The sequence below is a fragment of the Seriola aureovittata genome, chromosome 19 (assembly GCF_021018895.1).
Source record: "Seriola aureovittata isolate HTS-2021-v1 ecotype China chromosome 19, ASM2101889v1, whole genome shotgun sequence".
NCBI classification, from domain to species: Eukaryota; Metazoa; Chordata; class Actinopteri; order Carangiformes; family Carangidae; genus Seriola; species Seriola aureovittata.
Window position 1 is genome coordinate 16180812 of NC_079382.1, and position 144179 is coordinate 16324990.

Genomic DNA, 144179 nt, shown 5'->3' on the forward strand with positions numbered 1-144179 from the left:
AACTGCCAGACACAGTGTGTACCCATCGCAGTCGACGGCAGGGTTACAGAATATTTATGTTGATCTGCAAAAGCCAAAGTGAAGCCAATATATAGGGGCCTGTTTTTGAAGAAGTATGTAACTAGCAGAAAATTGCACACACTCATGGGAATTTTAACTCATTAAACCTGCAGGTCGGTCAGTCCCTACCAACTCATGAAATATTTATCCGATCCATAATAACAGTGAACACCCCAACATTTCCAGATAACAAATGTAAATGATAAACAAAACATCTAGTTTTTGGATTTGACTATTTCACAGTAAACCTCACACAGTTCGAGGCGAAGCATGGCAGCCAAAAACATTGGGGTTTTTTCAGGCACTAGTCAATTTTGAGATTTTTGCTTCTATAACATGTCTTCTTTAAAACTAGTGGTAAGAAACTGTCCAAAATACACGTTTAGGTGTTTATTTTACTGCACTTTGCCTTTTTGTGTCTGTTTCTCCTAAATTCACCAAAAGTTAGCATTCGATCTTTGTCTGCTCCACGTCAACAGAGGTATCGTTATGAAGCTCTCCGTCTCCCACACAATGTTATCAGATCCAAACATGGTCATTTCCTTTGTATGAGATATTGAGCCTGTAAATTGTGGTTTCCAATAAAAATGTGTGGAATTTCACAGTACATATCTTTAAAAGGCTCAAAATAAGTTTTTTCTCATACGCTGAGTCAGAAATCTCCACTTCAGTTCTACTTACACACACCAAACTTTCCAGTTTGATTCCTGTCTATATTCTGAAGGTTTTTACAGAGGGATTTGATCATATATCACTCATAGTCTGATTGATGTAACATCTTATTCCTAAAAACATGGCATAAAATGATTTTTTATGACAGTATTTTCTGATTTATGGAGTGATAAAAATGATACATCCCAAATCCCCACTGCATAAACCTTTGACTCCAATATATCAACAAAATAAAACAAGAACCTGGCTGTTTCCAATGTTCAGATTTCTGTTCTGGAAATGTATGCAAATGAATGCATATTTAATTAGATAATGCATCATTTGCTTATTTAAACAAAGTTTCAGGAAGATTATAATATTAAAAAAAATGTATCTTAATGTAAGTAATCACCTGAGGAAGTTTCAAGGTGATATCTAAGCTGATACACAGTATATATGATACTGTCAGTCAGTGTGGAGTAAGACGGTTTTTTCCAACCTTAAAAGGCTACTTAAAGTGAAAGGCAGGGAAACTGTATAAAGTGTCATTTCACTTAAAAAAGAAAAAAAAGTGAGATGTATTTTCCAAGAAAAGCTTTCACACTAAGATATATATGGATTATCCATAGTAACAGGGACATTAGGCTTCATGTGAGAACATTTTTCTATTCTTGTCCTAAACCTCTTTTACTTTTTTTCTGTGAGGTTTGCTCGTGCAAGTGTTCCAAGTTGAAGTCATAAAACCGTCTTAACAGCACAAACTTGATGTATGCCGCCTGCTCATGAGTAGGTGCCCATTTGTCAGATTTGGTCATTAGCGTAATTGACCTCCCTCAAACTGCTACATGAGGGTGTGTAAAGGTTTCATTCACAAAAATGTCACTTTAGAGTAAAAAGAACAGCTTTACACTGCTGAGTTTCAAGTGCTGATATCTGCAATCAGCAGATGGAAAGAACATAACAAATTTAGTGCTGTCAGTTGTGATATTTTTGGGCCTAAAATATGACTGAAGCTTTCAAGGCGGTGTCATTGCAGAGCTGCACACTGACAGAAATAAAGAGGGGACGGTTTGACATTAAGTTAGGTGCACAAATCAACTTGCTAAAGCAAATTGGTCTTTAAATTAGATAGAAGATGGTCAAGGGGAGGTGACAGCGACTTGTATAAACCCCCTGAGTCAGCTATTGGAGTGGGAAAATTTTCCTACCTAGTATTGAATTGTTGTAGTTATCACTCCAAACGCAGTCTAAAAGCATAACTCCAAATTGGCAGGCCACCATGCACATCACATTGATATGGGGTGTGTATATATATATATATATATATATATATATATATATATATATCATATGGCCTATATTGATTTAACTTTCATTTGGTAACATTAAATCGAAGTTCAATTTTCTACACTAAAATGAGTGAATCCCTGAGTTCCCTGAACTCGTACATACAACTTAAGGACAAATCTGTTCATACAAGCGCACAAGGCCGATTGTTTCTAGACACGAGTATTGAATTTTTCAGTGCTGTTAGCACCACAGTCAAAATTGCACTCACCTCCACTGAGTCAGGGTCGATGCTAAAATTGCAGAGACAGATAACTCAGAAACCAGGACAAAGAAAACCAAAGCTACCAGCATGGCTAGATGTCTCTAGAGGTAAGTGAGAAAATATGCTTTTTGTAATTTGGGTGAAACAACCCTTTGAAGAGGTTTGACTAAAAAGGTGTGTGCTACGTGCAGTTTCATACACTCCTCCTCTGTGCGCCCCTTTGGCTGGGTGACATTAGGATTATGTCATATTGCATGGAAACTGACAGAATCAGTGTCTCAGTGAGTAACCTATGATTAACCGGGGAGTGTGTTTGCTTTGGGGGGTATTGCAGAAACGTTACGGATGTTAAGTAAATTGGTAAACATCTGGGATGATATGAATAACCTGAATTTCCACTAAACTTGGGAAATGAAATAACCCCTGCTGTGCGGCTGATGAACAGTGTGCTCAGGCATCCTAATAAATACTTGCTCATAATTTCACCCCGCTCTCATGCTGAGAGAGGGCGACAGGGGCGGCTGGCGAGGTCTCACTGATTTGAATGGGGGCACGAGAATAAAAACACCACGAACACCACATGTGAGAGTTGGGTTAATTTACTGTCTATGCTCTCAATTCAAAACGCAAACTGAAACTGCAGTTAATAAAAGTGATATCCCTTAATGTTTAATTAATCGATAGAAGATTTTGGTTTGAACGCTTTGATTTATTAGGAAACACACTGGCTGAAAAATGTGATTTGACCCCGACTGCAATGTGTGTCAAGAGTGAAATTACACCAGAGTGAGAGTAAAACAGAAAGTTATACGACGTATGTCCTTTCGATATCATTCAAAAACGGAGCAAAAATGGCCATCGATCTTGAAAACAGTCACCGAGGCCACTATGAAATACGAGCCAACGGACAATTCTCCAGGGCTAACTGCAGTCAACTCAGAGGGATAAGGCGGGTCGGATAAAAGACAGGGATAAAGAACAAAAACAAATCTGACATTTTTCCAGGTCATCAAAATAAATAAAAAGAAATGAAAAATAAAAAAAAAATATATAACCCACCAATGTGTACAAGAGCTCAACCATGTGTTAATATGTGCACCTGCATGCTTCTAAGCAGAGGCGTCCGTCCTCACACATGTATGTATGTATACATGCACACACACACAGCAGCCTTCACTATACCCAAGATGACAGTAGCTAGGATCACAGCGAAGAAGGTAAGAGTCGGGTCAAGGGCGAGGCCATCATCACAGGGAAGCTGGAGCTCGAGGCAGTAATCTAACAGCATGTGTAATCGAAGCCTCAGACTCCATGACTATTATTATTATAAAACCTTCACTGGGCCAAGCTTCAAAAGCCAGAACTACATGCTCGTGTCTCATAGGAGAACACTCCTGACAAACCGACTTTAGAGGGATGGAGAGGCTGGAGACAGAAGACTTTGTGCTTTCAAACATAACAAAACACGCTCAGGTGTCAGGTCTTTAGTTATCTGCAAGAATCACAGTTACACTCTGTAAATAGCTAAAAGCACTCTCCTTTAATCCTGCCCAAAAAGAGTAACAAAACTAAGTGATGGAGAAAACATCCTCTGTAGAATTACTGTGATGACTAACATGGATGGGAACATTAGGGCTTATTCATAATAAGGCTTATATGTAATACCTTTCATCCAAGGCTCCTTAAACACCTGCTTCCTCTAATATTAACTGGATAATTGTGGGGTGATGTCAGAGACATGTGCCGGAATTAACATATGATTAAACTATGCATAATCAAACTGACACTGAACCTTTTCTCGGAATTCAGGCCAGTTAAGATTTTTTAGAGGTCTATTAAAAAAGGGCCTGGCAGTGAATTTATCATAGTGGGAGAAATGTATGAAAAAGGCCTTTGCTGGTTGGGTGCCATCTGGCAAAAGTGGCTACTTTTCCATTGAAATGCCACACGCGCAGTCCATCATTTCGCCGGTGTTAATGGAAGACATTTTTTTTTCAGACCACTTCAATTCTCACACTCCATGCTGTGCAATTACAATTTTTGCCTTTTTGCATTATTCATTTCAGACAGAGACGAATGTATGGTACATATGAAGGGAGGCAGCCTAAATAAGCACAGGCAGGGATGGGCTACAACAGGGACTGTAGCTGTGATCGTTTTAGCCGTACTAGGGGCGTGGCTTTAGGGACAGCAATGTTGGTCAGTCAGTCAACCCACTACTTTCCATACTGAAATATTACAACAATTATTGAATGGTTTGCAATGACGCTACAGACATTCATGGTTCCTAGATGACAAACCTTTCTGACTTTGGTTGCCTCAGTCAAGTGTCAAGAAGTCAAGTGAGGAGATAGAATATTCGCAGTTCGCATAATCCGGTTGAAATTCATATACATTTATTTAAGCGTTTAAAGATCCAATTATCAGTAGAGTATATGTCATGTAAGGGAACCCAATAAAAACAATATGAATGGCTAAAGTTGTCATATTGATATTAAAGGTGTGCTACACATCTTCGAGTATCACATATCTTCTAGTTAGCATTTGATTCACATGTAAAAGAAAAAACAACAAAAAAAATTTCCTCCGTCAACATCCATACCCATTAAGGTGTCAGAAAATGTCTAAATTACTATCAGACTAAAAGCATAGATGAACATAGATTGTCAGACAATTTTTACTTTTTACTTAGCAAGCTAATTCATTAAACTAAGATGGTGAACGCGCTAAACATTATACCTGCAACACATCAGCATGTTAGCATTTAGTTAAAATTACTAACTGCCTAACCATGTGCCTAACTGCAGCCTCACAGCTTAACCACTAAGCCATGTTGGCACCCGTCCAGCCTGATCGCCTGTGGGTGCAAGGGTCAAACTGACTTGAATGAGGCCTTTCAACTCTTCTGATTTAGTCTTCACACAGATGACAGCATCCCAGCTCTGCTGATGATGACATGCACTCAAGACTCAAGACTATAATCAGCCATCAGGAGGAACATATTAACCTGTACAATATACTTGATAGCAATAGGCACTTTTCTCACTTGTGCTTAGTCATCAGGACTGAGAACCAGAAGATGGGGGGGGTGTAGAGAAAGTAAAGAGATAGACGTAGGGAAGAAAGGTAGATGGACAGAGAGAAAGAGAGCCCACTCTCAGCTTATGTCCACACACAGGAGAACTTTCAGTCCTTTAGTTGCTGCTGAGGCTATTCTTCTGTCACACAATGACACCATAATTACAGAGCAGACACCAAAGGAAGACAGCCACTGCCCACTTAGCCTCCACAGTGGGAAAATCAGCAAACACGGGGTCAATTGTACAACTCCTGCTCCACATCTCTGTCTTTACATCCAGTCTCCTCTGGATTTTTAGTGTGTTTTCTGTAAGATAACAAGCGTTTTTCTCTTGCGCCCCAAGGATGGGGGATATTTCCTCACATATGCACAACCAAGAGGGATGAAGTAATCCCTTTTCCTGCTGGAGGCTGCCCAATATGTTAAAGCATTAAGATTTAATCACCAGTCTATAGACATGCCAAAGCCTTCTGAGCAATCAGTGGGAATGATATTCCTGTCATTGTTGCTGAACTGCTCAGAGGTAGAAAGCCCTGAACAACACATAATGCTTTTTTTCTGTTGAGAAATGATAACATCTCCAGAGCTCTCATTGGTGCACCTGCTGTGATTAGTGTTTGGCACTGTGCATGAATGGTTGATGTAATGCAGCCGTAGGCGATTATTATCCCCACCACATTCATCTTACCAAGACCATTGAATTGCAATTAGTCCAGGGGTGATGTTACACACTCAGGTCTCTCTTTTACAACCAGGTACAGTATCTTTTGTGTGCTGCGCTCAGCTATTGTTGTCGAGTCCCACTGTGTTGCCCCGGGCTCTAAGTCAGCGTGGATAAAGTATTCAGCCAGTGTGGTGTTGTCGACTTCCACCATGATCCTCTGAATTGCTGTGTGTATAAGTATGCAGGCCAAGTGGCGGTGTGTGTCTCCTCAGTCTCCCGCTCCTCCTGCTTCGTGAGGTACGCAGGCGGTTTTATCAAACCCTGACTGGGAAGACAGATGGCTTTGAATAGGGGAGCCTAATGTAAAAGTGTGTGGAGTATGGCGGAGGGGGAGATAAGGAGCAGCCGGCCATTTCTCTCTGGCTGTGTTGGGGTACAGGGCCTTAAATCACCTGTTATCTCCTGGAGCCTCAGCCAGACGCTAATGGTCATCACAGCGGGCTGAACCCCGCAGGCAGCAGCAGGGGGAGGCGGGGCGGGGCGGGGGCTGGAGCTGCGGACTCTCCTCTCCACCGCTGCTGCAGCAGACTTCACATTGAACACACAGAGTGATAGTGGATGTTTCAACAGGGACATTAGTCTTTGTGCTGTACAGTTGAGCAGACGCCCCATCGACACACAGCCCATTAGGTTACTGTAAAATGTGACATCACTATCCAGATACTGAATTACAGTAGGAAAACGTGCATTTTAAAAAGTAATATCCTGGTTTCTTACTCCCAGAGCTTTAGCCATCATTTCTATTGGTTATGATAATACTGCAATCCCAAAACTAATTGCTGGTATCCGGGTGGGCTGCAACAACAACGACAGCAAAGTCCAGTGGGGCAAGAAACCTGAGACATTCAGACAAGTTCTGAACAAGCCAAAAGTTTAACCAGATTATCCAAACCAGACACAGCAGTGGTGGCAGCTACTTACAGAGAGCAATTGTTCACACTGGAAAATAAAGTCAGACACAGGGTTTCTCATTAGTTTCATGGTGTGCATATGTTCATGTGCATGTTCACAAATCAAGTTTTGGTTCAGGTATGATCTGTTCTTTGTTTTGTTTGGTGAACTACAGGAGAGAATAGAAAGTAAATGGGATGTAAAACTAAACTACTGAACAAATATAACTATTTAGTCTGCTTTATTGTTGTTAATTATCAAATTTAAAAAAATACAGACATACCTCTCAGAAACAGTTGTGGCCTCACAGATTTCATGCGCTGCTGAATGCTGAAAGGTGTTGATGACAGATTGGCTACCTTGCATGCTGATGGCCTGCTGTAGTTAAAAATCAGTGTTTTGTTGTTGGGGATGTGACATGGAGTGATGAAGCAAAGTGCAGCAGAGACAGACTACGCCGAGTCCAAATTGGTTACTTGCATAAAGGGTTATAAGCGTATAGTATTCAGCTTTTTTGGCCAAATCACATTGTTTTCTTATGGCCTGGTAACAAACGTTGCACTGTCTACCACTGATCTAAACCCCTTTACTTATTGTTAAAACTGACAGTTTGTAAGTTTTGCTATTGCTATATAGCCAGCGTTAGCATTAACAGCTGTTTATTTAACAGTCTAGAAGAAACGTTGTGAGTTCAGCATCATCTTCATTCCTTTCCTCATCACTGTCTCCAGTAATGGAAAGCAATGCCAATGTTAATTCTTGTAGGCATCACATCTTTTCTTCTACTTAAGTTAGTATGCGACTCACTGTCACCTCCAATCTGCTCTGAAGACATAGCACTGGTCAGAGGGCATATTTTAACCTCTTGTATTATAAAGACAAGAATGGCTGAAGCTCTTGTCAAGTGACAATCACCACTACCCGCTCCTGGCAAGAAACCACGCTGGGCAGCAGAGAAAACTTACAAATAGAAAGTCAGCTTGTAAACTGTGATTAGTATTTTTATCAGAAAGTTTCGTGTAGTAATTCTCCTGTTTGCTTTCATTATTTCTACCAAATAACTTGGCTATCCAGGGGGATTCTTTTAAAGGCCCTGAAAACCTTCCCAATCAGCTTCTTACTCTGAGCAATGGGGTCTTACATGAACACACTCCTTTTCTGCCTCATTTTGAACAGTCTGATAATCTCACATCTAAGACTTCTGCATTAGCATTTTTTGTCCTTGCTGTTTTCATTGGTTTGAAGGGGGCTGGAGTTAGTTGGAAATTGTTATGTCGCTCATGTAGAGCAATCGGGATTTAGCAACATTTGAATCAGTATCTGAAGACAGCGGGTTGTTTGGTCACTGTCAATCAAATCTGATCTAAGCACGCCCACACAATCCTGACAAAGCAGATGAGTAGATGAGTTTTTGACTGTTGAACTCTTAATAAATAATAATTAAGGATGATCACATTGCATAACTAGGCCATATGAAAGAAAAGTAGTCTTCTTTCTGGTGTGTGTGAGACAGGTGATGTTTCATCACAGGGCAGTTTTGAGCGTGTCTCTCAGTTTACACATAGGCAGACAGGTTCAAATAAAAGTCACACAACTGAGAGCAAAGCTGCAGCTTTTGGTTTGACTTGTTGCTGCCAGGCTTTATATGATTTATGCTCTTTTATCTGTATTTATACAGTCAGCCATCGTAACGTTGTACAGAGGTGTGTGCTTATGCACACGTGTACAAGAAGGGGTGGAAGAGGTATTCAGATCCTTCACTCGACAGCAAACTATTAAGTCTATAAATGATTAAAAACCACGGTGTAAAAAATAATCCATTATAAGTAGAGGTCCTGCATTCATAATTATTCTTAAGTAAAGAAAAATGTAAAAAGTATAATTAGCAAAAAGTGCAGAATGCCCCCAGTGGTGTTTTATTATTACATATTTTATTATTGGATTATTTTACTGATGCATATATGTGTAAACAACATTTTAATGTTGCATTTTTTTTTTTTTTTTTTTTAATTTGAGTTCTGTTTATTTCATCATGAATATTTAATGTTATAGAAAAGTACTTAAGATTTGAAGGGAAGATTTGAGGTGCTTTAAAAACTGTCTAACTGCTCATGTTTCCCTCTCCCATATCTCATCAATGACTCAAAGGAGTAATAGCCAAACCTATTGCTATGAAAATAAGACCTACGTTTTGTAATAAACCACAATTATCCTTTAAAACGTTATCACATGCTATCACAATACTACATTCACTGCAATCATTACCATGTATTAGTGTGCCATTATTATGACATCATAGTCACAGTGCTAATAACACACTCGGGCTTCATCTTGACAGTGATACAAAACGCTTTGTCTGCTTTACAACAAAGGAAGCTACAGAGAATCGAGTGACTGCGGCTCCATTATCTGTGCGACATCACCGAGCTTTCAGAACAGCTGTCTTGCTCATGAAACTGCCAACAACTCCACTGTTGCAACTCATGAAATTGTTGTCAGTATGTTTTGCTGATATTTCTAGCAAAAATGAGCAAGCTACCTTCAGCGCAATGCTATTTAATTAGGTACATTAAATCTGTTTTACATTTTATCACTTAACACTTGCAGGGTGATATTAATATGGACTGTTAGTTTTATAAATGTCAATACGTAATAAATGTATCGATAGAATAGAGTCATCTTTTAGGTTTTTTCATAAAAATAATCTAGGTACAATACATGGTGGAGAGGCTTAAAAATAGTTTCTTCCTACAATCAAATCAGTTTGGAAGTTCAATAACGCAGCAAATTGATAAAAACATTGTGTTCATATTCATTACAAAGGTCCAATGATCAAAAATAATTGGTTTGTTTTTAATTTGAGCTGTTGAAGTGTTAAACTTGCTATGTGAAGCAAATAAGAAAATACACATCCCTTATTTCATTCATAAAGACAGATGATGTGGTAGCAAAAATGTATTTTGCAGAGGTACCTGTTTTCCAAATAACAATACCAGTCCTCTACAATACAAGTGCCAAACAAAATACTTTTGTTCTTCTGAGTGATGCTGTACTTCTCCCTGGCTTACACCGGCTCTGTGCTGTGCCAATAATCAGGTTTATGGAATCAGGTTTCTCGTGAGTGGAGATAACAGGTGGGATTAAAAATACTGAGCTCATATAAGCCAAACTGCTGCTGATTGCCGAGTTGATTTAAGGTGAAGAGGAGAAAGACTGACACCTTACAATCTTCTTTGCATTGTGAAAACAGACAGCTTCTTGTTCGAGTTCCTCCCCTCAGCTTTGATGTGGGCCAGGTATTGTAGGGCAGGCTTCACTTGTTACTGCAACGCCACCAGAGCACTGATTGGAGCCGGTCAGGACTACAATAATCATTTCCATTTCCTCTCCCTTTTTTCATGAGTCAGTCAGAATTAATTCAGCTGCCCTTTACAAGATTAGGATTTCCACAAGGCGATAGCGTACCCACTTATCTCTGCATAATATGAATTCCAGCTACACAACCACATTGAAATGTTGGTCTGTGTTCTCAGAGCATTAAAGGATAGGTTCACAAATTTCAAATAAAATCTGCCTTAAAACAATACTCTCATGTCCGTATGTGCATGGAAAGCATCATTGGTCACTATAATTGTTCGCCCTCTCTGTACACAACCTGATGCAATCCCTTCTAAAGGTAATTCCACTAAAAGAGATGGGGAACAAAATCCAAAAGGCCTACATCTGTGCAAGAACATTAGGACACAGCAAGCTCAGTTTTAGTCAAATGAAGTGCGTATACTGTGAGGTTATGATCTTTCTAGCCACACTAGCTGCTTAGCTTTATGGATGGCATTGTCAGTCAGCCCACCATTGTGATTCAGAATGAAATATTTCAAACTATTGCATGATTTGTCATGAAGTTCTGCACATACATTCATGTCTGACATTTTTTTAAATTTCTGTTTACCCTACATGTTGGTTTGTGAACTTGGATTGGCAACTGCCCCATAAAATAAGGAATACTTGGGAACTAAAAGAAGTGCTCTATGTTGAACTGAATAGGCCTGACTGCCATGTTATGTTCCACTACCAAACAGGGCATGTGCTTCTCTTGACCAATAATTCTTTTTGATATCTTTCTACATGAAGCTTAAACAGAGGGAGTAGAAAAATACAACTGAGGGGGCTAAGCCTGTTCACTGGCAACCAATTTATAGCTCATGAAAAGCATCCTAGCAACACACATAAAGATATAAATGCTTAAACTTTGGTCAGTATTGGCAAGCTACACCTCGTTAGCGCTGATGAATTCTCCACATTTCAAAATGTCAGCTCATTTTACAAAAACCGTACAAAAGTATAACTAACTCATAGATTTACCAGCATGGTAAACCAGCAAGATGGCGGACGGTGCCGACTCCCTACCTCCTTTGAAGCATCTTAAATCCGACTGTCTGTGTATTCCTCGATTATTTATATTCCTTTTAGTCCATAACGGTCCAGCGATCAAAAGCTTTAAAGGTGTTTTTCATAAAAGTATTCCAAGTTGTGAATATTGTCACGTGAAGTCCATTGCAGACAGTCGAGAAACTTCTTCACTTCTTCCAACACAAAAACATTTTTTTCAACTTCCGGCTGCGTGGCTTTGGGTACCTTGTTTTGTTTTTTTTTGTTTGTTTTTTTTACTTCCTACAAATTGGAAGTGTCCCCGCAATGTTCTGTTGACTTTTCACCCCGGCAGGAGTGAGTGAGGACGTACCTATTCAAAAAAGGCCCGATGGCGATTTCCCCGTGAGATAGCTATGACTTTGAGCTTTCGGGAAAGCCTCGGGCAATGATTTTTGGTCCCACCCACTATAAATCAAAATTTGATTGGTTAATTCACCTGCCACTTTCTAGACAAACACAAGCATCTGTGACCAACGAGTGAGCCAGCGGACCTTTTCTCTGCCTAGAAACGAAAGAAAAAAAACTGATTGGATAACTTTATTTTCACGGTTTAAAACAGGAACTCTTTCATTTCTGAAACAAATTTGATAGAAATGTAGGTTTAAAATGGAATTAAAAGGGAACATGAAATTAGAATTGGATGAGAAAATAGTAGCATTTAAAATTCTGATATTTTTACATTTCAGGAAGCAACCCTATTGAAAACAGATAGGCCTACATGCAAAAGAAGCTCTCTGTGTCTAGTGCTGAATAGCATAACACAAAACGCTAGAAGGTGAACCTTGAAATTGTTACCTGCTAAATATCAGCATGTTAGCAGTAGCACTGTGTTAGCATGCTGGTGTTCACATTTAGCTCAAACCACCACAGTGCCTAAGTAAAGCCTCATAGACCTGCTGGTGGTATTCTTGTTTGCATAAAATTTCCTCTTTTATTACCATCTCCCCACCACAGCTCAGTAAGGAAACACTGTAAATTTGGTCTCCCATCCCGTAAACTGTAGTCTCCTTAGAAGGGGATCTCCTTATGAACAGTATGGAGAAGAGGAAGCAACCAGTAACCATGTACCTATGGCCATGTGAGACTTGAAAAGATGTAAACCTATCCACTAAAACCAAAGCTCTGGGTAAATTTAGCTTGTCGACACGTTTGGAAATGGGAGGGGCACTAAGATGGGACACTTCCCTTATCAACATACAACTTTATGTGGGAGCCCCGCAAATGTCCTCGCTGTGTCACAAATGCAGAGAAAATAAACCCAGCGACTAAAAGCCTGAATGCTTTCAATTAACAGAATGATTAACTGAACTAACGTCTCTCTTAAACGACTGTTACAGGCCAGTGTGACAGCAACGAGTGTATTTTAATTAAAGTGTCCTCCAGTTAGCGTGTGAGTTTATAAAGCCCACAAGGGACTCTTTTCTCAGTGAAAAGAGATGTTCAATGAAGTGCTGTATGCTGCATGTGCATTGTGAATGTGTTGTCAATGTGGGCTAAATTGGTTGTGGGTTGTTGTCAGGCGGGGGGGGGGGGGGGGAAGCAATAAAACTATTATTCTCCCTCACACACGCCAAAAAGCTAATCTCCGCTACCACCGCTGTAGCTTTCCTTACGGGTGTCCAATGAAGCATGCAGATCAGCGTTGAAATTAAAGAAGGATCTGTAATGAAACTCCCTGAGCCCCCTGAGTAAGAAAATAACAAGACAGCCCTTAAATTAAGACACAGAACAAGATCACAAATGATTTAGACATGCAGGAAGTAGGAAGTAGGACACTAGACATGAGCAGGAAGTCTTCTGGTGCTTTAATGACGTACCTGTGATGTGGCTCCATGGGGAAAAATATTTGGTATTTGGGGCATAAATGTCATGTAGCTGTCATGAGGCATATTTAAATGAAGGATGGTGATGTCTCAGTTGAAGGCACTGATCTTGGTCCTCAGTTTGAAATGTAAATCAAAGACAGATTTAAGAGTTTTTGCTCTGAAATGACTCGAAAATGGATTCACGCTCATACTGAATGATTTATAAAACAAATACTTGTGCTTTTTTGAAGGCAGAAGGTAGCTTTAATCCTAGGATGCCAAAAATTATATCAATTTTAGAGGCAGGGTCTTCCTTTTTATGGAGATATCAAAAGATGAACTTCAGGTAATTACTTTTACTCTTCAAAAATAGATGGATACCCTTCAGGAAACTAACTCTTATGTGGTTATATATGTATGTATATATATATATATATATATACAAATAAAGCCTTGATTCTCAGTTTGGAATGTGTGTATCTGAAGCATTTTCAGAGTGATTGAACGAGCAGGTGTAACCTGTTAAAGAGACAGAGGAGCAGATGGTGAACAGAATCAGACTGAGGGGAAAAAATGCCGTGTTGGTTTCTCAAGTTTATTCGATCTGTGGTTATCAAAGACAATGCCCAAGAACATAAGTTATGAAAAAAGCCTTCATGACGGGGACTCTGAGTTTGATATGACATAGCATTATCATTTCTAAACATAGGCATATTTTTCCTCATTTATTTTAAAACAGCAATGTTAAAAGTAAAAAAGGAAACAAACAAACAGATGGACAGAAGAGACAGCAGAGATGCCGAGAAGGACATTATCAGTGGAGTGCTTCTTTTTGGTGAGCCTCGGGACGGCTCCTGTGTCTGTGTGTGTGCGTGCACCATGAGTTCACCGTACTCCACATAATCTTACCATTGTTCACTAGAGGTCACCGGCGCAGTGACTGGAGATCATCATTGTTCCAAGTGCTGGGGGCTGAGGACAGTTCCCCACTGTCACCGCCAGTCTCCCGCTGGCCACACAAACACGATTCAGCCAAAAGCCAGAAATAAAAAAACACACACTGCTCACCAACAACCAGGCACCAGGTCGTGACATGGCCCCTTTAGACTTAAAACAGCACACACAGGCACACTTGATCACACACGCATCCATCCTCTCTCTCTCTCTATTTCACAGGCGTTCACACACACACACACACACACACACACACACACACACACACACACACACACACACACACACACACACACACACACACACACTGTACAGTATACAATGCACAAGCCCCATACATACAAAATTAAGACCATTAAAAACACTTGATAAAAGCACAGTATGGTATTATAAAATTAATTGCACATGTAGAGACAAGATGGAGGAAGCACAGTGAGTGGAAAAGGGGGAGGGGGGAGGGGGGGCAGCGGTGAGCATGGCAAGAAGAGGATACAGTACATTCAGTAAACAAAAAAAACAGGAGAAAAAGAAAAAATATGCAAGATTAGAATCAAAACCACCGAAAAGAATTAAATAAAAATCAGAACACTTTTTTCCAGTTTGTCTTTTTTTTTTTTTTCAGTCATTGATTTGAAGCTCGCTCTGGGCTGTGCCAGTCTTATAGTAGTCCAAGTCTTATCTCGGGGGAGTGAGCTTGGTCAGTTGTTTGTGTAGATTTTAATTGTTTTCTTGCGTTATTTAAAATCAATGTTCACGTCTACATCTCTACAGACCCGACGTCAAAGGGTCAGGCGGGGGAGTAGTGGTAGGGTGCAAGTCTTCCATGACCTGACATATGCACAGGCATTTACACAAGTGCGCACACACACACGTTCGCGCACACATACATACGTACACGCACACGCTCTTCACGCATAAACACACAGAGTGCATTCTGATTCCTATCACCCCTGGGTACAGGCTTTTTCTTTTCTTCTCAGCTTAGCGCACTAAGTATGTCTCTCTCTTCTGTACAAAAGCAGCCTCCTTCCCTGGAATCGGAGTCTGCGCATTTCTCCTCACTCCTTCTCTTCCTTTATTTTTTTTTTCATTTCTTCTTTTACTTCTTTTGAGAGTTGAGCAGTTTGTCTGCCTCTGGGTACGTTGGGTACTTCACAGTCTCGATTTTCTCTTTGACCTTGTAGGAAGGGTAGAGGCCAGTGCGGCCCAGTTTGCGGTTGATGCCTTTGGAGTATCCGTCCCAGTGGTTGCCGGCCACGCCGATCACGTCGCCGGGCTCCAGGGGAATGTCCTCGCTATTTCGTGGCTGGTGGGGGTAGATGGCGATCTGGTTGTGGGCATTTTGACCTCCAAAGTAGTAAATATCATCCAGGGAGTAGAAGAAGGAGGAGGCGTCTGGATGCAGCGTCTGCATAATCTCATAGGCCACACGACAGACCTGAGACAGAAATGGAAGCAGGGATTATTTTCATTTTTAGATCTTAAATGTAGAGGAATTTGTATTGATGACAATGCTTTAGAGGTATGCCAACACTCTGATAGAGGGACAAAAGGACTTCTCGCTGTAAGACATATACCTTTCATTTCAGTCCTGGTTAAAGAGGGATAAAATGCGCTAAGCGACTCATTCTAGTCAGATCCTTGAAGTGCGCTAATAAGCCCCGAGTGTGAATAGGAATTATGTGGCTAACACATTATTTTTAGGGTTGGCAGGAAGCCCATCCACTCCACGTTATAACTCGCTATAAAAAAGCACTTCAGAAGCTGAAATGACCAGAATAATGGATGACAAATGCCATTGTAACGCTAACGCTGTAATAAATGGGCTGATTGTTTCTATGGTTTGGAACATGTGAGTGAAAATGGGACAATGCTGTTGTTGACAATCGCATGATTGTGATTATCGGAGTAGCTCTGGTTTGTCTTGTGACAAACTGCAAATGTCAACTGATAATTGTCTTTGCTACAGCTCTAACAGGCCATTTAAACACAACGGCTTTGACCTGATTTTGTTTTCTATGGTTCCATTTAGAATTTGACATCAAGTGTTTTTGTTTCATCTTTATTTATTTATTTTATTTTCATTTTATTTGTAGTTCTTCAGCTACTTTTCAAAATTTAATTAGTTTTATGTTTTTGCTAGTACTCATTCCTACTCTTCTTCATAATCTGTAATTTAGTAATTTGACTTATTATTCATGTTAATTCAACGAAAAACTAGAATCATCCAGCCATCCAGTCCAGTTGCAGTTAAACGTGAATTCTTGAGTTGTGGCTAAAAAGGTGTTTTGTGTGGTGACACGGTGACCTTGACCTTTGACCACCTAATTCTAATCAGTTCATCCTTGAATCCAAGTGAACATTTGAGTTACTGTGATGTTGTGTTCACAAGAATGGGACGGACGGATGGACAATGTGAAAACATAATTCCTCCGCCCACCGCTGTCACCAGTGCAGAGGCATAAAACCAAACATTTTAAATTTGAAAGTCCATAGAATATGGCTTGACAAAAAATACAATCTAAGCCCAAGTTCAAATAAAAATTTCCAGAGCTTTCAGCCACATCTGGTGGCCTTCATCAACAGATGGACCTCACTTTAATGATAAATTGTTATCACCTCACCTTAGCATGGAAGTGTGGTCATGTGACAACAGGTGGTGGCACTCCATCATTGATAAAGACCATGAGATGTGGCTGAAAGCTCCAGTAAGTGGATTTGTTTTTAAACTAATCTCTTATTGGAATGATTTTGTATTCAGCAGCATATTATGGAAGTCATATGAGAGTATTTACATTCTAATGGAAATCTATTTAACAATATCTGACCTCTAACAAAAGAACATCTTGTTTTTACAGTTGTTGTTTTACTACATATTAAAACACATTCATTTTATTCCACTTTCAGCTTTCTAGTCTCCAACCAAGCGCACATCAAAATTTCAGTCAGCTCTTCATATTAGCCTAGACTGCTTTCATCCCAACATCCCATCCATCTCAACCTTCATTCTCATTCAAGAACATGTCAAAATAACTTTTTATGTTGTCTTTGAAACATGGATTGGGACGAGTGGACTGACCTGTGAGGAGAAAGTGCAGACCAGGAAGTCGGTCTGGGACAGGAAGTGGATGTCCAGGATGACTCCTCTCAGCGAGTTCTCGGTGTAGCGGTTGTGAAGGCCTGCTGACCACGAGATGGAGTTATCACTGATGAACTCGTAATCTGGATACCTGCAGGGGATAATAAGGCAGGAGGACAAAGTCAGATAAAGTCACGTGAGAAGGTAAAAATGAATACGATCAGATACCGACACATATGGACAAAAACGTATTGAGACAAACTGACAATGGACGTAAACACACACAACACACTCCAGGACACTGACTTGGTCTTAGCTTCTTGCAGCAGCGACGGGTCATCGGTGGCCAGGTAAACTCGTTTCTTGTCGACATGGACACGTCGGGCCAGATGTTGGAACTGCTCCTCCACATGCAGCATGTACTCCTCGATGGGGTGGAAGGCCGCCTCCGTCCCCACTTTATCTGTCCTCCTCACATGGACTCTGCAGACACATAAACAGGGACACAGGCAGGGTTACAAACTGGTATTGTATTGGTAATTGTAAATGAGAAGCTTTCCATTATGTTTACTGATTTTTTGTTCACTGGTGTTTTTGGCATTTGCACTGCAATCCATAAAGGAGCAATATCATAGTTCTGGTGGTGCAGCTCACTACTGTATAATGTAATGCACTAGTGCACTGAGTTGGTGTGTTTAGATGGTGGAAGGAGCAACAGTTCTCAATTTCAAGATAAAGAAAATGTATAAGGGCTACAAAGATTAGTCCATTAATCAAGTAGTCAACTAACAGAAAGTGAACTGGCAACAATTTTGATAATCAATTAATCATTTAACTAATTTTTAAGCAAAAAGGGGGGAAAAATCTTGGGTTACATGTTTTCCAATGGGAACATTTTCTGATTTGCTTACTTTCCTCCCTCTATGATAGTAAATGGGATATCTTCGGACTGTTGGCTGGACACAAAAACACATTAGACAGCCATTTTTCATAATCTGCTGACATTTTATACACCAGACAAGTAATTGATTAATTGAGAAAATAATCCGTAGATGCATCCATAATGAAAATTACTGTGTGCTGGCACCCTAAAGTTTCATCCATTCCAATTGGATAGTTTAGGAATAACTTTTGGAATAGTTATTACCATTTAAGCACCAAAAAAATACTGTCCTTATATTATACCTTGGTTAAAATACAGTTAAAACTCTTAGTTTCTGTCACACAGTACCAGCTTTTCTCAAAATTAAGAGATGACTTCCTGTTAACATTTTCCATTCTGATGGAAAAATATTTTATACTTGTTCCACATCAGTTTGGCAGATGCTTGCTCTACTGTCAGCTGTGCAACAGGAGTACACATTTAGTAGGATGTCCTAAAAGCATTACATTCGAAAGTAGATGAATTACCAATGAATCACAATTGAGGGAAACGAGGTGAATGAAAATCATTGACTGCTGATAAATTAATAACAATGCTGAACTTAAAAAGGATTGAAATGGATGTTTTTTGATTCTTACTGACAGAACCTGGTTGGAATGCCACACTGTTTTGAGAATAATGGCAAATTCATTTTTGTAACACTTGTAATACTTGTCGCCAACAGTATTTTTCTTTTGCTGCCACAGTAAAATGAGGAAAAGAAACAGCACTTGAACTTAGAACAGCAGGTTTGAGGAATCTTTCCATTGTCTGTATAAACACACAAAAAAAAAGAAAAAGAAAAGAAAAAAGAAAAAAAAATGATGGGACAAAAGACAGAGAAAAAAAAAAGGCAAACAGTGACAGGAGTGCGGGAGTTTAAGAAGCGTAGAGAGGCAGAGGAATGGACAGAAAGAGAAATAACCAACACAACTGTGTTTTTCCTTCAGTGTCCTTGTCATCGCTTCCAGTAAGCAAGGACAAAGAGAGAGTGCTGTCACCGGCTGTACATATGAGAAAAAGAGCACAGCTTGAAAAAGGAACAAAGGATGGGTGAGAACGGGCACATTTCCTCTCCTGACACGGGCGCATCCCTCAAACTGATGGATGCTGAAACACAATTTTATTCAGTCCACAACTATTCAATTACAAAATTACCCAGCCACATCTGCATTGTGACTTACGGCCTCCAGGAGAAAATAAAATTTCAAAAATATATAACGGTTTGAAAAAAGAAGATGGAAGGCATCAACCTTCACTTCATGGAGGGAAAATTGAGCGAACATGATGCTCCATGTTTGTATAGTTCTACCTGGGAGCCTCCCAGTTCAACCAGCTGTCTACTGCTGACCAAGGAGCAGCTCCACTGGAACGTCCAGGGTCAGGGGCTGTTTTAGAGCCACTTTGGTGGAGAGCATTAGTCTTTTACTCCCTCCATTCAGCATTTCCCAGTTGCCTCAGGGATTGAAACAGCTTCTCTAACATCCAGGCTGCCTTTAACTAATTTGTGAGAGGCAGAAAAAGAAAAAAAAAAAAGAAAAAAAGAAAGACTCACAGGTTCAAAGAAAAAGAATAAACAAGCTATACCTAATTTCTCCCACTTGGGCTGAGATCAATCAATCAGTGACTGTTGGGGAGGCTCACCAGAGAAATAGACCCTTTATTTATGTGGTGAATAAAACCCAAAGAGTGAAGGTGAGAACAGGAGAGTGAGTGGGGAGTGTTGGGAGACTTTCATTCAGTCCCTGTCTCTCTGATCGGACAGAGGTCTTCACTCTGGGCTTTTCCATCCTTTGTCAGGGTCCTTCTCTCCTGCTTCCTCGCTTCTTTCATGTCTGCTTTTTTCTTTTTGTTCCTGTGTGAACCCTCTTTGTCTTGTCCCTTTCTCTCTCCGTCAGAGCAGCAGAGGCCGGCGCTGAGGCACTGCTTAGCTCTTAGAAATCTCCCTCCCTCCCTCAGCCACCCCCCACCCCCCACCCCAGCACTCTCCCACACTACCGTGACAATAATTCAATTCATTTCTCTCTGTTCCTACAGCGCTGGCAATGCAGGGCAATCCTCATGGTGGGCGTAAAAAGCATACATTAAAGACATCAAACACACCCACACCGGACACAGCAAGTGCTGATTCTGGCAGATTGTGCCAATAGCATATAGGCTGAATAAATTATCTGTTTGATGGTGACCTCAGTGTTGTGGCTGCCTATCAAACGCATATGCAGGCAACAGCACCTCCAGCCTACTACCTTTAGAAAACAGCCTATAGCATATTGTACCTATACATGCTGTAGAGTCACTGTATCCGCTTCAGCATCAAAACATGTCAGTGTTATTGTTCAGAGTTACCTTTGCTGTTAACAACTACAGATGGGTGATGTTGAGCCTCCACAGCAGCATCAATGCTCTTAGCACAGATTGTATGAGTCCAAGGATATTGGTGGTAACAGCGATGGCCATATTACAGTGTTGGTCATATCACATGACCCACATCACACTCAAGCACTGAGCCCTTATGCCCTGTATAGAAGCTCCTGCATTTGTTAAGTCTCCACACTCATATATTGTATAAGTCTTGCCTTTCATTTGTCACCGGTCAGTACAGATTTAAAACCATATGCTTTACTGTTTTCAAAAGAATCAGTGGTGTGACATCATCATGCTCTAATCAATATTTTATACAAACAAATGACAGTGTGTGTGAAAGGGATCGCTTGTGGTGATGAAGAATCGTCAATGACTCGACAATTCCCTCTCAGCTCTGCGGAGCATTTTCACATCTCACATTCATCTCACTGTTTTGATTTCATGGTGTCCTTCACCAGTTTCCACCAAAAAGCTCTAAAATCCCACAGTAATAAAATATTGCACTTACACTCATCAGGTGGCAAAACACACAACCCAAATGAATACTAATGTGACTCCATATCTGTCTAATGTGTAAATAAGTAACTTAACTAGCGGAGGGTTTCCCAACTTAAAAGGATATAATCTGTCAATGTTTCCAGCTCGTTTCCACCTTCCAATATGTCTCTTGCAATGAGCAGAAATTAGAAAATCTTCTTGTCTTAATAATGTCAATAGAAAGTGAGTAAAAAAAAAATGGTGAGGTGATGCTAATTAGCAGCTAATTATTAAGAAAAGTTGCTCCAAGTGAGAAAGAAAATGAGATACTCCAATAAGACGGAGTGTCTGCTGCAAATTGTGTTTTTAAAATCAGACTTTCACCCAGATTTTTATATTATTGATTTTTTAAACAGTTTTTTTTTGCTTTGGTTCACACAGAGATTCTGTGATTTTTAAAACCGTATACTGTAAACCCCTAATTCACATAGAATAAATCTGACAAGAGCTATTATAAGATATACAGTGAATTCAGCTCAGTTTTTCTCTCTGACTGTCTTTGTTACCATTAGGCAGCAGTAAAGGGTGGCAGGATAGAGTTGTGCTGATAGTTGCTTTTAGTCGGTGGCTTCCAGCCTCCTTGCAGCTCGCATCCTGAGGGAGCTGTAGCTTAAGAGTGGTGGTGGTGGTGACTGAGGAGTGTGGGGGTCGGCTGGCGGTTATTGGGCGCTCTGGGGACAAGCTGCCTTTCTGTCCCTTTTGGTACTCTCTCCATCAACCCCTGCGTCTCCCACCGCCGCCGCTGCCCTCTCGCCTTTTTTCTTGCACTGATGCTGTGGATTCTCTTTCAATCTCATTTTTACCCCCCCCCCTCTTCTCCACACACAACACATATACTGCCTTCCCCCACAGTGCTGATAGAAGCACACAGGCACTTTGTTGGAAAACATCAGTGCAGAGTGGAGTGGATGTATCAAGAGCTGAGGAAGGCAGGAAAAAGAGGGGATAAAAACTTTGTTCTACCCAGCACTTCATTTCAATAACCCTTTCCCCAGTGATACGAAGGGAGAAAAGGGTTGGATACATGTGTGTGCGTGTGTGTGTGTGTGTGAGCGGTGATAGAGATGTATGGAAAACTATGAATGCAAGAGAATCGTGGGTACAGATTTGCGCCTGGGGAACATGAGGGAGAGGTGAGTGTGAAATATAAAAATTTGAAAAAATCTTGGAGCGGAATGAACAAATGAAGATGGAGCAACGATCACAAATGAGAGGATGTGAGAGGACTGGGGAGATTGAAAAAGTTGGGATGAGTCACAGAAAAAAAAAAGAGAATAAAAAGGGGGTGGAGAGTCAAAGAAGGCTGCAAGAAAGAGATGACAGCAGCTTGGGTGATGAAAAGGAAGAGAGGTAAAAACCAAAGAGAAGAGGGCATCTGAGAAAAGGGACGGACAGAGAAAGCATAACAAGAGGGAGCGAGAACTGAGCAGAGCGGAGCGGGGCAGGGAAAGAGAGGAAGAAGAGAAGTGACGATGGCTCGCAGCGAAATGTAAAGAAGGAGGTGAGAAAAAGCAGAAGTTCCGAAGGAAACTGGCACATAAACTATCAACATGCGGATGTGAGAGTTATGATGACAGAGCTGAACCAGACTCTCTTCTCAAACTACTAGGAAATAACTCTAAGCGCTTATTTTAAACTACTTCCTTTACCAGGCGAGAGGAGTCAGCCTCGTGGGATGACGCAGAAATTTTTGACAATCTCAGTAAAGTAGAGTCGTTTTCACATACTGGAAAAGTGTGTGTCATTGTGTGCATTGTGCTAATGTGGTATATTTCCTCCAATCTGCCAGAAAGGATAGGGGGAAACAACTGCAGAGCCTATTTGCCTATTTGCAAAGCCTTATTTGATCCAGGTTTGAACTGCTGCTCAAAGATGGGAGGAATTATTTATGAGTCAAGAGAGGCTGGCAGACAGCTCATGAATGTTCGTTGACTGAGCGTCTGACAGGGATACAGAGAAAAGTAAACGGGTAAATAAATAGCTAAACATGTCCAACCTATTTCCTGGAAGCTATTATCAAAAGTGGCTCATGGTATTGTGACTACGTATATTTCCACATGAAGTGGCCCTCACGGGAACTGCGTGCCTCACACTGATGAGCACTTTCCAATTATCCTGCACTGGACGTAAGAAGTCCCAAGTCAGTCTCAAACTGTGAGAGCGGAATCTCTGGGGACGGGCGCAACACTCAGCAATAAGAAAAAAAGCCGAGGCGATATCAAAGACTGATAGAAGATCTAATAACAGCATATTAGCAACGGTTGGTATCGTCTCATCTGCATCATTCATGACAAGTTTCATGAAAAGTAATATCTAGGAGGTGTTCTCACATATTACGACAACGAGGTGCATTGCATAGAAAGTGGAGACCGCCCCGACTGAAATGTGGATTGTTAAAGAGCAAAACTGGCATCGATCTGTATTTTTAGCCACAGCGGCAGCGTGGCTCCAGGGGCGGTAATGTTGGTCGCTCAGTCAGTCACCTCAGCATGAGTTACCAGAGCTGTAGACTTTTTGTCCTGTTCTTATTGACAACAAATCATGTGAAAACACCAACACCAACAGTGTGTTTGTTCGTCTCTCAATACAGTACCCCCCCCCCCCCCCCCCCCCCCAGTCAGCCCCAAGCCAGTTTGGCAAAACTGAAGATTTTAATCTATATATAATATAAGTCGCTCTCAAATGAATAGTTTCATTAAAAAAAGGCTCAGCATTTAGTTGGTATCAGTGTGTTTAGACTATGGCCCTCTTCAGGCCTGGCATTATCACCCGTCTCAGGTGATCTGATCACACGTGGACAGCTCTGAGTAAAGGTGTGAACGAACCGACGACGCAATGATGAGGAGGCATTTGAGATCCGATCGGTGAGACCACAGTCGGAGGTGGTGTGGTCCACATGTGTCCTCTGCCACAGTCTGATTAGTCCCGACACGGCTTCACAATGAACAGAAAAAATTTAACTATTTCAAATGGCTAAAACCTTATTTCATTGTAGAGCTGTGAGCAGCGCAATGATTCGCTCAACCCCTCCTTGTTCTGCTCTCTCTCTCTCTCTCCCTGTCTAACACACTGACAACAGACCCGTCTGTCATAGTTGGACTGGCTTAAAACAACAACTCACACGTGTTTATTTGCATAGAGAGCGGGGAAGTGAGATCCAATCACAAGTGATCACTCGAGACGCCTGTGGAGATGCATTCTAATGCCAGGTGTGAACTGACGCGCTCAGAGCTGTCCACTTGTGATTGGCTCACCCGAGATGCATGTTAATGCCAGGTCCGAACAGGGCCTATTTTTTTTTATGTGGATTAATACTACTGAGTATTTATGGCACCGGCATGGCGAACTCGAAATTAACTACAGTGCCCTGTAGTATAATGAAGGAATATGTCACCCGGTGCAACAGTGTGGCTCATTGATGTTTTATTTGATAGTTTTTGAACAACAATGGTGGTTTACAGCACAGACGAAAGAGCTGTATCAGGCTCCGGCTACACAGACAGTAATTGTTAGTCAGATAAATTCATTGTTGTTTTTGGTCTTTTCATGGGATTTGTTGACAAAAAGAAAAATGTTGAGTAAAGCCATCCTTATCCTTTAATTGACAAAGACTATTGAAGATAAAAGAAAAGCTGCCAGGCTATTCATTTTTAATTTTGTCATAAATGTCTAGTAAGCTTCTCTTTCCTTGTGTGGTTTGGATTTACTGATTTTAAAAATCAGTCACTGATGCTTTTAGTATGTAGTTATGTAAGTAATGAAAAAAAAAAAAAAGGTAAAAATAAAATCAGTAAATAAATAAAAATCAGATATGTATTCGGCCTCAACGGATTCTCAGTTTTAAAAGACTTGGATTGGACTGCAAACAAAAAAACCTCATGGGCACATTAATTCAAAAGGCGAGGTAGAATCAGCCGTGTCATGCCAGCGCTATTAGAAAAAAACACAGTGATGAAGTTTCTTTAAACAGGTTGATTTGCATGAATATGAGCTGTATGAGCGTAAAGCAGTTAAGTAATGAAAAGGCAAATGCCTCCCAAGCATAAACAAATGTAGAAAATTAACCAAACAAAATGCTACCATCAAATTAAGTTACTTTTAATACTATTGTATTAACCTCGTATTAACCTCACCCAAAGCTGTGTTTGTATTCCACCACAGCGCTTACGGCTACGTCTTTGTTCTCTTCCTCCTATGTCTTCTGTTTGCTTTGATTGTGAAGCACTTTAATGTAGAGAATGCTATAGAAACAAGGCTGTTCTTATTGAAGTGTTTGTAACCACTGAAACGGAGAAGACCACACACACACACACTGAAATGTGATAACTGAGTGTTCTTACCCGATGATGGGATGTTTGAAGCCCAGCTTGGCGGTGGTCTGCTGGATCTCCTTCTCCAGCCAGGCCTGCGGGCGCACCAGGTACTTGACAAACTGGGACACCCACCAGACGGAGGGGTCACCATGCAGACGGTGCAGGCGTGGGGCCAGGTCCTCGGGGATTGCCAGAGGAAGGTAGGGGGGCCGAGGGTGGAGACTGTCCACTATGGGCAACTCCACAACTTGGACGTCCTTATCATGGGCCTCTCCTAGACGAGCCGAAGAAGAGCAGGTGCAGAATGAGACACTTCATCAACATGTATGACAGCACAAGTTTAAAGCTGTAACTAGTGATTATCTTCATAATCATCAACAGACATTATTTTTGTTTATTCATCCACTGTTTAGTATATAAAACTGCTCATCACAGTTTTCCCAGAAGCAAAAATGATGACTTCAGATTACTTGTTTTGACCAATCAACAGTCCAAAACCCAAAGATATTCCATTTACAATGACACACAGCAGAGATTAAAGCAGCAAATGCTCACGTCTGTGAAGCTGAAAAAACAGCAAATGTTGGACTGTTGGGCATTTTCCCCTCATAAATGACCTACATGATTAATGGATTATCTACATTGTTGACTTATTTTTGCAGATTAACTAAACATCTGAGAGATGCTCGAGTTAAAAATAGCAGCAGGGTGACCTGGGGGTGAGAGAAGTTTATTTTCTTTACTTTTTTTGTCCCAGTTAAAGGGACTTACTGGGGACTTAACCAAGGTTCAAACTTTGTTCCAGTAAAAGGTTTATAGGGCTATTTCAGGTAAGACAACCTTCATGCTATGCACAGCTTCACCCATGCTCAGGTCTGAAAGGAGGCTAATCAGTCCAATAACTGACACATGTTGAGCCTGTGTCTTTTTCTTTTTTTTTTTTTTTTTTTTTTACTTAGGGATCTACTATACATTATAAATGCCACCATTTTATCGTCATAATTAAAAACATATTACATTGTGATGTAGGGTGATATTTGAATGTTCCTCCCCGGCTCTGTTATTGCTGTTCTGTTCCAGCACAAATCCAAATCCCCCAACCCCAGAGAGTCCAGGTCTTGTCAGGTGACTGACAGCTGCACTTTGCTTGTCCTTGCTTAAAGGCCAAGGTAAGCTCCTTTCAATCAAGGCCATGTAGGGCCAGAGGCTGAGGCAGGGACCTGGATTGGAGAGGGTTGGGGTGGGGTGGGTGGTGGTCTGACATTGGCCCCTTCAGGCTGAATCCTGCTTGGCAGAAGCCCTGGGCAGAGGGTTGAGCGGGGCTGAACACGAAGGTCACCTCTCTGGGCGGCAGAAAGCCTCCATACACACCAAGGCCAACCATCTGTACACACACACACACGTGCATGATGCACACCTGCATGTGTAAACAAAGGTGGAAAACATACGCCCACCAACATGCATCCACAAAAATGCACATAGAAATGCGCGCGCGCGCACACACACACACACACACACACACACACACTCATGAGCATGACCATGTACAGGGTCTTGTGAACAGCAGGAAAAAAAAAAAAAAAAAGTGGTCCAGTCGTTGGGATCCAAATAACATAACAATGAAAAGAAATGTGTATTTACACACGCAAACGCACACACATACACTCACACACAAAGAACCCAAGCTAATCTCATCTCACCAGAAGGGATATGCCTGGCAGGCACAACCTTCACTCTCTTTTAGTCTTAAAACCCGAGGAGGTTTTTTTTTTTTTTTTGGTTCGTGTATGTGTGTGTGTGCGTGTGTGTGTGTGCATGTGCAAACCCCTGATTTATGTAAAAATAAGTTTAAGGTCCGTGTTCTGTCAGACTAAAGTGGCTTCTTTAACTGCCACAGACAGGCTCTAATACAGCTGCAAACACAGCCTCCGCAACACACTTCCAAATAAATGGCATAATGAGTCATTAAAAATGGCCTTTCACAGAAAGGGTACACAAAAAAACATGAAAAAAAAAAAAAAAAAGGACAGACACAGAGGCTTCAGTTTGTGTGTGTGTGTGTGTGTGTACATGCTGGAGCATGAACTGAATATAAATTGGTAGAAGCATTAAATATTGAACTGAAAAAATATTCCCAGCCCTGTCTTTGCTTATATAACAATATTGGCATGATTCACATAAGGGGGAATGGGCATATTTCGAGGCCTGCACTTCTTGGCACAAATGTACAGATATGCAGTATGTCTTCCTCCCACAGCTACTTAATTAGATCACAAAGCTCTTCTAAATTTCATCTCAAGCCTCTGCATACATTTCCTGTATGCATCATGACTTCAAGCATATAGGTCTGCACTGACACTGACACAGAATGCCTATACTGTTTTTAAACCCGCGATGCATACTGAGGCTAATAAATTTTTCAGATTAGCATTGCTATGAAACTGGAGAAGCCGAGAGTGACACCATCCAGATAAAAAAAAAAAAAATACGGAGCCTCTCCATTCATAATACATTTGAGACTGAGTTTATGAACTTAGAGAAATTCTGTTCCAGTCTTTAAATGGCGGGGAACATTATGTTTCTCCCGCTGCTCTCAGACTCACTCATAAGGCAGTAATATCTCCACAGAGAACCTCAAAGGAATACACTCTCTTTGGCAAATTAGCCCTTTGATCAACGAACCATTGTTCCACAAGAAGACTGGTTTCCCCCTGTGTGTGTTCAGAATTTAGTCTTTTACCAGGCCTGTGAGGTGACGCCGAGTTCTCTCATGCTGTCCGCTGAACATAAAGGTTGTAGTAAAAGACCAACACGCACCAGTTGGCTCAATAGACAGTGGGGCTGGGTATCAAAACTCATTGCTGTCTTTTTGGTGAAAATCAAAAAGTGTGAAAAACTGGCATTGAACATTTGTACAGATTTGTATTTGTGGTTCCTAATTAAAATCAAAGTGTTGCCAATTTTGAATTAAGTGTTTTTTTTTTTTTCTGGCTCTCAAGCTTTAGTTTTGGTGCATTGACTTGTGCTTAGAGAACATTTGTTTTTCCCATTTGAGAACTTTTGGCTTCTGGGTTTTGCAGAAAAAAACATGTTTATATTTCTTAAAGTAAGGCATCAAAGAAAGTATTCTCCTGGTGTCCATACTGGTTTATATACTGTATGTCTATATACGATACTGGCGCTAGTATCGAAAAGAGTTCATAAGATAATCCAGTCACAGAGGAGAAACAAGTTTTTTGTTCTCATTACATAATCACAATCTAATAAAATAGATCCAGTATAGATTCAGATTTGTAAACATGTCCTAACTGAAAGCGAAGTTTTAGAGTCATGTAAGGTTTTTTTTACATTTAGACTAATTTAAAAACATTTAAGAACTCTGTAGAAAAACATGCAGGTATTTTTCTAAGTCAGGCACCAAAATATGTATCTTTTGGTGTCAGAACCAAAATTAGCATATTGCATCAGCACTTGTATCCAGAGAGATAGACAAAGTGAGTAATCCTTTATCAATATCCCATTAGATAACCATGGGATATGGGTGTTTTTTTAAATAGTTTGGATGTGAGAAAAATATGTGTGTACTGTATCAGCAGCAGTATCAAAAAAAGTCAACTGTATCTGAACCTAAAAGAGGGACACGTCGCAGGTTGAGGCCAACTTTTATCAATGTCTATTCTATTTCTCTGATTTTTTTCATGGTAAAATCAACATATAACTTTTTTTCAGACACAAAGCAGATCACATAGGGAAACCCTGTATGTCATGAGTATTTTCATATTGATTTTCGTGTTCTCTTTTGTATTTTCCCACTTGTAGATGGAAAATCAGCAGGTCCCCTAGTGACTTCATCACTATCTTTGATTTTACTCTGAAGCTGCATGTTTCCCTGACAGCAATACCCTGTTGCTGATGCATATACCATGCATCCTCCGGATGGGGTGGGGTGGGGGGCCCTTTAACGAGCAGAAGACTTTTCTGTGTGAAGGTGCAGAGGCTCCTGCCGTCCAGGTAATGTACAAAACCCTTTACCATCATCTGAAGTCATCTGCATGGTGGGTAATACTTGTTACCCATGAAATAAAAAAGGCCAAAATAACACTTGCAAATTTCTGGGCTTGCAGATCAGTATTCACTACATTTAAAACATTGTAATTCTACTGGCATGGGCAAAAATTCCACTTAATTAGTGAGATATTCAATGTATATCTACTTATTAATCCAAGGCTTTAGCATCCCTTAGTGGTCCAGTACCCCGAGGAGTGTTCTTGCCTGCACTGTTAACAAAACAGGCATGACCACAGGCGTAGCCAAGTACCCAACAGGCTTACATTAGCTCTGCCTAGCTAGTTAGCTGGCTTGGTCAACAGAAAATACTGCCTCTGCAAATCCCAGGACTCTATAAGAATGAGAATTCAGGATGCTAAGAGGCCTGAGGAGGGGAGTGGTGATATGTAGTGAGTTGGCTGTTGGCTACGAGCAGCCGGATGGCATATATGGATCTATAGGAGGCTGTTCCTAAGACACCAGAGGAAGACGTTAGATCGTGGAAAAAGGACACATGAAAGGCAGGAGAATAAGAAAGGGAAGGCGTTGGGAGAGCGGGAGATAAGAAGGGAGACCCCAGGAGAGCACAAGTCAAATGAAGCGATAGGAGAGAAATGAAGAGCTGGAAGGTTGCAGCGATGAGAAGAAGAAAGCAATGAGAAAGAAAGCGATAGAGAGCGAGAGAGGGGGGGCCGGGAACAGAAAAACCTCCAAATCATCACTGATCTCCATTTACAAACGCTTTGGTTTTGTCAGATTAGCAGAAGCATACACATTTATACCATGGGACTATCCATTAATCATATTAAAATCACAATTTCAATTCCTTCCTCTATGCAATCTCATTCATAAATGAATCTGCTACCCTTGCATTAGTAGGGAGATCCATTTCCTCCAAGCAAGCATATCGATCTTTGGGGTGTGAAGTAGTCTGGTTAACACGTATACATATGAACTACCTCATGCTTGAACATGGTGTTCATTATGAACAGTCCATGAGTGGTGCAGAATTCTAATAACACACATGAATACCAAGGCTGAGAGTCTACAGTCATACTATTGACTCTCTGAGGTTGTATCTAGGCACAGCTGAGCTTTGAGCTAAATGCTAACAAGCTGATGTTTTGCAGGTAAAACGCTGTTACTGTTCAGAAGAGAAGAACATGAGTGCTCGTACCAAATTTCATTGAAATCGATCCAATTGCTGCTGAGGCATCTAACTCGAAGTTGCAAATGTGAACATCGTGGTGGTGCCAGAATAAAATTCTGTAGGAAAAACTTAAGTCATTAGGATACACTGTCTGGGAACCATAAATGTATGTGCCAGATTTTGTGCTGATCCACCCAGGAGATGAGAGATATTGATGAGATATTTCATATGATAGGTGAAAATTCTGACCTGCTACTGGTGCAAGATGAAAAGTCGTATAATCACCAAAGTCAGAGGGATTCATCCTCAGCGGAAAATGAACATCTGTACAAAATTCCCTGGCAATCAGTCTCATAGCTGTTGAGATATTTCAGTCTAACGTGGTGGACCGACTGACCAAACTGACTGGCTGTTCAACCGTCGTACCCACATTGCCAGCCCGAGAGCCATGTCGCCAGCTTGACTGAAAATAAATAGCATTCGAGTTCAGATCAGAACATTCCCTCCAATCATCGGCCTCCAGGTTTTTCCATCATTACCCCTGTAAGTATTGAAATCCCTCAGCCGAACTATGAAGTCCCCAGGCAACGCTGTCTCCAGGAGGATACTCAGACAACCCAGACTCTCCAATATGGCTGTGCTGGTTGGCCAATAGGCACAGACACACACAGTCTGACTCTTCCTTTCTACAACTTGGTCGCACAGAGGTAGGTAACCCTATTGTTCTCCTGGACCTCTTGGTTCACAACTCTTTCTAATAGCTATGGCTCCTTTCCCACTAGAAAGGTGAAATTTCACATCCCACGAAAATGTTTTCCCAACAGTCAATGCACCCAGCACACAACCTTGTCAGCAGCGGGCACACTATGCAGCAACCCCAAGTTCTTTTCAAGGTGGGAATGACCTGGCCCCGTGGGATACAGGCTCAGCTACCGGCTGCTCACTTGCAAACTGCTGCAAACTGCCCTGCGAAGCCAGACTCCAGGAGAGGATATTCCTTTGAGGCCATCACTGATATGTTAGAAAACTAAATCATATACCGATGTCAAAGTGAGTGTTCAGCAGGGAGATGTTTATCATCTTTCAAAGTGAAAATATGAAATATTTTAAATCAGTCTGTGCCACAACCTGGGCCTGAAACACAGAAATATATGCATATCTCCTCAGTTAAGAAATTTGCTATATAGACATTCATTTCTGTTCAGTCCATGAACACAGATATTCTCACTGTACAGGAAATGATGAATCAAAACGGTGCCAGCAGCCTGGGCTAACAAATAGTGGACAACACTTCTGCAAAACGTATTCCCAACCATCTCTGTCTGTATGAGAGACTATGAGTAGAAACTTACTGTAGGTCAGAGGAGTGGGTTGTTTACTGAAATCCAGTCACAGGCTTTCTTGGCAATTAAACCTTTGAGCAGTAACCTGCTGCTGCTACATTTGCTGCCAAAGTGCTTTAACAGGAATTGCATAGTCCTGCTTAGCCAGGGAATTCACACTTTGTTTTTGCTGAGGCAGCACAAAGGAGAGGTCTGGCCGACCCTATTTTTCAGCTGGGATAGACTGAGGGTTATTTGATTATTAAGCAACCAATCGCATTTGTCGCACACAGCACTGTGGATATGACTGTGTGTAGTTCACAACAGTACTGGTGTGTGTGTGTATGTGTGTGTGTGTGTGTGTGTGTGTGTGTGTGTGTGTGTGTGTGTGTGTGTGTGTGTGTGGAGGGAGGGGGGTGTGCACCTACCTGACCAGTGTCCAGTGGTGGCCCCAGAGCGGTCGGTGCAGGTGTTACTGACGGGCAGGAAGACAGTCTCCCAGCCGCCGGGGGCGTAGCGCCAGTTGTGGGACTCCAGGATGAGCGTGCGCTGGGTGCCATAAGCGATCATGAAGCAGTATACGACATGGTGGAGCTGGCAGCCATAACCACAGCCCTTATTGATGTTACACACCAGCTTTCTCGCCTTACTGCAGTCTGGGGGGTTCTAAGAGGAGGAGAGGAAAGAACGTTTCAACATTTTTTATTGCTTGACCTTCGTCTTGTACCTCTCAAAGCCCTGCTCTCTGACTTGTAATAACACATGGCTGATATTGTTTTCTTTGTTCCCTTTGCCTGTCTGTCTCATACTCCACTCCACTCTAATTTTATGTCACCTGCTCAATCTTGTTCTCCATTTCTCTCTTTACCAGCCAGTTTCTTTTTACTTCTACAAATTCTTCTTTTACCATCTTTTAAAAGGATAAAACTGGTGACATTCTATATATATAAATGTAGCATTGTCTGTGTACTAGTCAAAACCCGATATAGCTCTATTTCGCCATTATTGTGCAGACACTATAAAAACACATGAATGAGCCACTGCGTGACATGTTTCTTCAATACAATGAACATGGGCACTGTAGTTCGTTTTGAGTCCAACCCTCATACACCAGCATGGTGCAGTCTCCAACAAATACACCATTTCTCCAGTCTGAGTATCATTTGATAAAAATTAGGAAATTACTGCGCTTTTTTTTTGAATAAACTATATATGTGACCAGCTTTTAAAGATTGAAGTCTTTAGTAGAAAGCAGCAGTCTTAGGTGTTTTCCTGGGATTTGTTGACAACAATATTGCCAGCCTTATCTTTTAATACCTCCTCCTAAGTACACACACACACACACACATATATATATATATATATATATATATATATATATATATATATATATATATATATATATATATATATTTTTTTTTTTTTAATATACTTCGTTTTTTGCTCTTGCATTCTCTCATTGCTTCACCCTTCACTGCCCCTTTTTTGCTTCCTGCCCATGCGCTCATTCGCATTAACCCCCCCCCCCACCTCTCATTCCTCATCTCATAAATTAACTTCAATATCATACAAATGCTGAGGGGATGAATACCAAATGAGAGACCCTGGGGGAAGAAACAAGGATTTCTCTTTTTTTTTTGTGTCAAAAAAAAACAAAAAAACAAAAAATAGTGGAAACCAGCAGAGTGACACATGCTGTTTTGTCGATGAGTCGCCGGGCGGGTTGTGATTCGCTCGACAGCCAGTCTGAGCGACTCTGCAATGCTCGTGCCAACCAGCTTCCTAAACAGCAATTACCGGCTGATGGGAGTGTTTTCCTCATTAGGCTGCTGCAGCTGTGGATGGTTCACAGTAATCAGGACGCCCGGCACCCACTGGTGAACGCTGCCTATCGCAAACTAGCAGGAGAGGAAGAGGAAGAGAGGGATGAGGAGGAAAGGAGAGGGAAGCAAAGAGGGAAAGAGATGAGAGGATTAAAAAAAAAAAACAGAGGAGAGGAAATGAAAAAGAGAACAGGAGATTATGAAGAGAGAGGCAAAGAGAGGAAATGAGAGACAAAAAAGAAAGAGGAGAGGAGAGGAAGGGAAGGGAGGGGAGGGGAGGGGAGGCTCCTTTAGGTGCTGAAACTGATTACCACCTCGGCTGTTCAATAACATGAACAGAGTACAGCAGCCATCGAGCTGACAGAGGAAACCACACAGGTATTTCCTCTGAGTTACAGGCTGCCGGTTCACTACTGGCCCCACAGGTGGAAGCTAACTCACTGTACTAATAATCTACTGTGGCACTCCGACAAAAAGGACCCGTGTAGATTGTTTTCTTTCGATAGGGCTCGAGATCTGAGCCGCCTATGTCTCCGTGAGACCGATGCGTGCCTTGAGCCTCGTGGCGCGGAGGCCACCATCGGATCCCCGGTTGATAGTGATGAAGCTGGAATGGCTCCGAAGCGCTGAGAGACTCAGTTCAAGGATAATGATGGCAGACGCATGCACAAAGGCAGCCTCTGAGTACCGCTCTGTACTGTAGGTTAAGTGCCTGTTTAAATTGTGTGCTTTTTTTGAGTGTGAAACACAGAGGCAGTTGCAGAGCAATGTGATTCAGCTCTGAGAGACCACAGTGATATTGTTTATGTAGGGAATATGGCTGAGAACAACTGGATATGAAAAATAGCATGTCGAGCTCAGGTAATTATCCGCTGTGTTGCCCGCATTCAAAAATGCAGAGGAAGATGAAAGGAAGCTGTGCACTCCTGATGATTTTTAAAGTGCGGCTACATTTTGTACAGGTAAATGTCTGTTCTGCCACTCTCTGTTGCAGATTTACAGCATATCATTAAGCTCATTTAAGTTTTTATTTTATTGTTTTTTTTTCCCTCATGTACGACAGGAAACAACAGCTATAATGCACACGCTGTGACACATTTCAGACTTAAACAATCAACAGTGTGCCATTGAGAGGAACTGTGGAGTTAACCTGAGCACTAACATCCACAATGACTGAACTGTCAAAGAGAAAAAGTCAAATATCATCATCAGGAATTTCAAGGAAGAAGAGTTTTTTTTCTTCTTCATCATTTCATCACAATCCTTTTTTCTTTTTTTTTTCTTATCATATCAAGCCCCATTTCTTTGCATCTACCAGCTGCTGGCAATTTATCTTTCTCAGCAGCAGCCATTTAATCTTTTGCATTCTGTCTCTATGTACAGTAGGTTTCATCTTCCTCTCCTGCCACAGGATTCAAATTGCGTACCAACACTCAAGGGAGTCGCAGAAAAAGGATGCACGGATGCACTAGATGAGATGTGGAAGCTTCTCACTCCACATGTTTCTGGCTGTGCTGTGAACAGATACACCAGTTGCTCTCCTCCTGCTGCATTTTCCACAGACCATCAGCTAAATATGTGTTTGCTGCTCCGAGTGGTCGATACACACATCAATTTCAACTGTAGGACTGTGGGACCTGTATTATAAATACAAATCGCCATAACCATCAGTAACAGCAGGTGTTTCCAAATCTACCAAGACTGAAGTATCAAAGCGCCGACATAGCCCCTTTTGAAGCACAAACAGTTGCCTATTTACATATCAAGCACAAATGGAGCGACGTTAGTATTAATCTAGAGTTATATTCCTGGCAACTTGATGACTCTTAGTCCAATAATCACACTCTGCTTTGTTGTGCTCTCCGCCAGCTTCTGAAGGAAATATCAGGCTGTTCAGCAGCTAAATGATCGAGCAGCTAGTCGCTAACTGTGTCTGTCTGCCGTTTGCCACCTTGCAGGTAGTGTTTTTTTCTTTTCTTTTTTCTCTCTCATTGAAAACAGATGTCTGCTATGTCCAAAAACGATACTGAAGAGAGTGCGATGAGAGTGAACCTGAACAACAAAGTAGCAGGTGGGAAATCAAAACAATGAGCTGAAAGACACAATAACAGATTGGTAGAGCCGAAACAGAGTTGGTGATAATTCTCTAAAAAAAACAAACAAAAAAATAACCAAGATGACAATCTTGCTTATTACCAATGAATCCCACTATATAAAGGCTCATAGTGCAAAAATAGATGAAAAGCATGTCCAACAGAAATCCATCTGAAGAAGCCAGCCATGCTCACTCAATGTTATGAGTGGACAGATGGAGCAGACGCAGAGATGGAGTTAGTTAAACCAGGAATGAAGGGAGAAGCTGGTACGGATGGCAGAGCCAGCAGGACAGGAGGGAGGAGTCTGTGTGTGTGTGTGTGTGTGTGTGTGTGTGTGTGTACATATAGTCTTGTGAGTGACTGTGTGTGGGTGAGATAGTGAGACACACAGGGCATTTCTTTGTGTACAAGCATGTGCATCAATCTTGTAGCTGAGTGTGTGCGTGTTTGTGTGTGTGCGTGTTTGTGTGTGTGTGTGTGTGTGTGTGTGCGCCAACTGCCTGCGTAGGTGCGGGTGAATCCATCTGTGCACAACTCTCTCTCTCTTTCTCTCTGTGTATGTGTGTATGTGTGTGTGCGCGTGCATGTGTGCATGTGTGTGTGTGATGAATTAGTGATGGCAGCTGGTGGAGCGGTGTGATCCCTCAGCAGTGGTGACAGCAGCTGTTAGCGGTGCTGTCTCCGCCCAGCCAGACTGACTGGGTCCTCTTCATCAAACACACCGGCTCATTAATGCTGCAGGGCCCGGTGCTGCGCCGCACCGCACCGCCCCACCCCAGAGCCCCGCAGCACCAGAGCTGGGGAGGTGTGTGTGTGTATGTGTGTGTGTGTGTGTGTGTGTGTGTGTGTGTGTGGGGTGGGGGGGGGCCTTGGGGGGGTGAGTGGATGCGTCCTGGGTCTCAGGTTGTGTGTATGTTTGTGGAGCTGTGAGCATATGTGCATCTATCTAAGCCTGAGTAAGTATGTGTGTGTGTGTGTGTGTGTGCGTGCGCGTGTGTTTGTGTCTTACTTTGTACTGCGTAGACGTTCCTGCATTTCTGCATATGCGTGTCTGTCGATCTGTCATTTCGCAAGTCTGCATTTGTGTTGTGTGTTTTGGCACGTGTGTGTGTGTGTGTGTGTGTGTGTGTGTGTGTGTGTGTGTCACTAAACCGCTGACAAGCAACAAGAATCCTGCTTGTCAGACACGACTGCTGAAACAGTCTGCTATCACACCCCTCACCTGCTCCGCGAGGAAACTGATGCAGACAGTTATGGATGGTGCAAATGAGACTTGCAAGTGCGAAGCATGTCCTTAAAAAACGCACATGGGTGATTGTATGTGTGAGGGAAACATTCATATGAATGATCACAATGCACGTGTGGGTATGTATATGACTCTGTATATGTGTGTGTGTGTGTGTGTGTGTGTGTGTGTGTGTGAGCGAGAGAGAATACCATGCCAGTTGGCTAAGCAGCAGGTGTTTCTGTAGTTACCTGTAGGTAGGTGATTCTGTTCTGGACCAGATCTGACAGGTCTTTAGCCTCCTTCATTCTCCACTCGCCCACTCCGTCCGCCTGGCTGAGGTAGTACAAGTCTGTCATGATGGACCTGCAGACACGCATACATTTCAAACCTTTAATTATTTATGCACACATATGTTCACGTTCAAATATCCAGCTGAATACATACACAGATTGATGCACTGTTGATCATGTGTGTCTTTGTCATGTTTGTGCAAAAAAACAAAACAAAAACAAACAGCATCTTCTCCAGATGTGGCCATTAATAACTGCAGACAACGAACAGGGGCTCGCCAGTACTTTTTCTTCAGCATCAGTGCGAAGTGAAAACCGTTGCCCCCGACTGCCAATTATAAACACAAGGTTCATATTCAAACAGCTGTAAGGTAATGTGTGTACATTCTCAAGAATGATGAATAACCTTGCCTTGTAAAGCAAAGCACTTAGTTCCCATAGCAGCCATTCAGACGGATGCAAATTAATGATCACCATGCAAATAAAAGGGCAGCTTGGTGGGAAACCAAGGACAGAGAGACTGCTAAACCAGTGCTTGTATTTACTGCACTGACCCTGGCAGTTACAATCTGTGTGTGTGTGTGTGTGTGTAGGTGTGTGTGTAGGTGTTAGATCAGGACGAAAACACACAAAACTATTCACAGGTTTTCAGCCAGACATACTGTTTATACAGACACATAAACACACTCAGAAACATACACAGACACATTCCAAATCCTGTGTTTGGATTAAATAAGGTCAATTAAGATTCATAGTGAAGAAGACAAAAATGTTTCCTTGAACATAAATATTTATACTGTGAGATGACAGAAATCTGTCAACCGCCTGAGATGTTTTCAAGCTGTTTATGTAGGTCTCCATAGATACACTTGGGTCCCGACAACTGAAACTCAAACCAACTCAAGTAGGATCGGGTCAAAATGATATGAATTGCCGTCGGTCTCAGGTCCTTGTGTGTGGAAAAAAACACATGCTTGGCGGTCCATCGAGATGCTACAGGTCTCTTATTTTGAAATTTAATTTATTTGATTTTGGGTTCAGGTAGGTTTTCCAGGGGTCCTTTTCAGATGGGCTCCAAAATCCCATGAAGACCTTTAATCTGTGGTTGCACCAGAACATCCAGACCATATCACTCAACAATACTGAGTTTACAGGATTTTTGCATGAATGTGATAAAATACCTTGATTTGTTCAGTTATTTAACAGACCTCGCCACCTGGGCAGTGGCTCTATAAACGGTTTCTACTGTGACAGAAGATTTTTTATCAACATAGTCCACCCCTACTTGAATATGCAAACGAGTTATGTTGACATGATCTTGACTAAGTGATCTTGCATATTTTATACATCTCGCATTACGGATCTGCAGCTCTTGCCTGTGACCCTATTTCTGTCCAGACAGGAAGCCTCATCTTCAAATCAGTGCAGACATGCAGACACAGAATGAATGAACTTCAGCCTCTGTGTGACCTCCTGTACAGAAATGTTCATCCACTAAAGTTTATTGTTACGCTGCAGTAAACCTATGAACTGTGATCTGTGTTTCTCCGGCAGGTAGACTGTGAAGCTAACTCCCAAGCCTACAAAAACCTTTGACAAGCAGCATATGCTAACAGTATGCTGCGTGTTAAACATTACCGAGGCTCAACATGCTTGCAGGATATTTATAGAAAAAGTGTCGTTTCTGTCACGCCCACTGATGATGACAACGTCTTTCTGGTTGTTTATCCTTTATTTTGGATTAAGTCTGCCATCTGCAAGCCTCTGACAGCGAATGTTTGTACGTGTCACACACTGCCAAATTTTGTGACCATCCACTTACAAACATGCCCAAGAGCTCTGATATATGCAGTGAAGGGCAGATGCAAACGCATCACACACTCACATACACACACACACACACACACTTATGCAAGCTTAATTTATTACTCACTTCTTTGACCCAAATCAGTCACATCCTGTGTGACTTAGAGTTCTTTTGCATATATTCAGTAGTGCATGCAAAGATACACACACGCACACGCATACACATACACACACACGCACGCACAAAGCAGACAAATGTACTACATCCCATTTCAACAGTGCTTCACGGTGAATAGTGCCTTTCTCTACAACTAAGACAGTATCATTACTCATTGACCCATTTTGAAGCTGGAACCACAGTGTGTGATGGATGTCAAACTCTCCTCCAGCAGCGCACAGGGGAGTCATCACCGACCCTCTGTGGGAAGGAAAAGCAAACCTGGCTGGCCGCAACACTTAACAAGAAGGAATCAACAGACAAGCGCCGAGGGATTTGGCAGCGCGACAGGGGAACACCACACGTCCGTGACGTCCTGCATATGTGTCAGGGGGTGTGCTCTTGTGTGTGTGTGTGTGTGTGTGTGTGTGTGTGTGTGTGTATTCATATAAAATATGTGCGGTCCTGTGGGCTTCCCCAGTGCTTCTCATTGTCTCATGCTGCAGACGTTGAGGCTGCAGCCGCTGGTCTTGGCAGCAGTGCACGAGAGAGTTTCAGGTTTACATTACAGCATGAATATCAGCAAAAAGAGAGGAAAGACAAGTCATTCTTTTACTGGCTTACAGCCCTGTAGTGTACTGTTCTATGACATAACATGGGACATTTGGTAAGCACTGTTTACTCAGTTTGCCTTGCACTACTTATGAAACAGCAGCACCATATTTACTACCCTACACATTCTGTTTTATGATCGTGTTGAGTTGAACTTTGACAGTAATTCATTTTCAGTATGGTTCCTGTTTTTTTCTCTCTTTAGTTTAGTGTATTTATTCTAGTTTCTGTTGTAGGTTTTTAGTAAGGCTTTTATTTTCTAAAAGTATACTAATACAAGTCCAGACTACACACTGCATTTGTTTGCAGCGTGTACTGTGCACTACACCTTATAATTACCTCAATATTGCAAACAAAAGTCACTAAAAAAGACGTTCTGCCCATGTCTTGATCTTGTTTTTTAAGCAGATCAGATCAAGTGGATTATTGTAGTTGACAAAACAACTTTCTTTTTTTTTTGCCCGGTTGTCATGGATATGTACATGTTCATAGCTCCAAATTTTTCTAAGCACTTAAAGTAACTTTTAATCTTGAAACAACTCAGTTCCAGTGTTTCACTGAGTCTTGGCATGAAGACACATTGGGCTCTATTTTAACGATCCAAAGCGCATGGTTTGAAGCACGTGGTGCCAGTACGTTTAGGGGCGTGTCCATGTCACTTGTGCTGTTTTAACGATGGAAAAAACAGTCTCTGCGTCAGGCGCATGGCTCAAAAAGGTTGTACTTAATCTGTTAATTATTCTTGGGAGTGTTTCGGGCATAACATCTAATAAACCAATCTAAGTGTCATTGTCTCCCATTCCCTTTAAAAGCCAGGTGCTCGTGCACCTTGACGTATTGCTATTATAAAGGCGCAGCTCTACAGTGACGGAAAAGCACAAATCACAACGTTAGAAATGTTTTGTTATATGATGAAAAGTGTAAACACATCTTATGAACCTGTGGTGGACAAATGAGAAACATTGTGGTGGATTTACCAAGTAGTAAGAAAAGAAGATTCTCTGCAGAGCCTCGTGCAAGAGACAAGGTTACATGACATTATACAACACACAGCATGTCACAAAGAAGCTCTGACCTTCTGACCTTGTTTTTCCGTTCAGCGCCCATGTTTTTTTAATAGCAAATGCACTTGCGCCTATCTGTGTGTACCATGGGCGTGCTGGTCTTTAAATGAGGTGTGGTCAGGTGCATTGTTGGCACATTGCCATCATGAGATAGTGGAAAAAGCAGGGTGTACTTAAAGTTTTTTACTTCAGTGTATGTTACTGATACACTGGTGCCAGTGTTGTGATACATAGTTGTGTAGGTGCAGACATGTTAATTTCCTGTTGGACACACTGGAACTTTGTTTTCTGGCATATCTCTATGAACTTTCACACTGTTCCATTCCCCTGTCCATAAAACTTTCTGAAACTGAAATCTCTTCATAATGCATTTTTTTTTAATGTGCTACATTTTTATTTTACATGGGCAATTTTGGAGACAAGGAACTTACCTTCCTCTTGAGCAGAATTTTAATGAAGGAGCAGTGCATTTTTTGGAGTCAAACATTTTATTGCTCTTTCCACCTCTGGCCCTATCTGTGCTGGCTCTCCCAGCCTTCGCCTGCAGCACATACAAAGAAATCTGAGGGGCTCAGGATGAAAGCGAATACATGTAGAAGTCTGACACTGTGTGTGTGTGTGTGTGTGTGTGTACACATGCATGTCTGTGTGCACAGGGTGAGGAATCAGTCTTTGGAAAGCTGCTTAGGCAACGACTAAGACAATGGGCCATGTAAGCCACTCCACCAGGATTACAAAGAACCACTTGGCTAAGTGACAACAGGACTTTCTTCATTCAGCCGTGTGGAAGCCTGGCACCATCCAGATGACACAGAGGGTGTGTCTGTGACCTGTGCCCTTTGCTCCTCAGCAAACACTGCAAGTGTTGCTTTCAAGTCCTCGTCCTAGAAAATGTTAGATTTTCAACGTTTGACATCAGCAGTGGGCAGTGCCAGGAAACAGAAGCCTCTGACTCTTGAATCAACACTGAATGCATTACCAAGGAAGTACTAACAAAGATCCAATACACTGATATTTGTATTACAAGGATCCTGAGCTAATTCTTACACAGAAAGACCAACAATATCCATATACAGCTGCAACTAATGATTATGTTCAATATCAATTAAGCTGATGATTGTTTTTGCTACTTTGGCTCCAAAAGTTTACTCGAACGATTCATCAACATTTTCCATATCTGATGTATTTAATTTGAATTATTTTAAGTTCTGAGGGTCGATCATATAATCATTTCAACTCTATATTTATCCATTTTCCACACTGCTTATTCTGCTCAGCTTCACGGGAGCCTGGAATCTATCGCAGCGTGCACTGGACACGAGGGAGGGCACAACCAGAGACAGTTCAGAGAGGAGACGGGAAAGATCCCCTATACAGAAGGTACCGCATTACAGGCAGCACCAATGGGACACAGTTCCGGTCTCCTAAGTGGGCGTTGTCCGTCTACGCCTCCCACACAAGCCAAGGCAACTGGTATGAAATGTGACTGTCGCTAATATTAAAATCTATCCCTATCTAGATATCCCCCTCTGCATCCTTTGGGAAAGAAAAGACAGAAATGTTTTTCTTGTTATTACAGCCTGTTGCTGCACAAAGCTCAGGCATTTTTAACACTCACTGATGGATTACTTGTCCCTGCCAAAATAATAAAACAATAGATAGTACAACACTGATACAGTACACATTTGCGCCTTTCTTGCCGCTGTTTTTATCTATTAACAGCATCTAATCAACCCAGTACAAAGTCATATCACTTTAATAGGCTAATACTATCTGTTTTCTCCTCCAAAATACTTAAATAATGACGACATATAACGATAGCAATTGTTAAGCAATGACACAAGCTTTATGTAAGTTTAATCCATGGTTTCACATAAGTAAGTCGATCAAAATATCAATCAATCAATCAAAATAACTGGTTCACCTAAACGTCTGGTTATCGGTTGGCAAACGATGCCGGCAGCTGCCAGATAGAGAGAGTATGGCACTGAGACAGAGGCAGGTCTCGAATAAAGTTAATTTTTCTCCTGATCTGTTGATCTGAAAAATGTCATATTGATGTCAGAATGTTCCGAAGACGTGTGGCTTGTGAAAAATGGGTCCAATAGTTATTGCGGTGACTATGGAGTGAAAAAATCGGTCATAATCTGTGATTTGTTCATTTCTCCCATTGGAATCAATAGACTCAGACCTGCTTCTGTTCTCCTGAAAGGGCGGGGAGGTGGAGAAACCCACGTATCACAGATACAGGAAATAATCGGAAATGAACCGACTCGTTTCTCTACTGTTTCTGGAGACAGTGCACTTAAGAATCATTCCCTGTATCTGTGTCACATGGGTTTCGCCACTGCCCCGCCCCTTCTGGAGACCGGCGGCAGGACGTGAGACTATTCACTCCAGGGGGAGAAGTGAATGTGAGCACAGAATATGATCAATTATTTCGCCCCCCCCCACAGACACCGAAGTAAATACTGGACCCATTTTCCACAAGCTTCGTTTCTTTTGAACATTCTGACACCAACCTGGCGTTTTTCAGACAGACAAATCAGGAGAAAATTAACTCCGCTCGAGACCTGCCTGTGTCTCAGCAACACAACACACTGTATATCTGGTCTGGTTTCACTGCTGCAGTGCTGCCGACGTTTCCAACTTCCAATTTTAAAAGGATTTATAAGTGAAAACTATTAATCTTAACTTAAAACTGAATTAAAACTTCGCTTAACAATACAGTAACAGTATACTTATTATTATTCAACTGTTTTTTAAATCGAAAAATAGAATATTATTAGACTGATATCATCTTCTACTGAGTTGATCAAATAAAAACGAGCAGCAAAGTAAGGTGCAAATTTGTACTGCATCTAGTGTTCTACTGTTTTATATCGTATTATTTTCACATGAATGATCAAAAGTACATCTATTAGCAGTAAAAATGCTTTAAAAAAGCTTTATGCAGCAAAAAGCTGTAACAACCGGAACAACATGTCTGTCTTTTCTATTCTTAATGATGCAGACGGGTAAGTAATAAATGACCTTTTACTGTCATGACCACGCCCACTCAGGAGACAGGAAGTTAATACCATTTCATAGAGTTGGTGCAGCTCCTAATGGGTCATCTTTGTAACAGTGTATCTTTGGTACATCCAACAACAACGGGTCTGTCACGCAGATGTGTTTGTTGTTCCAGTTCCAGTTTCACTTTACAACCATTCAACCAGAAGGAGGTAGAGGTCTTACAAACAAAAAGCTAATATATGTGCCTAGTATACCACCGGACTGATCAGTTAGCTTAGCTTAGCTTAGCATAAAGACTGGAAACATCTGTTTGAAAACATGGGGTTATGTGCTGAACTGTGCAACCCGGTGCTTTAACGTTCGTTTTTTGTTCAGACTAAACAGTACAGTGTATCGAATTATACAGTAACGTGTTAATTAGTTACTGTATATCTTGTTTGTTTTGCTCAAACTACTGTCACACTAATGTCGAACTATTCCTTTATGGAGTGAGCGCTGGGATATATAATTTTGCTAATGTTAAATATGGTCAGACGGACACACTCATACTAACTTTCACGCCTCGGGGATATTCAGACTGTGGGCGGAAACCTTCACAGACAACAAGCAGGCGCCACAGGGAAAGGCTCCACCAGCCAGGTCTGCTTTACCTTCCTGCTGCGAGATGACACTGGTTTCCCACAAACACTTGTGGAACATTTTGACATTTCTGCTTTTGAACTTTTTTCTCATGTTTTCAAGTAAACATCGGCCCACCTCTCCTGGTGTCCCAGGTCCTGCAGGAGTGTGTCGGCGTACTTCTGCCTCTCGCTGGGCTCGACGTTGGCCAATTTCTTCACCTCGCTGCGAACAAAGTACCAGAACTCCTTAACACCGTTCTCCACCCTTCTCCGCAGCTCCTCCTGAGTGGGACCGGGGCCTGCAAGTGGGGGGGGGGGGGGATAACAGCTCACAACTAAATGTCACAAAGATACACGGCTTGTGTAACATTTGACACACAGGTAAGATCAAAAACAATGAACCGGGTAGGAAGGGACACTAGAGGATTAGATGATGCGAGACTAAATAGGCTATAATGGCACAAAGCAAGGTTTCGGCGTAACCATGAAAATGTTCCTTTCCATACTTTGTCCCTCGGTGTTGCTTTGACCTCATTAAGGAGCACTTGATCACAGTTTTTTGTGTCTCATGTGTTCTCTCACACAGTCCTAACAACAGGAAGGAACTCTACACCCAACCTGAGCCAAACAATGTGGAGTAACCCACATGGATAGCACAGCTGCCTGCTCTGGTTTCTGTGGAGAGAAACAACAACAAAAAAGAAAAAAAAAATCGAGGGAAGGACAGCCTCGAGCAGGAGGAGAAGAAGGTGGTGGTAAAGAGGGAAAATTGCTTTTTTTTTTCTTCACTTTCCTATCTTGCACTCTCTCTTCTTCCCTCACTCCCTCCCTTGGTGGAAAAAAAAAAAAAGCTGGAGGGTATTTTTAGCTTTTTCTTCCCCTGCGGCAAGATGGAAAGGCTGACCCTGTGCTGCCCTCCACGCTCACATGTCCTTCTTTATTTTCTCTCAGTCTGTCTCTTTTCTCTCTCCTCTCTCTCTCTCCCTTTCTGCCATCGGGGCATTCACTCTGCTTCCACTTCATTCACACATTTCCCCACTCGCCCAACAGCTTTCCTGCCCCTCTGACCGCTGCTTATAGTGGCAAAAGCACACGTAACCCTGCCCATCCCACGGTACGCCTCTGTCATCATCGTTGCTGAGCTGCAGCAGGTTTAACACTGGACTAGACTTGAGATTCCCGCTGCAGGCGAAAGCTCACAAGAGAGCTGCTGACTGGTTTCATCCCAAATATAGTCAACCCCCAGCACCTTCAAAATCAATCCTTTCATATGTCCAAGCTCGGTGCCAAATCCTTCCCCACAACTTTTTCTTTTTCAGGCGTCTCTGCCCTGCTTACCATCTCCGGTGAGCTTCTGGAAGCTGTGGATCTTCTGTTTGGCTCTGGTTAGCTGGTCCTCCAGGGAGCGCAGTCTCCCTGCGGCCAGGGACCCGGCTTCTGCCTGACCCTCTGGTATCCTTTGGGAGGGAGAGACACAAGGAGGGGGTTGTGATGGGTGAGCACGGGAGCGTGTCTACATTGATAGAAGCAAGAGAGCGCAAACATATTCTTCTCTGCAGAAATATTCTGCTGAAATTGTTAAACTGGGTCCCAGTAAACAAACAAACAAACAAAAAAATGAATGTGATAAACTTGTACTCAGTGCAGTGCTGCAAGAAATAATTATTTTCATTATCAACAAAGCTTTTGATGTTTTAATTACTCAATTAAGTAAAAACAATGACGACAAATCATGCCCATCATAACTTTCTAAAACCCAAGTTGACATCTTCAACTCGCTCATTTTGCCTGAATAACAAAATCCCATAAACATGAAATTTTCAATGACAGAACAGAGTAAATCCTAACATGTGACCAGCTGTTTGCCGGTCTGACATGCTAAACTGCTTGAAGCAAACAAACTATCATCAAAATTGCTGTAACTAACTGGATCCCTTGTAAACAAAACTGTTATTAGCTTTATTCAGTTTGCTGTAGCAGAGCTATGGATGAACTAGCTTGAGACAGACACCATTCAAAACTGACCGTATTGTATAGACTTCAATATCAACCTTTCCAACCACTGATTGGATACACACCACTTGCTTGGCTGGATTTAGTCTTTGCTTGTGATTTGAAATCTGGTAAAAAACAAACAAACAAACAAAAAAAAAAAAAACACACATGGTGGCTGTTACTGTGCAAATATTGTGAAATTCCTCTTCAACTGAAATCAGTCGCTGTACAAATCTGTGGAGAAATACTGCAGGCCACACATTTGTAGTTGAGTTTTGCTTCATTTTACATCGGCATCACCTTGTTGTAATAGTTGTTGACAAGGTGCAGGAGTGTTGAGAAGAAGTGTTCAGCATCTAAACATTCACTGACGAGTCCGGTATGCATCTTGACTCGGGTGACGTGGTTCTCATTTGGACGTTCCTAGACTTAAAAGCCTGGCATCCTTTCCTGCTCACCACTGAAAATTCTATTTCATTTGCTGAGACACCACAGTGCAGCCTCCCGGAGCCCTGTCCTGGTTTATTTATTTTGAGCTCCAGATCAAAATACTGCATCATTTTCCATGTCTCTTAAGTCTAGCCTATCTACTTCTCTGACCATACACCCGAGCTCTTTACAACATCCACTGAACCGTCTCTGTGCTGAATGTCACTGAGATGCCATTATTTTGGTGACTTTGACTGGAAAAAAAAAAAATGTACCAAAGTAGAAATATAACCACACACACACACACACACACACACACACACACACACACACACACACACACACACACACACACACACACACACACACACACACACACACACACACACACACACACACACACACACACACCACAACTACATAAAAACAATCCAAGTGCAGCAAATAGATTAAATATAATTTGTTGCTGTACTTCCACAATTTATCAGTAGCTATGCTGGAAATCCCCTCTTGATTATTGCACAGAATGTACGCTGCATTAGCGGTGCAGTAGCCATGGTGACCACTTCTTCTTCTGTCTTAGACATTGTAAAGAGGAGCTGACAAGACAAAACATATAGATCACAGACAACCGATGCGCTCCTCGTCACTGAGCTGCACAGCAACTCGTCTTCAGGGTTTCTGCAGCTTTTTTTTGATTAAATGTGAACATGCATGACAGATGTGAGCATTGTACTCACTTGGCTTTGTAAATTTACAGCCCAAAAGCTTAATTGTTCATTATAGCTGAAACGATGTTCCTGCAGCTTTTCAGTCCATTTAATCTAGCAACATAAGCTAATCTGTTAAAATTGAATGTTTTCTTTTTTAGTCAATTATAGTTGAAAGATATAAATAAGCATTTCCCCACCGCTGTGTCAAACTATGAACTATGAATAACCACTGCATGCATGTAATGAAGACACAAATGAGCAATCTGACATGACCGGAACACAGAGTTCGAATCAGCCAAGGAGAAAAAAAGCACTGCCACTGACATTAAACCGTATCAGTTCCTCTACATAAAACTATTAAAAATGGAATATGTTTGAATGCACAGGGGCATTGGTGGAGTGCTGCAAAGGCCATGTTAATGAGTCATCAAGGCATGCAAACTCAATTTGCTCCCTGAGTGAGGAACATCAGTCGCTGGCAGGCATAAAGATGAGACTTTTAAAGTTGCAACAGCCCTTCTTGCTGCACAGCTCCCCCTTCACTGTTCAAGCCCCGGCCCCTGAGAAGCTCTGGCCTCTCACTTCACTGAGCACTAACTGAGCATTGTGCTTCAAAGCCATGGAAATAAACTGAGGAGGAAAGGGAGGATATTTTAACCCCCTCCATTATGTAACCGTGTGATGGACAAGGATAAACCTTTCTGTATGGATATTTATATGTATGTCTTAAATTCACGCTTTTCTTTTTCTTTTTTTTTTTTCCTTTGTGAAACCCGTGGTGTTCCCATTTCAGCTGTCTGACACATCTTTTGAAATAAGACCCAGGTGCATTTCCTTTCCTAGTATCAACTCTACTTTCTATTCTCACAGCTAAGTCTGTTCAAACAATATTCAACAAGATCTCCCAAAAGCCACACCCTAACCTGCTTGTTACACCATTGTACAGGAAGTAGGACTAATTCCTCAGTGACATCATTTCCCAGGGGTTTTAAGTGCTGCTAAAACTGTATTATAAAGCAACATGATATCTCCTTGAACAAGGAAGAAGAAATAGGCCAGCGCTGCACAGGCTAATGAGAAGAGACATGGTACAGAGGTTAGCTAACATGTTCCAAAGAGACATAAACTGCTGAGACACAGTGCTGGTGCAGGAAAAACACAAGCATCCCCGACCAAGATATGCAGATATAAAATATATCCAAACACTCAGCGGTATCAAAACCCACAGACACACACACACACACACACACACAGGAAGGAGGAAAACACCATACACAAACACACAATTGATCCCTGACGGTATCTCTAGAGGACCTGAAGCGGAGACTAGACAAGGCAGCTGGATTCAACAGCGTCTTAATCAAACGATACAGGAGAGGTAACAGATGAGAAAAACTCTGACTCCGGGGGAGGCGGGGCGGGGCGGGAAGGTGTGCGAGAGATACTGCGGAGTGAAAGACAAGCTATGAAAGCAAGGGGTGATGAGCCCCACCGGCGCTAAGCACTGAGCCGGAAAGCAGGTGAGGTTCAGCATGCAACCCAGTTTCCTCTGAAATGCTGCCCCAGCTGTCGCTCCGCCGGCTCCCGCCCCTGCACCCGGTAACCATGGAGTTCACAGGGTGATCAGAGCCGGGCGGAGCAGATTGAACGGCGGGGGCCTAGGTGGAACTGCGACGCATACATATTTCCATGGTAAGATTTAATATACTCTGGTTGACTTCAAAAGGAAAACCTGCGCGGAGCTGGGAAACCATACATATGGATGCTGATGTAAAGTGTTCTGTTCTGGGAGGTGTAGATGAAAGGAGACTACATTAACGCAATTTGCCTTTATATTGAGACGGAACTTTGTTTTACTGTTCCTATACTCTGCATGTATATACACATGTGTGAGCGTTTGCACACTGTGATGCGTCTAACACTTGACTGGCATGCTCCAGCCTTTCCTGGGAACTCACCGTGTGCTACACCAAACCACTTGACTCCAATAAGTCAAGCTAATAAACCACAGGAATGTGGCAGTGGGAAAAAGGCAAGTAAACAATATGATTGAGTGGAAAAGTCTGGTATGACCATGAAAACCTTTTACTACTGGTCCGAACTGGTTTGGAAGACCAGTGAGGAATCCTAAGTTTGAGGAAATAATAATAGGAAAAATGAGATAGCTGTGTTTATTGTCTGAGTGTATCTGTTGTGTTCTCTCTGCATCATATCAAATCAATTAATCTTGTCGTCTCTATGTCTCCTTCCTTTTGCTGTGTCCATGTTACATGTCCAACAGTGTAATTCCAAGTAAACCAATTGTGAACGGTGCATTCTTTGCTTCGCATGCTTCGACGCCTCAGTACATCCAGAGCGAGCCAGCTCCGCTCTGAGCCCTACTTGACAGAGATGTCCTGACCACAGACAGCTCCCACAATGGGGCTAGTGTGCGTGTGGCAGTAGAACCTTCCCTCGCCAGGCCTGGGTGACGGCCAGGTCGATGGGAGCTCAGGTCTAGAAGCGGCGGCAGCATCTGTTTAGTGGGGGCCCGGACTGGGCTAAAACCATTACAGGATAAATGAGTCCTCTCACTGTTTTATCTTCCACGCGAGCGGACAGTGGCCTCGTTCCATCCAAACCACACGCCTGCGTTTACAGTTCTAATTTACATTTGTGTGCAGCTTGAAAGACAGGGACCCAAATGAGGTAGACATATGCAAAAAAGTAGCATGTGTAGACAAGATGATGCGAGCTACTGTAGCTGGAAGCAAACTATAAAACTATAAAAAGGAGAGTAAGTGAGGTCTAACAGTCAATGGACTGCACCATTAAAAGACTATTCCACTGAAGCATGGAAAAAGAATTCGTATCAATCTTGCCCTCTTCTCTATCTGTCCTAGATCCGGGTCACATGATACGGATACGGTACATGCAAATAATTCTTTGCATCAGTTTTCACATGCAGGGCAGTTTCAGCCGGGTGGAATGAAACAGCAGCTCTGGGTCAGCTCAAACAGTGCTAAGCAGTTGACTGACTGAAGAACAGTGTGCTGCACGGCCTTTTACCACCTAGTTTTTGATGGTATTGTACAAGGTCAAACACTCTCATCACGTTGGTGCTGAACCGGGCTGAAATTACATGTAAAACAGATTAGTGCGAGGACTGTGGAACCCGCGACTCTCCTCATCCCCTCAGCTCTCATTTTCCATTTCCTCCTTTGCTGCTCTTTACTTAGTGCAGTCCTCATGCCATCCATCACGCTCCCCTCCTCTTCTCATCCTCTGAGCCCCCCCCTCCACCCCAATTCCTCTGTTGGCATGGCTGGGGGGGTGGGGGGGTGGAGATCGATCAGGTCCTCATCGCTCAGCCCAGCTGTCAGTCTCACCCCTCGCTCCCTCCGATGTCACACCATCAGGCTGGCGCGTGTCATTGTCTCCGCAGCAGTCGCGGCTTTGCGCCCGAGGTGACTGACAGCTGCAGAGAGGGCGGAGCCAGACAGACCGGGGCGAATCGACCTCGTGCTCACCTCTCATTAATGCTGCTGGGTGATTGGTAGGTTGGCACGCTGCCTTTCACTCAAAACACTCCACGGATGGCGCGAATGACTGAGTCGCTGGAGTGAATCTGTAGGCCGGCCAGGTGATAACTAATTTGAGTCCAACTCATTGATTGATAGATGAATTCATTTCAGATGACAATTCCAATCGGCGAATTGTGGCGAGTTCAGCAAAAACAGGCAAAACACGATCAGCAGTGTGTGAAGAATCCATAGAGCGGGGTGAATGACTAAATATCTTCATCTTCTCGGTGACGCTACAGAAATTTGCAATTTCTGATCAAGAAAATCAATATCCTGCACAAACTGCATCAGCATGGCAATCACTCTCTAACGTAAAGTGAATGAGACACTGTAAACAAGGTGCCTTCCAATATATAATGAATGCAGAGCAATGACTTACACATCCATCTTGTGCTGCTCCGGTGCGATGACACTAACCAAGTTAAACCGTACTCTGAGCTATAAATCAGCGTCGATGCAGTGGGTTGGTGCTGTGCAACAGGTCCGCACAAAGGTGTAATAATGTCAGTTTTATTGGTTTAAATCTCTGTAAGGCCTCTCATAAAAAATGAATGCACTAATGCAAAGGTTAGGTGCTTTAGATAAAACCTTTATTATCGCATGTCAATGGGGTGCTCGCAAAAAAAAAAGCTGTTTCTGTTTCTTGTAAAACATTCAGAGGTTCCTGTTCTCAGCCCAAAATCTGCACAGTGCGTACTTCAGTGAATTGAGTTAAGTTGAGCTAGTCGATCAGTAAGCTAGTGAGTTGTTACACAGTCAGTCAGTCTGTGACAACCTGCAGGCTGGAGTCTGGCTTAGCGCCATGCCTCTGTCAGCAGTTTGGCGGTGAGGCAGAGGAAGAGGAGGGAGCTGAGGAAGGAGCGAAACGAGGAACGGAGAAGGGAGGGGCTGGGGCAGGAATGATGGGCAGCTCACTAACAGCCTTTTTGCGTCTATTAGGGCTCCAGTGTAAGGATATGAGACACTACAGGGGGTGGTGGTGGTGGTGGAGTTCTCTCCTGGGCCTGTATCTGACCAACGCACACACACACATGCACAGAGGCACAAAACTGAACAGAGGACAGACCGACTCCTGTCTGTGTCGATAGCTCATAGAGCTTAACCTCAGCAAGCCAGTCGCCTGCTTTTGGCTTGCTGTGGCGGATACTTAGCTGAAGCTTAGAGGGACTTGAGAAGAAACAGTAGCGTTGCCCCAGTAAACAACTGTGGAGGCCTCGGTCCCAGATCAACAACCAAACTCAATAACAAGCAACAAGCGTGCAGTGTGTCGGGGACCCATCTGGACAGTGGTCGACTGAAAGCTGCACTTGTTTTTTATGCCATGAATTCCACCTTTGTTTTTGAGCCAATTTTGAATAATTACAAAAGCAAGGGATTTAATCAGGGACCAGCTGTCTGAAGCAACGTGCGCGTGTGCGTTTTTATGTTTGTGTGAGCCGATGAGGGCCCTGCATCAAAGTGAATCGGGATATCACAGGAGGAGCAGCGATGGCAACATCTGAGGCTCGAGTTCCCGGTTAATATGGCGCACACCAGGACACACTGCCGCATTCCCTGCACACGCACCCGTGTGCAGACCCAGTGCTTATGTGTAAAGAGAAACACTGTCGGCGTGTGGAGATAAGAGCACAGCCATCTGTCTCTCTGTTGCACATAGCTTGAACGTGTGAAAGATGCTGTGTGGTTAATGGGCTCGTACAATGTGCTATTGTCTGCCAAAATAACACAATAAAATCTGGTGAAGTGTGTGAAAGTCAATCCATCCGTCTGTCTGTCACGCGCAGTGTCTCTGACACTACTCATCAGCTTTTGATGAACCTCCGCAGCATCATTTGTTTAAGAAGCTGATTTAATCGGATGTTGATTACATTTTCACAAAAACTAAAGAAACAATCATCTCACTGCTACATTGGGCCACTTGTAAAATTATTCTGATAGGGCTACCAGGGAGCCAGAGGCTGTACTTAATTGCTGGACTTTGCAGAAACTTAAGGTAATGATACGTTGCACCACAGCATTTTAAGATTTTCAAAAACAAAAGTATACTGACCAGGCAAGCGAAAGAGGTGAATTACATTTGTTTGCTCAACTGTGTTTTGTGCAGTTATAACAAAAAACTTTGATGTAACATCGACTGGTGCAAGTAGAACCTGCGAATACAAATCAAAACTGAAAAAAAATATTCTTCTTGCATTTACCACCCTGCTGAATTTGGCTAAAATATCTGAGCACCAATTGTCTAACAAGGAGAACAACACTATAGTTTGTCCACTACATTACTTTCACTTTTATTTAAGTGTGTAGGTCATCATTATAATGATGTTTAATCACCTGGATGAGGTGTTTAGATGCTGTGATACTAGTCTTCAGTATTCAGGTAAGGGCTTATCCACACTAGAACATGATTTTACACATGCAACCACATAAACACGTGTGCATGTAAACACACTTGTTTTAAGAAGTGTGTGAGAAGTGCTGGTGTTGTCACACACGAGCAGCTTGCTGTTACCTGAGCGATTCGGCCATGCGCCGCAGGTCTTCATTCTGCTGCTTGAGCCGCTCCAGCTTGGCCAGGATCTTGGAGAGCTCCCGGCTGGACCGCTCCGGGTGCTCGCTGTCTCTCACCAAGTGACCACCGATGTAGAAGAGGAGCGTGCCCCAGGCCAACAGCACCAGGGTAATCCAACGCCACGAACCCGCCCAGGGCCGCATGGTTCAACCACGCCCACCCGTAAATGCCTCTTGGTGTGCCTGTACACCCACCGACCCGCCGGCCTGCCTGCCGGATGTGCGCGCACACTCTGTGCCCCGTCACCACAAGTGCCACAGCGCCAACCTCGGCATCGGCATCTCTGCAGGGATGGTAGACAGTGAACGGCAGGTGAGGGCGGTGCGTGTGTTTGTGGCTCAGGAGTGTTAAAAGAAAAGGCAGCGGGTGTTTCTCCAGAAATCAGCTAGCCTCCCCTGTGTGTGCTAAAGCATGGCTAGCATGCTCAGAAGTATTGTCCCGATTGGTGGATTGGTGTCTTCTCCCCGCCACCCAGCTCCGTGTTGACCAGTCTGTCCCACACTGTGTCTTGCTGTTTCCTAACAGTCCCACTGGATTCTTTTATTACAGCTGCATCCTGTTGAAACACAGAAAGACTGGGGTTAGTTAAGCTTATTGCACAAAGTTTTCTCTTGCAAATACTTTATGATCTTGCAGGTCAGACAGAAGCAAATTAGAACCGTTCAGGGGCCGGGACAGTAAGACAGCTTGACAAATATCACGAAGCACGAGACATGCCTCATATAGCGCCACACAGAAGCGGAGAGCGCAGAACAGGGCAGACGGACAGACAGAAACAGCCGAGATGCTGCTGACTGGTCCCGACATAACCCTGTCTCAGCAGCCTACAGGATTGATCAGCATGACACTGCAATTTGCATTTACATAGTGATGTGCAGTCCCTGAGCTATGCTGCACTGCTGTCGAGGCAGGACAGGGATGTTCCACTTTCCACGTCCTGCCTGCTTGCACATTACATTACACACTCACACACACACACTTACAGCAGCTACCACACAAACAAGAACACATCTTTTATTTCCTCCAGACCCCACACCGCATCCTTGACCACAGCCTACCACAACACATCCCCAACACACACTCTCTCTCTCTCACTCTCTCACTCAAAGCCCCGACAGTTAATGGATTCGTTTGGAGACTACTAAATCCCACAAAGTTTTCCCAGAGCGCCCCCCCAACCCCCTCTTCCTCCTTCCCAAGTGTCCGCTGCCGTTCCCCGTAGCCCCCGTGACAGAATGCAACATTGTCAAGGTGATACAGTGAGCCCGATGGAGCACAGAGAAGGAAAAAAAATAAATCCTAGATCATCACTTCTCTTCATCCCAAAGCAGTGGGGGAGACGGAGATGGACGCGTGCCGGGTTTATGAAGCAACCTTCACTGTCAACTCCCCCCAACAAAGCCCTGCCACGCAACTGAGACTAGTCGTGTGATGAGATGAAGACTGGCAGGTGTGTGTGTGTGTTTGTGTGTATGCTATCATCTCTGCGTGTGTAGCCGAGCACACTGGAATTATGCCAAGCATCTTAAGACTTTATGTGAGTGGTGGTGGTGGTGGTGGGCGGGGGTTGATTGACATGTCGCGGTGTCTCTGGAGTTTCTGCCTGTGAGCGTTTGAGACTAGAGGAAAGTGTTCCTGCTGGGGTTCGCCTGGCAGCACAGGAGTAGGTTAACAGTAACTCATCATGTTTACCGTGGCAGGATGGTTGATATGTCGGACATGAAACGTAAAGCTGTAAAAGCGCCGCAGACTGTTCACGCTTTCACTGCTGCACACCGCCCAGGAATCGCAGCGGCTGTGATCGCCGGATGAAACAATGAGGGCGCGAACTTCCTCTCCTTCATTTCTTATTGAATGATGTGGGATTAGTGGAATCTGTGCAGACGTTCCTTCCCCGTCAGTGCGCCTGTTGTGACTAACCCAGGTTGACACAGGGTTGCTCCTCTTTATGCATGCAGCACGAGGATGTGCTGAGCTGTGTTTTATTATGGAAAATAAGAGCTGCGAGGGGGTAGCACTCCACCAGCTAATGCACGACTGGGACTTTACTAAAAAGTCTGGCTGCAACAACTCTTGTCACTGTGTTTGAGGAGCCATAATGAGGTTTGTGTTCAGCAGACTAAAACTGATAAATATAAAATTGTTGGATGAGGCGAGCCACTGCCGCCAAATAGGATATGGGAGATTTTGGAGATAACACTTCTCGTTAGTTGTGCTTACACTTGAAAGTCAACCCAAGCTAAAATATATTACAGGTGTATTAATAGAACTTTGGGGAAATTAACATGGACGACTTGGACTTAATGGTCTACCTGGGACACTGTGACATCAGTCAAGGTAATTGAGGTAAAAGCTTACCCTTGCTATGCACCTAACTATAACAAAGACCATATATCTTACATGTAAAAGTCTATTTACTGTATATGAACAGCACTAAAACAGCTGTATAGTGTCCTCTGTGGCTTTGAAGGGATTGGTCCAAAGTCTGAGAAAATAACCCTCATGGTATTGTCAGGTTTATCTGGAGTTAGGCAACAGATTGCAAATATTTGACAGAAAACCTACAATTCAAAAGGCAGGGAAGGGCTAATAAAACATTCTGTTGAATTGCATTATGGGAATTGTAGCATCCAGCCTGACTCAACGTCAGGATTTCTCACCCTCCGCTCCTTTCATTTGGACTGTTTTGACTTTTTCCTTTTCTTCATTTTTCTTCCCCCAACTTCATGGAAGAGCCACACTAGATTGAGGGATAAGGTACTCCTTTAATAGCCTTAAAATAAAATGTTAGCATAATATCATCTGCAAGGTCAAAAGAAAAAAAAAAAAAAGATCAGCATAATTAGATGTAAGAGACCAAGCACATTGGAAAAACACCTCTGTCACACTTAAGGTCATAAATGTGGGTTCTGGTTGTAGGAAATGGCGATGGAGTCTGCTGATCTCACAGTTGGTGAATGTGTTACACAGGCTAGCACCATTTATAGCAAAAGCAAACTCACCCTACTGTTTGAGTCTGAGTTGTAGAACAGCGTGAGCTAATCTGGTCACATTACTGGGAGCACACGGTGGGTAGAGGTCAGGTAACAGAACCTGGGATCAACCACTTGCAATTGAACAATCATCATTAAAAGAGGTGTACTCCACCTCAGAGCGTACAAACCCTGAAGGATTATCGGTTAATTCTGTTTGAAAGTGAAAGTCATCTTTACTAACTGCACACAATGGTGATTATGAAATCCAGTCAATGGCTTCAGAAAATGAGTGAAAAAAGTCTTACTGTTCATTTTCAACATGCCTTTCAGCTTAGCCTTGGCTGTGATGAAGTGGCAAAGAAGCAGAGAAACACACAGCGGCTTCAGATTGCTGTGTTTTAGAAGTGAAAGGATGGAGACATCTTTTGAGTCCTGTGTCAGTAGGATGTGGTCTGATTAAAGAGAAAATGATACTCTACTATTTATTCTGCTGATGAAGTCTGACAGTGTAATATTCCAGCTGAGATATAACGCAGTGTGAGCCCCGCGCTCAAGATTTCTGCATTTTCTCCAACCTCACAGATCTGCCCTCGAGTTGCCACGAACAGGACGCTACATAAATAATGGAAATTATAATAATGTCACTTAAATAAAAAAAAAAAAAGTTCCCCACTGTGGCACAATCATTTCTAAGTCGGACTGTGTGACAGATATGCTGACAGTGGGGTTTTAGAGATGTTAGTCATATAGTGCCTCTTTTTTAATTCTGCTTTCTTCCACCAAGCCCCTCCTGTTATCCTCCGAGTAAAGTGGAATATGATTGCGAGGACAAAATTAAATATGTGTCTGCTTACTCTTTAATGTGCAGTCCTCCTACTTTATCAGTGGAGGGAACAAGTGGGCCTTTGCCGTTCATAATGGAAGCACTCATCTGCACCACCTACACACTCTTCGCTCCCCAAATCTTCCTCTCAACCTTGTGTTTCAAACATCATCATTCATCGTCAGTGCCCTTCACCTTGCTGTCACGGCAACCGAGCGGGCTCGGGCCGGTAAAGGCTGGAGTGGTGCGTGTGGAACCACGGGGGCAAACTGTCACCGCTGTCACAAAATGCCCCAGCGCTGCAGCAACACGCAGGAGCCCGAGGGGTCAGCGGAGATGACCTGTTTCCAGTCCTGCTGGTGAGCCTACAACGTGACTCAGGCCGCAGCAGAGGTCATCTATCAGCGGGCTCCGGTCTGCAGGCAGTTAGCACCGCGATGAGGTCCACCACTGAATTATGCATGGAGCTTGGCTAAGGACCGCTTCTATTACACCAACACGACCACTGCTGCTCGAGGACAACCAGAAGGGAGCCCCGTGGGGCACATGCAGCAGGGTGTGGTACATGTTATGGCATGTAGCGTTGCAGCAGAGATAGAACGCATGTGTCTGGAAACAGACAGGTAGGATGGAGATCAGGCACAAACGCGAAGCAGCTTTGAAACAAAAATAGAAAAACTGTTTACACATCTATAGCTGTGATGCAGAAACCTCTATTTGACGGATGTACCCGAATGTGACCTACGACTGGATGGCAGATGCGTTTTAGAAAATTTGAATTTTCCACTCCAGCATATCACCAGCATGAGGCCCGATGAGTACAATGCAGAGAGCAGCTTGCAGGTGTCTGAACTACAGAAAGGCAGCAAGAGAAACATCAACTCCAACTGTGGCGGCAAATTTTAACCATTATTTATCCAGGGATGTTTCGCTGAGCAAGCTGTTCTTGAGAAACAGCCTTCTTTGTAGCCGTAAAAGTACACTCATTTCACCCTGACGGTTGCACAGTGCAGCCAGAGTTTCCTGTCAATGGTCACTGAGCTGCTTTTCTGGTTATTTTCTCAGCTGGTCTGGAGGTCCGAGCCAGCGACCTCTCAGCCTCTAGCCTGGTTCCCAAGAGAGAGATCACACTGGTACACAGAGTGGACACATTTTAAATATAAGAACCGTATCCACACATGAGACACTTAGTGGTGGATCCGACACAAGACAGAAAAAATGTCAGTGGGTGACACTTGTATTTATACTTGTATTTTTGACCTGTATCTATTCCAAAAAGAAGCAGCGACAAGAGAGAACACCACAAATGCTTCAGGAAAGAACGACTGCGACCTGAAAAGTTTGCTACCCTGTTCCCTTCCATTCGCAATAAAAAAAAAAGTCACCATTAAATTTTGAGAGTGACTCTGATTTTTTTTCTTTTCTTCTCCTCATCAATATGAATATCAGCAAACATCTGACTCACTCAGAAGCAGAGTGCACCCACCACCAACGCTCCCTTTTTGCTTCTCAGTTGGCTCAAAGCCGAGATGCGGAGACTCCCTCAGCTTTTTGGGGCGCCCCCAGTGTTTTCTATGCACGTGTGTGCCCATGAGTGGGTGGGTGTGTGTGTGTGTGTGGAAGCTGCATGCACACATGCACACACAGACCGACAGACAGAACACACACCCTGACACACATACAGGAGAGTGGTGAATATTTCATGAGCTGCTGTTTACTTCACAACAATTCTAAGCTGAATGTGCAGGAATCCATTAACTTAGGCTAAATAGCAGAGCGAAAGCCTGGCGTGGGGACAAGCGTGGCGAAAGAGAAGAAAACAGATGGCGAGCCGGGAGAGTAAAGGGCATGACGCACAAAGTTAACTGCGATGGGTTTTAATACATACACACAGAAAGGCCCGCGGCTAACACCTAGTGCGCCGAGGTCATGTCGTCAGAATTGTTTATGGGAATTTGGGGCGTTTAACATCCGGAGGGACAGTTTAGGTTTTACAATTACAGAGGAATTACACACGGTGAGCTTTTAAGGGCTGATTCTGACATTCTTTTAGAGCCTTTAAATGTGACTGTTTTTAGGTAAAATAAATAAGTTTAACTCACATAGAATGAAGAATTACACGTGTATTACTGGCATAGAGAAGGATTCTTTAAGACAACATGATGACCATCATAAAAACAGGAAATATTTACAGAAAAAGCAACAACAATCAGACGTCAGTTGGTTTTGTTAGAGTGATTAATTGTAAAATTCACACCACTAAAATACAATATGAACTACAGTAGGCCTTGCCTTCTCAGCTTATCCTGTTGCCAAATCTCAGAGAGGGACCTTATGTCAAAACGCAATTTTAAAAGCTGCTGTTATTTTCAGTTTACATGATGCAGATTCCTAACCTGTGTTTAATCAAATCACCACAACAAATTCAAACTTGTTGAACAAACTGGGAACTTTGAGGCCACAGGATACAAACACACTGCACAAAAGACAGTAGTTAGGGAGTCAACAGGGGCCACAGAGCAACTTTCTCCCCAGGAGCCACCTAACATGTCGATTCGTCCAAGAAACTGCCAGTGTAACAATCCGACTCTAATGGAGACTTGGTGTAATTTGGACAGGGTTACCAGAGAGTATAAGAATCAAACTGTTTGTCAGCTCTTTTCAAAGGGGGTCTTGTATTCAAAGAGTCACACACTTTCGTCATCGAGCACCAACCATCTGAGCAGTTCCCTCCACCTTAGCGGCGCGAAAGGCAGCCCCACCTCATCGCAACTTTGGGATTAAGTCTCGCAGAAGTGGCTAAAGGTCTCAGAGAAGTTGCAGCCACGCAGCCGCTGAGCCCGCTGTAGCTTGGCATTCAGTATCAGAGCTGAGCACACAGCCTCTCCTTCAAGGTTATCTCTGTGGAGAATTCGCTGACAGCAGGATGCACGCGCACGTGCATTTAACACGTGCACATGCACTCACACGGTGACACAAAGATAGGTACCCCGCACATGCATGCACATGCACACACACACACACACACACACACACACACACACACACACACACAAACATAACAGCACGCAACACTCTGGCTCTGGGTGCGGCTTGTTTGTGCCAGTGGTTTATGCAAACAAGTTTTTAATTGGGATGGAGGGACATGTGATTAGCAGTAAAAAGGCACCAATCGTTCCTCTGTTTTTATTACTTTTTACGTCCAAATAAAAAACGTGGACCTGGGGGGAGTGGGGGGGCCCACCTGCCAACCCAATCTGTCTCCTGACGAGTGAGGGCGGATCTCAGGGGCTGAGACGCGGTCAAGGACGGCGATGTAAATTCACCATGTCAGTGAGGGTGATGAACTAGCTTTGCATCGGTGTGTGTGTGAGTGTGTGAGTGAGTGTGTTTGAGAGAGAACGGAAAAGAGCAAGAGTCAATGCCATTCAGGCAGGTGCATGTATCGTGCCTGGAGCAGAAAGGACATTAAGTGTCAAGAGTGTGTGTGTGTGTGTGTGTGTGTGAGAGTTAGAGTGAGGGTTTATTTGGAGATGGGAGGGGTGCAAGAACTAAGCATCATGACCAACTTATCATTTTATGCGCAGCAGTGTTGAGCAACACAATGGTCTGAGACAGCCAGACCGCGCACTGCTGCGAGGAACCTTCACCGCTATTATTTGTGAGAAACAGAAAAGGAGAAACTCAAGGTCCGTGTTATCCATCTACCTTGAGCTCTATTGCTTCTCAGATCCGCACACAGACACACACACACACACACACACACACACTTCCTGTCTGCTCCGGTTTCTGTTCCTCGTAATGAGTCCCAATGACGGCTGACCTTTCACGGCCTGGGGTGCCGGGGACGAGCTCCAGAGGTGGGGGACAGTGAGGGAGGGAGGGAGAGAGGTTGGGGGTGGGGGGGGGGGCTTGTGGTGACCCCATACAGGGTGAGTGCCAACCTTCATTCAGTCACTTTAAAGTGGCCTAACGAGTGAGTGAATACACAGGAGAGGCGGAAGGAATAATAGAACAGAATCACCAGCCCGCAGAGGGAGGGAGAGGAGGAGGAATAAAGAAGACAGGGAGAGGGACAAGCTACTGTTACACACTGCTAAATTGTGTGATTTTTATCATCTGAATATGCGGTGACGCATAATGTGATACGCCTGGATCCACTGAATATGGATTTTGCTCAGATTACAATCAGACCTTTGAAACGAGACTTGGAAGTGGTCAGGCTCACATTGTGATTACAGTTTTATGTAATTTGGCTGCAGTCCACAATGAACACTAGATGAAGAGGGAAAAAGGTGGTCTAAAATGTAACATATATATATATATATATAACTGTATGAATAGTATTTCAGTTAATACACCCATGGGATGTATAATGGGCATTTTCAGGTTGAATGTGAATGCACAGCTTTGTTAAACCTTTGTGATCAGGTATCAAAAATCACACTGACGTGGCCTGAAGTAAAACCACAGTCCGAGTGACAAGTCTGGCAGGAAAGTAAAGGGGGGAAAATCAGAAATGGCACCGCAGTGAGAGCAGACAGAGAAGGAATGTGCCTGAGGTTGAAGCCAGCGGTTAGGGGACACCAGCCACAGAGGAAGACTGAGAAAAATTGTCCTGAGCTCCTATCGCAATCTCCCAATAAAAGCCAAGATTGACGAGAACAGGGGGCTCGGCGGTCTCTTGTGCAATAAGTTACGTTTCCAACACAATAAGCAGTGCATCCCAACCCCCCCCCCCCCCCCCCCCCCCTCACTCATCTTCTGCGACAGAATTTACCTTCAGCGGTTAACTGCCATTATACCCCTGGCTCAGGGCAAAAGTGCCCTTTCCCAGGCCGAGCCTTGAATGATAAAGCAATGTCTGTTGGAGGAGAAAAAATGGAGAGGAGAGCTGTGGCAGAAGAGACCCAGGCAGCAGCAGAGGAGGAAGAGGAGGAGGTGGAGGAAGACTGAGAACAAGGAAGGGGAAAAAGCAAACAGCACAAGAATGCCCAGACAGCAAGAACACCAAGAGAAAAATAGTCATAGGGAAAGACAGAGGGGGAAAATAAAAAAGTAGTGTGCTAGGAAAAGTGGGAGCCAGGGAGGTGGTAATCGGAAGAAAGATGGCGGCTGTAGACACAGAGACAGAGGGGGAGAATGAAGAGTGTTCCCCCAAGGGGCTCGAGTCCTGACTAATACAGAGAAGGAGTTCTATAAACAGCAGTAACACACAGCTCCCACCGATTCATCGCTCTCTGCTACATTACCTCCGTTCTCTTGTCTGCAACCCTTGGTTCCTTTGCTCTGTGACCTTAAATCCCCACACTGCGAAAAGACGTCAGCAGTAACGAGTGACAAATTTATTTATCCTCTGCTCAGGCTGAAATTTTGCTTTTTTTCCCGAGACAACACAGAAGAAGCATCCGAAGAAGCGACCGCAGGAGGCAGCTGTTTGCGAGATAACTTCCTAGACATTTGTGCAAAACACCCGCCTCTTGAAATAAAGCAGCATTCCGTATATTTGCAAATGTCACCCAGTTTAAACAACACGTTGCACAAATGACTCCATCCTTGCATTAATTTGCTTTTAAGACAGAGCTGCAGATGACCTGGCAGGTTCGTAGTCGGGATGTGTCACCTCGGAGCGAGAAGTCCCTGCCTCTCAGCTGGGGTTTTTTCTTCACCCTCCATGTTCGCTCTCCCCTTTGAGCTTCCTCCAGGAGCTCCAGTTTCCCCCCGCTCTCCAAAGACATGCATGTGAGATGAAATGAAACCTCGAAATTGCCCCGCAGCTGCGTGCATCGGTCCGTCTGGATTGGCCCGGTGATGGACTGGCGACTGGCATGAATAAATGTTAGAGCGGACTAGGAAATTAATAATTGACCAGTTGAGATGGGTGTTTTTGTGCCACGCTCCTGCCTGACTGCATCTGTGCGGGTGCTGCGCCGCTGTCCTCCTCTCAACTCTCCTGCTGCACTCCCTTACTGCTTTTATTCTGGTCGCTGACTTCCTCTTAACTCCATTTCCTCTTCCTCATCTTTACAGATTTTTGTTAGAGCTTTGACATTTAAACCCAAAACCCACTGGGGACCTGGCTAGATCAGACCTGGGTAAGCCTGCACGGAATTTCCCATTTAATTGCTTTGCTTTGGGTCAGGATTATTCGAAAATGTTAGAATACTCTTACCCTCACCTAATGATGAGAAATTACTTAGTGATGTTGGGATTCAAGCGGTTTGGATTTAAGTGAGTTTGGCTGCAGGATATTACTCGAGTTTGGGACAGCTTGAGTCTGTCCCTCCACCACAGCGGCCTGCACGCGTCACAACACAAGCCATATTGACAGAACTCCTCGTCCCCGTCAGGTTGTGTTTTCTGCTTCGGGTCCGCACTTGTTCGTTCGCCTGACTTCTCCTCCGTCTCTTCCACTCCGGCTCCACGTCTGGCACTATGTGTGTGTGTACGTGTGTCTCTGCTTCCGCCCATCAGCTTCCGCTTGAACGCTCCTTCCACTCGATGTGACCAGTTTGTAAGTCTTTTGTAGTTAATGTATAGATCGTGTAGCAGTTCCATGTGTAGACTCCCACTTGGAGGGGATTTTTTTTATTTATTTATTTTTTGCTGGAGATGCAGCACTGCAGCGACAGTTGGCCTGGTTTTGTTTCCGCAGTTCAACAAGAGTTTATTCTGGTGTTGTAGGAACAACAATCCTGTCATCGGAGTGAAGGGTTTCTGCTTTGCTGGAGAAGCTAACGACACTACATTCACATTCACTGCGTTCAGCCTTGATCTGTTTGACTCGGATATACTGTCGGTTGTTAGTGTAATGAAACTGACAATTACAGGCTACAGTGCAAACATTCCCTCTGTGGCTTTTCATAACCAGAGGCTTTTTTAGTGTAGTCATTTGGGTTTGGCCCTAAATGGCTCAACTCTGCATTCCTCCAGAGAACAATAAAACAGACACAAGAATCATTGCAAGAAAAAAAACCTACCTCTCCTCTAGGGGATGAACTTTCCTAAATGCGATTAAAGAGAAATAGTGGCACAGTGTTTTCCCTGACCCCTATTAATGGAGTCTGAGAAAACAGCCTCCTCTCCACACACCCCGCCACTAAACAGGACCTGTTGCTCAAATCACATTAACTAAGCAGCAGATGAAAAAGACTCAATTCACAGCGTGCCAAGGCAGTGCTAACGCTGAGCTGATGCAATCACACGAGCAAACACAATCCCACCTTTTACCACTCCGTCTCTCACCGAGGGAAAATAAATAAATAAATAAATATATTGAGAACTGAATATCAACCGTTGCCGCAAACGGGAGCGTTTCTTCCTACACCTTCCTTCTATCCAGTGCAGGCACCGCCGAGGCCTTATTAGCACTTGGTAAAGCCAGAGCAGGATTATACACAACGTGACTTTGTAAAAGCTCAAAGTGAAGGGGGAGACTAAACACTTCAACTGCTGGCGGAACATTGTGATCCAACTGGGAGCAGCTGCATCCTTGTTGCAATAACACACCAACAACAGACTGCTGCCCCCCCCCCCCCCAGTTGCGAGAGACAACCTGTGGGGACGGTGACTCTGCCGCCCTACTTCACCGTGCCCTAGGACGTTATGATTCGATTGTTACATGGATGTAATGATACACGTGCATCTCGTCCGTCGTCTTAAACATCGCTGCTGACACTAGTCTAGACAGCACAGGGAAGTCCATCAATCTTCTTTCCCCTCTTTTGTTCCTCCCTCCGTTTGTTGCTTATTCAGTTCCCCTGTGCAATGATTGGGCTTTCACCCCCTCGCTCGCTCGCAGCTCCTATTCTCCGAGTGTGTAACCATCCACTGCGCACAGCTGTCATGTGTCTGGTGAAAGCGGTGTGACTGACACTCATTGTTCAAGATTGAATATGCATTTCTCCCTCCAGGACTGACGCATGCCAAATGAAGGACATTCCCCTGATTGATGGCATCTATTTATAATACAGCTCTCTCTTTTCGCTCTGGTACAGACTCTCTCTATATTTCTCTCAGTCTGCCATGCTGACCTTTGACAGGCCCAGAACAAGAATCCACTACTGAGTAAACAGAGGGAGCTGAACTTGAATGCTGAATCCAGAGTTATTGGAAATATCATATAGTTCACCCAACTTTCCATTAAGGGGTGGAAAAAAATTCAGTCTTTTGTTGCAGAAATTATGCATGTGTACAGGGGCAGAGGAGGAGGAGGGGAACTCCTGTGCACCAAGGTTAGATACATAATCAATAATGCACTGCCTATTGTGTTTCGGCACTGCAGTCAGCTCGGCTCAGTTACATTCAAGTAAATCCACAGTGCCGGACCGGCCGGGCCTGTGTCAACAGTCAGGATGAAAGATGGGTCTTCTTTAAAAGGCAACAACAACAGACACAGCGAGCACGGGATGATGGCCTGGGCAGATGAGAAAGAATGTGGGCGGACTTGGCAGGAGAACGAGGCACAGAGGGAGTGCCTGGTTGCCACTGCTGCAGATGTTGTTTGTGTCTTCACACAACGTTGCACTTCGCAATCCACCAAAAGGGATGGGAGACTATGGCCCTGGGCTGAGGCACTAAATAGTAAAATAATGACAACAATGAAGACAAAAAAACATAAAGAAAAAAAGACTGCCATGTTCTCCAGCACACTCACACTGCGACAAATACTTTCATTTCATACATTTAATTTGATATAAACTACTAAAATTAGCCTCGCCTGTGTCCTCACTCCTTTTCCGAGCTCGCTTGCTCTTGCTCTTGACTACTTCCCTGACGCAACACACTGATACTAACCAAGCTGAGCAACAAAATGCTTCCTCAACGGCTAATCCAGGCCTCAGGCAGCATCGATGGTATCATCTTCAACTCTGCAAACCAAAACGTTGGCTTGTAAAAAAAAAAAAAAAAAGTCAACAGCATTTGCGTCCTCCAGATTCTGTCCCTCATACTGATCATTGTTTATGATCCCTTGGAGTGCATTAAAATGTATATTACTACCCATACAACATCCATACCCATGCATTTATTACTACATGACACAAGGAAGAGTTATACCCGTTGCCTTTCATGGTGGCCATGTGGTGGGCATGGTGACAAACAGGCCATTCTGTGTTATTGCTGCTATATTGCCTTGTAATGCAGATGGCTCGTGTGTCTGCCTTTTGAATTATTGATCTGCTCATGTGTAACGTAAACACAATCAACATGATAATACCTCTCTGTCACAGCAAACAGGATATGAGCGTGTGTATAGATCACTTATCACAGATAACCATGGACCATCTGGAAACCGCTAAAAACATGAGAGCATAGAAACAACTCGACTGTGAAATGCATTTGCAAATTTCTTCTTTCATGTACCAGAACACTATGAGCAGGGTTTGTTTTTATTTTGTTTCGTAGCTTGAGATAAAAGTGTGTCTCCTTTGATTGTGTTTGAAGATCCTCAGTTAGCATGTCGTCTGTTACAAAGGTCTCCAATTCAAACAGCTTAGATACTCTAATCACATCCCTGCAAATACATGATCCTGGAGAACCACACAAACCTGCGAGGCACATTTTCTACAAAGTACGCATTAATCTTAGCGCTGCTCGACTAGCGTTGATCTAATGCCAGCCCTGTGAGCAGCCAGGGTGCTAGCTGGATCCCATGTGGTTGTGTGTGTGTGTGTGTGTGTGTGTCGGTAATGGTCTAGTTTGGTCTCGGTCAGTCTTGAGGTAAAAATCTCTCCCCCCCCCACACTCCCTTCTTGCCTCCTCAGTCTGTCGAATCTGATCCTCCCAGTGAGTCCTCTGTGGTGTCTGCTTCTGTTCCCCTTCCTGTTGGTGAGTTGAGGGCCAGCAGAGGGGAACGGGCTGCCAGCGCCTTGGCCTGGTTGCCTGGCTCCCCACAGCCTAGTCATTACTGCTGGCTAACAAGCAGAGAGCGAGGGACGTCTGCGGCTGCTCTTCCCCTTAACTAACAAAGAGAAAGACCTCACGGGTAACTGTGGTAGCAGCAGCAGCAGCACAGAGGCGCAGGCTCCTGCTGGACCCATAATGGTGCCTTCTCATTATATGCTGTCTACCGGGGGGGGGCGGGAAAAAAAAGATGTGCATGCCGAGCTACAGGTCCTTTCAACTAGGCATTGTGGGACTACAGGGGAAGAAAGGAAGGATCATTATGTACACAACCTGTCACATGCCACTGCTTTGAATTAACTTTATGTAGTGGTGTGTGTGTGTGTGTGTGTGTGTGTGTGTGCTTGCTTGCTTGCATCAGCTAAACATCAGCTGGATGTTTACACGCTGCTTTAATGTCATCTTCCATTTTTGTTGGTGCCAGGGACGTCAGAGGGATTCTTCGGGGGGGGGGGGCATGAAATGAGTTTGATTTGATTTGATTTGATTCCAGTGGCTCCATCAGAGCCGGGGGGCGACAATGGGGTGGGGGGGCAAGACTCACAGAGCCCATGCGTACTCAAGCGTACATGGCTCAAATCAATCTATGGGAAAACACGTGCTCACAGAAATACATTTGTCATTCCACACACACACACACACACACACACACACACACACAGAGGCGCATTGTGTTTTCTTCAAGGCCCACTAACTTGCAGTATATGCAGCGCTTCCCAATTGTTGGCAGTCAGTTTCAGTGACGGGGGGCGGAGGCGTGGGGTATGTTTATTAATGACTTGTAAAATACTCTTAAATCCTCAGCCCACAACTTGTTTGACAGTTGTTTTCATCAATTTTCAGTTGTGTGTCCATATTGAAGTGGGCTGTATTTTGGCAGCATTTTTTGTTGACATTTCATTTAGTCAGCTCAATATCTCATCTTTGCTCAGGCACGAAAGTCTCTCACTCCATTATAAGCTAATGAGACTAGCGTTACCTAACTTGCTCGGGCAAATTTACTAGACTATTATACTCCCAACTGCTCATCGCCAGCTTTGTGAAACAAACATACTGTACAGTCAGTTATCTCCCACCGCATCTTGTACAGGCTATGCCCCGCACATTGTCACTGTGTTGAATATATGGAACTAAGTGACGGCTGTCTTCACACAGCAGGTAGACAAAACACCACAAGATCTATAAATTCTAATGCAACACAGAGCAACAATCCTGCAATATATTGTACATTGGTGAAGGTTGTAATATTTTTTTTGTTGACACTGCGTCAGAGAGGTGTCGACTCAACTCTATGGTAATTTGTGAGGCTGTAGTTTGCGGTGGTGTAGTACTGGATCACATCATGTTGTCAGTGTTTTCATTATTTTTCAGTATAACAGTAACACATTAGTAAGGTATTGCACTATGCCGTATTTTTTTTTTTGTTGCACTAGTCAAAAAATGACGACAGAGTTGACAAAAATAATCAAACACAATAAGCTTCACAAAAGGTACAGTGGCATTTTCTGCAAGGCTATTGCATACTATTGCATGACAGTTTACATGTTTTAATGTAATGGTGTCCACCCCCTGCATCTTGCATCATAAGCGCAATGTATTATGATCATTGCAGTTCAATATGTTACTATTTAGCTTTTAAGTCTTCATAGATTTCCATGTAAAAATAATCAATGGCTGCTGCCTAAAATCACAAACCAACACAACTACATTGAAAAAAAGGCCAGATCAAATTTCCTCTACTTGAGTTGCATTCAATTTTGCTGGTTTGTTCAAATAAAATTTTGATGTTTGGGTTTTGGTTCTGAACAAGAAGTGATGATTGAAAACTTACAAAGATACCACCACAAAATTTACAACTGCTTTGAGAAAGAAAATACGACTCACAAAAAAGCAGCAGAACCACACTAGTTAGAAGCAATTCACTTGCATCACTTTGTTTTCACTATAAATACACAACATTATGCATTTTCCCTGCCACTGCAGCCATTACAAATGGTAAATGGCTGCATTCATAAGCGCTTTTATTCATTATCTCTCATTCACCCATTCACACACACACACACACCAGTGGCAGCGAGCTACCATCGAGAGCAATTTGGGGTTCAGTCTCATGCCCAAGGACACTTTGGCACATAGACATGGAGTGATTAGCGGATGACCCGCTCGACTTCCTGAGCCACATCCGCCCCATCAGTGTGAAAAGTTGCCAAATAAAGCTTCAGATCTTTGTTAGAAAAATACCAGGTGTAAATACCAGTTAACGGCATCACAGCAGCCAAATTAAATATAAAACCAAAATTTACTTGAGGGGCCATTAATTTACCTGGACCAGCTGCCCGGAGCAAATCAATATGTGTAGAAATGCAGAATCTGCAAACAGCTGTTGTTACACTGCTCTTTCCTCCAGCAGCTCACACACAGATGATACACAGTAGACACCAGTTACCTCCACATAATCCAGCCCCCCTCCCCCACTCCCCCAATATGTACTCAGGTCACGCGGCTGATCTTTGACAGGTTGCACACTGAGGCCTGCACAGTGCAGCTGCCCCGCGACCAGAGCTCTGACCCCTGGTAATGGGTCTCTGGGGGCGGGGGAAGGTGTGGGGGGGGGGTGGAGTGGGGGGCAGCCAAGGCTATCCTGCTCGGTACAGTTGTAAACTGGCTGGCTCCTCCACTGGGACTGACTACCCCTTGCTGCAACTCCACACACACACCCCCACCCCACCCCTCCATCCTCCACTGCAATGAAGCAAAGTGACGCTGTTGCCAAGATTACTTTGGTATGGAAGGGAATAGGGGTTAGATAGTACAGATGAGGAGGTTTGTTATCTGTTGTGGTGATATAGGAAGGGATGGGCCGATGCAGGTGTAGGAATTTTACACTGGTGGAGGGATACAGGAAGAGTGAATATGTAATAGTAAATATAAGCGTGCGTGTGTCAGTGTGTCTGTGTGTGTGTGTGTTAGTCTGTGCATGTCTAAGCAGAGCAGACGTTGGTGAAGCTTAGCCGACTCTGTGGAATGTAAACTAGCCACTGCAGCACTCAGTCAGACGCTGCCCCACTGGGGATCCAGCATGTTGTACGATGCCCCCCCCCCCCTCCATACAGTCCAGCATCCAGCACAAAGTGCCGCCATCCCTGTTAAACTGCCTGCCTAGCACCCACCTTGCGTTCCAGTTGCCACGGTGATTCGCTCGCCCCGTCTCTATTTTCAAGCATGTGCAGATAAGTTGAGTTTGAACACAAAAGCGAGCAGTCACTTACCATGCATTATCATTTCACAGCTATTTGATACTTGTGCCTCACACATCCGCTGCTATCTCCCAAGATGATTGCCCAAGGGAAGGTTCAATGCTTTAATCTAATCTGATGACAAATGATTCGATTAGCTTGGCTACTGATTAACCTCTTCCTCTGTGTTTTGTTCACCTATAGCTGTGCTAGTCTCATTTCATCCCCCCCTACCCCCAACCACCCCCACCCCCACCTCACTGGATGTGGCTCTACAAATGTCAGCGTTGGCTGCATGTGTCACTGACTTGATGCATTGTGTTGTGCTGTGCTGTGTGTGTGTGTGTGTTACGGTGGCTCTGCTGCACCCATGGCTCACCAGCCATCTGCAGCCCACTGAGGGACACATGATGATGATGGCTGAGTCACCCATTAGCCTAAATTAGAGCCATCCTTCCACCATTCAAGACAATGCCTCTGGCAATGCCACGCAGTCAAAGCCATTACAGAAAACACGCGCTAAACTGATTTTGCTCTGCAAATACCATTAGCTGGTGCCCCAAGATTATAAATATCCAAACTCCCAATCTGACGAAGAAAATGGGCTTGGATGGGGAACCGTGTTAAGAAAATCCTGCATCAATGTCATGGACTTCTTCACTGCTTGCCAGAGGGCAGAGAGAGCTGGGTAATGGCTACGACAAGCCAAAGAAGATGAAAGAACAAACAAAAACAGCAGCGGTGAGAGAGGGTGAACATGGGCGGCTATGATTGCTGCTGGGGGAGTTTTGCGAGGAAGATGTCTTCAAGTCACCTGGTGTGGAGATATAAAATTACAGGTGTGTGTTTAGAAAGTCCCTCCATTTTAACAGTTAAATGCTTTACATCCCAGCTTTACATCACTTTAACAAACAATCATTGTTATCACTATTAGAAATGGAAGAAGAAAATAAGATTTGAAAGTTCAGAGTAAGTGCTCTCTAAAATGGCTGCAATAATGGTGGGCCACGCTGTTCAAATGGCCTTGGTTTGGTAAACAACTGTCCTGCATGTGGGCCAATTTGTCAAAACAACATAGCCACTTCAGGCCTGGGGAAATTGCCATTTTGTCCATACAACATATTTCGATCCACTCATGTTTCCGTTTTGCCACAAACACACCCCAACACACACGCCTCTTTCACCATCTCCTTACTTGAGGGTTCCTGTCGAATGCCAACAACTGTTGCCTAGCAACTACATAGTCACCCTGCAGAAATCCGCTAGATTATTATTTTTTTCCATGTTTCACATTTCTGAGAGAGAGAGAGAGAGAAAAAAAAAGATATCTTTGTGATTTCAAGTTTACAAATCCCAGCAGTGCACCAGCAGTGGTATGCTCTTCAAAAGAAATGCACAAGCCCCCGTCACATCTACAGAGGGAAACAGTTGCACAAACTCCACGGGTATTTCAAGGCAGATATATAAATTAGTACAGTGTTAATAACGACTAAAGCCAAACAAATGTACTGGCTGTAAACACCACATTACAGATGAGCTGCTGCGCCTGTGATTAAGTTAACATAACATAAATTAACGAGAGGTTCTGGCCTTGCAGGGCTTTTTTATTGACCTGTGAGATGCACCGGCCAGAATGTATCCAGGTATATTTCCCTCAACTATTTTCAAACACCGCTTGGATTTGCAAATGAATTGTAAGTGTGTTAACTTCCAACCACTGGTTAAAAAGTACACTCGTATGATTTAACTTCTTGTTATCCTTTTGTTAAAGCAGGGGTCTTCACTGAAATACATAAACATCTCAGTTAGGAAACTCTTCATTTCCGCTGTGTTTGAGGCGCTTTCAGAATAACTTTCACACAAAGCCAAGACACGGCTGTCCTTTTGTCACCATCTGGATTTTTGAATGCTGAAACAAATGTTAAAGTCATATTCCAAATGACCCGTCCAACTGCTCAGGCAGAGGGATTAAAGAAAAACATCTTCTGACTAACTTTTTCTTTGTTTCAGGCCAAGTTATATTCCCCATCTAAAATAGGTTACAGAGGAAGCCCACACATTGGCGTGTACGCACTATCCGGCTTCTTTTTTTTTTTTGCCGCCCCTCGCCTTTTCTTTCCACTGTGCGGTTGATTCTCATATTTTTTCATTTAGGAGGAAACTATGAAAAATGCGGACAGTTTGTATTCGCCCTTGACGCCTGCTAAACAAGTAAAACTATGAGATTTCAGCACCACCCCACACATGACCGTCGCTGCTGTCCTCTAATCCAGCCACTGTCATACTGAATACTCTCATGGCACACCACAAAAACACCTGGTTGTTTGATTTTTTTTTTGCACCATCAACTAAAAGGCTCGCCAAGCTCATCTCAGTGTATTTTTGACAGTTTGGGTCGATCAGAGCTTTCCTTCAATAAAAGTGCGTCCCTGCTAGCTAACCTGAATCACCTGGTAGCGTGATGAGGTGAGCCCAGGCCCAGAACACGCATGCATGCAGCACGTTCTCAATGGCCCGGCCGGTAAAGAGACTGACAGGGCCAATAAAACCATGATGGATTTTTTTGACCAAAGCGGCGGCCCACCGGATTTTGTCCCGCTATGTTCGATGGCCATTTCAGCTGTGGCTGTTCTTGTTCCAACTGTGTTACCGAGGACGGGGTGCTCGCTGGCTGTGCTTTGTTGGCCTGACGTTTTAACCAACAGAAGTCGGTGGTGAGCTTTTCAAGCATTTTGTCTGGGTTTCCAACCGAGTTGCCCCAAATTCCCAGATGCTTAGACTCGGTGGGGGGTCAATTTAGGCCTGGCGGGCCGCCAGGCTTGGAATACACTGGCAGAAACCCTGCAATCCACTATCATGGTGTTCTGTTTTTCTGTTTTTGTGACCAGACGGATAGCTCCTCTTCCTCCTCTCATCAATGTTGTAAACACCGACACCTGCTCTGACACAAGGGGGAAGCGAGGCTCTTATGTAATTTGCAGGGCCCTGCGCAACCTGCAAAGTGAGCGTGTAGGGCCGCCAGACTCTACATAACACCCTCCTCCCTTCGGATCTACAGTGATCTCATACATGGCCTCTCTGGAGTCCAATTGATGGAATCCGTCGTAGCAACCAACTTTAATCCGTGCAAGCAGTGAACTTATTTTTCCCTCAGACACTGGGCATGTGCCTGTGGCTAGCCAGCAGTGTGGTCTGAACTCTGGACTCGCAGTAATATGTCTATTTATTCAAGACAACAAAGGCCCTCTGTGATAAATACCATTGGATGGGGAGTCACAGTGCACACAGTCACCATTGTGGTAATGTACCATTTCCAGTCCATTTTGTATCTGATCAGTGCAGAATGTGTCTCATACCACAGGCGGCAATATTACCAATTTATTTGTGAAGATGCATTGTGATACTGAACGTCAGCTCAAGGCTCTTTCAAGAAAAACGTGTTTTACTCCTTTGAACAGCGTGTGCCTTTGCCGCTACATTACGTGTCTGGTTACTGTACTGGTAAAGATAATAATTATTAATAATAATAATAATAATAATAATATTTCTTGTGTGCTTTCTAGCTTCATACAGTCTCAAATGCATGTGTAATGAAAGACTTGCTTTTAAGTAACACACATCTTTTAAGATACAGTAAGAAAGAAGGAAGGAAAAAAACAGATTATAAATCTGCGGGTACCAATCACACATTCGGGGGAGTTAATTACGAGGGAATACACACAAATTATTAATTTCAGGTTATGAATTGCAAATTTGCATGCACAAACTATTAATGATTTTAGCTAAGAGTTGTTTTGAGGATCCTTTTGGGGGGGGGGTTTTCAGCTGTAAACTTGCTGTGAATACTGCAAATTCCACTGGGGAAAGGTGGGAAATGACTGGCATCAGAGACATCACAGAGTCAGTCTGTCTCCCTACGTGCCGGTCGGGATGTTCCTGATAAATCTTCCCAGTAAAATTGAATGCACGACTTCTGTTCTGCCGCTTAGCGGTGGATACATTTACACATTCACCATCGTGACTGTGCGCTCATGGAAGTCAGGGAGTGAGCTTACCAACACAGACAGCTAGAGGGGCCTACTTTTTTTTTTTTTATAATTAATGTTCTTCTGAGACCTAAATGAGCCTGCTTATCTGATGTAGGCTCTATACATGGCTGCTTATTAGGATCATGCCATATTCAATCTCATGCAAAACTATGAAATGACAAGAGAAAAAAAGGAAGGCAGAGTAGCAGGAATAGAAGGGTGTCACAAGTTCACGTCAGGCCTCTCAGAGATGTTCTCATCACCAGATCCTGGACCTGGACGCTGGCAGCCCATCAGACACTTCCCTCCTGCTCCTCAGCTCCTGGATGTATGTGGATATCAGGTAACTACCACCACAACTAAGGATGTGGAGCAAAAAAAAAAAAAAAAAACAACCTATTATGTCCATACCAATCTCTGGCTGTCACCGAGTTCCACCTTGAGCAATTCACGCTTATGCAAATATTTATCTGAATTCACACTTGGCTTAATTTGACAAGAGCAACCCAGTCTTGAATGGCTTCGGATGCAAAATGGTAATTACTCCTAAACCAAGCTGGAATAATGAACTCGATAGCACGCTCAGCCTCCTGGAATTCATTACCCTGCCCGACGCTGCACTCCTGATGGAGCAAGACCTGATCTGTTTTCATTCCCCACTGCTCCAAGGGACAGACGCCGAGTGGAGCTCTAAATCAAGTCATGTCGGTTGTGACATGTCCAGCGGCCACTAAACTACTCATATGCATACAGTCGACACACATGTATCGGCTCATCTCATGAGACCTGATTGGTCTCGTCCCGGCCTCCTCCCATCTCATGTGATCACACTCGAGACTCTTCGGGGAAAAGCATGATCTGTGCAAATAAGAGGAAGGCAGTGCCAGGCGATCTTCACTGGTACGTCTCACTTAAGTCTTTTGAAAGAATGTTGAGTGCGTGACAGTTGCAAACCAGAAAACAGGACCTACTGAAGGCTGTTGAAGGCAACTGAAACTCTTTTCTTTTTCATTAAAGAGAGGGAAGACTTCTACTTCTGAAACAGATAAGTGCTCTCTGGGGAAGATGACACTTGCCTAAAAGGCGAATTCCAGCATGAGTTCAAAATCTTTTTCCCTGCATGCACCATGATTTAAGATATTCTCAAATCTGCTTTACCGAATCTCTTCATCCCTATTTAATTCAAAATGTCAAATAAAACAATACTAGAGACTTTGAATTTCTGTATTCCATTTTGTAAAATTGCATCAGACTATAAACGTATCCATTTTGAGAGAAACTCCTGCTTCTGTCATATTAATGTGCAAATTTGAGAACAATGCAAGAGCTGAAATGAGACAAGAGGAAGCATCTCTCTTCCTCTTTCTGCTTCTTTGCTTTAAACAAAACGTCTTGTGGTTTTCTGTGGGCCCATCTCCTGTTCAAGCCAACAGACAACAGAACAGCTTAAATTTGATTTTACATGATTATGGCTTCAATAAAAACACTGTGATATTTATACAGAATATGATGCCAGATGTCGAAAAACAACTAAGGCAAGTAAGTGGCATAAATCATCAGTGATACAAAACGCGAGAAGATGACCTGTGTGATTTCAAAAACAGCACAGGCATGCAGAGAATGATCAGGAATTAAAGATCGGCTCTCATTACCTGTATCCAGCAGACTGCTCACAGAGCACCCTGCGCAGTCGCTCTCTGCTTTACACACTCTCATTTTCTCACTGTCTTCCCCACCAGCCGGGTCAAGGACAGATCAGGGGCGACATTCCTGCAGTCAGCATTTGCCCCCTTTTTTTTTTTTTTTATCTAAAGGAAAATGCTCGCAGCCACTCGCAGCCTGTTTGTCCAGCGTTTGAGTCAATCAGACCACCAAACAGGCTTACAATCAACGCACACATTGCTGATTACATTTCAGATGGGTATTTGGGAGGTACACATTTGAATGACAGTACAAACAGGCACAGTAGTGTGACAGACACTCTGCTCTGTGCCTCGCCAAGTCTGTCACACAGCAGCAACTGTAGATTCACGATCACATTCTGCCACGAACCGAGCAATGCCAGTTCCTTCTAGAGACTGATATTTATGCAATATTGGTTCCCTCTAATGTTGGCAATTTACGGCTATAAACTAATTCTATCGTTGCCCTCCCCGTGACTCACTCTGAATACAAGCATTGGCTTAACGCCTAATATCTGTAAAATATAACACTGTTTTTTTTACCGGTGTAATTCAGCACCTGGAAGTGAGGATGCTTTATTAGGGTTGTAGTGTATCTGGTGACAGCTAAAGAGATTTTCAGGGCTGAGGCGTTTAATGGAAACAGCTGGGCAGCGTGTGGGTTAATGTAATGGCTTTGCATGTTGAGCAGAAGTGGCGCTAAGCTCGGGCTATCAGAGAGTCATCGACAAAGCAGACCCGTCGCCGCATCTCTCCCTCTCTCGCTCGCTCAGCCTCGCTGGGGCCCATATCTCCAGCTCTCCTTTTTCACTCCCCTCTAAGCACCCATCAATTGAGGCAGTGAAGCCATCAGTACCCACGCTTAGCCCGCCTGTCTCATTGCTTGGATAGCCGTGTGTGTGTGTGTGTGTGTGTGTGAGTGAGAGCGTCAGTGTTTGAGGGGGCTTGTGTGTGGAGCCCCTTGACTGGACTCTACAGCAGACACTGGGGCATTAATGAACACTGCCTGTCACAGTCCCAGTCCTCTTTGCAGATCTCTCAACCATCACTCTGGGCGATGGATCGGCGTTGCCTGATCTAAATGGGCGTGGGGGGTGGAGGGGTCTACACCACAAAATAGCATGGGAAAAGTTTTGAAAATGACACTAGTCCGCCAAATAGGTGCAGGATATAATCAGAACTGAATTGGAACAAAACATTAAATTGTTACCATGTGTATTTTATGCCCTTATATCCAATGACTTCCAGTTTTAAAACCTTTTAAAATGTCAAATAAAATCCTTCACTGCAGCTTATTTTTATGTAAATAGTTACTTCTGCATGTTGTAAGTGAAGAGCAAGTGTTGTGGAGTTACTGTACATAGTTGCTGTGCACACATTTTTGTCTCAAGCACAGTTCATTTTTAGGTGCAACCACAGTATGTAACTGCAGAAATCTCAGGGCAGCCAAGGGTTAAAATGCGTCTGACTCCTATATCCCCAAATTAGAAATGAGAAATCTGAAAAACAGAAGTAACTCGTACGACACCCTGCTCGGAGCCTGCAGAACAGCACACACACCCAAGAAGCACCCAGCCACATAATGTCACCCTGCGTAACATCCCTCCACTCCACATTAGGAAATATGAATATGCAAGGTTACAGTAGAAGCAGGCTTTTGTCCTTACTTCCATGTTTTATTTAATGAGCCTAGGGTTGGGTTGACTTGATTTGCATGTGCTTGTTATAGAATCACACAGTGCCAGTGCTCATGCCCACACACTCACTCCCCCAATATAGGGACATTTTGATTCCATTTTTCGCTTGGCTTGTCTGTCAGTTTACGAGAGCAGAAGGACCATGACTCAATTTTCCACCAAGGAGGATGCCGGGGCTTTCATTTGTGTGCACTTTTGCATCAAGGATGGAGGTTCTGCTGTTCCGAGTGTATGTGCGCATGTGAGCGTACACACGCGTGTGATCTGAGGTGTGTCGTTTTGAAGCGGGAGTGCGCGGGGAAGCGGCTCTGAGGAGAATAGTGCTGATGTGGTCCCTCTTTGCGACAACAGCCAGAGAATGCCGAGCGAGGAGACGGCAGGATACGAACTACATGAAAAGGCATAAAATCTGCAGCCAGCTAGAATTTGTCTTTGATAACACACAAAAAAAAAGAAAAAGACAAAGATATAAAATTCCCTTGTTTCCTTCCTCTTCTAATCTAGATATGGCATGGATGAAAATGTGGCTCACACCATACTTGGCGATTAATAGCCCCCTGGGCAGAAATGTGTCCCCATTTGATGATGTCAGTGCTTTGAGGAGTGAGGGACAGGTCAGGGCTAGCGTCATGGACATCACAGGCCCTTAGCGCCGCGGCGAGATGTCAGCCCAGCTAGCGCCAGCGCCGTGTGATGAGGCCCGGACAGATGCACACAGGGGCCAAACGTGACAAGGCAAGCAGAAATGGGGATGATTCAACCCTGCAGTAAGGATGGAGGCAGGCAGGGAGAGACAGAAATGCAAGGAGGGGGGTGGGGCGGGGTGTACAGAGAGCACATGGCGTAGAGAAGCTTGAAAGGGAGGGAAACAGAAAGAAAGAGGAGGAGAGGGGCAGCAGGAGAGATGATTGTGATAAGGACAACAAATGGGGAGTTTATATATACAGTACAGAGGAATTCACGGGGGGGGGCGAAAGGAAGGAATGTATTAATAGAGAACAACATGGAGTGAATGGAGCACGCTAATGAAAAGGGGTACTGCGGAGCACGGAGAGTGAATGGGAATACAGCTCTTGAATAGCTGAACCTCACAGCGATAATGACTGAAAGGTGTGATGACGGGAACAGAATCAAAAGATGAACGAGTGGCCTCAATCAAAGTTGAAAAATGGAAATCTGTCAAAAGTCAAAAGAGATGAAATTGTGACCAGAAGCGGTCCGGCTGAGGATAAATTACCCCCCACCCACCCACATTCCCTCTACGCCCACATGCATCCACGGGCAGAGCACACACTGTCCAATGTGCGCCGGTGTAGCTGCTCTGTACTGTAGCACGAGAAGAAGAAAACAAACGCGCGGTTCTCCTGCAGAGCTCCCCGAGCGAATCTGAGTTGCCGTATGAATGTGAAGCAGGGCATTGCAGAAGAAGAGCGCGCACCCCTCTGCAAACTTTCACTGAATAATTTAATGATCTGTGTTTTAAAAAATAAAAGTCTTGTTTTTTGTATTTGCTTTCGCTGACTGATCCAAAGCAAAAGCGATTCAATCTGTGGACTGTTTGTGAAAGCGTTTTCATTTGCTCTTGTAAAACAAACAGCGTGTGCTACTGTGGGTCCTTCCCATGAAAAATCATTTGTGGCAAAAACACAAAAAAAAGAAAAGAAAAAAAGAATGATAACACTCTTCAAACGTCACTCAAGTTGAAACAATTGGTTGATGAATTGATTAGTTGATCGACAGGGTAATGATCAGTACCTCCTGTAATAACTGGCACAAGTTCTCTGGTTTCACCTTCTCAGTTGTGAGGATTAGCTGCTTTTTCAAATGTGATAATGACTGAATGGTTTATTTTTAGTTTTGTGTTAGTCTGAAAAATGTTATGTCACCAACATAATCCTTAGTTAAAGTCCTAAACATCAGTACCAACCTTACTTTTCTTTGGAATATGTTTGCCTTGACACTAAGCTCATTAAAAATGTCACAATTCAAAAAAGTGCGACTGAAAGAAAAAGCACAAAAGCTTATGATTAAATTACAAAATCTTTGCCATGTGTACAATTTACATGGTTGGCTCATTCAAACGGAATTAACCCATATCAGTTTTCTTTGTATTTTTTTTATAGTTTGTTCTTATTTGCTGGTAAAAAAGCAAACACAGGAATGGCTGTTAAGATGTCAAAAGGTTAATGGAGATTATATTATATTACACACCCATCAGCCACAACTGTAAAACCAGTTACCTATTTTGATGATGTGACTGATTGGTGTTTAATTAATGGCACGTAGGCTTATAAAAAAACATTATTAGCCAATAAATACATTATATGTACAGTATAAGCTAATATTAGCCTAACCTAGACAGAACATTAAAACAGGAAACTGGTTTTAATGTTGATCAGCGTATATTTTTGAAGAAGTAGCCTGTCACTTCTGTTTATAGGTCAGGCTGTAAAAACTGTGTCTCAGACAAGGGCTCACGCACAGCTTACATATTTCCCCATTTATCTGACAGAACAATCTGAAAGAGCAACTTCATTGGTGCGTTTTGCCTCGTAACGTGTTGGTCTCACAATAAAAACTACAAGTGCTGCTTGAGTTTCGACCTCTTCAGACAATTTCCCCTCTCCCTGCTCCTTGGACGCACTGTAGGTGAAGCTGTGCCAGAAATCCCGGAACTATAATCAATGCAAGGTTAACGCTAATGAGGAATTTTGTACAAGACATATTTCACTTCATTTTTAACTGCGTACTTTGTAACAGGAAGCAGGGGGTGTGGGCGGGGGTTGGGAGGGTGCAGGGAGTGTCATGTGGGCAAAAGGTGTGGTGCAGACACCATGACCATCTGGAAGGCTGGTGGGAGACGAGGACCTAACAGAGAGAGCAGACTGCAACCTCATACACACACCTGATCTCAGACCGGTGTCTGTCTATCTCTCTGTCTGTGTGCGCGGATGGAGACAGAGAGGGCTTGAGTAAATTGAATATTCTGGATATCCAGAGGAGGTGTTTGTATGGTCATTTGATAGGACTCTATATATCTGTCAGCCGTCTGTGTTTACAGAAGATCATATCATAGGGAAATGGGCTGAGACACAAATAAAGGGTGAGGGACAGTGACAGATGGAGAGAAAATGAGATATCATAAGTGTGTCAGATCATATTGACAGGGGTGTCTCTAAACAGAACTACTGCTCCTCTGATATTAATCACATGACCGGAGCCTTTTGTGTTCAAGTGCCACAGACACCCTCGAATGAATGACAAATATGATTAGAGGGAGTGATAGATAAATGCAAAAGGAGAGGGAAAATTTCACAACATTATATTTTTCAACTCATGGATGTGAAAGGAAATGCTTCACTTCGAAATGGAAAAAGGGAGAAAAAAACTTGAATCCTCCACCACCTTTATTTCAGAGCAAGAGCCCTTCTCTAACAGAGTTCATGGGTACTAAAGCCATTGGTAAACTTACTGTAAAAATTAATTTGAGTGGTTTCTAGGGGACAGAAGGAGGCATTTGGGTTAGGGTTAGTGAAGGAAAACAAAGCCTTGAATTGGCTTAAGACTCCACAGTGTGGACAGGCAGACAGCCTGGCTGCAGCAGTCAAATCCTTTGCAAACAGGTCGACACTGCAACGCCAGAGTGCAACTGGACTAAAACATCACAGGTGCACCGACATCATCTGTAACATCAGTGCTGATGGTGATAACGCACCTCAACACTCGTACTCGGCATCAGAAAATGAATTTTCCTGTCTCACATACCAGAACCAGGACCCTTTGTCAAACAGTGTGTCCTTTGATGTGTCCTTCCCCCTCAGTTTTTCCATTGTAAAGAAAAATGACTGGTGTGAAGATTCTTTATAGTCGATGCAGGGAATGATAAAAGAAGGATAAAAAAAAAAAGAAAATACATGAAACAAGGTTTATAGTACGAACGTATGAGTTACCTTCTGTGAATTCATTTTTTTGATGCACACTTTCATTTAACCGGTTGATCTATTTAATTAAATACTCAGATTGTAAGATTTATATACACCTCTATTAAATATAAAATAAAGTTGCTTTGCTTTCCGTTTCCTTTCCCAGGTTCAGTGCTTTTTTCATCTCTTTGCAAACATCCTATAGTCAGCTTTTTCTATATTAATCATTTTGAGGCATTATTTGCTTAGCTTGTTAAAAGGATATCTCCACCTTTATGGCTAAACAGCTCCTCATAAAGTGATTTATTCAGCGACTCGCGTTGCTGTTTCGCCACAGCTGCTCTTTTTAAAAAAAAAAAAAAAAAGAAAAACGTTTTTTTGTGTAACTGTGTGGCTGTAAAAAGAGACTTAAACTTGAGCTATTTTGGTATAGTGGTAAAAATGATGATTATCAGTATTGGATATTTTCTTGATCAATCAAGTTTGGTCAAAGAAATATCACAATTTATTGAAAAATGTCCACCATTTTCTAGCGCTTAACGAAACATCTTCAAATTGCTTATTTTGTCTGACCAACATTCAAAAATCACAGATATTAAATTCAAGGATGCAACTAACATTTATTTTCATTACGAATTTCTTATTCTTATTATCTTCATTAATCATTTGATGAATAAAATATCAGAAAATAGTATGCATATTTCAAAATATGCATAATGCATAGTCTTCTTTTGAATACTACAAAGCTGCACTGCTCTCCAGGCTGAATTTTTCAGGCATCTTGCGCGTCTGGCCACGCCCCCTTTCAGTGATGTCACAGTGAGTGCAAGCACATACATGGCTCTGACAAAAGTAAAATGGCAGGGAAACAATGCACTGCAATAGGCAGGAAGTAGAAGATGTAAGTGTATTAGGTGATCGCTTCTTACTATTGTTTTCATAAGTAGGCTACAGGGCCGCGGTTACCATGTTGTTATAGGCCCAACAAACCAGTGGTATGGTAAGGTGGTTGTAACTGGCAACCACCACAACCACATCCCACCCACATAGGAATGGAATGACCTATTATCCCTAACAGCTACAATACTATATGTACTGTGTGTGTGGTGTGTGTTTGAATGTGTGAGCCTATAGGTATAAATAACATTTAATGATATATAGTATAATATTATATAATATATAATGATATATTTGGGTAACAACAAAACCATGCACACGCTATTTTATTTGGTTGGCTTGCATTTATGTTTAAAGGACATAGCCACCCATCCTGACACAGCTGTACAATGAGTCCAGTGGTCCAAATCAAAACAAGTGTTAAACCTCTCCTTTCAGATACAAAAATGCACGTAGTGCCTCAAACACATCAGGAACACCAATCCCTATTTTCGATGACTTTTCCATCAGGCTGTGCAGTAAGATAAGTCGGGTCATTCCCACAAAATTATGCAGGAAGCAGCTCTGCAATTTGATGGCCACTGTAATATGCATTCTGGGTAAAAAAAAACAAAAACAAAAAAAATCAAAACTGTTTTTAACTTCAAAATATACACATTTGACATTTGATAGCTGAATTAAAATAGACTACATAAAACACTCGGTTAACGTGGCACCAATGGTTTATACAACTCACCGTCTTTGTTTGTTTTTTCTTTTAACACAGAAATATATGATACAGCTTGTGTTTCACTTGGAGAGATGTTTGACAGATATTATATTTCACCCAAATCTGATTTGTACATGTAGCTTCCTGTTTCTTTCTGAGTGCCGTCTAGATCCCCTTTTCCAACATAACTGTTAATAATAAACACTTGCTCACATTTTTTTAGATGAAGCATTGGAACAAGGTTTACAGGGGAGAACAGGCACCCAACAGAGAGACAAGTCAATCACGAGTAAGTATCAACTGCAGAAGAAAGAACAGTTATTATTAGTCAATTGTAACCACTGTTTCTAAGCTTTACATTGTGATTAATATACTGTTATATAATACTTGTGTTTTCCTTCCTCTGAGTCAGGACACTGAAAGGGGAATAGACCCTTTTGAAAGACATCATCATCATCATCATCCATCCTTTTTTCAATTCTCGGTAGAACACTGACAGAAAGACCGCCATGACTCTCAGACATGTCGTGACGGTAAATGCAGCTGCAGTCAATAGAATTGTTGGATGGTTGGTTTGATTTCGGTGTACCAATTTTATTATATTTTTTTTAGCTATGACTGTGTTTACCTTGCTATGATATACTGATGATCTGTGAAAAGTGTTCATTGCTGAATCCACTGTGAATCCACGTCTTTCCTTCTTTTGGCGATTGACATTTTTGTGAGCGCTAAGACATGCGTTGGGTGCGTGTCTAAAGTGGTAAACATTTAATGATTAGCACTCTCAAACTGATTGTACTCCGTGTTCACATTGCCAGAATGAACTCATAATGGAAAATGGGACAGATAATTTTGTTTAAAGGGATGGTGGAAATGAAATTGTAGTTTTTAGGTACTTTTCAGTGTGTCATCTGTTTCTGTTTTTTTTCTCCCCCCGCTGATGCCTCAGTGATCCAGCTGATCACTGGCAGTTTGGAGGAGGATTGTTCATCATCTGCAACGCCGCACTGTCACTTCTGGTGCAGGATCATTGACTATTTGTGGTGCATTTTGATTTTACTTTTATTACACACTACATTCTGAATTAAAATACAGCGTAATGTTTGTCCACATACTGTATATGATCAGAACTCTATAGAGCCACCAGGGGTCAGGAGAATATTGTGGAAAACAACATATAACAGAATTGGAAAATACAAGCTAAAAAAAAAAAAAAAACAACAGACCACCACTACCTCAGCTCCACAGTGCAATCTGTCGCTTTCTCCACCTGATTCAAAGGTGACATCATGACCTCACCATGATAGTAACCCTAACAGACAAGACAGATGGAGAAGTGCCAGTTTAGCTTTCTCAGTTCCTCCTGGGTGGCTTTGAGGAACTGTTTATGAATAATTGGTTGAGATTATAATTTACATCTGAATGTTAAAGTGTTTTAGAATCTGCAGTGGTGTGTACTTTACTCGTAATTAGGTTTCCAACCCCACTTTAATTGAAACAGTGAAAATCTTTTTAATGTATCAGTTTATTTTGTATTTCTTCAGTGTATTTTCAGTTGATGATATTTCACTATAATCTTAAAGCTTACATTTCATGAATTAGAAGAAACATTTCTATTGTTAATCAGCACAGTAGTTTAAATATTAAATGTCGTACGTTGTGTTATGTTGTATTACTTTACGTTTAAACATTAAATCTATACTTTATCTGTTATATACAGAGATCTTTTATTTTGTCTTCCAAAATAAAACTTATTTCAGAAATTTGATCATGTGTTAATATTATTCAGGAAATACCTATAACATTTTTGCACTTTATTTGAATTTGGATATTTTACTTTAATCTTATGGTGCCAGTCATTTGACCTTTTCCTTTTTTTTTTTTTTTTTTACAGTGATAACCACTCTTTTTGCCTCCAATATAATATATGTTGTTTGTTTGCTAGATGTGTGCTAGCCAGCAGCATTACCCTGACGCAGCCAAGCATAACCTGCAATGGACACACACTCTGTCAACGGCAGTAAGCAAGCAGCAGAGTGCTGCACTGCCAGAAATATGGAGCAACAAATCTATACCTCTCACACAATGGAGGGGGGGGGGGTTCTAGCTACAGTATATGATAGAATTTGATAAACAGCGGGGGTCAGGAGGCAGGTCAGCACTCCATTAAATTATTCTGACAGTTTTGATCCATTGCATACAATACTGGGAAGAGGCACTGGGCATCACCTAAGAGGAGTAGAGCGGGAAAAAAATGTAAAGGAAAAACTGGCAGGAAGCATAAAACAAACAGAGACGGTCTTTACTGCAGGAGATGAGAGGAGATAAGAGACATCAGAGGGAGAGTCTGCTTTATCAGAGTGCAATGAGAAAGCAGGAGGAGAAATGCGCTCCCTCCGGGGAGAGGGGAGGAGAAGGGAGGGGCAATGTGGAGGGGGTGAGCTGATGTAGAACTGTATATGTAAATCATGTAGTCCTGCATTAAAATAAAATTAAACAATAATACCATTGACTTATTGTAAGATTGTAATAACATGACATGCATTGACAAAACCCTGTATGTGGACTCTTTTGGATATGTGACAATACAGTTCTGTGCAACAGCAGGGAATGAAAATGGAGGGAAAAATGGATGGAGAGTTAATATTCTGCTCTTTATTGTATATAATGGTCTTCAGCTCTGTGAGGGGAGTTAGGGATTCAATAGGGGGAACTAAAGCTTTTGTTTTAATTAACAGTTCAATTATCAGGCAGCTAATGGCTTGGTAAATATAATGGGTTAATAACTCAGCAAGCAAGATCAATCATCTGATTGTCATTTTGTGAAGCTGGAGAAAAAGTTCCAGTAAGCACATGCACACGTGTGTGTACAGTATGTGTTCTCTGTGATTGAGTATGTTTTGTTATATTAGTGATGAGCAAAGGGCAGGTCCCATTCCTGAGATGGGTTTTGGATCAAAGCTGTGGTGGTGAAGAAATTTCCCCTACAGTGATTTAGGGTGGCTCAAAGGTGCAGTATGTGATATCTGACAGGACAATGCATTATTTGTCCTGCTCTACCTGTTTTCACCTGCTTTCCTATTTATGCACATGTTTGTGAGTTCTGATTGATGAATCATGAAAATGAAATGCGCTTTTATGTGTGAGTATCACAGAGGAGTTATCTTAGTTCGTTATTTTCTGCACCGAAGTTGGAGAGAGAAACGTGAACATAGCACAGTTGCAGTGGTTGCTTGCCATCCACCGTGGTTGGCTTATCTATAGTGCGATATTTCAATTTTGCGCTTACTTCAACAGTCCTATTTTCTATTTGATTTAAGTGTGTAATAGACAAACTGACCTAGTAGTAGCTCTTAGCTGCACATATTGGGAGGTCATTTTCTGTAAGCCTGTAATCCTGATGTTTGGCGGCCTGTCATGTTCACAAAGTAGCTGTTAGCAGCTTGTCGAGTGGAGGTCAACTGTCTAAAATTAAGGGGGTAAAAAAAGAGAAAATTCTCTCCAGTCAATGAAATGGACAAAAAGACTGTGAGGCAAAAAGGATTTTTGAAGGCTTTATATCCTAAAGGTTTGCTGGCTGAAGGTTATGGTTTCAAGATAACCTCATGTACAGTGGACTCATTCAGATGAAGCATTTAAAACGTGTGTTTGAGGGTGTGTGTGTGGGCATGAGCCCAATGAGGCAGAAACGGTGCCAGTAGCCTTTGAGGAAGAAGCATGTGTCCAGCATCCACCACTGTTGTGCTGGGTCACAGATGTCACCTGCTCCAGCAGCCTGCCTCACACCACTCGCCCTCCCCCCATCCCTTGCCCACTTGTAAACAGCCCACTACACTAGAGGCGAATGCAAGTAGCCCAGAGTGTCATTAGTTATTTGGACTGAATCATATTGTCTTGTTTTTCAAACATGGGTCACCAAATGATCGTAAGAGTCCTCAAGAGTCCTTCATATTAAATAAGAGAAATACTATCCAGAGCTACCGGCTATGTTGTGTTGCCACGGCCTTGCCAAGTGCTGACACTGCAAGTTGGACTGAATTAAACACTGCTGGCTGGTGAGTTGGTTGCCTTAAACACAGTAAATTAGCCTGGAAAAAAGCCTGGCAAAGGGAAAGATACCAAGATAATGTCAACCACAAGGAAAAGTGTGAAACCACCATTCCACAAAATAAATCAGCTACAGGACAAAGAAGTGTGTGTACGGGTTTGTCTGTGTGTGGCAAAAGCATATAGACTCTGCTAATCTTTCAAAGGAGCTCCGTTGCAATGGTGTGGTCATCTTATTGAGAGGGCCTGAAATTCCTTTTGCACGCCTCAACCACTTGTTTGCTTGAGAAACTGAGAATGCTTTACCACAGGAATCCTCCATGGAGATTGTTGATGTGTGCACTCTCACTCACTCTCTCACACAAACACACACACACACACACACATTAAATGTGCCCACCCACACATCACTGACATTTCTTTTCGAAGCGTCTTTAAATTACCACGCATATTAGTGAAGCACTGCCAAGACCCCTTTTTATTATTCCTCTTAATCTCGTGCGCTTACAGGGTCAGCGGCTGCCCCCACTCCCCCCTACGCCTTTCCTCTCCCCTTCACTCCTCCATCTCTGTGCTCTTGAGCTCCCCTCTCCCCTCTGCCAGCAGAAACAGACAAGTGGTTACACCCAGTCTCCCATGGGAGCTCATACTGCGCTGCGCCAACAGATCAGGATAGGACAGCATGGCACGCTCCTGCTGCACGCCTGCCTTCTCTCCCTGCACTTGCCGCCAACCAAACCCACTTTCTACCAACTGTGACTCACTTCTCATAAAAATCAGCCAGGCACGCCATTTCATTCCTGTTAAAAAAGCAACATGTTCACGATTTTAATTAAAAATCTGGAGTATTTTTTTTATTTTTTATTTTTTTACAGTTGGGAGTATAATAGTTTATGATTTCCAATAAGGATTAAGACATCATTACGCTTCAAACAAATTGCTTGTCGGATCATCAGGCAGGGTCTGAAATCCCCTCCCCCACACCTTTATTAACTCAGAATTGGCGGGACAGCATCCAACTATTTTAGTAACCTTCTGAATAGCACGCCCACTTCCTGCAAAAATTGGCCAGGTGTGCGTAGGTGAGAAAGTATACACGAGCTGAACTTTTCTCTCAAGCTCTCGCACTTTTTTTTCTCCAGTCTTCACAGAAGTACTCCTTTCCTTTCACTGAGTTCAACATACAGTACATCATGAATACCCACAAGGATAGACTGTCTGAATGTGTAAGCTACCACTGTGTCACGTCCCTCTCTATAACGACAAGCTTTTCACTCCATACCTGACTGTGGTCATTTGGAACTCATATAAACACTTTTAATTTAAGACATGCTAAGATGATTCTTGTATGTTTGAAGCATAGGGACTCCTGAACTTGCACACACAAGGAAAGTAAAACAACTTGGTGCAGAGCATGCTGCGCAAGCTTTCTTTAACTATACAAAGATAGCCTTGTTAACGTCAGTCCTTTGCGAGAAGGCCAGGATGGGACCTGGGGGTAATTCTCAATGTGTTGGCGTTCAGTGGACATGAGTAGTTCAGGGCGAACTACTCTTTTCAAGTTAAGTTTTGGAACACATTGCTAAAGTTTAACACTCAGGCATGGTTCAAAACACAATGGTGAGGTGAAAATCGTGATTTCCTGGTTTTGCCGTTGAGAGAGATCCAAGGGCACGAAGAGGTTTCACTTAAGAACAAAGGCAGGGGCATGAGCGCAATGTGGGGGCCTGGTGGGCGCTAGCAGCCCATACTTCTAATCCCAGTTAAGACAAGCCCGGCAGGCGAGCCGACACAAAGGAGCTTGGTCCAGTGTTAGTGGAATTAAAGCAAAGCCTCTCCTCTGTTGTTATGCTAATCCACAAGACAATGATTATCTGCAGGGCAACGTTGCCACGGTGCTAAACATGGCTCAAGAGTGCCTCAATTAGGGCGCCAATTGCCAGAGGAGAGCAAAGACCGAGTGAGGCGGATGATGCCGCTATGAACGGAAAAGAGACCGAGCGCAGAAGGCGTTTTGTTATTTCAACCGAGTGGATGGGTCAGCTTTCAAATAGAGGGGTAAGCATACAGATGAAGCTTGACCCTCACAGCTTGACCTTAGCCAGGCCTGACCCTCTCCATGCTGTAAAGACTTCCCCACTCACTGGGACAAGTAGTTCAATAGCCAACATGTAATTAGCTCTCAAATTCAGCCGGGGTAGGTTATCCTGCAACGACTGTAGGGTACCATTATGACACTCAATAACACGTTCTCAAGAGTACACATGTGGAATGATGATGAGTAAGTGTGCCATACAGGTTTGTGGCTTGCATCATTCATTTTCTAATCTGGCAGCGCAGTAGTTCAGGTGATTACAGTTTTTGTTTAAATATCAAGAGTTGGAGGACAACCATAACACCGGATACATCTGCAATAATCCTTGATTTACTCCACAAATCAAAGTGAGGAGGCAAAGCCCTCGCTGGGTGTTAAAAGCTCTTCATTGAGTTGATGTGCCAACTTCAATTCTTTGCTGTTGTCACAAGATCAAAGAAAAGTATAAAAATAAATAAATAAATAAATAAATAAATAAAAAACAGGCTAGGGGAGGCTGTTTTCTGTTTCTGGAGCGGCTTGTCACACAGCTATTTTATAGATGCATATTTGAAAACCTGGTAGTGTGGCTGGCATCACACGAGTGTCTCCTCGATCCTCGTCAAAAGTAGCTCTGGGCCACCGACATGGACAGACAGAATGCATCCCACTGGTTCAGACTACCTCCATCCTGTCCATCCAAGGCCTCTGTCGCACTTTCCCGTTGTTTCCATGAGGGATGCTTCATCATTTCTTCTGGTAGGTGGTCAGTCACTTGCTCTGTCCCACAGCTCAAACAGCATAATGGGCCTTAGACTGCTGTGTCATCTCATGTGTCATCTCATTGAGTCATGTTAGGGGCTCTTATATCTGAATGGCATGTTGTTACTGCTCTCCCAGACCACAGCTAAAACTGAGCAAGCGGGGCCTTTAAAAGTCCCTTCTGCAGTTATGGGACTGGCAATGAGGAGCAGTAGAGTTGTGGTGGAGGATAATACTAAGACAACATGAAAAGAGAGGAAGGGGAGGAAATGACACTGTGAGCGCAACAGCCTTGGGGCTACATGACAGGCATGTCAGATGCAAATAGTCTCATGCTGATTTGCCAAAGGCTTTGCCATAGGTGAATGCCACTGCTGCCACTCTCACAAACACATAAGGAGGACTGAGGGGCATCAACAAGCTCGCAGAGGCAGCTGGATGTGTAACAGGAAAGTGCTGACATGGTAAAGCAAAGGTGGTCTTTGATTCTGACTGTGAGGTTAGGGCAGGTAACGGGTTTGGATAAGAGGCCCTGCCGGGTTCACAGTTCACAGTTTTTAAACCAGTGACCTCCACGACAAAAGATGAAAAGAAAACCAGAGATAAAACCTGAGAAAAAGCAAGGAGAGACAACAAGAGGGACACAGGCAAAGGAATGGAGGGGGAGAAACAAACAGCTGAACTTTGTCTTACAGATGCTTCAAAGACACCAGATGAACACTTAACCCTCCGCTGTATCAGCCACTAGCTCTATGCTGAGAGAAACCACATGAAGACGGTAGATGGATGGATTAGGTTCCACAACTGTGAAACCACAGGTCTTGCATTGCAGGGCTCCACACAACACTCAGCAGAGCATAAAACACAGGAAGATGTCTGTTTCTCAACACCATTGTTCATAAAGCTAAATATATTGTGCATGCATTAGTGACATTTCAGGAAATATTGCAGAGACCACAGGATGACATGTGACAAAATGATAATGACGCAGACTGAAACACAGGTTTCTAAAATGTACAGCTCAATTTTCCCTCGACATTATGGTTCGTGTGTACACAGGAATGAGCAGCCTTTTTCACTTCCGCAATTATTTATTTCAGAAGCGATGCGAAAGTGAAAAATCAATTGGCGAGCAACCAATGAGGTCTGTGTTGGCGTCATGGTAACACATGTTACTTTTCACTGGCTGTGCACATTACTTATCTGAATTGCCCCAGCAACCTACAAACAACCTCCTGTCTCTACTGTACAAGGGCTGAGAATTTCATATTGATGTTGCAGTGTCAAAGAATGCAATATCTATAGTGCAAAGCCTGCAACATGGGGATTGTAAATTCATTTTATAACTCAATCAATAACTGAAACACTGGGAATGAGACTTTTCTGGCACACACAACTTCTTAATGCCCAGAAATACCATTAAGTAACAAGAGACTGGACATCACTGAGAGGTCTGAAGGCGAAGCTCCTGGAAATGTTTCAAGTTTCATCTATTGAGTTAATATAACCTTAAATCTATTCTTCAAATGCACTGCAACTGCAATATATGTCAAAAATAATGCTGATGTATGTTTTGTCTACATTCTGCAGCAGATCCAGCTCTGTGGTGTTCTCTCTGTCTTTAGCGGAGCAAATTGAACAGGCACGAATTCATGTCAACCCGCCGAGAGAGTCAGAGTGTAGTCCGCTCTTCAACACCTCAGTGATCCCTCAGTATGTACAGTGAACATGCAGATATCTCTGCCTCTTGTGGGCGGGTGTACTCCAAGAACAAAATTAGAAACCTCAGAAGTGTCCAAACCAATGTACTGCTGTATACAATTAATGACCAGATGTGTACAACTCAAAGCGGCTTAGTATTCTGGTTATAATTCTAGCCCTTCTTTGTAAAATACCGCCCCGATCCTTTGCTGATGTCCTCGATTAAACCCTCCTCAGCCCTAAAGGAGAACTGTAACAGAAGAACTAAGAAGAACAATCCACCCTCAGATACTCTTACACTGTTGAAGATCATCAATATGTGATGAACAATGCACTCCAGGAGTTATTCTGCCATTGTTATAATTACTATTTTGTTGTGCCCACTTTCTTTCAGCCTTCCCTGTCTAATTTGACTTCAGTTAGTGATTTCCTATATTTCCCAGAGTGCTTTTCAACAACCCCCAGAGAAAAAGGCCTGACAAGCTCAATGGAACAAGCTGTTTATTCAGCTGTGGGTTATAGACCTATATGTAGCGGAGAAAAAAAAAAAAAAAAAAAATCATATCAGAGCTTTTTTTTTTCTCCAGTCGGGAGCATTGTGCATTTAAGTCAGAACACAAAATGTCTTGTATCTGCACTGCATTCTGGTCTTTTGAGGATACTTATTGGAGAAATTACCATAGCTGCCTGGTTAACAATGCATTTCCACCAGTGTAATACTTGATCATTATTCGAATGTCTAAAAATAAAGTCTTCTTGTTTGATTCTGAGGGTTGGGTATGAAAGAGTTGGGACCATCGAATACAAGAGAATATATGTATAATATGGAGACATTCCACCCCCTGCATTTGGTCAGTTTGGTAGAGAGTAGGAAAAATGCCATCAAGCAATTCAATGGTTCCAGAAACTAACCACTACCATGAATTCTTAACTGTCAGAAGGTGGATTTATTCCGTAAAGGGAAGATTTTTCAACACCTCTTAAAAGAACTGAATCAAGGATTTGTCAGACGTTTGGAACTTGGTGTTAGGAAGTCTATCCTTCTGTTCTATACAGTGGATGTTTGTATCTGCAGTGCCTGGATGAAAATTTCCCTGGATATTCACAGTGTCACTGCTGTCTGATTGCTACCCTGCTGTCTTCCAGAGCGCCATGCTGGGCCAGGTGACAGGACTCCTGCAACGGAAATCCAATCAGGCCAATCCTCTACGATCCCTGACAATCCTCTCAGCCGCCGCCGTACACCGCCAGCCATCGGTAACACACACTGCACATGCCACACACACTTACAATGAACTCTTTGAAAGATATGGAGATGGACACACGCACATTAACCACCTCACCTCCTGTGAACTTGGCACAGACGTCGTAGGGGCTGAGTGCTAAGTGAAACACTGAATCCCTTCCAGCTAAGAGGACTAGAGGACAGTGTAGCTGACCCTCCATTCTGACTTCTCAATGGAGGTCACAGAGATGAATTTACACCTTAGGGGATCAGTAGTGTAACAGCAAAAAGACTACAAACACAACCCCCCACCACTAACACCACCCGCACCCCCCACCGTGACAAACAAACCCCCTAGAAAGCAGGAAAGGCAACAATGACATAAATAGCCCCCCTGCCTGTGAGTAAGATAATGCAGGCCTCTCATCACGGTCCAGGTCCCACTTTCCAGGAGCCTGGGGTTGAACTCTCTCTGGACCTGTGGGGAGGTCACATGCCGGCCACCCAGTACTGGCCAGTGCTGGATCAGATACCACTGGCTAAATGGAGGCCATTCAATAATCCTTATGTGTGTGGGTAGAGGTGGAGTTGCTGCTGGGAATTTGGGCTTCCTGTTGAAAACAGAATAATATCCACAAACCCCCGTGCAGAGGCAGGCCTGTCACACAACCTTTCTACCCAAGAGTGGGAAATGCACCCATTCTGTCAGATGAGCTCATGGTCTTGTTCTTTTCTGTTCCTATGTGTGCGTCTTTGTGGGCTTGTGCATTCTGTGTTCTGGCCGCAGAATGAATTTGGGCAATTGTCACTGTGATCCTAATGACCAGCATCTGGCTCTCTGGCTCTCTTTTTTATATTTTGGGGTTGGGTTTGAAAGAGGTGGGTGATCTGACTGCTTATGCCTCAAGCTGCGCAGCTGTCCCAATTACTACCTCTGTCTTCTCTCCTAATTTCCCCTCCATTCCCATCTGCCTCTCCTACACTCCAAATTTCTGTCCCATCCATCCGTGGATGCCACTAGTGTGGGTTTGTACTTTCAGGATGCTCCCGTGCAAGAAAAAGGCCTTTAGAGATTGAAGTAGGTTTGGATCCTGTTTTAAGTTAGACGCTGTGGGATACATAAGACCCAGACAGTGCATCTTGTCAGACGGCTGAGAATTTTTAGCAACATCCCCGAATCCCTCCAGCCCTCCGTGCCTGCTCTGATACTGGCCTGAGCTGTGGACTCTGAGGGGCTGACATGGCTGTTTGATGGGCCATGAGCACTGAACATCAGGGGATTTTGTCAGTAGGTGGGTGGTTGGTTGGCAGGGAGTGGGGGTGAGGGTGGGGGGTGGCTGATTGTGTCCCACAGTGAGTCGCTCAGCAACTTCAGATGAGCTAAAAATTCTCACTGTGTGTCATACCCATGTGAATTCAGTTCCTTGTGGAGAGGAGGTGCCTCAAACTTCACTGCGTTTTTCTTGTCTTCATGGCAAGCAAAGTGATAAACTAGAATAAATACACAGACAGGTAGATATATAAATACATATATATATAGATATATCTATATATATATAAAAATGCAATACATAGATACAAATTAATGCAAAGGTACACAGGAGGCTGTGCAACAAGGGGCAGTTAAGTGCCTCCTACTGAAAAGGGAAAAAAAGGGAAGGCGAGAATTTAAGTGCTGCATGTGGATGGGTACATGCCTATTTCTGGATGGCTCCAATGAGCCGAGAAGAAATGTCGTAAGACCCACTTCCCAGCTCAGGCTGCAGCAGCAATAACTCCCCAAGATACAGCAAAAGCAAGCACACATAGGCGTGTGTGCACACACACACACAAACACACATCCTCTCTGATGTGAGTGCACCGCAGGCTGGGCAGCCTCCCTGCAGGGCCAAACAGAGCCGGGCTAACATACTCTTTGAGGGGAAGTCCAGGTCAGGATCTCTGACTGGTCACAACAACAGTAAGAGGGATGGGGCGCACTCAGAGTTATCCCTCAACCCAAACCCAGCACACATTCAAAAATCCTCCAAACCCGCTCTAGACAGCTGTGGCTAAGGCATTATGTGATCTAGATCCAGTTCCTACACAAATCCAATCTGATGCCACATGGCTATGGGGCCAAGCTCCTATTGTGCCTGTCTGACTGAATTCCCTTTCAGATCTCCCCTTCTTCCGCCCTGTCTTTAGACATTTAGCTGAGTAAGACAGGTAGACAAGCAGCGAGGCATTTAGACAGGCAGAGAGCAGGGCAGGCCTGCTGGGGCCTTTTCTTTTTCTGCTGCTGGAGAATGCTATCAGCCTGGATCAGGCTAGCCTGCTCAAGCTGAGCTCCAGCAGCCTAACGGCCCGGCCTGCTTTTCTCCATGGAAACCTGCCCCACACTCGCCCTGTGATTGGCTCGTACGATCACTAGACAGACACTCTGTCTTACAATACAGATAATAATGGCCCTCCGGCAGGATGAGAGTGATGGCACAAAGGCCTTTTTCCTACAGATTTTGCCCTTTAGAAAGGCTGCATTCTGCAAGCTTACAAGAAACTACAGGTATGCTTGCTGCACATGGCCTCCAGTCGGTTAGCTCTACAGACCTTAATGCACAAGACATCATTAACATTCTCCACAAAGTCATTAACATCTTAAGAGGTTAATGAATATTTTCATATCTTTTTGCTGGTGTCTTTAAAAGCCTAGAGGGCAGAGGAGAAAGAAAACAGACACCAAACTCTAGTCTCACATGATAAATGCCAGCCAAATGCCAACACTGGACATACAGTGATTGTTCACTGAACCATGTGCATGAACCAGCTATTCTTTATCTCTCCTGTCTTTACAGAACAAGTCTTTCGTAATAAGGCTCAGAAATGGTTGGGTGTCCATGTATCCGTACATAATAATTTCAATATTTCCTCAAAGCAGGAACAACAGAGGGAAAGGCTTCCTTTCAATGACTTCTGCTCTATTTGCAGTACATTATCTGGAATTGGGGAACAGAAATACACTGCACAGAGATTAACAATACCAACAAAAGAATGCTACAAGATGAGCCTTCCTCTTTTGGTAGCATTGTTTTTTGCAGCTTGCTACAAGCATTGCCGTGTCTTGCATAGCCTCTTCACTTCAAAATGTGTTGCTTGTTTCTTGCATAGCTCTATTCAGCTTTCTCTTCTCATCCGTCTGACGTTCTCAGGAAAAGAAAAAAAAAAAAAAAAAAAAAGGATATATCTGGGACAACAGGGTGCAAAAAGGGGATGTATACACAGCACACTGAAGCCAATATCAAGCATTATACACACACTGTACACTGAGCCAAAACACTGTGATGCTTGAAATTAGAATGGCTTTTCATGCAAACAGAGGCGCTTGCTGTGCAGGTGACAGGCTGTTATTGCAGACAGAACTGAAATGAAAAACAAATCCAAGTGCTATTTTAAATATAACTCCACTTGGCAGTGGATTGCACTAAACCAAACAGAGAAACTGTGCTCGCCACGTGACAAATGTGCATAGTGTTAAATACAGATAAAACTATAAAATAAGTCACCGCCCATTTCCACTCACCGCACTGCATCTAACCTCTTCGCCAGAGCAACACTAATATGTTTAATGAACTCATTAGTCAAGAATGAAGACAGACAGTGGCATGACGCATGGAAAGTGGAAGCACAAAGGACAGAGGGTGAGAGAGAGAGAGAGAGAGAGAGAGAGGGAGGGGGGGCGAAGGAAGGGGAAAGAGAGAAAATAGATCAGCTGAAGTGAGGGGGTGCTACTTCTCTAGAAAGCACAGCCTCCTGTATTATAGATGCGCTATCATGTGTTACAGTAGGTACATGGTAGGAAATGCAACATTTGTCCAATGGAATCAACTCAACAGCCAGAAACAACACAATCTGGGAGGCACTCTGCAAAAACCTTCAAACCTGCCAAGTAAATTTCCAGGGTTAGTTGGAGTGTTATCACAACCATTTGATTTAAGTGCTTCATCAAAAATTACGCAGCCTAAAATGAACTGCTCTGATGTTATTATTTGCACTAGGCTGATATAAATGGGTCCACCCATGGCTATGCCTATTCATTCCAAAAATGGCAAAGCCCAGATCAAAGCAAATTGTTGCCAAAGCATGAGTCACTTTTCTTTATGTAAAATAATTGGCCCCTGACAGTTTAAAGCAGTTCACATTCAAACAGGCGTCTATCTGAAGCAGCACAGTCCCTGGCACTGGAATCCAAGACAGAGCTCCCCTGCCGTGGCATAGACTGCTGTCACCGCAATATATATGCCTGTTTACTTATTCATGAATGGATTAGGGCTACTAACTCAATCAATCTGGTTCCAGTTACCATGGCTGACTTTATTAGATAACATTAATGATGCATTAGTTGTCCATAGGTGTTGAGTTCTCCCTTGTCAGCAACTACAATTCAAATGAGAACACAATGGACCATTGGCTGCAAAGGGATCGAAACTTGGGATAATTGTGACACTACACAAAACTATGGGCTAATAATTTACTGTCAGACAATATGCTGTCAAAGAAAGAAAAATCACTTGTGCTTCACAGTTGAAGTATGTGTTGTTGTTGTTGTTGTTGTAGCAGAAATTAATTGATATGAAATACTACAGATAAGAAAGAAAAAAAATCCATACTTCATCAATACAAAGAGATTTCTTGAGAAAGCAACAAGACATTGCACTATTTTTCCATTGAATATGACAAATAAAATACAACTAAAAAGAGATTTGCACTGTACTGTTCCTTGAAATGCTTTGATTTTGGCCTTTGTTCTGAAATCATGACAATATGATACCCACCCACATTTATTACATGCCAATTGGTGGCACTTTGAATGCATACATCTTCAAATAGGTGCCCCTGCTGGGAAGTGAACCTCTAGCCTTACCAGCTCTGACGCCAGTCAGCTGAGCTACACTGAAACACAGAACCACAAACACAACTGTCTGTGCATGTGGGTGCTGCCATCCATATCATCATGGGGGCTCCATAGTGTGCATGTGAGGAGGGGATGGGAGGGAGACTCCTCCGACTCTATGAGCCATTTCATTTCATAATCACACGTCAGAGGGACTTTATTACACATCAACAACACCTCCAGATACAGCAAACAAACGCACACCTGGCTGTGGTGATTGTTACAAAGCAAATCCTGATATTAGCAGCAGCAGTGCACTGAGGCTGAAACACAAGCAGCTTTGTCTGTTCGCCACACATAAAACACAATGAAGGAAAGACGCTGAAGGATACAGATACACACACACACACACACACACACACACACACACACACACACACACACACACACACACACACACTTGTCATACAACTCCCGTGTCATGTGTCTTTAGTTTGACGGTATGTGTGCGCAAAGGTGGGGGTCAAACGCATTTCTCTCTCTCATTCAACCGTATCAACTCAAATTTACCGACGACAAACGGAAAACAAACGCAGCTAGCTTACAGGCTACACGCTCCTAGCACTGTTGATGCCTTTAGCCTTTAATAGGGCTGCCGACTGAACCCGCTTTAAATCCCGTTCATTCACACTGCCCAGTTGAGGTAATGCTCCAGTCTTAAAGGAGGTTTCAGACTAACTACCCTAGTCGTTAAGCGGATACACTGTGAACCAAATTGTTTTGAACATGCCCACTTGCCTTCTCTCAACGCGATGGAGCAGCAAAGGAGGCAGCGGGTTAGTTAATGTGGATGCAACGTATGTAACTATCAACCCGACGTCAATCTGAAGCAGAGCTATAATATCCTAGTAACTGGTGCTGATATAACGGGACCAGATATTCCTACCTACCGTGACCGCTATTTGGTCACCGTGATCTCAGCAGCGACGCAGTCAACAGGCCGGGATGTAGCGGGTGAATCTATGGGCTGAGCTCTGCCTCCGTCGCTCCTACTACATTTCCGCCATGCAGGAGCGTTATTATCACCTACCTTGTCATGATACACCGGCTTCCAGCGGCATCCGACCGGGGCTGCGGACGCTGGGTCTGACGCAGGGGTAGCAGAGATTTGTTGCTCCAGAAAACTGAGGAGAAAGGCTGCGGCGGAAACAGGAACTGGGGGAGCTGGGATCTCCGAATACGGCAGTCGAGGCTGCTCTGTGGGGATCTGCTGGATGGCCGGTGTCAACGCAGACCAGAGAGGGGAGAAACTTAACATCCTGTCAGGATTTTTCAAAATAATAGGATGCGTGGTCACTAAGTACAGCCACTTGCTATACAATGTAATCGCTCTAGTTTTAGTTAGTTAGTTTGTTATAAATAAATAAACACTATGCATTTTGTGCATTTTGCTATGATTCTTTGTTGTGACAAAGTTATCTAGTATAAGTTATGCATTTAACATGCTACCAAATTAGTCTCCTGCACATCACCCCAAATAAGTCTTTTGTTAAATTTGGGGCTTAATGCACTGAAACTGTATCATTTATTTATTTATCTATCTATTTATCTATTTATTTATCTATTGTTCATCATTTTGTCTATTTTCAACTAACTTAATTTTAAATAATTTTCTTCTTTGTGTGCAACATTTTGAATTGCCTCTGTTTTTCAGTTCAAATATACTTGCCTTTCTTTTTCTGTGTCCAGACATTTTGATGACGACTTTTAGATACAGTGGCTGTTATCACCACACAATTACGAACTTGTTAGTTGGTGTCATTTATTTTGGAGGCGCAGTGGTGTGACTTCCTGCTTGTATCCGGCTGTTGCTGACTGACTTGACTCTGGCTGATGCAGACCCTGCTGGGGAGTTGGATGGAGTGGAAGCTGCAGTGCGCGCACCAGTGTCAGGTTGTTGTACTGCACTCGCGCTCATGTACTGACAGAACCGGTGCCACCGAGGCGAGGGCACAACTCCCCCCACGAAGGATGACACTCTGTTCGACCTTCAGACTGGCACGGCATCGGTGCGGTGCGGGGCAGAGCCCCTCGACCACGTACCATAAAGCGTCGTTCAATCGGTCCTCACTCAAAGCCTATCGAAACTGACTGTGATTCCTACCGCTCCCAAAGAGCAGCTCCATTACTCATCTCTATGCACCTCCAAGATTAATGGTTTCATGTTCACTTTCCTCAACGTAATCAGCAAAGTTAAACTACTTCTCATTTGGCTGATAAGAAAAACCAAATAGCATCGATATCCGATGTTTTTTATCTATCTGATGAACCCAGTGCAGTGGGAATATGTCTAGACAGATGAAGCAAACTATCCTGCATTTAGTTTTCACAGGTGGAGACTAGAGATTCCCAGGCAGTGTCACCGCTCAGATGCTGATTTGAGATCGATTTTTTTTCCATATTCTAATGTTTAACATTTCCATCAATTGTCTATCACACAAAGAGACATTTTCCATGTATCATCTACATGATACATGGAAAATTACTTACCCGGTCGTGTGAGATAGGAACAAGGAAATCGAAAGCGAAAGTTTCACAATGACTATAATTAGTTCAAATGGAATCAGTTCCATTGTTTTGAGGTGGGCCAAGAGCCGGATTTCTCAACACCTGGGCAAGTAAAACCAAAAGTCTTTGCAATGTTAGACACTTGTAGAGAGAGCAGTGGGAAAATGTTTCATTGTCTTTGTGATGTTGTTGAACCGATGCCTTCACTGACAGTCTGCAAGAGTAAATTCAAAAGTCATCCAAGAACAGTAATTTAGTATACCTAAGTATACCTTGAAGCATTTTACAGCTCTACATTACAGCTCATTGAGAGGTTGATTATGTATATGCTGTTAAGGAAAAAAAAGACAACTCCTGCGCAAAACTCTATCTATCTATTTAGCCTGTTTGTAAGTAGCGTACCTGAGCGGCCAGGGCTTTAGACCAGCTCATCAGTCACACTGCTATAAACCACTGTACAGGCTGCACATAATCGTACTCAGCAGTCTTCCTGTGAAGACCTGCTTATTCAGTAATTCACTGTCATGGTTCAGACTGCATGACATTCATTTTAATTTGAGCCAGTCAACTGTATGCAGCAGAAGTTCATTAACTTGAAACTGACTCAACAGACACATCTCTCATACACTTCTTCTTCTAAGTAATCCTTTGCTATTCCTTTAGAGGCATATCAGTACAGCAGCTGCTATTTAGTGTTTATACACATCCATTATGTTCATATAAAATGTTGACTTGAGTTGGGGTCAAGAATATCTCAGAGTAAAGAGAGCCCAAGGGCTGTGTGTGTGTAGGTGTGTGTGTGGATGGTTGCTGTGTAACAGCAAACAGGCTTTCAGGTAGCAATTTGTTGCCCTTGAACATGTAATTTACTGTGCCACTCTCTGTGAACTACTGTATATGGATGTTTTTACCCCCCCACCCCCCTCCCTTCCTTTTTTTTTTTTTTTAGACTCACTTGAGAATTAAGCCACTAAATCAAATTCATAATACCCAAAGGCTTTTCATTTGTTGCTGCTTCAAAATCCATCTTTGAAAAATATCCTGCTTGCCTCGGAGAAGTCTCACTCCTGTGGTGAGGAGCTGAATCACAATAACAACCCCCACCTGCTTTTAAGCACACAAATATTTTCCATCTTACTTAGTGGGTCTGACCCCTAAAGCTGAAGCAGTAGCGACATCATGTGGTGCAAAGTTAGCAGTACACTGTCGCTAAGAGGGGGAGGGATGAGTCAGTCTGAGGCATTGTCTTGGTAGGGTAGACGATGGTTCAGAAAGGAAATGCGGCTCAGGAGACATTTCAGTTGTGTTTCATCAAGATGACTAATCTCATACCAGGAGACCCGGTAAACCACCCACCCTCACCTTCCCAACCACAGACACAGGAGAATTTTGTCTGTCCACTGTGATAAACTCATCATCTGTGGTGTTCTCCGCGGGGCGGAGGCAGCTCGATCACTCCTGACCTTTTTGTCTTTGTTGACCTTTTCAGATTGAGATACTGAGGTAGAGTTTCTAAAGGAGAACATTGGAACTCTACTGAGGAAAAAGCAGGAGGGGGAAGATGCAGAACCAGCATGGATTATACAGAGTCAGATGCTGCACTTTGTATGCAAACATAGCCTGATAATCAGACTTGCCAGTTATTTCATCCTCAAAAAAAAAGAAAAAAAATCCAAGATGTGAGCAGGCATTCAGAGGTCTGTAAGCAGGCTTGCTCAAACGCACACTCGGGCAAATGTCACTTTTCATGCCACAAAATGCATCTCATGCTACGAAACTAACAAAATGGAACAGAATAATTAAAATATGATTAGAGTATCATTAGAATATTATTACCGACATTAATTTGTAACACTTGGGAAGGAATGCATCATCATGGCACTAATATAGCTTTTTCCAAAATGTATTTCTGTGCTAAAACACATTTTATGAAATGTTTGACGCTGAGAACATTTTAATTATGAAATATATTTCATGGGCATTCTGGTGCTGAGCGGTCCAACATCTTATTATTCATAACATGTAACTGCAACATCCCTACTTCATTTCTGGCCGGGGAACTTTGTGGGTGAAGAGCATTTTGGGGATAGTAACATCCTGTGCATCCAAAAGACGTGGTTAGGAAAGCAAGATCTCATGAACCATAACTCTCTATTGAGTAGCAATAGACTGGAATCTTAAATACGATCCATCTGTTCAATATTCAGCAATGTAATCATAATCAACATTGATTGTTGTGGGGCACTGGCGTTGAGATGAACTCTAATATACATGGCATTTGAAGCTTGCTTCACTCAACCTGTGTTTACGTGTATCATGGGGGACAGTTTGTCATCTATTCAGTAAAGTATTGTCACTTGTAAACAGTTTTACATATGCTAGTGAAGAGACGATGTTTCATGGATATCATTAGATTGGCATTATTTAATGAACAACAGCAACAGTGGAAGCCTGGACCGGTCTGGCATTAGTAAATAATAATGTTAGTTAAGTATGGCAGGCAAACTGAACTACTCTTCAATAGCATGCTGGTAAGTGAGCTCTTTTATAAATGTAAAAATTAACCACTGGAATAAAACCTCCAGGTGACTCATGCCTTTAAAAAAAAAAAACAACAATATTGTGCTGCTTGTGCTGAAATTAAACTTTTAAGAAATGAGAATACTATGGGGGTTGATTTTACTTGCACAGGAACTGCAAATTAAAAGTTATAATGAATTTCGAAATGAGGTCAGAGCCAATAGAGCCCCTTTAACCTCTAACGCTGATGGTGTGAGTGGCACAGATGAAATTGTTCATTTGTGGCAGGAGCATTATTACGACTTGTGTAAGCACTGCCTGTGCTGCCATCTTGAACAGGACTCTTGTATCGCAGTGGGACCTTCCTGGCCAAATAAAGGATAAATAAATGAAAATGTGTGAATAGTAAAAAGTCAAGCCTGCTGTTAATGATGTTGGCTTCACTCAGGGTGTGACAGTGAAGTGTGATGAGGTGTGTATCCGGGTCTGATGAAGTGTCTGCATCGAAACTCTCCATCGTAAAGAAGCTGGCATTCAGTAGAGAGTAGTGAATGCTTTCTTTGACAAAGTCAAACATTTATATATATGCAGTAAAACAAAGACAATAATTCACCCAGCTCTCCATCAGTTTTTCATGAGTTAATACAGGCTTGCACTTGAAGCTAACAACTAAACAGTGGATAGACAGTGCATGAGTCAAATGCAAAACAAGTTAGATAATCATAATCATGATATGACATGCATGTCAGTCACTTTCAGCTCCACATTACTATGATTACTATGATTTTACTCTCAGCTCCAGTGGGTGGCACTGATGCACATGCACAGAGTAACAAACGTAGCGTTTGTTCCATTTGTAAGACAAAATTCAGATGGTGGTTCTAACCAAGCTATGGCATCACAGTACGGACCAAACCTTACTCTGGTGGAAAATGAACCGACACATTTATTGTGAAAAGCAAATGAAGAAACAGGAAGCTACAGCAGTAACTCTGAGGAGGATGGTTAGGGTTAGGGGTTAGTTGAGGTCAGGGGGTGAAAAGTTGGTGGCTTATAGGGAGAAAGTTATATTTAGCTTTACTAGACACAGCAGACAGAAGAGTGAACTAATACACGAGACAAATCTGCTCAGTGCCCTGGAATCTGATGGAAAATTCTGAGCTGAGGAAAGCAAAGAACAAACACCTGCTTCGAGGTAAGACAGCTTGCTCAGTTATGGGCTCTTTAATGTTTGTTAGTGGTTTAATGAGCAGTGCAGTGGTTTGTTACACCATCTCATCAATGCTTTGCTAACCAGTTAGCGAGCAGTGGCCTCTACTTTGTTGTGTTTGTGTCAATTACAGCCAGGCAGTGGCATATAATTTAGGTTTTATACTGGGGTGCAAATGATGGATTTAGATGGAAAATAGAGCCATTTGTTTATTATTTATCAGAAATAATCACAAACAGATGTATGAGGCTTGATTCACTGTGTTCAGTGTGCAAAGCTCTGTCTACTTTGATGTTACCCGGCAGCTCATTAAATCCTGTGATTTGCCTGTAACATTACACAATTAGCAATGTAGGGCTGGGCAATAATTTAATGTTACCTGAATTGTATCATGATAATATGTTTAAACTGTGTTTTAAACTGTCATTTGATAATGGCAAAACTGGTCATTAAAGTTTCGTCTGATTGGCAGTGGAGTAATTAAGCTTTTTACAATATGATATACACCATATCATTTTACCATACCTTTTAGACTGGGTATCTTAGACAGTGTTATAAATCAATGAGTGTGACTACTCACTAGCTACAGTGGTATTAATTCAACAATTACACTGCGTTATTGAATTATGTTTTAATTATTTGTGCATTCCACGACACCTTGGATGCTGAGTTATATTTTGTGAATGTCAGGAGTTCATGCCACATTTCATGGTACATATGCGTGCAAGTGCAGCATGTGAGCCCTAAAAAAATTATAACTTTAAATAAAAAATAAAAAAAGATCTGTACAAAAATTACCTCATAAACTTCCAAATCTGATTAAATACAATGGAATGAAATCTTATTCATTTTACAATTACCCAACACTTTCATTTAGTTTGATCAAACGGAATGAATCTCATTGGGAGCACATATGGTCTCATTTTCAGTTTTGCTGCACCAACACAACCATATTCTGCATTTCAGTATTTAAAGGCCATTAGTGAATGACCTAATGTTACATAGTTAGTTTTTACATAGACGGAGTTTAAAGTGTTTGAAATCAAGGTTACCACAAGTTTGGACAAAGCAATTAAAAATAAATGAATCATTAAAAAATAAAAGAACAGGAAGAGAACAGTCAAGTAGAAAATGGATAACAGGATTAAGAGGAGAGTGAGGATGAATTAAGATAGATAATATGCATTCAACATATTTTAAATAAATGCTCAGGTTAAAAGGTCGTTTTTAAAGAGGTTTTTTAAATGGGTACTCCTACACATTTTATCCTCTGGGGGTCGAAGCAGCCATTTGAGAGTCATTGGAGTCATATGAATGAAGTTGTGAATTTTCTGTGAAGGTCATACAAGGCTGGCACAGTAAGTAGCTAATTATTAGTGTCACAGTTTGTCCTTGTGTTCAGGGACAATTGTTCTAGATTGACACAGATAGCCTTCATCTCATTCCTTTTGCAAACCACTTGCAAACCTCTTTCTGAAATAAAACACTGCTGTCTAAATCTTAACCTGAGGAGGGAGCCATTAGCAGGTTATGAGCGTATTCAACAGAAACTGAACAACACTGTTTATCTTTTTGATGTATGGATCTGAGCATTGCTTGTTCATTTGATGAATATTAAATAAATGGGTCTGACTTCGGAACACTGTTTTTAAACTGTAAGAACATACTTTTGTTACTGTGTTGATGCAACATATGAAGGCAGGTCCTGAATCTATAATGACCTTTAACAGCTGTAATGGTATACCTGCTCAATCTTGATGAAAGTAAATATTCTGACATTGCTCTGGTGCAATGAAATCAAATTTAACTTGAACCTCTGGCCCAATAAATATCTCTGATCCATGTCAAGTTGCAGAGCCACTGTCCAGTCCTGGGCCTATGAATCATTCAGGGGTTTCTCTACAGTGCGCATACAGCCCCTTCACATACTCCAGCAAATTTAATGAGGTCATAGCCCCCATTTATTATAATTACAGCTGTAAAACAGCTGCCACATAAAATACTTTATGTACAACAAGCTGCTTTTGGATGTGGAAGCAACCTTTAGGAAAGTAAATAATCAGTGACATTTACCTTTAATTCATTATTCCTTTTTTTAACACTAGATGGCGGTGTTACATCATGTCTGCACAGTGTCAGACGACTCAAAATCCTGCATAGCACTGTGAGTCCAGCAGGCCACAGCAGCATGCATACATGTTGGCCAGGATATTTACAGTGCATGTTGTGCTGAACTACACTCTGTGAAATGCTTTGTTTTATTATGTGCATTCAGTAATCCCTGTGCGCTTTGCTATTTCATGTCATGTTCAGTGTCTCTCCAGGGAGGCCTCTGGGGATATGTAAATGTACCCGGTGCTTTAACTGGCTGAGTAAAGAAAGTGACACCTCACTGTTGGTGGAATTTAGATCAACGCTGTGATTACAGGAGGCATGCTAATGCTTGTCATGCTGCCAGCAGGTGTCACTGAGGTTTCCTCACAGTGGAGGGAGCTGAGCCTCTCACTGCAGTTTCCCCCGTACCTGTATGACCATGCATTTATCTCTGTCCACTCTCATTGCTCATCATCATCATCTTCATCATTATCATCATCATCATCCAAATCATCATCATCTTCATCCAAATCATGAATGAATTTGTGCGTGATGGCACATTTACAGCATATACATATGGTACAAAGATGGCAGCGTTACTGAGGTGCAAATACATTGGTACAGTGGTAATGAGCAGAGAATGTCACTATAAATACACTCAACATGTCAAATGATGTCTGATGATGCTGTCACACAGCAGTATACAGTATGGCAGAGTTGCAGCTCTCTTATCTTGTACTGTATAAGGAGGCGAGTAACCATTATTTTCATGATCAATTATTCTGTTGATTATATTCTTGATTAAACAATTAATCAATCAATCAATCAATCAATCAATCAATCAATCAATCAATCAATCAATCAATCAATCAATCAATCATTTTGTCCAAAAATATACTGAAATATACTGAAAATGGCTGTTTTTCCCCAAGGTCCAAAATCACATCTTCAAACCGTTTTGTCCAAGACCAAAAGATATTCAGTTTCCTCTCATAAGATAAAGCAGAGCAGCAAATCCTCACAAACAATAAATCAATTATGAAATAGGTGCCAATCAACTTAAGTGACTAAATGTTTGTATTGTAGTGTGTTAAACTTGACTGAAAACATGAAAGTGTACTGGATACAGTGCTGAAGTCCACTAATCGATTAGGCAATGGACAAAAATGAATCTATTTTGATACGTGACTTAACTTTAAGTCGAACTAATTAAGCTAAACTTCTAAAATTTGAGGATCTTCTGCTTTTCTCTGTTTCTTTATCATGTTGTCATTGAGTTCTGTTGGGTGAAGAAAACAAGCAATCAGAAAACACACCTTGCGCTCAGGGAGATTGCTATGGGCATTTGCTGACTAAATGCTAAAGATTAATCAATAGAATATATTTATTGATAATGCTGGCTGCTGCCTTGATTGGAAACAATAAAAATTCTCTCACCACTGTGTGCTACCCAAGTGAAAAGCTATATACACTTGTCTAGCTGTCTAGCCTGTCAGACATCTCACCATTCCTTCATAAGGGTCCATTAATCCTGCTGACTGACTTTGAGCTCCCAGCATTTGTTCGTTTTCAATGCAGGCTCCTCAGCATTTCCAATCGCACCTCTGTTGTGTGATTCACACCTTTATTTCTCATAAAAGCTGCTGAGTCACATGGCTGCCATTGCACTGCAGAGTAATTGCGGTGAATGACTGTGTTGCACACTGCTCCTCGAAACCTTGAGGTCAACAGCTTTCAGTATTTTGAACTAAGCTGGGAGATTTCAAGGTTTATGATATGTGATTTTAAGAGCTCTCTGTTTGCAGCTGACATCTGCTCCCAAATTGTTGTGCCTGTAGCACTTCATGGTTGATGGCAGTACCTGTGTTTACTGTCACGAGCTATGTTAAATGACTGTAGCTCTTCCATCTGTGGCAGCGCTTGACATTTAGGCTTGATGAGGAAATAAAGCTGTGCAACTATGAAACTCATCAGTAGCTGCACTCACTTTGAAAATGCCACTCATTTGACTGCACCGTAAAGCAGGCACGCAAGGTCAAGCTCTGTATATAAGGGCATTTCCAAATCGCGTGCTGCACTGGAAAATCCTCGTCACCCCTGCGAGAAAAGATTGTTCTGAAGAACCACCTCATACTCAGCATGTCAAGTGGAGATTTAAATTGAATCCTGGCGGCTGAGACTGTCACAAATCTTCAGCCGCTAAAGAATGTGCTGAAGAGGAGCAGCCTGAGTGACTATTCTAATTTTTCAGATAGTGGGTTATCTGGGAGATCTCTTGCTGTAAATGGGAGGTGTAGCGGCAGTGAATGGTTTGAGAGATATCGTTTATGTTGTGCGCGCAGCGTGTGTGGCAGGTATCAGCGTTTACTGCGTGCCTGCGCAGGTTGTAGACTGTGCGGCACACAGAGAGCAGTGAGTGTTTGTTGATTTCCGAGGAACTTCGAAATGCTCTGTATTTGGTAACGAAGGTGTGGAGGAATTAAGGAGTGACAGGTACAGAGATTTTGACTTAAAACATTCTTTATTTAAAAGACTCTGCAACGTGAAAAGAAGCTGACATCCAAAACAAACAGAGAGCTCAGCGTACTGCAGCATAGGAAAAAGGAAGCAAATGAAGAAACAATCTTCACCACTGACAAAACGACACATATGTTGCATTTTGAAAAACATCTACAAGTAAAACACAAATGCCCATTTTGGCCTGATTGTTTCAAGAAGTATGGTGCTACTGGAACTCCACTGAGGAGACTCAAGGTCTCTTTTGTTTTTTCTCTCCTGCTTACTTGCCGTTTGAATGAAGCTGCAGCAGCTAATCAAAGATAGTCAGCACTGCAAACTGGATTCTGTTAGTACTAGAAAGTGCTACAGAACATGGACATTTTTGGCAGCAGGAAATATGGATGAGAAACAAAATTTCGATTCCTAGTCCCTGTTCAAAACGCAGGTAAGGTTTGTTCCTGAAAGTTCCTGTGGTGGAAATGGGCTGTTATCCAAGCGGCAGCCTCTGAAGCTGAAAAATGAAGCCAGAAGTACCAAAAACTGCAGTTCTTTGAATGGCTCCAAAAGCAAGTCAGTCCCCATAGACTGTCATATTAAAATGTCCAACTTTACAGCAGAAATAAACATTTACAGCCTGTTACAATAAATGGTTTTGGTCTCTACAGCAAATTTCATTCTTGACAACTGTACAGGGGGTGAATATTTATATAAGTCACCTGTTTAATTTTTATTGAGGCTTAAAATTCTGCATAATTGAGGGTGTGCCGCTTTGAGTGACAGGTGGGTGAACGTGTACTTGCCGCAAACCAGGCTGCACCGAACTCTCGGCTCCACATGCGCCCCACCTCTTCAGGCGGAGTCAGGCACTGGCAAGATGGCAGCAGCGGAGCAGCCCACTCTGAGCTTCCAAACCACTCTTCAGAAACCTATGAGTGACATCACGGAGGCTGCGTCCGTCTTTATCTATAGTCTATGCCGTTATCACAAAACACATTCACTAATTCGACAAGGGTGCCACCAGCTGTCGGCAGTAATGTTTCAAGAAACGTGTGAGAAAAACGGAGAACTGAAGACTTCTAGCTCAATGTAAATGTGGATAAGCACGACGCAGTTATGATGAAAAAAAAATGCATTCACCATGATCCTCGTTAGAGCAAAAGGATCCACACAATACATATAACTGTGTTTGCAAGATAACTCCACAGGCTCCATCTAAAGGTACCATCTGCTCTCACAGTATGAAAACATTATAAAACTCCATGCTTTAATCAAAGAAACATCATTCTTAAATACAGCTACTAACAAACAGCTACCATTCCTTAAAATCCGGCAACAGTATTCATCGAACCAAACTCCCCTGACCCAGCCAGGTGGCCAGCTGAGCTTGAACAAACAATAAAATTAACTAAAACTGCAAATGGTTTTCTTCTCGTGCACAGTACACAGATCCAAGGCTAAACCTGCTCACAAAGAACTCCTGCCCCCAGCTTATCACACAGACCATTCAGCAACCTTAAAAAAAAAAAACCACCCAAAACCCAAAACACCCAAAAACACATTGAACTCTGCGGCGCACTGATGAAAACCACACCGCACAGTTTCAGTCGGAGAGAAGGAGAGACAGCTGCCAAATCGACAGCCGAGTGGCCACGTGTTTCGTTTCTCCCTGCTATCTGCCTTCCGTTAATGATAACGCACCCAGAGTGACAAGCATGGATGCAACGGTGGCCATGCTGGCTTCAGTCTGCTAACCAGCAGGATTGGAGACAGGGCTCCTCTCCCGCTGATAGCTATGTTAAATAGGACGCAAGGCAGATTAATGATAAGACACACACACAAAATGCACCAGCACAAAGAGCCAGTCTGCACTTTGATTCCAGCACATTTGCAGGGAAAGTCAACAGCAGGATGACATTAAAATGATCAGAGTAACTTGGCCGACTGTCATTACATTGTGATCCCGGTGCCAAAAAAAAAAACAAAAGGAACAAAAGCATAACTTTGGAAGATAAATGAATATATTGGGCGGACAAACACATTAACACACACTCACATCCTCCCCCAATAACAAAACAAATTCCTGGTCCCAAATCACTGTGACTCAGCACAATGTGAGAGCATGTGGCGTAAGCGTATGCAAAGTCAGTGGAGGGTGAAGCTGTAAAGATGTCAATGGCGGCCGTCACCTCGCTAGCCTCGTTTGGCAAGGGCATCTCCTCCCTCTGACTGAAGGAGGGAGAACACTCGATAAAACTGGACGGCAATCCTGAGCCTGAATTGAGCCATGTCCTGGCCTCTGACAAGATGAATTCACTTAATAATGAGGGCATTTGGGATTTATGGGTAACGGCGAGGGGAGCCCCATCTCTCAATTCGGCACAGGCTCTTAATTCAGGCCAAATCCCCTGACTCACGCCCCCTCTCCGTGGTTGTTCGCAGTCACACATACAGCACCTTTTCACCCTCGTCTGCGCTGCTCAGCACCAGCGATGGCACTTCCTCCAGTGGAGCCTGCGCTGCTGCAGACTTGCAGACCACAGCGAGAAGGCCCCGTTGCCAAGAAGACAAGACGCCGGAAGAAATATTTAGAACACTCTGGCAGAGAAACAATTCTCCTCTGTTTTCTCTTGATAACTTTTCCACACTTCACCTTATCAGAAAATTGAGATAGGCTCACATTTACTTTTTTTTTTAAAACTTTTTTATTTTATTTTTGCTAAATATATTCCAACATTGATTATACCCTGAGGAGATGCTTTCGGCCTGGATAATGTTGTTCATGCCCCAAAAATAAACAGCTTCTGCTCCCGAGGGAGTGGTTCCTCATCATGGCACAGCGATTTTTAAGAGCAGATACCTGAAACGCTTGAGGCGTAAAGCGGCGGTTCCTAACCAGGTGGTCGGGACCCCCCCAAGGAATCGCAAGATGAATCTGAGAGGAGGCGAGATGATTAATAGGATTTGAAAGCGGAAAAACACATTTATGATACACAAAATTTGATCTATTTTTCAGATGCTAGCTTTTTTTTTTCTTATCAGGTATTAGATAACTGGTCATAACCCATATCCAGTGAGGCATTGTTTTTGTGTCAAGGGTTTAGATTGTAGCTACAGCACCTGTATTTGTAGCCTCTGAAGCTACGTCATACGTTAATGATGTGCACTTCCTGCGCACTGTTCAGAGGAAAGACAGCACTAAGGAAGTTGAAGAACGACAGCTCTCTGTCACCGTGAACAAATGAATGACTGTAGTTACAAAGTAAATAAAAGAATGTAAACACATTTGCTGTGGAGAATATAATCAAAGCATAATCACATCATCCATCTATCAACAAGTGGAATCAAACACTGAAGTGTAAGTCACTGCCGTTGTCTTAGGTCTCAGTCTGGCCTGAGCAGCATCTCTGATTATAGTGTTAGTTACCACATATGGGTGGGTAGCACAGGATTTGCTTTTGGTCTCTAAACAGGCGCAGTGGTAGCAAAACTGGCAATGTTGCTACGGTGACACAATGTACTTTGGGATGCTATGAACACCCAGTGTGGTTGGATGTTTTCATTTTTTGTCAAAAAATGCCTTCCAGTATGTGACTTCTCTGAAAACACAGACTTCAGTTTCTCTTCATGCACAGGTTAAACAAGCATGTTAATTATTCAGCTTCACAAGTGTTTGTGTATTCTTTCACTTAAGAGAGGAGCTCACTCTCAGGAAAGAAGCAAATAAGCATAATCCCCAAAACTGCTGAATTATTTCTTCAAGGGGTCACATGCCAGAAAACAAAGGGAGCTACTGGCTTAGAAGCTACATCTTCATCTTCGAAGTTGACAACAGAAACACACAACCAGCTGCTTTTGCTGTCTTTACCTGACTTTGAGAGAAGACGTTAATGCTGAAGGTTCAGAGGAAGCAGCAGTGAGGCCACAGCAGGATTCTTCATTCATTACTACAGCCCGGCAAGACAGGATTGGTGTTTACTGTGAGCGGAGCATCTTCTTAGTCATATCATTGCCCAGCACACTCATTTCCTCTGTAACTTCGGCCCATGCTGCTTTAAGGCAGCGCTCAGTGCTGTATATAAGTCATGCATATAGCCGGTGAAGGGGAAAGACACATCAGAAGGCATGCCTATATTCATGTTGCGGTTTGAATACCTAGTGTTTCATTACAAACACATGATGGATAGGAGTCGTGTTGAAGCCTGCAGATGAAAGCTGCAGTTCTTTTTTGGCCCAGCTAAGTGCAGCTCACCCCGCCTCAACTATTGTAAATGAGTTCTCGCTCACAATAGACGGCAGCCCCACCGCTCGGCCTCGCCGGGCCCCGCCTCGCTCCACTGGCCCCTGGACTCGCCACTCAAAGCCTCCTTTTTTCCATTTTCCAATGCAGCCAGGAGCCAGCTGGCTTTATTGGAGTTTTTAAAGGCAATAGCCTCAAACATTCATCCTCCGTCTCAACACGTCCTAGACAGTTTCCCTTTTTCTCTCTGCCTCACTTCATCTTCATTTCTCTCTCTCTCTCTTTTCGAAACTTCTCTCCCCCCGTCCTCCCTTTTTCCCTTAATCCTTCAACTTATCCCCAGAGCTCACTCCAGTGGTTCAGTTTGGCCTAGCTTCTCCTAAACCCCTCTCATAGAGACAATCAACGCTACCAACACAAATGCTAGTTTCAGCCATATTAAATTCTCCTCCTTCCTCCTTTCGCACTGAAACAAAGTCCTCTGAGTAATGGGGGCCTGCTCTCATCTACTTAGATTTAATTTAGGTTTCACAAAATGATACAAACACATTGTGCTATCTGACTCATGTTGAATAAAAGACCTGAGACCAGAGAGACTGGCCTCAATTTTCTTCCCATGCTTTATTATTATTCTGCTGGCAGCACGTCCCAGGGCAAGGTTGTGGTCAGTGGCTCTCTGCAGTGCTCCAACAAAATAATTACAATGGACAGTTGGAGGAACCACAATCAATGGCAGATGAGGTGCATTAGACACAGTTATTCCTTTCAATTAGACTCAGTTCTGTGCCTTTATGAGCATGTGTGTTCACATTTTGCACATTATTTTCATTAACACTTCAGCTTATGGATCAAACAGCGCAGGAATGTTATTTTACCGCTGAAATTTCGAAAGCAATATAAGGCCACCGTTTGACTCATAGAGCTGCGTACATATAAACAAAATCCTTGCCAATTGAGACAGGATCTGTCCCCAGCAGAATTGCTTAGCTGTGTATTTCTATATCATTAGTGGGGAATATGTCCAAGTTCTGCACAGAGGCATGTCATTTCCCCTTGCCTAGGGAAATGAGCACATCTGTGGGGGGTTCGAGGCTCTTGGCGAGGCAAACAACACAGCATCTGTGTTGTTGGAGACGAATATCCGCAACGGATAGGGCCTGCTTCAAAACCCCAATGAATCCCCTAAAAAGAGAGACCAATTGGGATGCCATTTGTGAGATAAATTGGGATGATAATTCAGTGGGAAATTAGCTAAATGCAAGTATGAATCGAAGCTTTGTAACTAATTTGGACCCTTATGCTATCCGTGATTTTACACTGAGATAAATGGTTGCTATAGTTGCTTTTCAACTTTCTGTATTATGTCTTTCATCATGAGGGAACAGTCTTTTAGCGCTGTTGTGCTGACACTGAGATGAGCTACTGCTTACTTGCAGGGATTATTTAGACCCAGAATGGCCTCTGTTAGTTTTAGACTGCCACTGGTTTCTGTTCCCTCTGAGTCAGACTTGATTAATGTTGGCATCTTTAGTCTTTAGTGTTTCTTTCACCAAGTCATTTTCATCATTAGCAATAATCATCATCATATTCCTCATTACATCTTTCACATCCACTCAGCATCCTCCTCTTCATCAGAAACAACCCATTTCTTCTTATTATCATACAGCAAAAGTATGGATTGGCAATGATGACAGAATCAAGTGTCACAATATTTTGGGCCAAATTCCCCAGTTAATTAATGTTGTTTTGGGCTTTCAGAAGATATTTACAGAAGAAAATACTGAGAAAAGTCATATATAGTTTTATAGACTACTCCGGGTTAATGGCCAAGGAAAACAAGCCGCTGTTACTGCAGAGACATGACACTAGTAAACCTGCACAGTAGCTTTACTGAATGTAAGTGGCTCAACAGGAGATCCCGAGTTGAAATCTTGAAAGAAAGGATGTATGTCAACTTTTACACAGCCAAACATCTACTCACCTACAAACCACTCAAATCAGCTTACAGGGCTGTGCTGTGCTACACTTCTCACTGATCACTCATTGCAAGTTTGCTTATTTCTAACCATGAGCTAGCAAATTTTGAAGAGTACCAGTCCTGTAAAATAGGACTGGTACTCTTTCTCTTAAAGCCAATAAGTGAGTTTCGCAAATTTTAACCAACATTTTGAGGAAATCTGCAATAGAAAATGTGAATTAATGCTATTAAACCATTTCAGAGGAGGGCACAATGAGAAATTAAAAATGTGCATAATACAGGTGGATGGAAACCCAGCTGTAATAATCATGTTTTTTTTTTTTTTTAATGGCTGAACAGCATCTATATTCATGTGTACCTTTATCTGTCAGAGGAGGCGACTGTCAACCGTGATCAATGCAAACATCAGTGAAATGATGTTGAGTTGACTCTACCATGGCTGTAACGCCGGTGTCGTCTGAGAGCCCCGTCACATAAATCAGCCGGGACATTACTCTGTATCCAAACAGGCAGACACATTAACTATTTATTCAAGTCAGACAGAAGAGTCTATTAAGGTTAAAAACTGTGCTATGTGTCATGAGGCCAGAAAAACACCAACATTTAAGCTATTTCAGGATATGAAAATCGTCCCAGACATTATCTAGTCTCATATGACAATCCAATATTATAACTCTGACTAAAAGCCTTAAAAATAGCACAGAGGAAAACACACCTCCTCTTCTCACTTCGCCGCAGTCATGCTCGTGTCAAATCCCCAAAATACCAATATGGGTGACATGTGAGAAAGAAACCTGTGCGAGCGAGACAAACGTCGCACTCCTCAAAATAACTCTTATCTGGACCAGGTATTATTAAAAACCTTATTATCACTGGCAACTTCCTCACCTTCCTCATCTACAGCGCATTTGTCATGATTATTACAGACAGCATATCATCATCTTCATCAGCCTCATAATGGCAATCACATTGTCGTCATCATCATTATAAATGTCGTTACTCCCGCTATGACATCAGTATTATTACTCTGTCATCATATTCTTGCTCATCATCAGGATCAGTCTATTAATATCATTACTGCCTTCATCACCACCATCGTTCAGCCAAGAAACTGACCATTTATAGCAAACGATTACACATTTCCATTTGAAGTAAAAGGTTCAAATAGTAGCATCGAGGATTCAGTTGAGAGCGTACGGAATATGATCGGACACGACTCGTCAGCTGGTAACCAAACAGCTGATGAATGAACCCGTCATCTGTTGAGTATGAGTCAGTAACATTGTTGACATCTTTGTCTTTGTCTTCACTGATTCATCATCATCATTATCATTGGCTGTGTGTTCCCTTTGTCTTCATCCATAGTCATTAGAAAACGTTTAGGTTTTTGACTGTTGTGAGATTTGATGACAGCACCTTATACTCTGGAATACTGTAATGGGCATAATGGGCAACAAATCAATGACTGACAATGAAAGTAATCCTTAGCTGCAGGCTTAATGTGATTATTTTTTTGTAATTCAAAATTCCAACATCATAAGGCCAGGAGAACAGAATTAACCTTTAAAACACCCACTGAAGTGTTAGTTCATCCAAACAACAACAACCAAAAGCATCTTGTGTTCTCTGTGTAGCCTGGTAGATAGTTTTGCTTGTATTTGTCCAGGTTTTTGTCACAACTTGCTGATAAGAGCACAGGCAAGGAGAACCCAAACACAGACTCAAGGACTGGGTGATGCAGTGAGGTATCTTTAATAATAGAAATTACACTTACAAGCAGAGCAGGAGACCTCAGGCTGACAGCCTGCGGGCAGGACAGAGGCCGAGCAGGAAACCTCAGGCGGATGAGTCGGAGACAGGACAGATGAGTGGAGCCAGTCTGGAGGACCACCCGGGGGGCTGCAGAACCAAACAACGGGACACCTCGGACGGACGGCCCAGAGGCCACACAGACAACTGGAGGCGCTCAGGAGGCAGCGCAGACTGATAACACTGGTTTGGTGGGCATCGGCGAAGGCAGGACTGCTCTGGTGGGCGGTGGTGATAGTAGGGATCCTACCTTCACCGACGGCCGCTGCCCATCTGGAGGTCGAGCAGGAGGCAGATGGCGAGGACGGGGTCTAGAGATCATCTCTGGCCATTTAGAGGTTGAGCAGGAGGCTGACCTCTAGATAGCCAGAAGCAGGAGCTGATGGGAACTGAGGAGCAGATCGTGACAGTTTTATGTCTGCCTCTAAGGTTTCTGTTGACTGACACAGTGACACTGTTTCTCGGCTGCTGAATTTTTTAAATGTCATTTTTCAAGGCTGTGAGCACCGCAAACAAAATTTCATTCACCTCCAGTGTACCTCCAGAGTTGGGGGGGCGAGAGGAGGGGGCAGAAATCTCAGAGAAGGATATGTCAAACTCTTGACAAATAAAACCAAAACTTTCTACACAGCTACCACAAGAGATATAAGTCAGGATAGAACTTTTCTTTTTTTTGTAATATGGGTGAAGTGACCCTATATCATTTAAATGGACAATGTTTTTATTTTCCCTGCATTAATACTGCCAGCATCATTGTTTGTGTTCCCATTAACTGTATTATGATCATCATTATGTGCTCATCAAAAGTTATTCTCTGTATTTGCCCTGTTCTTGGGCTCTTCATCGTCATCATCATCATCATCACCATCACCGTCAATGGTATCGCCTCTGGTAGTCTGCAGAGGTGCGGAAAAAATGAAATGATTTTCCTGCACCATGTAACAAGGATAGTGGTGGAAATGTCAGAGTAAATAGCCCGCAGGAGAAAGAGAACAAAACAAACAGGGGCGATAGCGAGTTTGATCTGCTATTTATGAGAAAGCGGAAAAACAAAGCAGGACTATGAAATCGATAGCTTCCTAAACCACCTAAGAGAGGGTTAGCAGAGGCTCCTGGGCAGCCCTCCAGCTCAGGGATCGGCAGTTTATGGATCCTACGTCGCATGCACACACACACACACACACACACACACACACACCCATCACATCCTGGAGACGCACCTATCTTCATGTATCTCTCAAGTAAACACACACCCACATGAAAAACAAGAATGCATACCATTCTTGCTCTTTCACAATCACACTTGGGCAGAAAAACTTACACCCACACACACAGGCAGTAATCCCCCCTTTCTGTCACACATGCACACACACACACACTGAGAAACTGACAGTGACAATCCAGGAAGCTCATCTCTCTCTCTCACACACACATTAACATGCAAAAAGACACACTGACACACACACACACACACACACAGAAAATCCTAAATAAACAACCTTTCTCCCTCTATCATTTCTTCTGTCACACACCCACACACACGCAACATACACACAATCACACGCATGGCTCCTCTCCTTTTCACGGATACACACGTTTATACTCACCCACACACACTCATGAATGCACACCTTCTCTGCTCTCTCTCTCTCTCACACACACACACACACACACACACACACACACACACACACACACACACACAATCATACACCACTCCAACTCACACACAAACACAACACCCTGCTGAGATTGAGTCAATGCAGTAAAAAAAAAGAAAAAAAAGAAAAAAAATCCAGCTTCACCTGGGAACTATATTACACTCGTATTTTGAGGTAAAAGCTGTGTTGAAATATGACATGTGGGAGGGGTTGTAAATACACACAGTAAACTGCAGCATGGAGATATACTGAGGAAATAAAAATGATGTATTCGAGTTTTGATTGTAACTTGCACAGTTGTGTACTGTTTACTCATATCTCAGTTATAAATAGCTAAGCTGCAATTTTAGTCTCCTAAATTACCTTTACTGCCATGCTTCGACACTGCTTTAGTGCTTGAGGAAGTGAGTTTCTGGGCAGAATGAGCACAAAGCTGATGAGTTTCTTTCTTCTTTCTTTTTCATTAGAGAGAAACGCACTAATCATGTCGACCTGTTCCTTTGTTGTCTGTGTTTGAAGTCTGTTCTTTTTCGTGTTTGGATGTGTTACCAAAGCTACTCTCCACTGAGGGTTGCCTCTTTGTTTGTTTGCTGATGTCACTGCGTTCATCGGTACTGCACACTCAGCATTTCGCAACCGGTGTCACCGAGTGGTTAAGGTGAATGCCTGGTCAGCTAAGTTTAGGCCCTCCACCAAGGGGGGAAACACTTGATTTATATTCGCAGGCTCATCTGCATACATTATCATGATCAGGGATGACACGCAAGCAGAGCGTGCTTCCACACTCCCTCTGTGGGTGGTAATTACAGACACAGCGCTCGTTACGTCCCAGAGAGACCGGACGAGAGTGACAGGTCAGAGAAGGAGAGAGGGATGAGATGAGGCGAAGTGACACAGAGAAAATGAGGGATGAGAGGAAGTGGAAGAGACACAGTGTCAGAGACAGAGAGAGAGAAAGAGAGAGAGAGAGAGTCATACTGCTGGATAAACAAAGGCGGAGGCAAGATATTTATTGAGCTGAGGAGATGCGGAGGAAAGAAAGCGAGAAGCTGTGCCTGTATCCTGCATAATACACTGTATGCTGTCATATCCGTGCGAGGGCCTGCTGGTAAAAGTGTAACTGTGAATAGGGAAAGAGGGATGATGAGAGAGAGAGAGAGAGAGAGAGAGGAGGCCAGAGCTGATTTCTCCTGGGCAGGAGGCAGGATGTGAATACCTAATCAATAGCCATCAGGACACAGGAGGATTTACTGTCTTGTGCTGCAGGACCCAGACACCCCAAGGCAAGTCGAGCGCTCAGACCAGAGCAATGGAGCATGAACACACCGGCACAGACAGCCACTGTGATACAAACAGGGAGGAGTGTCCACAGAGGACGGAAAGGACAATCGACCATTTTTTTTTTTTTTTCAATATCTGTCCCCAAACAGCTTAAGTCGATCCGTGCCGCATGCAGCGGTGTAGTTTTGGATTGAAGCCACTGCCTTCCTCGACTTTTTTGAATATGAACCCTTATGAGTACCAAGCCATCTTCACCAGCCTACTGACAAGCTCACCACTCACAAGAGCTTACTTACAGCAAAATAGTTCTTTTCTTTTTGTTTCACTATTTGTATGAGTGCACACTGTATTTTATATACAAAAACAAGTTACATCCTTGCTAAAATTATTTAACCAAAACTTAAAGATGCCCTGTGGCTTTCTTTCACCACTAGTAGTGCTAATGAGCAATGTTTTTATGAGTGGATCCCTGTTTTGTTAGTGCTGAATGTAAAACGAACCAACCAAACGTGGTTTCTGCCGGGTGGTGGTAATTGTCGCTTAACAAGAGATTCAGCCATCACTGCGTTTACAAAACAACAGGTAATAATGTGCCCTCTGAGCAGTGCTACTTCTTCAGAGCAGATTGGAAGATACAGTGAGTCGCTATCAGAAAGTGACATACTCTGGTAAGTATACGGCTGTTATGCTAACGTTGGCTATGTAGCAATAGCAAAATTTACACCAAGCTTTTTTACCCAAAACAATTTTGTTGGCTAATCTTAACTAGAATATAAATGCCTAAGATATGCTTTAGGTAATGTCATAAAAATCTGGCTGACATTTCTTTTAGTGTGTGATCCCAACCTGTGAGTTTAGTAGGCTGTATCTGAAACTTTACTAAACTGAGTTTATGGCAGTTTGAATATGTAGCACTGGTTGCTGGGGGCTATGGATTAGGTGAGATCAGTAATCTGATGGAGGCATTAATCAGTTGGTGGGTAGGTTGTCAGACAGTGTGGTACCTCTGCCTGAGGGGACAGACCTGAGTTTTAGCAGAATCACTCTATGAAAAGTTGATCACGACTTAAAATCTTAGCAAAAATGTCTCATTCCATCGAGTGGAAGAGGCAGAAGGTGAAAAGTGCATGTGAATAGAGTCAAAACAGCAAGTGTTTAAGCTTGCATGCTTTGCTCAGTGCTTAGTTGGGAGCAGCACACAAACACTCACATTTTAATGTTCTCTAATTAGCAGATCACAAAGAGCTGAGCTGAGCTGGTTCACGGAAAGTCCCCACAGATGATACAACAGAATAGACACGAGTCAAACACAGGTGTAAACAATAATAATCAGGGTCTAAGCACGCTGGCTTATCACTTCATCAGAACAACATCATTAATGTTATTACCTACATCTCTGCTGTTACAGTTCAAAATGTGTTATGAGAAAGCTCGAAAGAATCACTTTATCCTCAAATAGTCAATCATCAATACAATACACTTAAAAATATAGAGATTTCAATCCTCTTATACATTTTGCCATATTGACTTTAACACGATTACGACTTAAATGGGGAAACAATTTAACAACTGACGTGGTGATATTTAAGGCTCTGCACACCAGCACAGGTGGCTCAAGCTGCGCTCAAGTGTAATTACCAGTTTCCGAATGTAAATACTGTCCATGTCCACATCCACATTGTAATCACAATGGAGAGGCTTGAATTTTTCGATATATCTGACAATACAGAAGAGACAGAAAACAAACCAAAAATATATGCCTGTCATTCCATTTTTTTCCCGCTTTTTTTTTTTAAGTAAACAGCTGTTAATGCTAATGCTAGCTATTTGGCAATAGCAAAACTTGCAAATAGCCCCTTTATTTATTTGTAAGTTTTCACTGCCGTTGAACCTGGTTTCTTGCCAGGAGCAGGTGGTTGTAATTGTTGCTTGAGAAGAGTTTCGGCCAATGTCTTTGCAAATTGGAGGCTGCAGTGAATCACTATCGGAAAGTGACAAGATGGACCAAGGCTAGCTGGATAGTGTGCTAAGAAGAAAAGAGGTGATACAGACAAGAGTTAACATTGACATTGCTTTCCACCGCTGGAGACAGCTCTTGGTGAGTAAACTGGTAAGCAAACCGTTGTTAATGCTAACGTTGGATATGTAGCAATAGCAAATCTCACTCACGGCTCCTATAATGAATGTTGAGCCACATTTTGAATGGATATTTTTAACAGCTTTATAATCATACAACCATCCTGAGTTGTCCGATGACCCAAACAGACAAAGGTCACACACATGGGAATCTTTCCCATCTCTAACATCCATAACATATTTCACATTACATTTCATTCCTGTATACACACAGCACAATCCTCCAGAGGGATCCAATTAGCCAAAATAACTGAAACACCATGGATACCATGCAAGATCTTTGAGGAAGATTCCCCATTTCTGCCAATAGAAAAAAAGGGATTTTAATCAGTGCGCAGGAATGTGTCATTACCCAGGTAACACAGGTCGTCTGCAACAAAGTTTGGATTGCAGGTTTGTGATGTTTTAGAACAAAGAGTTTTTCATTGTGACTCCAGATTTCATCATCATGAATGAAAAACTTTTTTTTTTCATGTCTTCATGTCAGCGTTTTATGTGTTAAGAGAAGCAGCTGTTAGTTATGAAGACGTAGCGAGACGTTATCAATCAGTTACTGCATGCAGATGTTTTCAACAAAAGACAATACGGTTACAAACAGATACTATCATTTTACAAATCCTGCACTAATTATTAATCATAGCTATCAATGACATATTGACAGGACACTGGCATGAATTGCCACTAAAAAAGCCTTTCAGTTTGAAAGTAAAGTGAACAAAACAAAGGAAAAATGTGACCATGCTTATATTATCAACCTTCAGCAAGAGGCTGACGTTAAAGGTTTCGTCTATAAAAGTCTAAATTGAAATCCACTCACCACTGAGCTGTGATGACAAGTCCAGCTCAAGGGATAAAACTGGAATACACAACTTGAGGAAGGATATCATCTGGCACCGGCACTTGGGTGAATTCCATTATGAAGCTGCAGACACAGTTTTAAAAGAACATTGTTATCATTATGGGTGGCACAGCATGGCTACCACATGGGTGATAATTATGAATAATTACAGACAATACTGTTTGTTTTTTGGTTGTTTGGCATTATTTTGAGAACAGAAACCGGCTGTTAATTACTTGCTGCAGCGTCACTATCTTGGATTTTCTGTGAATTAATCTCAGCTGCTCTTGTAGGTGTGTATATATGTGTATATGTGTATATATATATATATATATATATATATATATATATATATACGTATGCGTGTATATATAAATCCACCGTGAAAACAAATCAAACATAGGTAAATGGATTGAGCTAATTAAGATTTCAAGCTTGATTTATGTTCACAGTTCAACCTTACAACCACACACTGACAATTATGCATCACACTGCAAACACACGCACATAGAAAGCCACCTACAGGCACACACACACGTAGCTCTCCCCAGAAGACCCCTCAGGCCATGCCAGAGTGGCCTTGACGTTTATGCTGATCTAGCATGGCAACAGCAGATATTGCTCTACACTCCCTCTTCATATTGTCTGTGCTCAGCCCGGCACGGTTCACTTACTCACCGCTCCACAGCCTGGCGGCAAATAGACTGTGAACATCCAGACTGTCCATCATGGAGGGGAGTTTGACAGTCCTCTGACAGGCACGCTGAATTGATTCTTCAGGCCTGCTGTTTATTTTCGCCTGCCTTGCCATCCCGTTGCTCGACTGGGTCCGGTCTCTTGCTTGCTTGGATTCAAGGTCCAACCACCCACCCGCCCTCCGCCTTCTTCCTCAACCCCCCTCCCCAACCTATCCCTGTCACTGCACCGAACAACTGACACTGACAAAATAACAGGGGTGCATGTTTCCCTCCTCTATTTTCTAAAGCTATTTTCAACGCCACGCAACATGACAATGACTTATGACTGGCAAACTGGAGTGCCTCGTTCAAACATACACATATTATGCAATTTACACATAACAGCCCAACACACTTACACACACACACGTTTATAGTAAATGCATCTGCAAAACCATTCACATGCCCATTTGTTCTGCTCACTCTAACACTCACACTGCTCTTCACTGCTCCTACAGTACCCGCTGCTTACAATGAAACTCCCTCCACCTCCCTGGCCTCCCCCAGCACTTTAAATAGGTGAAGTTTCATGAGATTTTTTTCTGTGTGCTCAGAGTCTACAACTAAAGCTTGCTCAGATTTGTTCTGGTGCATCAGAGAAGCAGATGTGACACCAGCTAATTCAAATACACATCACATATTGAAATAAATAGTTATTAACTTATCGACAAAATCTTCCCTTTAGGGCTGCAAATAACAATTACTTTCATTTTTTTCACTTTTTTTTTTGATTTATTGTTTCATTGTTTGCCCATAAAATGCTTCCAGAGACCAAGATGAAGTCCTCAGTTTGTTTGTTTTGTCCGTCCAATAGTCTAAATACATTCAGTCTACATTGGTAAAAAAAAACTGACAAATCCTCACATCTCAGAAACTGGGAGGTTGACATTTTTCTTTAAAACATTTCTTATTTCTGTTGCTTTTAAATAATATCAATATATAACAATATATCCTTTGGAACTGAATAATTTACAGCATATTGTTGGAGGAAAAAAGGTCCAGGTCCGGGCCAGAGTCTAAGTCTAGACCTCTTCATCAACACTTAACTTTCTACAAAACCGCACTTTTACTGAAGTCAAAAAAAGTCACTGGAGATGATCAGAGTGATGAGAGTCCAATGCAATAGAATTTATTCTTTCACAAGAACAAAAGCGAGATCAGATCCAGACCCGAACTAAAGACAGAGTGCCTGTGCACAATCATATATACAGTAGTTCCTTCTTAGGGGGGATTCTCCACCTATTTTCTAAAGTGAACCTATCAACGCCTTGGGAACAATGGTGTCCAGCCCCATGTGGTATCGTAGTAGGGTGTCATAGTAGGGCCAGGTGTCCAGAAGCCTGTTGTTTACCCTAAACCTAATGCTCTCGTCTGTCCTCACCCTGGGCCTCGCTACAGCTGCTACTCCAACAACGTTGCTCCCGGAGCGTTCAGACCATTTTTTAAAAAACTTTATTCCCTCCAGGTTCCATTCTATAACAGTCCTACTTCAGTAAAGGCTGGTTCACATACAAATCTAACCTCAGTTGTGAGTATAGCTATTCCATTGGATTACATAAGTTTAACATTCAGTATATTTATAATGCATAGTATATTTTGGTGAAAATGTACTACAACAATATGTAGGTATTCCTGTACGCTTGATGTAGTTTGCAATTGTCATTATTACAGTAATACTCTCTCTACTTTATTTTCTCTCCTCTTGTTCTTTCTCTTCTTCATCTTCATGTGAAGCACATTTGTATATTTGTTTTTTCCAGCGTATGAAATGTGCTGTACAAACACAACTTGTCTTGCCTGGCCTTGATCGTGTACTTAAACATTCATCAAAGTAATGCAGAGTAAAGTTCTGTTGACTGACAAATCAATTAATTGTTTCAGTGCTAGTCAACAGTAAATGTTCAGGAAACTCAGAAGCACAGCCTAGAAGCACAACATGTAATGTCAGATGCAGGATGTGAGCCCAAGCTTCTGGTATTGAAACCTTGTGCACTGTACAACCAAGGACCCCCACCCTCCACCCCCCTCCCCCAACTCCACCACCACTTCACAATCTCACACTTTCTGGAGTGGAAAAAAACATAACCAGTGAACTTATCTCAGACAGTAATTACGTTTCCTCCAAATCTTATTTTGCAAGGCAGGTTATCAGTATACAAACGTATAATGGAGGCGATGGAGTTGCCAAAACCCACATATATAGACAAACCAACCGAGCATAACCTCTGACCCTTCCCCGAGGGGACGGAAATACACCCCCATCACATTTAGTTCTTTCGTTTACATACAGAATGCAACGCACACACACTGAGTCTCACAAAAATATATTCACATAGAGTCGAGACAATTCACCGAACAATCTGTCTCTGGCCTCCTCCACAGCATCAGGAATGCATGAGTGAGGTGTGGCCATAAATATCTAAGATTGCCCATCCACATTCTCAGTCAATACGCTCTCCATTCAGTCGTGCCAGGCGTAATCAAACTAAGAAGTCAGTGCTATGACAATATCGCCCTGACCTCAGACCGGTCTCGACACGGCCACAGACATAAGACCATAGTTCTTCGTAAGCTGCACCACCACGAGCACACTTGACATCTTGACAAGAAAAAGAAAAAATATATATACGAGACCAGACTCTTTTATGTTTTACATTACTGACATCAGGTTACAAGAACAAAGAGGAATTCCCAGTGGGAGGCTTTAATCTTGTTAGTTTCTATTCTACCAATGTAACCTTTATTTAATCAGGTGGGCCCTCAGGAGGTCAGGTATTTCTATTTCAATCTGGCATGAGACTTTGTTGCATGTTTAATCAGAGACAGAATTTATTAAAAAGCATTTCCCCATGAGCTGTCACAGGCATATTCCTTGTCAAAAATTGGACAGATGAAAGTCTTCACATGTGGATTTACTGTATTTCATGTGTGAAACAGCATGTGATGTCATGTGCCTGTATCATTTGAAATTATTGCGTGTGGCATGGCGCTTGAAGACCACTTAAATTATGCATTACATGTTATAAATTCACATATGCTTTTTTAAAAATAATTATCATGATCAGACATGTTAGTGTCTCTGTGAGGCTGTAATGGTCATTGTAAGGAAAACCAAACTGTTGGACGGATAAAAGCTGAAGAGTGATTTTATTGATTTTGATTGAAACCGAAATAGAATTTGGTCTTGAGCAGGTGTCTAAAGTTAGGCACATCTCTGACAGAGTATACTTAATTAAAGCACTGACTAAAACAAATTGAAAAACCTGTCCAAGTTGATTGTGAAGTTAAGATGCTGTAGACTCCCGGGACACGAGACAGTGCTGGCAGCTGTGCCAGTTTGGTTTTTGTGTTCTCTCCACAGGACTGCGAGCTGATATTGGCAGCGTCGATCGCTCTCTGTTTCAGTGCCATTACTATTTTTACCCCCCCATCCGTTAAAGCTCCCTCTCTTTCCAGTGGTTTCTGGGGATAAGGGCGTCTATCCCAGAGCTGCAGCTGGTAGCATCTGCATTCAGTTGTCTGCACCTGTTCCCCTGCCAAAACACACACACTTTTACTATTAGCAGTAAAGCGCTGTTCTTACAATGCCTTCCGTCTGCCACGATTTAAATAGATGTTCTTCTGAATAAATCTTTGAAACTTGTTGCCCTTGTGTTGAAATTTTGGAGGTCTTTCTCAGTCTCTGCCTTTGTCCCACTAGTCTGATTCTTTGTGTTGCCTAGAACAATATTCTTTGATCCATCATAATCCTGACTGTCTTTGCTGCTCAAACTCTACCGCCGCCATTTCTTCTATTTACCACCCACCCTCCTTTCTCTCCATCCCTCCAGCTGCCTCCATTCATCCTCTACCGACTAGAAGAAAAAATGTAATATTGAACTAAACTTGGTGAGCATTACATGGAGGCAACCACAAAAAAAACACACTAGTACAGCAGGTAATACAGTCATCATAAATCTTTAAAATAACACATTTAAATCTTAGCACTCCAGCTTTTACACCAAGTCTCAGCAACTGGAAACCCCACATTTCTTCAAGCTCGTCTTGTACTGCCTGGTAGAGGTGGTAATGTAGCACTCACTTCCTGCAGACAGTTTAAATGTTGTCATCTAGAAAAGTGCCCAGAATTTATTTTCGGCCGATAGTGATGGTGGATTCCTCAAGACAATTTGATGCCCTGAGCCCTCCAAGCTCATCCCAGCGTGCAGCGAGGTGTCCACATCGCAGAAAAGCTCTTATCAACTGTGACTTGCTTTTTGTCAACACAGTTGGTGCGTAGCCTGCAGCCTAGCCTGCTGCAACATTCAGTGTCCGTGATCACACATGCTAAAGAAGGAGGATTCTCACACATCAGGGCGGCTGCAAACAACTAATGATGATGCTGTGACATGTTGCCAAAACATGTCACAACATCAGCTTTTGCCCATAATGCCAGGGCCATAGTTACATTGGCTCTTCATGAGTTTAAACTTAGCTTAGTTAAAACGTATGTGTTTACTAAGTGGAGGTTTAAGCATTACAACATCCCTCAAATTACAAAACAGCTTAATATGATATACATATTATCTAATAACTTAGGCTAGGTTACCATAATCTTTGGATGCATGTTGTAATTGTGGTTGTATTTTTTTCAGAAGCTCTCCCTCTGCGGGTGTTCTGGTGTCTGCAGTTTAAAGGACACACTTCGTGTTCTGTCATTTGATGCCATCGAGACAGAGGAAGCGCGCAAGGTCGTCAGAGAATGTAATAAAATGTAATAAAGTGTTTCTTGATGCAGTGTCTTGACACTGCAGGTGTGTGGCCTTACATGGAAAACAACAGGTGGGGTTATTGTGACACACACCATAACACAGCCGTTGTGTGTTGCCTTTAAGATACAAACCATTTAACTTGTAAAGTCCATCAAGGATGTCGTTATCCTCTTGCTACATTTCCTGGTCCTCACTTCAGCTAAATGTCAAACAAAGGCGAAATGCCATAAAAGCAATCTCGCCTTGTGCAGCTTTAAAGACATTCTGCTTATGAAATACACCAGCATGATATTATACCTCTTTCCTTACCTACTTTTTTTTCCTGGACAGGGATCAGTGTGAGCCTAAGGTAAATTACAAGCCACCCCATCCACCACAGTCCAATTCACAAGAGCACAAACACCCACAGTGGCACTCACCCGCATCCTTACAGCTTATATGTGTGACTTCTGACCCCTGTGTTCTGACTCTCTGGCTGATCCATATGTCACCTGTCCCCACAGCAACAACTTCTTCATCTATCTTTGGTCTCTCCTGTCACAGTCCCCAGAGGGAGAAATACAAACACACACAAACACACACACACACACAGACACAGCTATCCGACCACCTCCGCATCCAGCTGCCATCTGATACAGTGGCACCTTCTCTCCGACTCCTCACCAGAGTAAACATCCCCCCACACCCTCATACCAGCCACGTTCTCATGAATATTAATCAAAGCTGAAGCTAGCGCCCAGAGGGGAGACTCATTTTGTGGACTGCAGGGATTGGTCACTTTATCCTCAGGAACAACGCTCGGTTTATTGAGGTCTGGCTCTGGCTGTTTTTCTCTCCCTCTACTCTGCCTCAGCCCGACTCTGGTGATGAACTTGCATTATAAGAAAGGATCAGTGCAGCGTGTTTTGTGTGTGGGAGTTCATGTTTGCTGTCAATAAGGGTGTATTTGCTTGTATGTCCCTAATGTGTGCATATGGACTAAACTGTACATGCATGTACAGTTTACAAGTGGAGCAGTGTCTGTGCTCATGTTTCTGCCTGCAGGTTGACTGTGGATACTTATGTGTGTTTACTGAGTCGTAGATAAAAGCCGGCAATCACAGTAATGGCCAAGTAAAAACACTGAAGGGGGTGATATTACCTGTACGACAACAGCTTACAGCACTAATTCCACCAACACAACAGTCATCTCATGCAGCAGTGCCACGCATGTATATACACACACATTTCCATGAAAGGACAATAACATAAACTTTTCAAAGTATTACAAACATGAGTTTCATAAGTCATTCTGCTCCACTGGCCAATAAATAATTTACCTTAACATTGGCACGGACATCATTAGCGATTGGTGAATTTCTCTTCGACCATTAATAGCACCATCCTACATGTTTATGTATCAGTCTTCTACTCGAGTGTCTTTTTCTGACAGAAAAACTGTTCTTGCACTTCTTTTATCAAGACGACCGGTAAACACTCAGGAAAGTTGAGCTTGTATTAACAGCAAACAGCACCAACAGTACATTAAAATGGGAGTGAATCATTAAATATTATTATAAAATGGGTAAAATAAGGTATAAAATCCTGTCTGTTATAGAAATATGTTTTTAACTAAGGTTTGGTTCTTTCACTTTCTGTGGATGGAACATTATGCAACTTTTGAACATGTACAATACACACTATATACATATTGTGCATAGTGTTGCATGTACAATATGTGTGTGTGTGAAAATCGATTACAGAACAATAAACCAACAGTTGCAGCTGGATCTCACAGTTGTTGCTAGCAGCCTGACTCTGTGGTTGTTTGCGTTGCAAAGTTATCACTTCTCAAAACTGTTGACATCAGAGAAAGGCAAAGTCTGTAAAAGTCTACTCGGCTTTGACAAGCAGAAAATAACAGGACCAAACAACAAAGGATGCATTTTGATTTGTTTCTCCAGTTTTCTGGCAATAACAGGGGTTCAGTAGGAGCCTACAGTAAAAAGCTGGGAATACGTGACTACACAGCAGCCTTTTTATGCCTCCACCCACGCCGATGACAGCCGTGGGTGGAGGCATAATGTTTTCAGGTTGTCCATCCATCCATCCATCCGCACGTCCATACGTCATGATATCTCAGGAACGCCTTGAGGGGATTTCTTCAAATTTGGCACAAACAACTCACGGAAGAACTGATTAGAATTTAGTGGTCAAAGGTCAAGGTCACTGTGGTTTCATGTCCGTCTCACAAACGATATATAAGGAACACCTAGAGGGCACTTCATTACATGTGGCGCAAACGTCCACTTGGACTCAAGGATTAACTGATTAGAATTTGGTGGTCAAAGGTCAAAGGTCAACGTCAACTCACAAAATAAGTTTTTGTCCATAGCTCAATAATTCTTACGGCAATTATGACCAAATACACCTAATACTTTTTTAATAAATTCCTTCAAACTCTTCACCACATATATCTGGGCAGACATGGATGTGAACTGAAACTTGGCTGGTCGGTGGAGGTGTACCACTGCTAGTTTTATACCCCACCCCCACCCCACTTTGCCCCGGCTCTGCTGGTGTATCAGCGGGGCTACATCCCTTGAGAGGACTAGTCTGTGAGTCCAGCACTGACTGGTGATCACTGTTTTTGTTTATTCATCATTCCTACCTTTCTGGTAGAGCGCCGACACACTACAGCACCAGTGCAAAGGTCTCCCTCTCTTTCTCTCTCAGCATCCCTCTCCAGCCCGTGGTATTTTAAGCCTTGTTGTTAGAATTACCTGCAGATGTGAAACAAGAGCTGACAGTCAAAAGCCCGTGCAACCTACAGCTGTACTCTCATCTTATTCTGCTACATAGCTTTATCTTAAGGGGTTGCAGTAGCAAAAAAAAGAACCTATATAAAGACATTATATAGCTCAATGGAGCGTTAACGACAGCACTTATACGATTACAGTGTAGCAGAACGACTGTGTGAACAATGGCAGCTTCTGAGCAATCCTCCCACCTAGAATCATTACCTCAGCACCCTCATTCCAAGCAAGTCACTAATATTAATGAGCGCTGCACTAATTGCAGGTCCATCCTGAGATTCTCTTCTCTGCGTGTGGGGGAAATAACTCTGCTCCACGCCATAAAAATCTGCACTTCTACAAAACATTATTCACTCTTTCTGTTCATCTGCACTTGGACACAATGGACTAACAGCTCTTCTTTTCAGTGCTTAGCAACCACATCTTTTTGGGCTCCACCTCCCCTGCCCTTCTTACTCCTTTTGTCAAATCTCTTTGCATTTTTTTTTCTTCTCTTTTTTTGCTCAATCTCCCATCACCTCCCCAATCTCACCATAAATTGGATGGCAGGCAATTAAGTGAGTTGTCGGAGGGCTCGCTGACAGCAATTACAAGGTGTGTAGGAATTCATGTGGAGACGCAACACCCTGCACTTTTGATTTCTAGACGGATGTCTCTCTCTCTCTCTCACTCTCTCTCTCACGCGCATCCACCACAGAGAATAAGTGCAGAAAGGGGAGGGAAAGAAAAGCGAGGAAGCAAAAAGGTTGAGGAAGGGCGGATCAAGATAAAGCAGGGGAGGGAGAAAGACAGAAAGGAGAGAGAGAGACAGAGGAAAACAAAAGAAAGGTGGGATAGCAGAGAGCAGGGAAGTGATCAAAGCTCAGTCAGGGTTTTGTCAAAGACTGTAGGGCAAACTCAAAAGAAGCTGGAGATAACCTCCACACTTACTCTACACTCACCAGAGAGCAAACACTTGTGTAAAAACACAGACAAAGGCTCTTATAGAAAATGTGGGCAAACACTTTTTTTTTCTTTTTTTGTTGTTGTTGTTGTTTTTTTAAACCATTGCTCTTAAAGCGGTTCCGGCTGTTTGCGAATAGTTAAGCAAACTCTAAAAACATTCAGACACCCCCTCACACTGCACAGACATTTCCAAGGCCAATTTTCCTTTTGATTCACAGCTTTTTAAGTCTCTTATTCACTCAGCGGACCACCTCATTTTGCTATGAGGACCTGATTCTGATTCAGCTGCTCTCCTGTTAAAGAAGAAAAAAAAAAACTCTGTGTTTACATGCACTTAAGTAACCAGGTCGGCGAGCTGATTTCTTAAACATCATGTCAGCAAGAGTTCTGGTTACTTTAATTGGAGTTGGCGATTTGAGAAACCTGATTTCCCAAGCTAGATCTCTCATGGAGAACATCGATTTCTTGGCCATGTGTATGGGTTTCTAATCTGCGTTCTACATGTACACCTGTCCACGACAAACAACACAGGGAAGGGCTGAGACAGCAGCAGATCAGATGGATGAAGGAAGAGACAAGATCACATGGCGATCCAGCCTCTTATTTAAAACAATAACAAGTAACCAACATGGGTCTCAGAAATGCATTTGAATGGAGCCAGTGAGGTGATGGAGCGGCGGTGCTGACATGTAGCAGGGTCGTTAAAATTTTTTTTAACCTGGTTCAACTTTTTTGCCACCACGTTTCATCATCTGGTGAGGCACTGCGCTGGCCAATCACATGTTTCTGACATGATAACCTTCCAGACTTGAGGAATCCTGTCATCAATTACAAACTCCTCACTGCAATAACAACACACACACACACACACACACACACACACACACACACACACACACACACACACACACACACCAAATTAAATAAATCAAAAGTCAGTTAAATCAATCAGAAAGGTCAATAATCAGATTTCTTCCCAACCCCCAACCGTATTTTGGATGGGGGTTAGGAAGAAATGTGATTACTGACCTGCTCCATTTATATCAATTTACAGTAACCAGATAATACACTGCATGTCAACTCATTCTCTAATTACCTGTGTAACCTGGTTTCTCCCAGCAAGTGCAATATAACACAAAATCATTATCATTAAAAAGCAAAAACACCATCCCCAGACAGTTATCTAAAAAAAATCCCTCATCTGTCCATTAGTGCTTCATTATCATGGCTATTATCCCCTCAACAAAGGGTTTGCTGGGCCAAAGTGGACGAGCTCCCTCCCCCCCCGTCCCGACTGCTTCGGAATATGAAACACATCAAAGGATTAAAGGAGCTAATTGATATTTGTTTTCTGTCCATTTGGAGCCGTGTCAAAGATCGGCTAACACTTTCATTACCATGTAGATCACGCTGCGTTTTTAATTTCAGTAATAGCAGCAAACTTCCTGGTTCATTAACGGTGCCCTTGTAGCCACGGGCTACAATTGATGAACTCAAGGCTGACTTTTGTGCGGTTTATTATAACCCATTAAACACAAACAAGGACGCACATGCATGTGTGCACAGACGTATTGTGAAACGCTATATTTGAAACAAGTGTTGAATGATAGATCCTGACACACATACACAAGTGCGCTTCGTACACCCACACAGATTTGTAATCGTTTACCTAAATTCACTGTTGAATAATACATCAAAATCACGGTTTGAGGACATAAAGAAGCAGAAAGCAGTGTCACAACCTCAACGCCTGGTTACCTTTTACAGCTCCATTAACACACATACATAAATTCAGTTCTATACAGCCATATTTATCTTGCACTTCACGCCCTAAAACAAAAGCACAGCCCAAATGTATGAATATGGATGTATAGTATACACAATAATGTAAGTAAACACTGGCAGAGGTAAGCTTTCAATCACATTCCCATACAGGCTGCTAAACCATCACAATTATCCCACTTAAAGTCACCAACTGGTTGATGCAGGGTTGAATTAATTCGACAGATTTTATGTGAGCTTGTGTCCTATGTGAGTGTGTTTGTTTTTATATGCAGCAGCGTCAGGGTCAATAAAACTTTAATTTAAAATGTATTCCACACAATGACAGAGCCTCCTCTGTAATTTATTTAGAGTCTGTATACATGAAGCACTTTCTAAAAGTAGATTTCCATTCTCCTTTTCATGTTTACTTTGTAGAAACTTCACATACCAACACCATTGAAGGTGAGGTGCGCTCGGCCCTTATATTTATGCACATTTCCAAACAAGCTAAAGGAATAAATAGTTTTTCAGTAATTTAATGAATGTATTTTAGGCAGCGGTGCAGTGGTATTTGTGGAAGAAGGTAGAGAGCTCTGACAATGAAAACAGATGAACTCTTATGTTTCCAGAAGAGCATCTGCTTGCTGCACCAGCAGTGTCAATAAGTGATGAACAGCCTTGAAAACCAAGAACTGTTTTACTTTCTACCTTAAGGGTATCTGTGATTGCACTGCTAAAAGCGCAACGCAACAACAATATCACATCATTGTTGTTGGATCTTGCTGTAATCACATGCCTGCTGTACAGTCAGCTCATATTCTACCTGGAAAGGACGCAGTGCTGGATCAAAGAAATGTCCAGATTTTATTGTTGTTATTTCCCAAAGAAATGTCAGTCCGTCAGTCAGTCCGCTTTGGTCCAGACTCAGATACCTCAAAAACTACATGATGGATCGCCATGAAATTTTGCGCAGACATTCACAGGGTCCAGGGGATCCTACTGACTTTGGTGATCCCCTGACCTTTCATCTAGCACCACCAATACTTGAAAACTAATGACATTCCCATCAGCCTCTGTAGTTTGTATTAAGTGTTTTGCTAATTAGCAAATGTTAGCATGCTAACATGCTACACTGGTCCAGTATTTTCATTATCATTTTCTTTAAAAACAAAATACCACATCCATGGTCACACTCGAGAACTCTCCAACACTTTTTTTTTGCTCCTTCAAAACCCTTTAACAAAATGCATGAGTGCAAACCTGAAATGCTGCCATGTTGGACGTAGTCTGTCTGTCGCACGGCTCACCTGACGGCAGCACTGTGTGCCGGAACACATGGACGCAGCTCAGGTGATGGATTTACTGAGCCACAATAAATGTAAGCTGACAGTGACCTTAACCAGGAAGCAAAGCTCTGGGCTATGAGTTGGAACCGACAGAGAGAGAGAGAGAGAGAGAGGAAGGGAGAGAGAGATCAGGTGATAATTGAGAGAGATAGATATATAGAGGAAGGAAGACAGGAAGTGGAGGAGGGGGTAATAAAGGATGGAGAGATAGAAAGAAAGAGTAATAATAGGATGAAGAAAGAAGGGAGCTAAGAGGACACAGAGAGAGGTGGGTTGAGAGGAAGGTAAGAGACTATGTGGCCAAAAGTATATGGACAGCTCTGTCCACATATTTTTGGCGTCATTTTCTCATGATTTGAGCTCAGCCCCTTAGTTCCAATGAACATAAATGACATTAAAATAAATACATTTCCCAAACTCTTATCCTTTATCCCTGAATTAATTATTCAGTTATCTCTTGGTATAATATATGAAAACATGTAAAATAAAAAATAAAACATTTTAACATCAAAATCCCTCTTTATTTTCCTGTACAATATTAAAATCTTTATACATATATTTATCCAATCAAACGTGATACAGGGTGATGAGCTAACCTCAGCAGACTGTACTGTACTGTATATGAAATCGTTCTTGTCTTTGGTTGCTGTCACATGTATTCATCAGTCATCCTCTGCCCCCAGAGGTGACAACACAGGTGAGGGAGGGAGTGTGATGAAGCTAACAGTCCTCTAAGCTCCAACAACTTACTACAGCTTTATATTGCTCCATAATTTCAAGTGATCCAATCCAATTTTATTGATTTCAATCTCTCTTTAAAACTCATTTTATTATACCCTCCCCATATATTCAGTTTCACTCAGAGGTTTGTCTCATTACTGAAGCTTTAGATGCTCTCAGACTTTAATACGACTCCATACAATGACATTTTAGCAACTTTGAAGACAGCTTGGGGAAAGCCCATTTCTGTTTTGACGTGTCAGCGTCCGGGCTACAAAATGCAAGAACTTTTTTCTACATATAGTACATTTACTCAGAAGCAATTTGTAGTTCACTGACCTGCTCAAGGACACACATGGAGCCAGGGATTAAACCACACAACCTGCTCTACCGACTGATCTGCAGCCACCCTTTCACAGGCTTGCGCACAGCCCTGACCTCAACCCCATTTGACACCTTTGGAGTAATCCAGGCCTTATCGCTCAGCATCAGTGTTCAGCCTCAGTAATGCTCCTGTGGCTCAATGGGAGCAAATCTTTACAGCCAAGTGCCAAATATATTGTGGAAAACAGTCACATTGCCCAACATTGCCCATGTTTTTGATATGAGATGTTCAGCAATCACATACACATCCCATCCACATACTTTTGGCCATGTGGTGGGTTTGAGAAAAGGTGGACGTGAGGAAGTGGTTAAAGACAGATATGGATGAATGAAGAGGAGAGATATATCATAGAGGGAGGAAAAGAAGAAGTCTAAGAGGCATCCAGGATGATTTGTAGGGAGGAAAGAAAGAGTAGCCGGGGAGAAGAAAGAGAGAGGCAGAGATGGATGAATGGGAGCGGGATGGAGCTACGGCGGGACGGTGAGGTAGATGGATACATGGATGGATAGAGGGGAGCGGGGGAGAGAAGGAGGGAGGGAGTAAGTAGAAGGGACTGAAGGCAGTGTGTGGCCCTGGCTGTGTCACTATAGGGTGTAGTGCTGGGCAGCCGGCCAGCCGTGGGAGGAGGAGGGGGTGGAAGGGGGGGGGGGGGACCAATCCAATCAGCTGTAATGGAGTCAAAGGTCACTGTTCACTCCTGCAAAATTGCTGTGGCCAACTGCCTGAGCAAGAGACATTGAGCGAAAACACACACAAACACGCACACACACACACACACACACACACACACACACACACACACACACACACAAACACACACACACAAACACAGACCTATCACTCACTCTGCCAGCCACTGTAGTGTAGCCTGATAACAAGAGGGGTACGTGTGTGTGTGTGTGTGTGTGGGCGTGTGTGGGTGCGTGCTTTTGTCCTTGTGTGTCCTTATGAAATAGAAAGAGGCAGCAGGGACGGAGAGATGTGTTTTATGCCTTTGGTCTTGTGTGTGTCCACTGGTGTTAAACGCACAACCAGAAATGAATGATCACACCACATGTTGAATCAAAGATATTGGTTATGGGGTTTATTTTATAAACAGTGGTGTTTCTTGTACACGTATGTTTCAACAAATCCAGTGAAAGGAGCAAAACCATACAATCAAAACAATTAATTAATCCTATTAACAAGTTTTGTCTGTGCAGCCCAAGCCTGATAAAGCTCATTCCTCTGTGCCATAGAGCTCCATTTTTGTCCAAACACTATTAAAACAAACATAAATGAGCCACACTGTTGCAAGATTTGTTGTTAATTAAAAAAAAAACAACAAAAAAAAAAACATAAATTTGTCACTCTTTTGAGTAATACATTTTATTTAATTGGAGATTTGGAGCAATGTTTTGGTGGGTGGGTCCCTGTTTTGTCCTTGCTATCGCGCCAACAAGGACTCACATGGGTGTCAAATGCACTTTACTACTGATGGTTTGAAGACTGTTGGCAGAAATGCATCAGCAAAAGGTGGGACGACTAAGACATGATGTAAGCCATGCAGGTTTTTAAATAACCAAAACCCCCCCCCCCCCCCCCCCCAAAAAAAAAACACACGCATTTAGTCTGAACATGTTTTAAAATGATCTATTTATCTATTTCTATTTAATAATCTATTCAAATTATTTGTTAGCCCTCAAGGATGCACACAATATGTTTTGGTGTGAAACACTGAATGTAACAAGAAAACTCTGGGTAGCTTGAACTAGAATTTCTTGAATGCTATTATCAGTTCACAGGAAAAATAATTCATCAATGTTTAAATTTTACCGTTGTTCCTTCTTTGAATTATAAAGTTGAAGATCACATTATTTCTCTATACTACTTGAGTTCAGTAAATTTTAATTCTTCTCAGTAGCTTGTTCCCTTGTAGTCATTTTTTCCTTGACAAATATTATCTTTGAACAAATCTAAGACATGGTGCTGCTCCTCTTAATCGTTAGATAAGGGCAAATAATAAGCTTGCCTGTTACATTATTATTACATCACATTAGATTTGTAGGTTAGCGTTACTGTAAAATCCTAAGGCTCCAATTTTGTGCAACCTTGGATTGCAGTGAATTGTGGGATACATGTCGTGCCTGAATCACCTGCTGAGGGAGAATATTACTGTCCTTGCTTCATATAAGCTGAAATCGAATTTCACTTTATTTGGCAACCCACTTTCATCAAAGAGTGAGGATTCCCCTCTTGATTCGAGACAACTCCACAAGCAGAAGCAAACATTTTACATGGAACTGAATGCACAGGCAGCCTTTGCTGAATGTCACTTCTTCACGCCTTGGCGCATAAACATAAGTCATTTAATTGTTGTCTTTATTTAATTTAAGTTTAATTGCTCAATTCATTCTAAAAAAAACATTTATGGGAATAAAAAGTGCATCTAATGTACTGCTCTCTTGCATGTATTTTTGTGAAATGACTAAATTCCACAGTGTTTTGTGCGGGGACAATTGTAAAGATTGTATTTAATGAAGTTTTGTGCTTTTAATCTTCAGAATACATTAAAATCCGATTCTTCAGTTGCAGTTACATGTAGGTCTACAGTCTGACTGATTGGCCACTGTAGTGCAAATTATTTTTTGAATAACTGTGGGATACCGGACAGCCTTACAACCAGCTCTGATCCGCTGCATATCCAGGGCAGAGGGCAACAAGAAAAACCTTTTAGAATAATACATGTGTTATAATCATTATCCCTTCCCTCAAGCCAAACCACAGAGTAAAAATAACCCTTGTCAATAGTCCCTGGCCGGGCCGCGGTATCTGTTCTCATTCTGAGTAATGATCACTGAGTTGAAGTGCACCAGAAAAATCATACTGTTCAAACACAGCACCCAGAGGCGTCAGGCAGCAGGGCGGCTGCGCTCGTGCTGCCCTCATCCACTTTGCCTCCCAGGGTCCAAGAGTCAGAGATTGTCAAGTAATTAGATACTAGACACTGGCATGATGTGCGCCGTCTCTGATTATTATCTGGACACCCCTTGACAGCCTGATTAATGTCTGGACCACATTGCTCTTTTTGTTTCATGTGTTATCTGTGACTTTGTTGACTCTCAATTGCATCTTGGGTTAATCTCATAGTGAATTACACGCATGAAATATGGCCGCTTTATTGTTTTTTAATTAAAAACACATTTTGCTCAATTTCCCCTCATTACCACATGCAGTGAGGAAAGGAGGAGAGACATCATTTTCTAAAGAGCAGCTAGGACCTTTTTGCTCAAGGGTGTCAATTTGTGGTGATTTAAACCTACTTTTGGATTAATGGGGAGAAAACAACATTAGAAGCTTTTTATGAGGTGCTTAAGGGACAAATGGTCTGTTATTTCCAAACTCTCTTATCATTTAGTAAGGAGCTAGTCCTTGAAGTAACTCAGCAGGGGCACTAATACAAGACCTCACAACAAAACCTTGAAAATCCTTCCAGTGGGTGTAGAGGAAGAGCTTCAATGTCAGCCGCACCTCGTGAATTAAATTTTTAAAATTAAGATCCAATACGCGGTGTAATTGAGCCTCCTTCATTGACCTGAAAAAACCTCAGCGCTGCTCACAGCATAAGTGAAAGAGGCAGGCAGAGCACAGTGAGAAGTAGCTGGGATAAAAATCAATAGGTCTCAGCATCTATTACCAGAAAAGGAGATGGAGTGAGGCGAGAGAGAGAGACAGGCGAGAGGGACACAGACAGCTCAACAAGGCAGCAATAGCACGGGCAATGAGGCTGACATGAATGTAGCGAGGAAGCGGGGGAGACGGGGCACACAATGAACACATATCCTGTGATGTGCCGGGATGCATTGAAGCCACTGGAAAACGGGTTTCCATTCATTCACCTTGCAAATTTGAAGTATAGTTTCAGTTGTGAGACCTTGAGCAGAAGAGATCATCAGGGGTTATTATTGATTCTACAAGATCTCTTACATCTTCACAAAGCAACAAGTTCTCCAGCCTGAGCGACCATGAAGATCAGGGGTATTCAATTAAAATCCATTAAAAAAAATAAAAGTACAGTTAGAAAAGATTTCCTCAAGCAAAGGCCTAGAACATCGGTGCGGAACTGGAGCTGGAGGGATTATAAATAATAAGTACTCTAATAATAATTAAATGTTCTTTTCTCATTTCAAGGGAAATAAGGGCTGTAATAAGTAATAAGTACATAAAAGAGAGCTTTTGAAAAATGTGTATCTTAAAATAAAGTGCTTCATTTTAGAAAAATTAAATAAAAAGTGTAGTTTGAGTTTCCCTTTTTCTTCTTTTTTTTAACATCATGTCACATTTTAACAGTCTCAACCATTTATATAATGACCAGTCGAACACACCCAGCAACTGAGCAGCTTCAACACCTCCGTTTTTACTTCTTCCCCTCTTATATCTCCCACTTTCCCCACCTACTTCTCCGGCTATTGTCTCTCATCTCATCTGCTCCTGTGTGTGTATCTCACTCACCGACTTGAGCCGCAATGATTGTGTGAGTAGTGTCACATGAGATGATTTACAGCGCACGCAATTGCTCTGAGTTTCCTGGGCCAAGAAACCAGTGCTGTAAGGGCAAGAGAAAACAACTAATCAAAATAGAAGCGCTCCGTCAATGTTTAATAATTCTCAATAATTTATAGGTTATGGGTCCAGGTCTGAATAGGACGCCGTCTGGGTCCAGAACCAGACCCTGGTCCACCTATTAGTGACTACCTTCTGATGTGACATTTAGGAGCAACTCCTGAACTAGCGGCCCGACAGTGGTGACGTACTGGACCTCCATCATCATGGCTACAATAATAAACACGCAGCAAAGCTCATAGAACAGTCACAGCTTGGTGAAGTGCAGGAAAAGATTATTGCTTAGGTTATAATAAGTACTTCCTTAAGGTTAGAAGACTTTCATCACCATGGTTGCAGTAATAAACACATTAAGGTTAAAGCTGTGGAAGAGCCATGAATAAAACAAACAACTATTGGTTTGAAACAAGAAATAAACATCGCTCTGTCATGTCAAGGTTCTGGACCTATCCATCCACCCAACCCTCCGTTTAATGAAGACTGTGTCGGTCTTTATACTACATCACCCAACATCCTCTTCTGCTCCCCTGTCTTTGACTCACACTGGTTTCGCCTTTATTCTTTACCCAATTGCACATGTGGTATCTTTGGAAACTTTGTGATCCCAAGTAGAATTTTAAGAAAAAAGTTTTAACAATGTTCGGCCCCATACATGATTTTGTAATGACCCACCAGCATATCAGCTTAAAAATATTGAGTATGTGAATATTCTGAAGCATTTATTCCATCTGAGGTATCCCTGGAGGTGTAATCAAATTTAAGATGGTGCTGGTAGTTCTTGTATCCTGGAGCTGCCTTATTTGATTTATCTATACTTCATAAGCCATAAAGTCTATCTACTGCATCAGCAATACAGTGTGTTCTTTGAGCGGGCTAACAAGGGATTGTGAGCGGTTTAAGAGAGCGTACGCTCCCCGGAGATGTAGCTGAGCCGAGCAGGTGATCCACAAAAGGTTAGAGGTGCAGCCAAAAGGTCAACTCCCTCAGACAGCTCTGTCTGCTCCTGCTGCTCTTGACAACAGCTCGGTGACAGGCGGTTCTCAGCTCCTGGAGCCTCAGATGTCAGACTGAGGCTACTGTACGCATTTGTTCATGGACATATGTGTGTGTGTGTGTGTGTATTTATACCTTTGAACCCGTGGGAGTGTGACTACTTGTATGCGTCCATGTGTGTGCGTCCAGCCATATGAGTCTGTTTACACATGTAGCTCTGGGGGCATGAATGTGCAGAAGATTAAGTCTTTGCCCGCATAGAGACTCAGATGTTGTGTTGTTTCCAGCGTCCTCATCAGCATTCTGCCCTCATCCCTCCTGCCACCTCCGCCGGTGACCACCGGTGTGTGATGCTGACATTTCTGGCAGCCTGAGGACAAAAACCACACATCTCACTGCTCTGTCACCCCCACCGATGAGGAAAGGTGAGTCGCTGTTGTTATTCTTATTTGCCCCTCTTTCAGTCTTAACCAAACACAGTGTGCCTTCATTTGACTAAGAGCCCTGCTGAATTACCCATTATATGCAAATGTAATATATGTACATATAATGAATTTCCATATATGACATATATGTACATGTAAAATAAAAGTACATGTGTAAAAAATATATATGAAACCTATTAGAAATTGGAACAATTTCATATATTGACATATAGCCCATACAAATATGCATGTTTATGTATGTATGCTTATATTGTACAGATATCAGACATATATATATGTACACATTTTACTGTGGTTATTTGTTATGTTATATACAATATGTTATGAGCTTATATTTTCATATTTCAGAGGATGTATTGTATACATGTGATAATAACATAGGTGACATACTGTATATGGCAACATCACTCTTGACATAGAGACATACGTATATGTCATATATTATATTTCAGTATAGGAGAAAAAAATGCCAGTAACACTCAAATATAGCCTGTGGCTTATTTAGATCTGAAACAATCAACAAGCCATGACACAAACTAAGTCTGACTGATGCTGGTTTCCATGGCAACAAAAACACAGCGTAATGACATTTAAATCAAGGCCAGTCTTTATTGGCCCGCATTATGTTTTTGTTCCAGGACACAAAAGAGAAACTGAAAAGAGCCCACAGGCCTTCAGTCTCCACAAGGTTTCTTAGAAGCTCATAGTCTATCAGCACTCGATATTAAGTCTACCAGTAATTTGTCAGCAGCATAAAGCTCATCAGGAAAGCAGGATCCACTCATTACTTTCCTCTAGACTATTTCATTTCCGATTTGAACCTCATTTGTCTCTCAAATTCCGCATGCTCCCTTAGGATTTGTCTTTTAAAACAGGGAAACAGACTGATTGCTTTTTAAACAAGATGATATAGAGGAAGTAGAGTATTTAACCAGTCTATTTTCATGATGCAACATTCTGTTTACCTCGGCACAAATACTGAGGGGCCGCTTCCTTGTATTTTTAACCAGACAGGTAGCGCTTGCAATAAGATTCAGCTCTAATACTTCCAACCCCAAGAAGTTAATACGCCACAAAGCCAAACACCGAAGCTATTTTTCTCCCTGCGCTTCCTCAGATTTCCTTTCTCCTCATCACAACTTGCTCCCTTCTCTTTATTCCCCTCTCTCTCTTTTTTCTCCTTCTCTCAAGTTGTTTCCAGTAAATCTATGATTCAGCCACTGAAATCATCTTCTTTCATTTCTATTTCTGGGAGCTTCCCTATTTTCATTGAAGGTGTACGTGGGGAGCGATGAATAGCGAGGTTATCGGGAGCAAGCTGAGATGGAACCGTCTCTTCAGATTAAGATGCATGCTACCGTGGAACGTGCAGCGAATGACAACATATTTTAAGGCTGAGTTGGTTTTGGGGGGGTGGGGGGGCAAGTGGTGTCTACGTGAGGTGCAGCAGC

General features: G+C 42.7%; 1 protein-coding gene across 2 annotated transcripts; it reads right to left on the minus strand.

The window, feature by feature from the left end:
* Nucleotides 1–13767: 13767 nt before the first annotated feature.
* On the minus strand, nt 13768–99702 carry fut8b (fucosyltransferase 8b (alpha (1,6) fucosyltransferase)). Of its 2 annotated transcripts, none has more exons than XM_056405199.1 (10): nt 99504–99702; nt 53802–54417; nt 45931–46049; nt 44729–44891; nt 37277–37391; nt 32310–32547; nt 25390–25636; nt 17533–17709; nt 17227–17377; nt 13768–15585 (listed from the first exon to the last, which is right to left on the minus strand). In XM_056405199.1, exons 2-10 carry the CDS (start codon nt 54002–54004, stop codon nt 15247–15249), a joined length of 1752 nt encoding a protein of 583 aa, XP_056261174.1. In that variant the 5' UTR covers nt 54005–54417; nt 99504–99702; the 3' UTR covers nt 13768–15246. The 2 variants fall into 2 exon arrangements, with proteins under 2 accessions (XP_056261174.1, XP_056261175.1); XM_056405200.1 differs by lacking the exon at nt 99504–99702 and adding an exon at nt 62912–62935.
* Between the last annotated feature and the right edge of the window lie 44477 nt (nt 99703–144179).

What these genes read in the sequence shown, in the direction of transcription:
- fut8b (XM_056405199.1), bottom strand. Translation starts at nt 54,004, where the DNA reads ATGCGGCCCTGGGCGGGTTCGTGGCGTTGGATTACCCTGGTGCTGTTG. An exon ending in GACCTGGGACACCAGGAGAG is followed by an intron (nt 37,392 to 44,728) that starts GTGGGCCGATGT and finishes GCGTGTCTGCAG; the next exon opens with GTCCATCATGACAGACTTGT. An exon ending in TCTGCACTTTCTCCTCACAG is followed by an intron (nt 15,586 to 17,226) that starts GTCAGTCCACTC and finishes TTTCTGTCTCAG; the next exon opens with GTCTGTCGTGTGGCCTATGA.